Consider the following 111,393-nt stretch of genomic DNA (forward strand, 5'->3'; position numbering starts at 1 on the left):
AACCAAAGAGGGCATTTCGGTATACAGAGAGACGTTTGGTTTTTGTAACAAATTAGCTGTTCGAATAAACAGTTAATTTAAGCCCTGCGGCAGAAATGTAGAGCCGTCAAACAGTTTACGAATCCCCATTCTTTCACTGTGCCCACATGAGTGAGAGAACAGAAGCTGAGGGAGAAAATCCTCATAGGCCCAGAAAAACACTGAAAAAGGAGCTGTTTGTCAGTTTGATGGCACCTGAACCTGTCAAACACAATTTGCAAATAATTCTTAAGATTTGTTCAAACTCGCTTGAATTATCAGATAATTTAACCAGAGTTAAGAAATAAGATCACAGATTCGTAAACAAAGTTGATGCTAAATTTCTGTCCTGAGATCGCATATTCTTTATGGCAGTTATTATACTGTCTTGGGTTAAAGCCGGGCCTTTACACCCGCACTTAAAACAGCAAAATTAATTCATTCCAATAAAATTTCCGGGGTAAAAGAAACTCCACGTACATTAGTCAGAGACAGAATCAGTTGTTTCAGAAAGTGCCCCAAAACAACATCATTTTACAAAGTGACAAAGCCCTCGAGCGGCTGTAGTGATCGTGATGAGAGCAAAGGAGGAAGCCAGGTGACGTTACAGAGCAACAAGGTCCGCGGGGGCAGGAGGTCTGGATCAACAAAACATTGAACTTTAAAACAGGAGGTCACAGCTTGTTTCCCATTTCCAACGTTGTTTTTTAAAAACCATGTCTGCGATTGCTCCCGAACCTTAACCAAGTGTTTATTACTGTAACCATGGCGACGAAGGACCCATAACCTCTTTGAAGCAGCAATTTGAACCTAAATCCCAGTGTTTCCCTAACTTTAACTGAGTACTTACTTTAACCCAAACCATGATCTTTCCCTAAACCTAACCAAATCAAACCAAATGGAAAAAGCTATTGTAGCTTTTATTAGCTATGTTGCGCTTTAACCTTTTATCCTGTTAGCAACTAAGCATGAGCAAGTTAGCAAGCTTGTTTGCTCAGAGAGCTTTTTTTCCTTTTCGATTAAACTCTTCATTGAATTGATTCATGTACGACCCTTAGGAGAAATTACCAGAGGGGAGCAAACGGAGCAGTACAGAGAACATAGAAAGAAGCCCGGGGAGCTATTGTGACTGACTGATGCTAGCATGTTCCCGGCCAGCTAGCGTGTTAGCAGTTAGCTCACCAGCTACAGTAGTTGACCAACTAGCCCCGCGAGTAGTCACTACATCAACAAGCTTCATATGTTTCCTAAAGACGTGCGGAACGTACATTCAATATTGTTACTGAAACCTGATCACGGCCTTTGACTAATGGCAGATGTCCTATAAATTATAAATAATAAATTATTGTCAAAACATTGCTGCAGAAGCGGCCTCGGTTGTCCTACCCAATTACACAAAGCATCTGCATCAATCGACACACATTTCCCCAGACCATCCAATCACCTCACAGATAATCTTTCTTCCCAGGCTATGAGCTCATGAGGTTTCCCCCCCCCATCACAATAACACAACCAGCCTCCTTGCTACAATGAAGGGACAGCTGTATTAAACAATGCCACCCACTCACTGTGGAACCTCTACAGACTCGCTCATTAGTGACCACTGATCGCTGGAGATTGGGAGTTTGTAGGGGTAATAATAACCTGAAAGGGCCTCTCCTCCTCCTCCTCCTCCTCCTCCTCCTCCTCTCTTTTACTTTGCTCTCTCTCTCTCTCTCTCTCTCTCTCTCTGTCTGTCTCTCCCTCTCTCTCCCTCCCTGCTGGGCTTTATCAGTGGTCCTGCTTAATGTCCTACTGTCATGTCTTGATGTGATTTATGTCACGGGCTGTGAAGTCGACTTATCTCCCTCCTCTCCCAATTCTCTCCCCCTCAACTCTTACACTCCCCCACCCTCATCCGCCGCCCGGCGGAGGGTTGGCTCCCTCCGTCTCAGCCAGCCTGGCTCCTCCAGCAGGGACAGGGAGGAGAGGTTTGGGGGGGGGGGGGGGTGTAAGACAGTGGAGGTGTGAGAGTAAAATTCCTTTCCAGCCATCCACCTGTCCTGGTGGGCATTATGTTCAGAAATCATTTCAAAGCCAGTTGTTGAGTATCACTCTTTGTAAACCTTTAAAACCTTTGTCCATGAGAAATTCCACCAACATTACACATCACATTCTGTTAAGAGGTCTTGGAGTACTACTATGAATGTGCAAAAAGTCGTATAAAGCCTTTTGTGGCCCCAACCAACTCAAGTGATGTCACTTGAGTCAGCGTCAGCTGGGGCTGAAGGCTACAAGTTTGAAAAAGAAAGAAATGTGGAGGTGTGAAATTTGAAAAGAGTGAGCTTACCAGACCTCTGTAGCCTGCTCCTTATCTCTGCTGCAGGCTAGAAGGCTACATTAGCTACATTGCCGTCTGCAAGCAAATTGCATTGTGGGTAGTGTAGGCACCAGGTTTTGACCATTAAGATGGATGCATGAAATTAAAAAAATGATGTATTGATTTCGATTTTTTCTATTTAAACTGTCCATCGTGAGTCCGACAATGAGTGAAATGCTTAATCGGTGGAGTAAACGGCTACATTTATGTTTTTACCCAAAGCACTTTACCTGTTCACACACCTGCTCTACCTCCTGAGCCGAAACAGCACTGGTTGATTTGGCGACACCCATGGTTGACGACGTAACATAAAGTGCGGTCAATATTATAGCCAACGCTCCTTGATCAGCTACTTTGTCAGAAAAGCAGTTATTCAGAATCAGAAGACTCAGAATCAGAATCAGAAACTGTTTATTGCCAAGTAACATACATTACAAGGAATTTGCTGTGGTCTGAAGGTGCTGTTGTTTCGATCTGTTTACAGTGCAACCAAACAAACTCACGCTGTTTTAATAAAAAGGTCAGTCAATACTAATTGCAACCATCATCTGATTTCATGCTGCACACGGAGTAGTTTTCAACAGGACACAGTGAAGTTTGAGTTTGAGTTGGAGCTGTGCAGTCTGTCACCTGCAGCTCAACAACTCACTGTGGCTGTTCCTTACTCCCTCGCAAACATTCAAAATGATCTGCTGTCCAAAAATAAAAAGTTTTTCGCTCTAGACGTGCTCTATATGTAAAGTGTCATGAGATGACTTTTGTTGTTTGGCGCTATGCAAATAAAGATGAATTGAATTGAATTAACCTCGGTGACAAACACATGGCCATTATGTTGCTGCCTCACAATAAAAAGCCACCGTGTGTTTCACCAGTAGAAAATGTTGTATTAGCAGTACCTTAATATAACTCTGATGCAGCTGTAGGAGGAGAGTGTTAACAGTTAACACTGAGGCCGATATCAATGAGATGAAATTGAGCTGAATTACATCACTCCACAATCCAACGCAGGAAAGGTGGAATCTGCCACCACCAATAAAAACTACTATATGACAAAGTCATTTCTGCATGCAAATGCATTGAATGGCTTTTGCAGAAATGTCGACCATAAATAACATAAAGAACAGGGTTTGATTTCATGAACATCTTCAGGATAATAACTTTGAACACATTTTTTCTACAACTGCAAATCTTTTTCTCATGCGTTTTTCTTTACAGGTTTACAAAGGATGATATACAATCACAGGCTTTGAAAATATTTCTGAACATCATTTCGCATCTTATTGACCCTTATATGAGCCCACATTCATGTGTGTGCGTGCGTGTATGTGTGTGTGTTTTCTCATCCATCCACGTTTCCCATCCTCTTCCCCTTCCTCTGGCCTTTGATGTGCTTTTAAAGTGGCCCATACTCTCTCTGCTTTCCCTCTCACTTGACAATTGTTTATTAGTTTTGAAATGGTCCTAGAGGACCTCATGTGTCTCTCAATGGCATACTTAAAGAGAGAATAACTGGCTTTGAAACAAAGAGAGAGGCGAATGATAGGAAGTGGAGGAGAGGCAGAAAATGAAGGAGCACTGCAGAAAACTGTTTATGACTTTTATCTGGGTTATTATGGTGCGTTTTGCTCGCTGGACAGACATGCTTGACAAAGGAATGGCTAAAAAGGAGGCATGGGGAGCAACAGAAGAGAGAATGAAGAGAAAGTCAGCGTGAAAGAGAGAAGAAGGAATGAACAGCAGAGGAGGAAAAGAAAGACATACAAGGAGGGAATGAGTGAGAGAGATGCCAGACCACCCAGGTGTCCCGCTCCTCACCACAGTAAGGCAGACTGGTTTCTGGTTCGTCCTTTGCCAGCTTCAGGTTTTATCCGGTGACTCAGCATCCACAGCACCATGACTCTGCATATCTAATCTGAATCAGAGGGTTAACTTGTGTCCTTATGAGGGCGTCCAGTGCCTGCATCTCTTCTATTCATTGTTCTTACACTTACTTAGGAAGTTCAGCTGGAGTAAGCGCCATCTTAAGTTCCAGTATTCAACATAAGATATAAGATAGAAGACGGAGCCAGTTCCTGATTTGCTGTTCCTATCTGACCAGCCACTGGAATTTTGCAGTTTTATCTTTTCTTTCCGCCCCCTCCTGCCTGGGTAAACATGGAGAAGCAATTAGTACAAAATGATCGTTTTAATTTGAATATCTCCCTTCTTGTCTGATAAGTTTGTGTTGCATATGTACATTGAAACACATACCAAGTACACATCCTACATTTCCCATGATGCAACTTCAGCCCAGTGTCTCTAAGGATTAAGTCCATATTGGAGGATTCCGCGCCTCATGATTTACATCCAATACCAGCGATCTGTGCAAGAATTAGTGTGGCCATGGCCATGTAAGACACACTAGTTTATTTGCGGTTTGAGTCTCTACTGTCAACACAAAGCGTCAAAAAAGAGTAATAATTAGAGTAATAATATTAAACTAAATTCTGCAACAGTCTGAAATAATATTGAGGAATGATTCCAACTAAAAATATAAACTATATGGAGCAGTAGTTATAAATGAGTAAGGTAAACTCAAGGGCCCTGCACACCCAGACAGGAGCTAAAACTGCTCTGGTTAAAGTTGGATGGAGCCAAACACTACATGAACCAATAAGAATGATCAAGGTGTAAGCTGCCACGCCTTTACAGGTGCAACACAGCTAATGAAGTGTGCTGTAGATGTCAGTCAAGTCATGAACGAACGTTTAATCAGGCAAAATAATTGACACCTGAAAGTATACCAAAATGTGATGTGTACAATAAGGTTCCAGTAAGTTGCTAATGTCCCTGCTATCATCTGATCATCATCTGGCATCATGAATGGCTTTTCAGCTTGGTATAATTTACATGAGGTGAATTCAAACGATCCTGTCAAGGTTTAGAGTTTCATTTCAGTGGATGATGATCGCTCTGAGAAAACAAATCTCCATCAGGTCTTCAGCATGTATTTTACTCATGCTTCTTCTCTCAACATCCTTCTTCCTTGGCTTTCTCCTGTCATCCCCTCCCTGAACTCTATCCCTCACTTTGCCCTCTTCATTATATATTCATTATACCCTCTTCCCTCTCCTTTCCCTTCTGCTTCTCTTCCTCTTGTTCCCCTTCTCATCCCTCTCCGCCATCCAGCCTTTCCCCATCTTTCTTCCCTTCCCATTCCTCTTCTCTGCCATCCTCCACAGGTCCTTCCACTGATCATTTTTCAGCTCTGCCTCAGCCGTGGCGGCGGCTGTCCCTTATCGGCCCACGAAGAGGCTAAGAAAACAGTGTGATGTGGGATCCTTATAGGACTAGATGGTGTAATTGCCTAATTGCTTTTTTTCTCCCGTCGGAGGGTTCTGCTTTCTGTCAGGCAGGCAGGAGCCCATAAACACCGGCCAGCTATTCCCAGCATCTCCCTCAATGTCACCGTTTTGTGCAGTTTGATTGGCTTAACTCGGAGCCAGGGCCTATTGCTCATTGGCTCCTCCCACGATGAATGGCCCCGCTGACAGCCAATGGGGCCACAGCAGGGTGAGAAGGGTGAGCGAGAGAGTAAACAGCATTTTTCTGGAGTCAGGGACATGCAGGGCTCTCGTTGTTGGGAATTCCAAGTAATGTTTCCAGTTTTGGTTCCCAGGAGACCTGAAGACGTTCAGAATGGAAGCGTTATGATAGTTGACAACAGCAAGATTTGTATGCAAGTTGAGGGTAAAGCATCTGAGGCTGGTTCACTCGTGCACAAGAGCAATATGTTTTAGGGCATTTTGAGTAACAACTACTCCTTAAACTTTACAGAAGACAGGGGGATTGGAAGTTGCAGGGTGTTACATGAAGGCCGTGGCCTAGAAACAGGGCATAAATCAGGGCAAAGTCTCAGCTTCTCTCTATCTCCCTCCTCCAACGCTCCCTCTACTCGAGCACACTCACTTCATCCAAGGCCAAGCAATCTGTCTGCTGAGGCAGAGAGGGCTGAGTGAGAGAGCAGCTCGCTGTATTAAGAGGAAGAAAAATTCGAGAAAAGAATGCCTAATATTGGCCATCTCAAAACCATCCGTTACCCTCCCTCTGTCTTCAGTCCGTACATCTGGCTGGAAACCCCCATGTGATAGATAGTCTCTGTCTCTCTCAGACCCTCTGTCCTCTGTCCATCTGTATTAGCTTGAATGAAGATAGATGGGAACACTGTATATGTTCACATGGCCATCAATTTTAAAACCACTCCATTGGTGATGGTGTGCAAGTGCACAGAACTAAAAATGGAGTCAGGTAGCGACAAAGAAGAGAGAGTGTAAAACAGAAATAGACAGAGAGAGAAACACACTGTACCACGGCACTTTTATCAGCAGAGCCACATGCTAATCCAGGGGAGGAAGCCTGTAGGCGTCCTGTCATGGAGGCAAACGCACACAGGAAACAGGCTGGTACAGACAGGAAGCCAGCGACAACACAACAAGGCCCACGTAGTCCCGCAACGCCTGCTTATTGTAAACTACTGATACACAAACAAACAAATCAACTCAAAAACAGCCGTGCGTCTGTGTGTGTCTGCCTGTCTGTCTGTGTGTAAGTGTGTATATATGTAAAGTACAGAGGTAGCGGGTCTGGTGACACTGGGGCACTCGAGTGTGTTAACACTAGAGAAGTGGAGTGGGATGTGAAAGTGGGACTGGAACACTGGTACATCGCTCCATTAGGTCGGAGGTCATACAGGAAAAGACTCATATAGATGGATATTTAAATATTTTATTTCAAAGAACAAGAATTCAATTCACTAAATATTGAATTGGGTGTCAATGACATTTGGTTTGCAGATTCAAAACACACATAACAAAAGTATGATAAATACATGCAGTATACATACCGCTTGCCCAATGTCAGCTAGGATCAGCTCCAGCCCCCCGTGATCATCTAAAGCAGGGATACTCAACTTGCTTTGCCCAGTTTTGAAAGCTGACACAAACATTAATAGGCCTCAGGCCTTTCTACCAAAAAGCCTTTCTAACACATGGTTAATGTTGTGAAACAGTCACAGTTTGGTTAGGTTTAGGCACCCAAACTCCTTGGTTAGGTTTAAGAAAAGATCATGGCTTGGGGTAAAATAATACGTCAACGTTGTCGCCGCAAGCTGAGTAGTAGGATAAGCAGGTACAGCTAATGGATGGATGGATAAATGGACATACACAGTTCAAAATGAACTTTTTGGTTTACTTTTCTAAACTGAAAAATATCTTCTTTTTTTTTCAACATTTTTCATAATATTACACATTTTATTATATGCTTCAAAGACTAATTTATAGAAATAACTGAAAGTCCTTTTTTCACCTCCTGCACCAACAATAAAACACTCTGTAGCCAACTGGACTATAGATTTAATATCTGTAATCAAATTCCAAAAGCATTATTGTCATTTAATAGCCTGCATTTAGAGTCTACTGATTTCCTCAAATATTTTCTTTCACTGTGTTTATGATGTAAAACATGATCAGAGATGTTACTGAGTAACCTTGCATCATGACATAATGACACACACACCCAAGTCAGTTAACCGAGAACCTGTCCAACATGATTAGAGTATAATTCTGACCTGGTTCAACACAGGTCCTGGGTTGGATCTCGGTTCCTCATAACCAAGTGGACCCATGAAGACGTCTGGTTAGCAGTGATCTATCAGGGACACAGAGAGGATGTTTTTTGTCTATGTTGGCATCATTTAACAACAACCAAATCAACACATAAGTTGCTTTATGTATGTGTGTGTGTGTGTGTGTGTGTGTGTGTGTGTGTGTGTGTGCACACGTGCACTTGAACCTGCATAACATTGCAAACAAGTGTGTGTGCATGTTTGTGTTCAATAGGGGGCACATAAGGAGAGACCTTGAGACATCCTCAAACTCTTCGGTTCTTTCCTGTATTGTTACTGTATACACTCTAATTTGATAGCTGCATTTGATAAAAAGAGAAGTCACCCTCACACACAAGCACACACACACACACGCTTGTGCACCTGCATACTGAACGGCATATCAAGATTTGTGGTATTGTACCATAAAACCCTGGAGACGGACTCACCCTATAAAATACACACACTCACACACACACACACATCTGTGTACAGCCAACTTTCTTCCTTCTTATTATCGCACACTGTCCCTCTCACCTCAGCCTGTTCGCTTCTCTCTTCTCTTCCGTCTTGCCGGGGTTTGAAATATTTATCCTACCTCTCTGCTTGTTTGAAGTCCCAGGTTTATTCATCGCTCTGGGTGGCCTGGGCCGCGCTGCCAGCTCCTGATGCTCTCTGGCTCAGCTATAGAGAGGACACTCTATATTATTCTCAGTTACACTAATATGTACACCTACATCAGTGCTTTTTACAGTTCAGCAAGCAATACAAAGGGACTGGAATTGCTTGTGACATTTGTGTTTTGCTCTGTAATAACACTGCAGTCGTCAGCAGGGTGGATGGTCCTATTCCTCAAATGGAGGAAGACGAAGCTGTTCCTCTGAATTTGGTTATACAATTGTAAATTGCACCCCCTATCCTGATAATAGAAGTTGATATTTACAGGAAGGTTGATGGTGGGGAAGGTTGTTAAACTGAACCAGCTTAAAATGTTGTGTTGGAATAACCACAAGCTTTCCCTCACTTCAACCATATCTTAGTTGCCATGGGCAGATATCGTAGAAATTACTGCACCTGTTCACAGTTTTGTACTACAACACGAGTCCCCTTTTAGTGTTCAAAGGTGAAATATTGCACCTTTGTTTCTTAGAGTGCACTTGTGTGTGTGTCTCCTGGGCTACCCTACACTGTGTATCTAAACACGGGCATTGGGCCAGCAGACATACTGGAGTAGCCACACAGCACCAATGCTCCACCCTCTCATCAAAGCTCTGCTTTAGTCTCCCACGCCCATGCCGTGTCTGAGTCCAATGACCGAGGTTTAGCGACACGTGCACACAAACACCCGCACAGACACATGCCGGGTACATATGGGCATACACAGCGAGGGGAGTGTGAGGGTGGTGGAATGGAGAGGTTTCAATACTGCAAGAATTGCCTCGTGCACACACTCACACATGCATGCACACACAACCTTATCTGGAGATCAGTAAGACGACTGGCTGACTGGTTGGCAGAGTGACTCTTCGCACCCTTGTTTGATGAGGTCATTCACTACAGTCAGAGAGGAAGCTGGCTCATGCTGGTGCTGGGATGGTTGGCCATTTACATTCACGGATAATGTATTTAGCTGATTTGTGGGCGGCGGTGTTAACTGTACATATCCATTAATAGGCTAAATGCACAGGTGTCAGTACATGTACAAAGACAGTATATATAGTACAATATAACAGAAACAAAGCCTCTTAAGTGCCACTGTGTAATCATATAAGCTATTTGATGGACACTCCTACAGAAGCCACCTGCCTCTGAGCTGTGTGTCTAATAGGAGCAGTGCATATCTTTTTGAGAGTACGGCTCACACAAGCCCCGTGCACCACACTTGCCCACTCACCAGCGCCTCTGCATTCACAATTTCAAGAGTGGACCTGCCGAAGCCGTCGGGCCTCACAATGCAGGACAGATTTACGCTGTCGACCATTTAACAATGCCTCCCTCACAGAAATGCAAAGGGTCCGTCAGATTCACAGGCAGCCATTAATTTCCGAAGTGTCTGGTCTTGTGCTGCTCTGCCATGCTCTCCTCCCCCTAGTGCCTGACATGGAGAGAGCTGCATAAACATTTATGCAGCAGTATTTTTTAAAGGCCCTCTGCAGTGTCTTGTAAATCTGCCTGCTGCTTTGATGTCTTATCTGCTGGGTGTGTGTGTGTGTGTGTGTGTGTGTGTGTGTGTGTGTGTGTGTGTATGTCTAACTATTATTGAGGTATGCATGGACACCTTCCATATACACTTCAATAAAAATAACTGTGGCTCTAAAAAACTAATAGCAGAAATAGACTTTTGACATAATTTAATATAATTCTTATCCAGTTTCATCCAGAATTAACCTCATGCCTACAGTTTGAATCCTGGCTGGAGGACCTTTGTTGCATGTCATGCCCCAGTTTCCTGTCTCTGCGTGCGCAGTGGAAATAAAATGTTTTCACTGGGCCGCAACAAAATGCAGGTTAGATCACAGTGAGGTGGCCATCGTGTCAATCAACAGCAATGCATCCTCTTGGAGTGCCCTTGAGCAACACACTGAACCTGCCTGCTAACAGTTAGTGTTTGAGTATGATTTGCGCTGCTGCCCCGCATGTCACTCTGGACAAGCTTAGCTGTGATTTAAGCTTTGGCTGACAGAGTCAGAACAAGCCAGCAATTGTGGCGCGGCCCAGAGAGACAATACATTAACTAAAGATTTTACTAAGACACATTCTACCCTTGAGAATGTTTCCTCTGAAAACCACAGATGATTTAAGCTTTGCTCTTATAGTCCCGTTCCTCTTGGAAATAGATTAATTGAGTCAATAAATTGAAGCAGTGAAACCAAAACAAAATATCCAAACATTTTCTTAATATTCCCTGGAGACAGTGACAATGTCTGTCTGATTAGTGCCCCTTAGGCCTATCACCTCCTCAACAGATTTGTTAAATGCTGTTTATGTAACGGAGAGAGAGAGAGAGACTCCGGTGATTTACAAGCCTGTGAGTGTTTTAGTGATGGCTGGTGCAGGTCAAGGTAATGATCATAAATAAGAGGTGCAGGAGAGGAGAGGAGAGGAGAGGAGAGGAGGAGGAGGAGGAGGGTGGGGGGAGAAAGAACAAGTGAGAGAGGGTGGATGAACATCATAACAAGTCCACGGACGGGTTCAAATTCCTACAGCTCATGGGTGTCGTAACTTACGGCACCCTTTGTTGACCCAGAAAGTTGTCCACACTGAGGTGGAAACATCTGCAAATACTCATGTAGCGTTTCTCAGTGACATTTTATGGAACAATCTGTAGCATCATACCTTGTTACTGAATCTGAAGTGCTGGTTTTGTAGGAGCCAGTGGCACCAGCTGTACGTACATTCAAACTTAGCCTAGTTAAGTGTTTACTAAGTGGAGATTTACGCATCACTAAAGTAAAACGATTTTCCCCACACAAACTAGTTCTTATGTTGCGATTGGCTTTTGCTAAATATTTACGCCCAGTAACTTCCAGGTGTGACTGTTGCATAGCGACTGTAACTGAACTGGCCAACTGACAAAACTAACTTGAGCTCGCTAACACGACACGTTTAGTTTGAAGAGTAAACAAGGCAATGGGATGAGGGTGACATATCTGACCTGACACTTGACAAATTACACTTAACTACAAAAACAACAAAATATACCTCAAATTACCCCGCGTACTCTAAACCCTGTAAATACAGCTTCATTTGACACATATTTCTTCATGAAGTCATGTGATCCATTTTTAATATTTAAACAGACTACTTTATACATCATGTGGCCTCCTAAAACGGTTATTGTTGGAAATGATGTCACAGCTTGTGATGCTACATTTAGTTCCTAAGTTTAGGTAGTTGATTGGACAGTGCTACAGATGCAACAGGTTACACATTATTTAAGTCTACCCCAGCAAATGTAGTTTTAAATGGTGCAACGAGTGGTTAAAAAGAACTTTACACATAAACTTAGCGATGGACAGCTGGTGCAATTCTATCCTGCTAATGATATTGTGGGTATTGTAATGTTTTTTTATGCCCAGTATCTATGTTGTTAATAAGTACTAAACACAAAGTACTACAAATCTGAATGTCATTATTTTTGGTATTGGGTCATAAACCAAAGTACTGGACAAATTGAAATGTTGACCTAATGATGGTGCTAGATGAAAAGTCAGAGGATCACCAAAGTCACTGAGATTCATCCTCTGGGGAACATGACTGTCTGTACAAAATGTCATGGCCATCCAATAGTTGATTAGATATTTGAGGCGGGACCAAAGTTCAAGCAAAAAGAAAGCTCATATGTAAAATGTTTTCACTTAAACTCGCAGTGTAGTACATTAAATGTCTCAGTAACAGTAAAAAGAAAACACGTTATTCTGTGAACAGATTTAACCGAATACCTCAACTCAGACAAGTAAACACACTTACACACTCTCACACCCACATTCATACACTCACAGACTTAGCTATGGTCTGTGTTATTGTACCCGAAAGCCCTTGAGACAGACTCACCCTGTAAAATACACACATATTCTGATAGGATTGTGTAGTTGTTGCTCTCTGTTTGTTCATGTTACTCATGTTCCTCTTGGATTGGCTGTGTTGAAGAGAGGACCAGCTACGCCGAACTGCACTGCACTTCCCCCCTATCAGTTTATGACTGCACAAACTAAAACTGGATGGAAAATAAATATTGCACTTTCCATTTACTTGGAGGCTGAACTGTGCACAAGCAGTAACACAATCAACTGCTCGGCGTCAATTTCTGAGGGGAATAATTCTGGGAATAATGTTCATATAATTTTTGCAGCTTTTTCATTCATTTGTCAGACTTTAAATATGTTCAGCTTCACCACTGAGAGGTAAGGATTGAGGAGTCTCTGCATAAGAGGAAAACTGGACAATGATAGATTGCGGGCTTGACCTTTCACCCCTGGATCACCCTGCACACACTCCACTCATGGTCGCCTGCTCAACTTCCACAACCACCCGGACTGCTTCACCCCTCTACATGTGACTTCCCTTCAGGGGGGAGTCATTTATTACGAGCACTGCTTTAGAGGAGTATGGGAACGTTTTGTTACAAACGGAAAGGCCTCAAAAATATTCTGCTCTCACCAGACCCATGTTGATCCTCCCTCTGCTTCAAGGTTCAACTGGGCCCTCTTGTGGATGAAAACAAACATTACACTATGAGGTGAGGGCATTCAAATCAAGTCAACTTTATTGGCGTCAGTGGAGGGGAGGTTCAGAATGCAGCTGCTAGAAGTTTGACTAAAACTAGAAACCTGACCTCGTTTCACTAAGCTTTCCTTCACTGGCTCCCTATCCACGTTAGAGCAGATTTGCCCCTTCACATCCCAACCCCTGTTCTCAGAATATAGGCCTCCTGTCTGTCCTCAGAGTTAAAGAGAAGTCGGCAGGCTGCTGGGCCTTTTCTTATCATGCCCCCTTACATCTTTTCACTTTCAATTAATTGCCTCTTCTTTGATCACTTTGAGCCCTCATACTTGTTACCATTATCGGTCTGGTGGGTTGTTCTCAATCATGGACGATAGAGACAATGGGCTCCTGTCGTTTTTCATCTCTTTGTAGTAATTTTGCATGTCTCTGGGGTTGTTTTGTGTTTCTTTGTAGTTGTTTTGCGTGTCTTTGTGGTCGTTTTGTGTCTCTTTGTGGTTGTTTTGTGCGTCTTTGTGGTTGTGGTTGATTGACTTTCCAACAGAAAATGTTGACAGTCACTTCAAACAGAGGCCCGGGCCTAGGTGCTCCCTGATTCGCTGTGCCTGTGCCCAGTAGGCCCATTCATTGGCCATCCATGTCCTAAATGTATCTATTAAGCCATAGTAATTAAAGTAGTCACTGTCCTGCCAACGAGAATATTGATAACTTTCTGAATTCATCTTTCTAACCATCTGTTTATTTGTTGACAGCAGCCACGAGCACATGAGAGTCCATTATCTGTTTGGCAGTACCCAGAAGTTTCTCGACATCTTCTCAGTTTCTTCTTTGTGCATAAGTGAACACTGACAATAAAATCACATTATCATTTGAAGGAGGAGACCGAGGATGACGTTGAAGATGCTGCCTCGGCCCGGTCAGGCCGGTTATAAGGAATCTGGTTCAGGAATCAGGAAATTATGTTTTTCACGTCAAGCATGCATCATGGCCAGTTTCAGAGACAACATGCGTGCCATTGCTATTGTCCTTTGTTTTCTATCGATTTTACATACCAGTACCACCGTCATCGGGTTCACCGCACCCTGTCGCTGCTTTATGGCGTGTTTCACACACACGACTGCCTAAATAAACTATATGTACAGAGACAGCATTCAAGATGTGATTTCTTTATTGCTATTTAGTTATTATAACTGTGTGATCACAACCTCTGTGTCAAACAACCATACAGTTAAGTGGGTAAATCAAAGTTTGGGAAACAGTGAGTCTTTCATATATTTGAAGTTTATTTATGAATATAATCTAATCAGATAAAAATCATTTGAACTCTGTCTATCTAATGTCTGATTTCAATGTACCATTGCAGGCTTCTGCATTGGACATTTCTGTCTGCCAATTGGTTTTGTCCCTCTATCCCCACAGGGCTTTATGGGGCCGGTTTAGCCGGTTATGTGGGATTTCAGCAAAACAGGAATATCAAGGGAGAACTTGCCCAGGCTTCAGTGTTTGTGTTCCTTAAGGGGACGACCGCTCCGACCGGTTTTCTGGGGTGGAGAGATGAGAGGAGGAGGGTGTGGGGCGTTCTCCCTCACCTTATTCTTCTCTCTTTCTTTCTATTATCGCGCTTTCACTCCCTCTGTCTCTGTATCACTGCGTCCATCTCTGAAGTCTGAGCGAGCAAAAGCGGTGCCCGGCAGTGAGTGGCCGAAGGAGTCCTCGGCTGTATGAGGTGAGTTAACATTGATTAAGCTCTGAGTCGTTGCCTGAGGGCCAGATTGGCTTGACAGGTGGGTAGAGTAGGTGCAGGTATGTGCAGGGCAAGGACTGAGCTGACATACAGGAAACGATCATGGCCTTATCAGGCCTTTCATGCTCATTATAGAGTGTATGTGTGTGTGGGCTTGTGTGAGAGTAGCCGCACTTTCTTCACACAATGTTGTTATAAAATGTACTCAGTCTTACATTTACAATACGGCATGAAGCCATATTGAGGGCATAAGAGACAAGTGATGCATTTATAATGTGTGTGTGTGTGTGTGTGTGTGTGTGTGTGTGTGTGTGTGTGGGGTGGAGCTCATACACAAGTGTAACAGACTGAAGGTTTTAATATTGAAATGTCAGTCATTCCTCATTTATCTATATTTGCATTAAAGCTGTATTCTCTCAATACACATGTTTCTGTCACAGTTAAAATGAATGAGTGACAAGACAGTTTACCCAGCATCTCTCTACACTGACGGTCACTCCACATTATTAGTCAGACAAGCTGACAATGAGAAGCCACTCGGACAATATCTTCCAATGGCTTTATTATTCATTTTTTTAGACTCTGGCTCCTCCGTTTGTTCAGAGGAGCATCAGCTGATACTGTGTGACAGCAGTGAATGAGGTCTGAACACCAAAACTTCCTCTCACAACTCAAGCCTGGTTTCGATCAAACAACAAACCTCCCAGCAGATGTGAGGTGTTTGAGGACGGCTTACACTAAAGCTGAGATATGCTGCCAGGCTGTTATCTACACAGCCTGTAAATCTCTATTGGTGTGTGTGTCATCCAGGGCTACATATTTGCACACAATAGAGACGTAATAGAGAAATACAATGTGTGTGTGTGTGTGTGTGTGTGTGAATTATAATCAAGAGACAGCAGAGCAGGCAGACAGGTCTTTTCTTGCTCTGCTGAGTTGATCTGAACAGCCACTTGCCTGACATATCCTGACATGTCGAGGGAGCCTGATCCACACTGATCAAGATGCAAAATAATGTTCAATGCATGTATTTGTGCATTGAAGTGATCATGTGTATGCGCGTGTGTGAGTGAGTGACTCACCTCTTTGCATTGAGACATTCGATCAACAAACTGACGCACAGTTTAAATTGGTTAATGTGATGCACATATGTGTGTACACGTACACACGCGCACTCTGTAAAAAGCTATGTTTCTTGTACTTGATACACAGACTGCAGATTTAAGTCCTAGACCTGGCAGGACCAGGCTAGCTAGTTTTAATCATCCTCAATATATAACAGCAAATTTTGCTACCACATTTGTGTAACAGGGACGGTTTTGTGAAGGTGCAGCGCCAGCAAAGTGTGCGGTTTTGTACGTCCTCAGATGCACAACACAGACCTCAGGCTATAACGCCCAAGTCCTTAACGACTCTGAAGGATTTCCTATGTTTCCAGTCCATTAGTAGTTTGAAGTTGTATTATTTAGTAAAAGCATTGGATTTAGGGTGTATGAAGGGTTGTGAGGTCAAGTCAGGTCAAGTCGATTACATCTAAAAGTAAAATTCTGTTTAAAAGCATTCAATACAATTTAATTCTTTCCATCAAAAGTGACAAAAACATTTTCTGTCTCTCTGCATCTTTCTGTTGTTCAGTCTGACTCAACGTCAAAGGTGATTGCCACAGCAATGGAGTGCTTCAACAACCTACTCCTTAAACTGCGGGAGGTCCACGAGCGAGAAGTGGAGGGTAAGTGGAACTCGTGAAAACAGCAGCCACTGGTAACATGCAGCTGTAATATGAGGAGTATCTCAGAGAACTTCCAGGAATTATTTCACAAGTCCTCACAACCAGGTGTGTTGTGTTTTTGACTTCCAGGGTGGCAGATAAAAATCCAAGAGCTGTCCAACAAGAAAGGCTGGTAAGTGGGTCCTTCACCTCCCCAACGTCTCTGGATGATCATGTTTAGACAACGCTGACAAGATATTCAAGTTTAGCGATACACAAGTTCAGCCACTGTGGGAGCCGTGCTCGGGCCTGAAATCTTTGTGGACCAGGCAGGGAGGCATGTCCTGCACCTGGCCACGTGTTTGTCTATGTCATGTTTAGCTCGTAAGGAAGCTCATGTTGTAACAAGTCATTCAGACTGGTACTGAGTCACAAAATCGTAGTTTCGTTTCTACTTAGAACTAGTGAAAAAAAAAACACTGGCAGTGCTGTGGGATCATTTTGGGTTCTTGATACAACTGGAAGTTAATTCAAGAAAGTCTTTGAGTCAATATTATATACTGTAGAAGAAAGTGAAACCACCTCACCATCAAAACATTGTTCCACTTAATCTGGCTCAACACCTGATTAATTGACTTATTAAGATGGACAATCCTGGTCCACGTAAACAAATTGTGGTCAGTCAGGTAATACATAGGTTGTGTCATACCTGTCAGTCAAGATATGACCCGATTTTGAGGCAGATACTGAAATGCTCCAACTGCCAATCACGTAACAAAAAAATTGACTTCCCTGACCACCTCATATAGGCCTGGTCTTGTTGGTGCATTCAAGTGCTCATGAGAAAGTACAGCATCTGAGACTTTAGATTTGGCTGCAAACAGCAGGAAATTCACATTATCCCTTTCACAACACCCATGTTTACTTATTATTTGTGTTCTGGGTCAAATTTGACTACTGTAGCTTGTGAATGGGAAGGGAACAAAAGAATTACCAAGATGACTGATATGGAAGAAATATAAAAGCATATTAAAAGAGCTCTGCTGCAGTGTAATATTCACAATATTCTACTGTACTTAAGTACAATTTTGAGTCAACTTTACTTGACTACACTACATTTAGTTACAGTAGCAGCCATAGTAAGTAGTTACTTAGATTTTCCATACAAAACATATAACCAGTTTATAAATTGTGATGCATTATTATAGAGTAAATTAACCATCAGTACATGAAGTAGTTCAGAATCAGAATCAGAATCAGAAATACTTTATTGATCCCCGATATAAATATAAGAAATAGAAAATAAAAATATACACATTTACAGTATTTAAGTGAAAAATAAAAGTAAAAAATATATACAATAACAATGTATGTGTATATATATATATATGTATGTTAAATTAGCTCCACCTCAGCCAACTACAACATTAAAGTACAGCTTACATGCTGATGAAGCTGATACTGCATGATGAGGACTTTTTCTCGTTTTTTTGATACATTTTGTTAATAAGACTTCTGTACTTTCACTTTAGTAAAATTTTGAATGCAGGAGTTTTTTATAGTGTTATTGATACTTTTACTTATTCCATCGCTGGAAAGAGGAGAGTAATAGTGGAAGCTGATATGGAAATGTAGCAACAGCCTTGAAACTAAAAGGAAATAGAATATATCTTTTGTAGTATTGGAACCCATTTGTGTCTGATACGCTGCCTGTTCTTCAGGAATGTTCCAGAGAAGACGTTTTATTCTGTATCTCACAAAGACTGAACTGCTATCTGACTGGCATTATGTTTTGACAGTAGAATAATTCTTGTTGTGTGTGTGTGTGTGTGTGTGTGTGTGCGCGCGCATGCATGTTAACAGTGACACAAAGCGAATGGAGGAACTGTTCACCAAAAACCAGCAGATGAAAGAGCAGCAGAGATTACTCACCGAGAACATCAAGACGCTGGAAAACAGGTGCTGATGTCCATTCTGCTTTTGATTTGCATTTGGATTTGCATGTGTGACGTGTGTGTGTGTGTGTGTGTGTGTGTGTGTGAGAGAGAGAGTGTGTACAGTGTAAGTTAAACAGTATATAGTTTACTACGGGAGTCATGGCCTCAATATGAAAATGTCATTTGGCATCACTAAGTAATCACGTCACCGTCTGTGCATACTGTATGAAGCTTTCAATCAAATTTTGTTTGCTCTTTGTTTTGTGTATGTGTACATCATGCTCTGTTCACAAAAATGCTCCCCAATAAGATAACTTGGAAATGAAAGCTCAGGCTTACATTATCAGATAATGCTGAAAGCTGAAACCTGCTGAAAAGATATGGAGTCATAAAGCAAAGTACTGTTAGTTATACAGCCATACTTACCCAAGGTTTGTTAACATTGGCTAACATTAGCCACCATGAGCTACTGGTCATACCAGACCAGGTAAGGCAGGTGTGTGTTGAACTGAGCAATAGTGCGTTTTATTACTTATAAATTAAACTTCTTTATTTATAAGAGGAAACTATATTATTTCTCCTTTCAAAAGTTACACAGTCTGACTTTATTGGATTGTTAAATGCTTGTTTAACTTCAGAGGGTGATGATGTGTTTCTGATGTTGTTGTGTGGTTTTTGGCTGCTTGTGTAGGCTGAGGGCGGGGCTGTGTGACAGATGTACAGTAACCCAGGAGGTAGCCAAGAGAAGACAGCAGGAATTTGAAGCCTCACAGATACAGAGCCTCCAGCACATCTCTCTACTGGGTATACTGTTTATGTCTGTCTTTCTAATCAGCGACTCAACCATCCATCTATTTGTCATCCATCCGTCTTTCTCAGCATCCCTACTAAAACATTATTAATTCATTTCCTATCTTTCCTATCTGACGTTTGGTGTTTGCTTCCATCAACTTTCTTTGAACCTCCTATCCATGTTTTTCCTTTCCACTGAAGATGCATTTTAAAGACAACTTTGTTGTTAAGTTCTCCAATCATGACGACATGTGGTCTGTGTTGTAGCAGGAGAGATGAACAGCCTGAAAAAGGAGAACAAGAGACTTAGAGATGAGATCAGGAATTTAAGAGCAGCACTCAAGTGAGTATATTGTGTTTGATTATAACGTTTTAGGATGAGTAAACTTCTACAGCCTTCAAAAACATCTTTTTAATGATCATTTTTGCTATATACTTTTAATTTTTTGTGGAAAAAAGTTTGAATTTCATTTTTATAACAATTTTGCATGCCAAAATATACACACTTTATATATAACACTGTGTGTGTGTGTGTGTGTGTGTGTGTGTGTGTGTGTGTGTGTGTAGCAGAGGTCACAGTGACCACTCCTCCAAAAGCACCACCACAGAGGTCAAACCAAACAGCTCCCCTGACCTCTCACCCTCTTCTGGACCTGTGGCCCTCGTCACTACGGCAACTGGCAGGACCAGCAGCCAGCCAGCAGATGGCGATGTTGCAGTGAAAACTGAGGCAGACCAAAGAAGTGAAGGTGAGGAGGAAGAAGAACGTTTTTCCATGTTTGTTTGTTGATTATCATGCTCTCATTCTTACATTGGGCCGTGTTTTCTGTGTCTGATCAAACAGAAACGGAACACAGACAACTGAGAGGGATGAACAGAAGCCACTTTGTAAGTTTCTAAATCAGATCACTCTCATATGCATAAACATTTACATGCAGTTTTTAACATATTCTCTCGTGCATGTGCATCACTTTCTTGCTGAGAGTTAGATGAGATGATCGACACCACTCTCATATCTGTGCATTAAATATGAAGCTGTAGCCAGGAGACAGATAGCTTAGTTTAGCATTAAGAGTGGAAACAGGGAGAAACAGATGGCCTGGCTCTGTCCAAAAAACATCCGCCTACCAGTACTTCAAAAGCTCACCAATTAACACATTATATCTCATTTTTGTTAAATACTGTCTTTGGACGGAGCCAGGTTAGCTGTTTCCCTTGTTCCCGGTCTTTATGCTAAGCTAAGTTGACCATCTCCTGACTGTAGCTTCATATTTAGCATACACAAATTAAAGAGTGGTATCAATCTTCTCATTTTTTGTGATAATGGATAGCTACACGTGTTGTCATTTTTTCTGCCCTTCTCCTCTCTCACAGGAGTCATACAAGTTTCATTCTCTGTCGCCTCTCGCATCACCGTCCTGGAAGACAGAATATAGCGTAACACGTGTTGGAGAGAGGAGGTGAGACAGGGATATAGGAATAGTATGTAAGTAATAAGTGATTGGGTGTGATCAAATCTGAAATAATAGTTTTTGGAGCCAAAGGAGAACGATCAAAAGTCAGCACTTCGCTTCGATCGCTCACACTAAAGACTTACTCTTTTTCTGTTCCCTTACACTACTCGTTACTGAAAAAAGTAATCCCATTACTGTAACGATGTGTTACTGCGCAACACTGTAGCCTAATAACCTTTTTTAACCTCTCCCTATCTGTCTGGCCTCTGTTTCTCATAACTCAGAGTTCAGAGTGTTGAAGGACTGGACCAGCGATCCTCCATCCCTCCTCAAGAAGTGAACCCCAGCAGACATGTCCTCCACACTCCTGTCCCCTGCCGTCCCCAACCAATCAAGAGCAGCCCTGTTACTCACTCCTGGCCCTTATCTGAATCCTCTGACTGGCTTACTGCGACTGCTGCAGGCACCAGCCTGGTGGTACAACCAAACCTGCCACCCCTTCCCAACATGGTCCCAACTAGTCAACATGCCAGTCCCAGAAGGATGTTTGGGTCTCCCTGGCACAAGCAGAGCACCTCTCAGCCCCATGCCAAAGAGCCAACTGTGTTGTTCAGGCTGAGGAGTCTGCCAGAGCATGTGGAGAGTCAAACTAAGCACCAGGAGAAAAAGGAAATCCCACCAACCAAGGCTGAGAGGGTTTCTGGAGAAGGGCTTAGAGAAACTTATGAGGGGCCTCTGGACCTATCGGATCGAGGAAAGTCCAAATCCAGCCAAACGCCAACAGATGATTCACCCTTAGCCTTACATGGTGGAGAGAGAGTACAGAAGAGCCCTGACAAGGATGTGAAAACAAATCCATCTGCATCATCATCAGCATCCTCACCTTCCCCTGTTGCCCCTCCCTCATCCCCCTCCTCACAACAACAACAACAACAACAACAAGAGCCTACCAGTGACCATGACCACAAGGTAAATTTAGGCCTTTTATCAAAACAATTAAAAGACATGGGGGTGATGGTAAATAGAAGACAAACAGGATGCATGGTATGATGGTCTTGTCACAGCAGGTCGTCAAAGAGCGGGAGCAGACAGAGGAGCTGAACGGAAAGACACACCAAAACAACGGGAAGAAGGTGCCTGTCCTCACCATATCATTACGTCCAGGTAAAGAGCTTATATTCATATGTGTCTGTTTGTGTTGGTATGCATATATTTACGGCACAGGTGAATAATACTTTGTCATGTCATGTTTCTGTAACAGTGGTAGTGCTGGAGACTCTGAATTCTGCTCTGCAGAAACAAGAATCCTCAAATGGCAAGGTAAGGTAATTCAAGCCAACAAACAGTGGAGGCTGTGTGTGCATACACTTGCACGTTCGATATATAACCCTATTCATATAAAAATATCAACTGTTTCAAGTTCATTTCAATTTGAAGTAAAAGTTTCTTTCTGTTGTGCTTCCTCTGCCTCATCACAGTCATCATCACCAGCGGTTGAGCCAGAAAGCAGTTTGGAGGAGCAGGAGGAGGAGGAGAGAGTCTCAGGACAAGAAAGCGACCAGGGCTGCAAGAGGAAGAGGCCCTCTGTGGAGACAGAAACCGACAGAGACTCGGATATAGACAGTAGGCAACAGTTCACATGGTCTAGTCCTTGTGTGTCTTTCTTTCCCTCTTGGGTGTGGTCTTCAAATCACATCACATTTCCAAAGCTTTATGGATTAAGATTTTTTTCCCGCCATGGTCCACATTCATTTCACTTCCGGTTCTGTGGACAGACATGCTATTTAAGGGATAGTTCAACATTTTGGGAAATATATTGTAACTTCTGCTTTCATGCAGTGATTTAGATTGGAAGATAGATGACAAGTGAAGCTACAGCCAGCAGCTTGTTAGCTTAGCTTTGCATAGAGACTGGAAACAGGGGGAAACTGCTAGCCTGGCTACTTCCAAAGGTAACAAAATCCATTTCCAGTATCTCTAAAGCTCACAAATTGGTATAAAAACATGGAGTTTTGGTTTTATGGGGGGTCATGTACTGGACTGTTTCTCCAGGAAGACACTTCCCTCAGGCCAAGAAATAGTCCTGCACATACCTTTGGACAGAAGCAGGCAAGCTGTTTACACCTGTTTCCAGTCTTTATGCTACGTTAAGCTAACTGTCCTCTGGCTTTTACTTCTGCTGCCTTCATGTCATATTGGAGTTCATCATAATTATCAGTTTCTGACTTGTAAATAGTGTTCACGTCAACATCCAAGTTGTAATAATTGGCTGAGAAAGCTCCTGACAACCATGTACGGATGCTGAAAATCTGTTGTTCAATGTAATTAAACCCACATTTAATGGATAAGGAGTTATATATTGTGAATGCACAGTATTTCAATCCTCACACGACCAACTCTGTAATCACACAACCGTTTTGATTATTAAGGCTTTTGATCTGATCTAAACTCTATTGGATGTAGTTGAACCAGGTCATTCAAAAGGACCAGGTCTTGGAAATGTCTTTCGCTCAACTGATGTGGTCTCAACTATTGGTCGTCTAACTACTTCCTTCAGTTCAGTCTTTATTTATACGTGTACAAAAGTAACCATCACAAAAATCTCACTTTTTATGGCCACTGCAAAGGAGCTGTTTGGAACAATGTCCTTTTTTTTCTTCACAGACATCCATCAGGAGAGGAAGACCAAGATCACAATGAGAACTGAGAGGAAGAGCCCAAGCTAAAAGAGCATGATAAAACATTTACATATCCTTATATAACCTTAGCATTAATTTGGAGTTGTGTTTGTGTCCATCTGACAAACGTAAATCAATGTTCACTCTCGTTTTGCTCTCAACTCCTGAGAAAACTAACCCTGTCTCAACTTAGCAACTGACTTAGCAAGTGGCTAACTTTGCTGGGCAGGTAGCAGATAAACTTGGTTTTTACTGAAAACAGCTGCCTGCTGTGGCTGCAAACAACACAGATCAGAGCAGAACAGTAAAGATTATATCTGTAAACAAAATCAATCATGGTTGGGACAATGATGAGTATTTGGAAGTTTTCTTTTGTTTTTTCTTTTTTGGTTATCTTCTCACTGCTTCCTTTATCTGCCACGGAAAAGCAGAACACCGTGCCCTTTATCTGTTGCCAGAAAGCAATCTCGTAAACCAGAATAGAAATGACATTTTTAGTATTACTGTTATATACCACACTTTATATGCAATGCAGATGTCAGAGGCGACTCTCAGTGATGGCCTTGTTCGCTTGCCATCTCAAAATAAATGTTGTTACTATTTATTGATGTTGAAATGCTTCGCAGAGAACCTTTAAAATAAACGGCAATTAAGAGAAGGCCGTTATTGTAGTTCCTAAAAACGTTGTAGACACAAGCCTCTCACTCAAGAGCGGTTATTTTTGGAGGCATTTGCGTTTTGTCACGTTATATTTCCGTTGTCCCAATGGTACGCTCTAGTTCAGCCATAGTATTTCTTTCACTGGGGATGAACATTTTCAGAGGCTGAGAACGTCAGCAACTTTTCACTGACAGCTTTTACATGGACGTTAATATTATATTTAGTTTCAGGATATTCGAATAGTCAGCATCAACCAGTGTTGTAAACACCACATTCTGATTATTGGGATTGGTAAACAGCACAATTTCCATTTCCATAGAGTCATTACTGCCTGTACGCTCTCTCCATCTGAATAAAACCTTTCCAAATGCTGTTACTCTACTAAAACCTTTACCTTAGCTAAGGCTTCATGGTGAACATTAATGTGCATGTAGCATTCTGTTTGGCTGGTTTGGTTTCACTATCAGACTTGGAAAGTCACACATTTTGTCAACTCAAACAGCCTCCCTGAATATGACCCCACAACTATTACCAATGCAGTGCTATAGCATAACTACAATAGCACTGTCATCGCCACTCCCCCTTTCTCAAACTTTGTTTTCCTTGTCTTAAAGCCAAACAGCATTTGAGTTTCACCTGCTAATGCCTAAAACTTTAGTCTTCCTCTCCAATACTCATCCCACACTATTCTAGTTTGATTTGACCTATTTATAGTTATTTCACTTTCCTGGCATTGCTGTCACTGCCTGAATATTTCTGTCACAGAGCCCCCCCACCCACAGTGTGACCAACAAAGAAAAAAATGTGTTCCTCTTCCTCTTTTTCATTTTCAGAATGCACATATTTTGCAAGTATTAACTTTCCACTCACAGCTGTGACAGCTTGTGGTGAGTCAGGTGGATGGAGGCGATAAAAACAGAGTTGGCGAGTGAGTTAAATAACTAATAAATAATACTGTTGTGATACAGCACGGTAGAGGCAAGGTGTCCATTTTATGTAAATATATAAAGTCTTTTTTTTTAATGGAGATGCCCTAATCAACTGGCAGAATCAGCCAATATTTCCTCAAAATATGAGATTGTTATTTTTCTTTTTTCAAAAGCGTGCACTTTTTATTATTCTGTTATTATTCTGTGTGTGAAAACCTGTGCAGTCCTAATGCTGTTATATTGATTTCTGCTGTTTCTATCATGTCTCTTTAATGCCATTAGAGTCCATTAGGTACAGTACTTGGTCAACGGTCAGTGGACAAAATAGCCCTCCCCTGCCATTCGCATCTCTCTGTTAATTCAAATGTGATTGACTGTGCCACTGTAAGTGTGCCATAGAGCTTTGACTTTTACAGTGTGCTTATCCATCAGACTAAATGCTGTGTTGCTGTGTGGTCATAACAGATATTTTGTTTTTTAGAATAATATAACACACACTCTTAGAAACTGTGGTATGAATGCACTACTTCTGATGCTGAAATAAATTTCCGTTCTTGAATGTTGCTTAACTGTAACTGTATGTGACTCAGCTCTTATATTTCGGATCATAACAAATTTACCATACACCTCTTACACACACAGGGTAAATAATCCTCAGTGAATAAGGATGAGTGTTCTCGGAAACACAAGGAACATCATGTCTGTTTTGTTCAAGACATTGTGCAAAACAGTTGTGGTGTGATGATCGGGGATGTGGAAACCAGTGGAAATCATCAAAAGTTTGTCATGTAGTAGTGTGTGATACGACTTTAATGCTACAGGAAGTCCGCTTCGATGGAAGCTATTTCAGAGTGAACTGATTTTTTGCTTCTCATGTCTGTGTGTTCAGTATAAAGTTGGAACAGGACATGGTTTGCTTAGTAGTAGTAGGAGGAGGAGGAGGAGGAGGATTTTAGTACTAGTATTTTATTCAGTCATCACACATACAATAAGTATAAACAGTATAAACAAAATCAACAGTACTAAGTATTATGTATTAGGTAGTGGCTGAACAGGCTCAGGCAGAAGCAAGATATATGCCTCCAGAAAAACAAGAAAAAGAAAATGAATCATTCACACTTGTAACCCTCAAAAACTGCTTTGTATACCATTCTTTTGAAAACCAAAAGCGAATTACACATTTTAAAATTTATGTTAGCGTTGTTCCATAATTTCTCAAATCAAATTGAAAAAATACTTTTGTATACAGTCTAAGTATACAGTAAGTATTATCAGCTAAATTTACTGAAAGTGAATGCACTCATGTTGCAGTAAAATGGTCCCTGTGTGTGTTTTCCCATTATATATATATATATATATATATATGTATATGTTTTTTCTGGATTAACATTACTGCTGAATTAATGTGTATGTTGCATTTTACTGCTGTAGACGTTTACGGTTGAGCTCATTTGAACTACTTTAAATACTGTTGGGTAGTTTAATCTACAGCGATGCATCATATTCTATGAGATCATCATATGTTTGTACCGTTGCTGTCCTGTGAGAACCACGTATCTCTAAAAAGACAACTTTTCATACAATGCATTTACCAGCTGATCCAAGGGGGGTTTAAACAGTTTATTTAGCTTAGGAAGGAGGTTATCACAAACATTCACATTTAAAATCACCACACCTGGAGATACATGGTTTTCACTGGGCAGGAAGGGGATGAAAAACGGTAATCTGAAAAGTAACTAAAGCTGTCAGACAAATGCAGTGGAGTAAAAAGTACAATATTTGCCTGTGATACATAGTGGAGTTAGAAGAATGAAGTTCCATGAAATGGGAATACTCAGGTAAAGTACCCATATCTTGAATTTGTAGAAGAACTGTGCTTGAGTAAATGTTACTTTCCTCCACAAGTCCTAAACTTTGTGTTCACTGAACTCGATGCTATTTTAAATTGTTAACATTTAGCTCAGTAAATGTACAGAAATGATTAATCCTTTTAAAAATTGCATTCACCCTTTCGAACAAACTCCATAACATTTCAAAGCAAACCGATCAGGTGTGTGTGGGTGTACTGTTCCTGTGACACAGTTACAATAATTTGTCATTTCTGGAGCAAATGTCTTAACATCTGAATGTGATAATCTGAGGTATCATCTTCCGTCTGTTGGCTCGTCTGCACTGCTAAACGCACCTTTCTCTCCAGCTTGAGCAATAGCATTTATAGCATCATTTTCAATCTTGGGGCTTGGGAAGGTTATCATGTCATTCCAAATCAAAAAGCTAAAGTCTGAGTGAAGTCACGACTCACTGGTGTTAAAGGCAAATATCTCAACAACTATTGGATGGATTGCCATGAAACTTTGAACAGACATTCATGTTCCCCTCATGAGGCAGGTAACTTTTCATCTAGCACATCGTACAGTCAAAATGCTAAACATGCTAAACTACGATGGTGAACATGGTAAACTCATCATACTCCACGTTAGCATACTGGCTACCATATCTTCCGTAGGTTTAGACAAAGAGACGGGAAATCTTATCTTACCGAGTTATTCGTTTTTTGCATACAGCGTCACAGACTGAGCAGGTCTGAGAACATGTGTAAACTTTGCACGGGTAAAATACACCTGTCAATGGGTTTGTATGTAGCCTGTCACCCACGTGTGCTGTAATCCCCCATGTAATTATCAAACTATCTGTGGATCTTCGGCCTGGTACATGAGGTACTCATTTCCCCCTGAAGTTTGAATATAGAGAGCCACAAACTGAGGCCTGTGTGTCAGAGTAAAAGGCTCATTGTGCCTGCACCCACACCGTGCAACATCAGGTCATCTGTAGCTGTGAACAGCTGCTAAACACCAATTCTGTCTCTTTATCCCTCATGCAGGGATGTTTTTATCCTGTATTATCCTCCAACAATTTTTAAACTCTTGCATTCTACCTTTCTCTGTTTTTTTTTTTCTTTTTTCTGATCGCATTCATTTCATTCTTATCCTCATCTCCGTACACCCCCTCCTCCCTCCTCTCCACCACTGCAGCCTGGGTTTCAGAGGAAACTTGGTTTCTAATCCCGACTGTTGATTAAGGATTACAGCCGAAGAGCCTGGAGCTTTCTCTCATGTGTTATTGCCGAGCTGCTGTTGTGGCCCTGGGGCTGAACCGCCCACGCCTCCTCCTCTGCTGCCTGCCAGCTATCAGCCCACAGGATGCACTGAGCATGATAGCTGTCAAACTATCATTTAAATACATGGTAGAGCTGCCCTGCACACCATGCAAATGTGTCCCTCACATCTGTCCACCCATCTATGGCATCCATCTGTTTATCCACTCTTCCCTCTATCCATCCACTCCTCCATCTAACACGATACCAGCAGAGACACAAATTAGGATTCACCGCTCACTTTTTTTGGCATGCATGTTTTGGATTAGAGGAGAAATGTCCAGCACATATTTACAACATCCAATGATTCATACTACAGTTGACCTGATGGCAAAGTGGGTGAACTATAACCTCCAGACAGTGATCTTCATTTATTAAAAAATAAAAGGGGTTAAATATTTAACCCCTTAAATCATTTAAATTCTCAGTTTTGACGCACAAAGCATCTTTATCTCTCTGTAGCATCAAAGTATCACAGAAGAAGCAGCTGGGGGGGTGTGTGTGTGGGGGGGGGGGGGGCGATCGCCGGCTATTTCAGCCAATGAAACCAAGAGTCAGCCAAAAATCGATGTGAGCCTGTTCCTCTTTTTCACCATCTCAGTCAGATGCGCTCAGCTCAAACTTCCTCGTACAAGTCCAGTGCGCTGCGCTCTGTCGCCCCGTCCGCATCTCCAGACCTAACCCTAACAGAAAAGCGCGACTGTAAGGGGATGGGACCTTCATAAAAGAGATGAGGAATATTCTTTACATCCCCTGAATCTAGAAGATCACATACAGCCGCAGAAATAACAGTCGAAGTGATTGGTTGAAGCGCGGTAAGTGTCCTCTTGATCTGTGTTCGCTTGTGAGGGAAGGGAGTAGCCAAACTGTCTGAAAGATGACCATAAGAAAAGAAAAAAGAAGAAGAAAGATATCTAAGTTCATGTCTCTGACACATTTAAGGAAGAGTAAGAAAGGTGTTGCTTTGATGGTCGACAAATGAACATATAAAGTTTTAAATCAACGATGCTCAGTTCCAAAAAGAGGAACTTAAAGGCATTTGAGTTGAAAGAACCACCGCCTGCATAAGTCACTGTGTTCATGTGTGAAAGTGGTCAGAAGTGATGTAAAGACATTGATAAGCACACTTTTATCACAGTTTGCTTATACATTCTGTGAAATGAGTATATAGTAGTGTGTGTGCGTGTGTGTGTGTGTGTCTCAGTTATTTTTAGACTAACCATCTAGACTAAACCAGAAACCAGAAACGAGACTAGTTTCTGTTCTGTTCTGTATTCTTCCAGTGTTTGTACATCAGTCATCACTTTATACGTTGAATGGGCTTCAAATCATAGTCAACCCCCAAATATTATACAACAGATACACTCTAAATGTTAAGAAACTCCAGTGAAACATCAGTGTGTGTGTGTGTGTGTGTGTGTGTGTGTGTGTGTGTTCATTGCAGAAATGCCAATGTTACATCATACTGGGGGCCATTGTTAAATTCCCCATCTAGCATCTATCTTGCATTAGTAGTGCAGCAGCCACATCAGCCTAAAGCCGAAAAGTAAGACAGGGAAGCCAAATTTGAATGTTTAGAGTCAAAACCAACGACCAACTTCCTGTTTGAAAAACAAAACTCTGTGAGAATGATAGAGTGTATGATCCAATATGTACGATTAAGAAAAATTTCATCTGATGATTAATTGTTTGGTCTATAAAATGTCAGAAAATAGTGAAAACTGCACATCAACATTTGCTCACAATTTGAGAAGCCTGAACCAGAGAACTTTTGGCATTGTTGCTTGATGATTGACGTTAATGATTGATCAATTCCAAAACAGTTGCAGATTTCTGTCGATCAATAAATTGTTTCAGCTCTGATCTCATCTGATCATTGTCATGCAGATTTGCAGACAACCCACAATATGTTTGGCATATGCTGTTTTCTCATGTGGCATCGCTGCATATATTATACATACTATGCTAAACTACAGACAATTAAAAATGTACAAACGCTGTATGTTAATATACAAAGTGTACAAAGTGTGCGTTCTATAATACATCAGTCTCAGCTTTTATGTCTGCCAAGTGAATTGGGTCTTACATAGAAGCACATAGATGCACAAATGGTGCAGGAGCTCAGATTCAGTCCAACAGGACTGTTCATGAAGTTTAATGCAATCATGTCCGGACACCTGAGCATGCTGAGACAGAGACACTCTGCAGTCCAGAGTCTTCTGTCTTTTCCTGTTGATAAGTAACTTAATAACAATGCAAAGTAGCAAGTCGTTGCTGCCTGCATTGTCATTAAGCTACTTGTTGTTAAGTTACTTATCAAACAGGAAAAAACAGAAGAGAGGATATTCTTTCTTTCTTTCTTTCTTTCTTTCTTTCTGTCTAATGTGCTGTTGGTTGCATGCCAGGCTGGCAGGTGATGTTGTTGTGGCCTGAGGCAGTCCCAAACAGGTACACAAACAGCCTGGCAGCCTTTCACAGCCCACACACTTTTCATCTGTGGGAGAAAAAAAAATCATCCCTCACAACAGAGCACACATTAATTATTCCTGTCTTCTGTCTGTTTAGAGCGTCTTGGCTCTTGTGTTTTTCTGTGACAAAGTTTGTTGGTAGGATGATACATAAACAAGGCCATGGTGTAATCGTGGCATTCAGTTGAACTGCCAGTCAACAACTGAACGGGCGGGGTACCTGCTCACCACTTGGACAGGTGTACAAGGTGCAGATGGACACCGTGTGCAACCAGTGCAAGTCAGACGAAGATGAACCATGCGAGTCTATAAAGCTGAAGTGCATGTTTGGACGTTTTTGTGTGTTGTGTTGTGGGCTCAAATCAACAAAGTGTCAATGCACACTCGTTATCCACACGTCCTGAAAGCTTGAGCTGAATGTTGCTGCCTGTCTCATGGTCGTGTAGATGCATGACTACACAGCCTGATGTGTGCAGTGGTACTCGTGTGCATGGTATGATATAATCTGATCATCCTGAACGGGCCTTTATACAAACGCTAACCTAAGAGTTACAGTATGATAGAAGTATGATAGACAGTAACATTATATTTTGATTAATATGATGGAGATGAACTTGGGATAAATTGGGATAAAAAAATCGGGACATTGTGTAAATTCTGTCCCTCAATGCCTCAAAAGCTTTTAATTATAAAATAAGTTATTTGTATATAAGTAACAATGTGCTCTCTATCGCTTTGATCAAAAATAGAGACCAAGGCTGAGAGGTACCACTGCTGTTCTAAAAGGTGCGGTGACATTATGCCATGTGTTTAAATGTGGCAGGCGAAAACTGCTTTCCTGTTTTACACATCATCAGCGTGCTTAAATAGTAGCCTACAGTGCTTAGTGTAAAGTGTGACTTTGAGAAATAACACATTCTTACTTCTTCGAATGGAAGGTTGAATTTCTAAGCAATAAAACACACTAAGGATGTTTGCTGCTACAGTCTTACTTGGTCTGGTATGACCAGTGGCTTATGGTGGCATTCAATAGATGCTGTGTAACTGACATTACTGATGTCAAAATGTATGTTTGCTTTTTTTTTACTTATATCTTTTAAAGACAAATTGAGGCACATTCAATGTGCCATTATCCTGTAATTATCTCCTGCGGCCACAGTGGCCACATTTAAAGCAATAGCTCAGCATTTTGGGAAATAAGTTTATTCACTGTCTTCCCGAGAGTTAGAGGATAATTAACATGTAAGCTCTTGTCATCACCGCGAAGTTGCCAAGAAATAGTTCGACACATAATTACTGCATTGTTTTTACACTTTTTTTTTACAGATTAAACAAACGAGATATAACGTGTAAAGTACATAGACTGTATATAAAGATCCACTTCCTCCCGCTGTACAAAAATGAAGCCAAACTATCACGGATACGGCCGCTGCCATCTTGCGCTGGTGACATCATGTGGAGCCAGAGTCTCTGCAGAAGAGATCAGGAAGTGAAGCCGCGAGGTCGAGGTCCCGCCCAACCCAATCGCAATCACTCAATCAAATCAAATAACTAATTAAAACCAAACTTATCAGATAAATGCACTTGAACAAACATCAATGTGATAAGAACTACCTAGAATGACAGAAACAATCTTTGTTTTTTGTTTTTTTGTTTAATGTGTACTTTGGTTTTTTAGTTTGGCCCATGTCCCTTCCGCTAACACAGAGGGGGCGGGGCTTATTACACATACTTCAGTCAGCCACCAGGGGGTGATCGAGATGTTTTGGCCTCAATTTTGGGGAACTCTCGTCCATCTTTTATATCCAGTCTGTGGTTATTAGTAGTGTAGAGGTCCTGGTAAGTGGAAAGTAAGGCTAGCTGTTACCCACTAAACCAACTGGCCGTTGCCTTATATATTTAGCGTAAAGCGTATGATCTGAACTCACACAAGACACTGTTTCATTTTGTCCCAAAATGAGAAAGTTTACACAAAATACACAGTTTGTCTTTCAGCATGTGTTGGTTCAGCTGTTGATAGAATTCAGAACTTCAGACCTTTTTACTCCGGAACAACTGAGTTGGTCGTGATATAGATTTGGGATTTCCACCATTAGACATGACCTTTCTTTCGACATTATTGTGAAACAGACATGATTCCACAGACTGATGGTATGGAGCAAGAGGCAAGAGAACATGTTGAAAGTAGTTGAAAGTAAATGATTACATTTGGCATAACCTTCATTCATGTGGGTCCCACTGAGGCGAGAGGTCTATTTTTGAGGACAATGTCTGGACAGTAAGCACAGAACTGAAACTGTCAGTGTGGTCAAAGCATAAGCAATTTCTCATAGATTTATCTTTCATTAAATCTTCTTTTCCGGGGGGTGATGCTGCTCTTTTACTCATTGCCTCAGTAAAAGAGCAGCATCATTCTGTACTGGTGGCATTTTTTGGGGGGGGGGGGGGGGTAGCCCAGAAGAGACCCATGTGTGACCTCGTCTCTACTGCATTAGGCACAGATTAGCTAGTTTATGTTGGTTTGCGCCCGCATTCCCCGCAAATGCGTAACAAGCTGCATATCATTCACGACTGTCTAGTGATATGTTTCCATTTTGGCCTGTGCTTTACTCTTAGAGGAGAACTTCAGGCAGAGCAAGCAGTTCAAGGTTTACTACCCCCCCCCCCCCAGCTTCAGTTAAGCAGGAAGTACATGTGCAGAGCAGTGGGTTACACTTGTTGTACTCTGGTCTCTCCTCGGTTCTGAGCCTGTGGGTGTGAGGGAAATATTGAGGAAGCAGCTTACAGTGATGTTGGACTGTTGAGACCAGGAAACAGCTAGGTTAAAAGCCTACCAGCACTTCTAAAGCTCACTAATTAACACGTTGTATGTCGCTTGTTCAATCCATACAAAAGCGTAAAAACGATTAGTTGTGGTTGTCACGTGCTGGGAGCAGTGATTTCCTGTATTGTCAAAATGAGATATGTTAATTAGTGAGCTTTAGGATTTTTTTTACCCTTGGACAGAGCCAGGTCAGCTGTTTTCCACTGATTCCAGTTTTTATGCTTGGCCAAGCTGACTGTCTGCTAGCTTCACATTTAGCATACAGACATAAGTGTTGTGTAAATCCTCTCATCTAACTCTCTGCAGGAAAGCAAAGAAGTGTATTACAACTAGAATGATACAATAATTTCATAAAAATGATTCATGAAGCTTCATCTGCCTTCAGCTTTTTGTTTTGGTTCGCTGGTCTTCATGATTGAGTCCCAGTGGATCTCACTGACATGGAAATTTTTCGGACTCACTAAGAGCACTGAGTAGATTTTGATTTGATGTGTTGCCTTTGACATGTAATGTAGCTGCTTTACGGACTGACATGAATCAATGACAGCTGCATTTTTTCAGAGACAAACTAGGGCAATGTGTTACCATTAGCCTCGTGACCTCCATTTTGTATCAGTACAAATGCGACAGGGAGCCACGTCTGTTCATTACTTGGAAGAGGAGTTTTAAATAGATGTCCAAAAAGAAACCTAACCCTCCTTTGATTAGACATCTAAAGAGGAACAAGGTTTGGAACAGAAAAAAAAGGGAAGCAAATAGGTTAACGCCACTAATTTCGACCACAAGAACACCGGGACTTCCTGAGTTTAAATGAAACATTTTCCATTGCTTACCGTTGTACATGAGAGGCACTTGGACAGTATGGTAATGATGATGGTGAAGTTTACTGTAGCTACTAACAGATCAAGAGATGCTTGCAGAAACATTTAAAGCAGGATATCAGGGTTTGTGGTAGTTCTGACCTCTAGAATCATAGTAGATCTGTTTGCATGGTAACAGGGCTCTACTAGTGTTCATGATAAACATTAATTACCTCGTTCAGTGCAATAATCTGCTTCTCTGAGCTGAAGAGACATCTCTCTCTCTCTCTCTCTTCTGTCCTCTCCATTTGTGTGTGTGAGCGCTATCTCCCATCACAGACTGCCTCTTTGTTCTCGCACCTTGTTCCATATAACCGCATACACATTTGCATGTGGATACACGCGTATGATGCAAAGAGAAAACAAAGTATTCCCTAGATGTTACAGATGAATAAAGGGGCTCATGTGGAAATGTTTTTTATTGCTACAGTCAATAAAAAGACCTTTGCACTGTTCATTTTTGGAAGATCTTAACAGCTCTAACTGACACAGAATAAACACCAATAATGTAGAGATCAACAGCATCCCAAAAACCATACAGTCATGGTCACCCAGTGAGCTATAAAGCATCTTTGTCTTCCCCCTGTAGAAAAGAATATCTAACAACATCATGTGATGTGCCATTTTCACGCCTTCTCCACTCAAATCTTACAGACATATTGAAATGCATTTACAGTAACAGCCAGCTGAGAGAGATAACATCTCAGCTCTGTGTCAGAGAGCTTAACATGGTTATGGTTGCTAATTCATCATATTCTACATGCTCTAAATAAGCATGGACTTTATCCAAGCACAATGGCCAAAGAAAGCAGGGTGCAACGTGATCCACTGTTCCTGTGGAAAATGTGAAAATATATGACATGCAGTTTATTCATTTAGAAATGGCTACCAGATCCTTGAACTTTTCTTGATCTCTCAAGGAGGTATGTGGACATGTTACACATGCAAAACAAGAAACAAGAGAAGCAGAAATAAAAGAAGTGACTTGTTGCCAAATAATGGAAAAATAAAGTACAATATAATAAAGATGAAAATTATGAATAAATAAATAAGTGAGTATATGAATGAGCATAGATGGACACTATGCTAAATATTAATAATATTAATAAATATTGATAATATAATAATTACTTCTAAGGTTTGAATATTTTTTTCCATTTTAAAGAGTAACTTAAACACTTAAATGAGTTAAGTAGCTTGGATTAATCCATATATCCTTTAACAAATCCGTTTCTCTCATCGTCAAAGCTGATATGGAACAAAACTACGTAAACATCTCTTCTCTGAAATTGGCAGATATGACTTCTGCAACTAAATTCAACCTGAACTTTAATTGATTCTGGATTGTTATCTCCATGATCATGTCATAAATGTAATAACCCACATTGATCAAGAACATCGTTAACCTTATTATCACCGTATTTACCATTTTCCTAGAGTTAAACACAGTCCACAATATCTTATTTTGTGCAGAACTCTATTCATCAGTTCTCTAAAACAAATACAAATGATTCTTTCTCTCAAGCAAAGCTATTTAGTAAGAAAATGCCTTCAATACCTCCATATTGATCTGTGATCAGATTTGCAATAACACCAGAATTGATGATTGCAAACAGCAGATACCACATGCAGTACATGAATGATTATTACAAGCAATATCTACAGTACAAGGAAGTGACTGGTTTTATATTTACTGGTAGTAGTGTTTGACACATAATATTTGACTAGCATTATGCCCTTTATGGTATTCAAAGGTTGTGCCATAGTTTAAATGTTAATTTACTGAGTGCACATGTGAGTACATGAATACATGAACTAGCTCATAACCTGTTTATGGTCTTATTGTGGATGTGGTGTTGTGCATCTTATCCTCCCAGCTTTAAGGCTTGAGGTTCAGGATGTGTGCCGGCAACATGACAAATTAGACAAAAATCCATTTAATGAAACCTATTTCTTTACATTAAAATCCTCTATTCTTATACTGCATACTTAGTTCATGTTCAGATCTAAATGTGTGACTTCCAGTACATTCCACTCTGAATATTGTAGATGCATGTAAAGTCACTCCAGGGCCGGGAGAACCAGGCCTGACTATTACATTCAACACCCCAATGGCATTTTCCTGCTGGTGTGCACAGCCTTCATGTCTTGCTGTTTCTCCTCTGTTGTCCTCCTGCAGAAGACACCATGGGCTGTGTGGGCTCAAAGAAGGAGCAGGAGCCTCTCAGCAAAGGGACAGGAAATGACGATCTGCAGAACCGCGCACAGACGGCCCACTATGTCAAAGACCCCACCGCAGGAAACTTCGGGAGCAAAGCTGTAAGCAGTAAAGTTGTGACAGATACAAATCTGAGAAAAGATGGCAAATAGCGACTTAACATACATCAAAAATCATTTTACACTGTGCTCTCTTAAAAATGCCCCATCCCAATACAACTCTAAAACTAACGATGACATACCCGTTTATAGTATTCAGAACCTTTACTTAAGAGAAAGTACCAATGTAACAATGTACAAATACTCCATTACAAGTAAAACTCCTGCATTCAAACATTTAATTAAGTAAAAGTACAGAAGTATCATCAACAAAATACACTTAAAATAGGAAAAGTGAAAGTACTTGTTATGCAGAAAAATGGTCCCTGTAACTATTAGAACTACTATATTTACAGGGGTTCGATGCCCTCCAAAGAGGGCTCGGAAGATGATTAATGGGGTAGGAAAGAAGAATAAATAAAGTTCTACTTCTGTGGACTCCCCAAATAGACATTGCTTTTTCAGGGGGTCACAAGCCAAAAAGGTTAGGAACCACTGGTATAATCTTTAAAAATGTGTTGTAAGTCCTTGATCTGAAAAGCAGCTAGTAACCATAGCTGGTCGATACATGTATATTTTCCACCTGAAATAGAGTGGAAGTACAAAACAGTATCAAATGGAAATATTTTACCTAGGTACCGTACTTGAGTAAATGTACTTAGTTTCTTTCCACCACTGAACATGAATTTAGATCTTTAGCCACATTATCTCCGACCAAAAGGCATTTCTGAACTTTTTTGCAAAAGGAAAAAGGGCGCACACACCTGCAGAAGAGCCCTGGATTTAAATAAAGATTGAGGAAGATGAAATGTGTCAAATGCAGACACAGTGAAAGTATGACGAGGTAACACAGTTTCATTGGTGCTTTTCAGAGAGGATAGATGGGCCCTTACAAACACTCTGAACATGTTCCTGTGGCTTGTTGTGAGTTTGCATACTGGCCAGACTTTGATCTGTGCCATGGCTAAAATAGCAGCGCTGCTGTGTTTAAGTGTGGTTCCTCTGGCTACTTCCTGTGTGCTGTGTTACATCTCTTTCACCCTCAATGAAGAAAGAGGAAGTGACAGAAGCAGAACCAGAGCACTCAGGCAGGAGGCTGATGCTCATGATATGATCAAAACTTGAGTATTGAGCCACACTGAAGGCGTCCCTCAGCTCACACTGTACTTGTATGCTGCATTGTGTCATCTCACGGAGGTCTAAATTTACAGACGGCCTGTCTGGTCTCCACACACCTCAGCTTGTTATACCTTTGTGCTAACATTGCATTTTGACAAGCTGTTACTGATAGAGAGAAAACCCGCTACAAACCCAAAAACCTAAAGTAAAGATAACGGAAGACAACATCCTGATGTTTAAAGTTGATATGAGTCCTTCCTTCCTCCCTTCCTTCTAGCTGAATCTGACAACTTTACATGGTCAGAGTGGTGTGTTTATAGGGTGCTGCACTGCCCAAATGCAGCTTTAGGAAAGTTTTATTTCTCAAAAATTAAAAAGGGGGGAATGAATATGACAGAATTGACTTCTTCTCTCAGCCTTATACTACCATATGTCCCCTTGTCTTTCTCTCTGCAGAGCAAAATGCCATCCAATGCAAACTCTTCAGACGGTGAGTCACAATCTTTACTCTACCTCCACTTACACAGTATGTATTGCACCCCTTAAACACCTGTACTTTATTCTGCATCTCATACTAAAGTCAACTACTAATGAACCACAATGGTCAGTCCTTTGCAGGTTTATTTCTAAGCTCCAACCTTGTACTGTCAACACCACCAACACTGCCAACAAGACAGTCACTTTAAACAGGGTTGTGTATGTCAGTGCTTGTCAGATGCAGAGAAACGCCGTCCAACAGCATGTGAGAAAGAGGAAGTAGAGTGAGTGCTACAGAGTGATAGCCCCTCTCACCTCCTCACCACAGAGGCCTCCAATACACAGACGACCAGCCCTACTGCTATTATTATCAAGCATACAAGGAAGTTACAGTTACATAGTCAAAGTACAGGAAACCTGACAAAGATAGACGCGGTTCAGACTTAAATGCGGTGTGTCCACTAAAAAATCAACATGCACAGATACATCATAATTTAAAGTTTATCTCAAAGTGTTTTACAAGCACAAAGATGTTTTCTCGAGGCCATCATTTTCTCCTCGCATGTAATCCTTCAGAAAGTAAACCCGCTTGTAGCTTTCACATGGCAACACAAAAGGGACATATTTTACACTGCATATCATGACCACAACGTATCAACATGAGGCCCTCTGCTTTTCTTTTCTTCCCGGCCGTGCTGCTGTAGGAGAGAGTATTGCCATGGCACTGTACGACTATGAGGCCATTCATGAGGGAGACCTGGGCTTCAAGAAGGGAGATAAGCTCCGAATCTTAGTGGAGTAAGTGGAGGATCAACAGTGAGAAAGAGCATTTGTGCTTTGTTGCTTCAGTCATAAGAGTGATAAGTTAATTGTGTGTTCAAAGTGTAGTTTTTGGGCATGTAAAGGACGTGGTTTATCATGTCTTGTTGTCTTGTCTCTCTCTGTAGATCGGGGGAGTGGTGGAGAGCTATGTTAATCAGCACCGGTCAGGAAGGCTTCATCCCCAGTAATTATGTAGCCAAAGACACTCTGGAGGCAGAAGAGTAAGTGTACTCACATTGAAAACACACACACATATATAAATAGTAGTAGTATCATGTACCGCATTTAGATGACATTTTTGTAGTTTTTCACAAAGTGAAAATGAAGAAGGAATGGGAAATGAAGAAGAAGGAGAGCACGGGAACAGTCATTTCTGTACTAAAGGATCTCTTTCCTGTTGTTGAGGTGGTTCTTCAAGGGCGTGAGCAGGAAAGATGCTGAGAGGCAGCTGCTGGCCCCCGGGAACAAAGTGGGATCCTACATGATCCGAGACAGTGAGACCACCCAGGGTGAGTGAAACCCTTTCAAATCAGGCTATTTGTCCTTTAGTCGAGCGGTCTGAGAAGTCATAAAGAGAAATTATTGACAGCAACTGACAAATCAAGCAATTTGATCGAGAATTATAACCTGACTCTGCAGTTGCTTTCAGCTCTGAGAGCTTTGTAGCATCTTTGAACTGTTTTGGTTTTATGGCCTGCGACTTTACTGTTTTGGTTCCTTCTCACCGTTCTCGTCAGCGTTGTTTCCTGACACAGCTATGTTCAGCAAAAAAAAGCCACTAAACCCACTATACACTGCCTGCTCGGCACCAAACAGCGGCCAGGCAAGATTAGTGACGAGCTGGTGAACATAGTGGAGCATTTAGCAGCTAAAGAGACAGATATTCTTCTCAGGAGTTGAAATACTTAAACACTGGAGTGCCCCTTTACGTGTCCCATGTTGGTGTAATGTCCTAGCAAAAAAAAGCTCTGATTTTAAAATGTTGAATCATCAGCAAATATGAGCTAGTATCAGTGAAAGAACATTGACATCAGCATTAAAAAATCCTTCATGGGTCACGTGGTAACTACTGTTTTTTTTATCGTCTTTTACCACAGGCAGCTTCTCTCTGTCTGTGAGGGACAGCGATGCCCAGTCCGGTGACACAGTCAAACATTATAAGATCCGTACACTGGACAACGGGGGATTCTACATCTCTCCCCGCAACACCTTCAGCACCCTGCAGGAGCTGGTCAGCCATTACAAGAGTGAGTTCCCTGCTGTCAGACTGTTTCCCAAGTTTGTCACTGAATGATTTTAACTCCTCACAACTGTGTGTTTCAGTAGTCTAGTTTAGTAAGTGCCTGTCGTCATTAAAACATGATGCTTAAAGTGGTGCACAGCACACTCTGCTGGCCAACTTAAATAACTTCAACCTATGTCAAACGTTTTTATTTTTGCCGAGCTTACATTTTCCCTGCAAATAAGAACAACATATATTTTTCTGTTTATTCCAGAGCAGGGAGATGGCCTCTGTCAAACCCTGACCAACCCGTGCTTGAGCCCCAAACCTGAGAAGCCATGGGAGAAAGACGCCTGGGAAATCCCAAGATCATCACTCAAACTGGATAAGAGGCTCGGTGCCGGCCAGTTTGGAGAAGTCTGGATGGGTGAGATAGATCATTTTAGAATCTAGTTATTGATGGAGATGGGAAGCTAGCAATTCGTTTTCTAAATTGAATTATTGTTTTGTTTTAAGCTACATACAATAAGCACACCAAAGTAGCAGTGAAGACCATGAAGCCCGGCAGCATGTCAGTCGAAGCCTTCATGGCCGAGGCCAACCTGATGAAGAGTCTACAGCACGACAAATTGGTCCGACTCCATGCTGTGGTCACCAAGGAGGAGCCCATCTATATCATCACTGAGTACATGGAGAAAGGTGTGTTGGTGTGGCGGTGCAGTACATGTGCAGAACACTAGTATGCAGTTGCTGTGTTCATTTGATTTAAGCTGCCCTTCAGTCGCTTTCAATTTGTTCATTTATCCCAACAAATCTTAGTTTTTTCTCAAAAACGTTTATTGTATAAAAACCCTGTTTAACTGAAGGGGGAAACTTGGGAAAACCACAATTCCCAACACAAGGTACTTTTGCAGTTGCAGTTTTGTAAGCAAGCAGAGAAGTCTTAACAGTTCAACAAAAGTAGTGAACAAATGGTTGAAATAGATAGCAAAAAGTAATAAATAGTTTGCTATAAGTAATTGCTAAACAGTTGAAATAGATAGCTACTTGTTAGGAATGAACAGTTCAAATGGTTCATTAAATGTAATAAAACATTGAATTTGACTGTAATGAATACTAGTTAACATAGATAGATAGCGGTAATGGCTGAAAAAGCGAAAAGTAATGAAGAAATGGTTGTTAGTTGAAACTTACCAGCTTCTGCAACTCCACAAATGCAAACTTCTATTGTAGTAATATAGACTTTCCTATAATTGATAATTGTTAACATCCAGTTTAAAGTCAATTCACACAAAAACATTTCGGGTGGTGTTGAGGAAGGTGTACTTGAGTTCATCCGACTGGGCTGTGGGAGCACTTAAGACAAAAAAGGCTGGGAACCACTGCTGTAAGGGAACAATTTAACCAATAAACTAAATGGACAAGGAAAATAAAAGTTCATATCAGGTTTTTTTCATAGTGCACTTACTGTGGTCACGTAGATACCTCCCTAATATTAGCAGCGGACATGACATTTATTAAACATCTAAAATATTGGTCGAACCTTTATCAATACATGTTTGTCACAGATATTAGAATGTGTCCAGTGCATTGAGCATTACATGTAGCGTGTGTTGGTTAATGTGTTTGTCTGTGTGTGCCTACAGGTAGTCTACTAGACTTCATAAAGAGTGACGAGGGCAACCGTGTCCAGCTCCCCAAGCTCATTGACTTCTCTGCACAGGTGAAATTCTTTCAGTCACATTTAGCGTCACTCCTCCATTCCACACATGACAGCTTGCCAGACAAGATCTCCGTTTGTCTGTCTGCATTACATAGTACACAGGCCGTATTTGAATATTCACATCATTATTAGTCTAGGGGCTGTATTGAAAGTAAATGGTATTATTCAATATCAGCTTTGGAACATTTAAAATTAAGATTTGTGTAATTCTGCAACATAAAAATATTTTGACTGTGGCCTATTGGTGATACAATATCTTTGTTCCTGCATGTCTGTCTGTCTACACCTGTAGATCTGCAGATGTAGACGCACCCATATGTGCCTGGTGTATGTGTTAAACCTGATGTAATTGACAAAAGGAATTTTATCATTAAAACTGGGAAAAGTAAAAGAGTGCATCCTCCTTGGAGTGTGTCCTCCAAGGACTGTCCTCCTAATTGCATTGGAGAGGAGGTGGGGGGGTCCTAAGCACATTTTATTTGTTTAGTTTTTTTTGGGATGCTAAGGCTAAAGGCTAAAAGAAAACAATGAAAGAAAAGTAATAATGTAGGTTACATTCTGTATTTGATGCTGAATATTTGAACTATAAACTCGATGCAAGAATTTACAAAATCTTTAAAAGCTGACTTTTCGCGTTATGCAGCCATGCCAGCGGCTTGTACGAAGGCTCAGCGATGCTTTGAGCTGAATGCTCATTTAACATAACATGTTCACAATGACAACGCTAACAAGCAGATGTTTATATGTATAAACATAATATGTGTACATATATATGGTGTAATGTTTTATTATATAGTATTTTACCATTTCAGTTTGGAGTCTTAGCATGCTAATATTTGCTAATTAGCACAGTAGTAAGTAAACACAGTACCATTTAGTCATATACCAAAGTATTGGACACATTACATTTTTTGACTTGATGATAGTGCTAGATAGAAAAATCAGGGGATCCCCGACGTTTTTACAATTCCTCCTGAGGGGGACAATGTTTGAAGCTGTAATACTCATTGCCTGCATGTGGAATTTTTAGACTATTACTTTCTGTGCCTGTAGACATGTCGACATCTGCAGGTTTTACATTCTTGCCACTTTCTTGTACATGCGGGTGGAAGGGGTTAGCATGTGTACAGCTCCCATCTTTTAGAAAATCTAGATTATCAGATCGTAAGAGAGATTGGTCTTATCTAGTGCTAACGCAAAGGAGCTAAAGGGAGAGAGTTCGCGTGTGAATACAGTAAATCCTCACATTTATTATAGTATGTATAATTTACTGATGGAAACAGAACAGCTTATATAAAATCTATCATACACATAGTATTACTGAAAGCATGGAAGTGTTTGTTATGCAGATAGAGTGGAAATATCCTGTTTCAGGATGTTTTGTACTATTTCATTGCCAGTTACTATTGGGAACTATGTTTTGACTCTTTTACACTGACTTATTTGTCTTTAGACTGCAGAGGGCATGGCCTACATTGAGCAGAGGAACTACATCCACAGAGACCTGAGAGCTGCCAACATCCTGGTCAACAAGGCTTTAGTGTGCAAAATTGCTGACTTTGGCCTCGCTCGTATCATCGAAGACAACGAGTACACAGCCAGAGAAGGTACGACTCAATATTCACTGTCACATGTTGTGTAGCCAGGTGTTATCAGCAGAAGTGGTTAGAAAAACTGGGGAGCTATCACGGTTTCATCAGTTCAGGGGAAACTACTTTGTGTCAGCGAGATGTCGACATCCGACATCTCGCTGACACAAAGTAGTTTAAGTGACAAAAATGGTAGGAAGTGAAGACAAGAGTGACTCGCTGTGTGGCTCGCTGTGCGGCTCGCCGGACGAACAAAGGATGTAAGAGTTTAAGAGGATGTGTGACCAGCGAGAAACTTCTCAGCAGTGTCATTAGGAATCATCTGATGTCTCAATAACAATGTCGAAATTAGTTCAAATTTTGACCAGTTTTTAATTTTCCGCAATAACCAGGAGCCAAATTCCCCATCAAATGGACAGCCCCTGAGGCCATCAACTTCGGCTCTTTCACCATCAAATCTGACGTTTGGTCCTTTGGCATCTTGCTGACTGAGATTATCAGCTATGGACGCACACCATACCCAGGTAAGTGGATCCCTAATTTCAGCTTTGACATAGTATTTTCTAGAATACTTCTGAAGTGCAAGGACGTTGCACTTGCAGTTAGTTTTGTCCCGTTTCTACACATACTGCCCATTAATTCTCTTGCCCTTGGTTTAAAGTGGCCTTCCAAAACGAGGGGTAACGGTAAGATAACTCCACACTGGAATGGTAACTGGGGCAGTTAGAGGCAGAATGGAAACACTTGGCTGTACAAAAGCCAGCAGCAATACAAAGGCTCACTGTTAACATCAGCATGTTAAAGTAACAATCTCGAAGATGGTTCTCGTTGGCGGCAAGTATGGCAATAAGCAGTAACTGCAGGTGTGTTTCTGGACCTCACTCCCCAGAGATCCCAACAGCGTCGCCTGTGTGACATCGAGTGTGTTTCTTTTTCTTTGGATTTGCACTTGTTTTAGAAGTTTCATCGTCTGTAGTTGTCAATCTTTTCTTTGTTTGTTCAGCCATAGTAACCGTTTACTTGTGACACTATCAGAGACTAGAAAAAACAATGCACCGCTTCACACAGTGAAGTGAGTTGAAGAGCAAGTCCGTTGCATTAGCTCTGCCCACCCTAGCGGACCAACCACCCACTGCTCGGTGATGGAAATCATTTGAGATTCTTCCCTGCAATCTGTGTTACCTTACTCTGCGATAGATAGTGATTTAACCGACATTTATTTTAATGGAAATCTTCAACATTATTACTCGTACATGCTCACAATGTTGATGCTAACATGCTGATGTTTCGCAGGTATAATGTTGACCATAAGCCAAAGTAGTGGACAAATTCAGATTTTGACCTGATGATGGCGCTAGAGGAAAAGTCAGAGGATCACCAAAGTTATTATGATTCAGCCTGAGGATGACATGAATGTTTGTACCAAATTACATGGCGGTCCATTCAACAGTTGTTGAGATATTTCAGTCTGGATCAAAGTGGTGAACCAACCAACATTGCCATCCATAGAGCCACGAAGCTAGCGTCCCAGCCCATGAGATATTTCTAATATATTTTTACAGCCTCTCTTAACCCAATTATGTGCTCTTGTTTTCAGGGATGACCAACCCAGAAGTGATCCGTGCCCTGGAGAAGGGCTACCGAATGCAGCGCCTGGACAGCTGTCCCACCGAACTCTATGAAATCATGCTGGAGTGCTGGAAGAACAAGCCTGAGGACCGCCCCACCTTTGATTACCTGCAGAGTGTCCTGGAGGATTTCTACACAGCCACAGAGAGCCAGTATCAGCAGCAGCCATGAGACTTAACATCCACAGACATGTTTTCTCTTACAGCACTGCTCCATTCATACTTAACAGCCAGTCCAGTTTCTACTTGCAGCAGTGCAGTTTGGAGCGTGCGCACACACACACACACACACACACACGCTCTCTCTTTACCATTCTCTCTCTGTCTCTCTTTCTCATTCACACGCATGTAGGCTAATGGTTAGTAACACGGGACTGTACAACAATTATTGAGGAGGGTTGAAACTATCATTTTATTTTTTAAGAAGCCTTCCTATTTTCATTGGGCCCTCCCCCTTTTGAATTAAAACATTTCAAAGTAATATAACCACACAATAGAGAGATCAAGAAAAGTGAAATATAAAAATCAAATAACTATAAATATTTTGTATTATATTATTGTTAATATTATGACAACACCATCCTACCTCATACTTAGGTCAGGGGCACAGCACAACTGATGCTGTCTGATGATGTTCTGAAGGCTTGGTTATAGGCTAACATGACCACAGCTGCATCAGCTATCAGCTATACTGGATATTTATCTTCACTAAGCTGACCATAAATCATCTGGATTCACACCACCAGCAGTCTTCTAAATCACTGGATATATACAGTAGTGATCAGTACATGATATGTGCTGACAGATATGTGTGTTAGTTACATCTGTATCCTCTAATATGAAAAGTGACGTGCAAACGAATGCTTCACATAATTTACTTTTACTTTTGTTTTACTACTTTTGTTCGTTATTAGAGATTGCACGTATTTTGTCGATCACTGTATTGTGAGATAAAGCTGCACATCATTATGCACAGAAAACACGTGACCTGACATTTAATGTATTTCTCTATCTAGAGATAATTGCAGGCTACAAGTCGGTTGAATTACTGAGCTTTGCAGTTGAGGGGTGGGTTGCAAAACTGGACCTGTGCAAGATTCTTCTCTACATATATAAGTGAAAATAGAAAGTGTGCTTGGAGAAGCCCTGCCGGTGCACAGGCAAGGACAGCAAAACTGGGTACTACTAACAAATTTGTAAGGGTAGGCTACATTACAGTGATGTAAATACTTCTAACTACTTGTTCCTAAACAAAAAGAAAAGATAAATACTGTAGCCTTCCCATTTTTCTTTCCTCACCCCCCTTATAATTTTTGTACAGTCCCTAAAATTCAAACACATTTGAAGGTGTTCTGTGTAACATGTACAGTGTGTAGGAGGCTGTACTGTACAGTATATGCTATTGTTAAAGCATGACCGTCTCACACACAAAATATTATTTTACACAAGTACAAAGATACATGGCCATATTCACAAACAAATGATTGTAGGCCACCTGAGAGCAGTCACGTGGAAAAGACTGGATTTAGTAGTTATGGTCCAGCACACATTGTGCATCCATCAAAGGAAGGCATAACCACAGCACAGATGTTCGCAGTGAAATGTGTGCAGTGTTCAGCTCTGATGTTACTGTGTTGATGTCAACAGTTCAGCAAGCCAAGCTGTCATTGTCCATTCCCCTTCTGTTAAATGTGTTTTACACTGTGAGAGGAGAGCAGGTACTGTGGATAAAGTGCAAGATATATGGCTGATTATGTTTAAATCCTCTATTTATATTCCATACCTATTTTCCATTATGCTGTGGCTAGATTCAGCATTACTCCTTCATTGTGCCTTTTGCAGTGGTTGTTTCTTCTTTCACTCTTAACATTAATAATATATTTCACACGCTCTGTATATATAAACTGGTGTACACAAATAAATACAATTGTTAAGGAATAGAGTCTTTAATGTGAAGCCATATTAACTAATAATGCTTGTTGATCCTTTTGGTCCATTAAACTTGTGTTATGTATTTGGTAACTGAATGAAGAATGAGATTTTCACATCTTTTGGCCTTCTTTTTTTCTGTATGAAGAAATAATTTATTGGTGCAAATACTACTGCTCTGAATATCAGTTTATCTTGAATGGAAAGATCCTTCCAAAAGTAAACGCTTTTACTTTTTTAGTGAAGGACTTGTAACTTTTATGATTTATATTACTATTTTTTTCAGCACTGTTTGGATAATGTGTTTCTCATCTTGTTTGAAATAGCAGTGTGTTTAGTGGACTAAAATCAAAAAATCTTAATGGGAATATATTATTATTATAAGTATTTAAGATTATGATTTAAGATTAATATTATGCATTTAGATTGAAGTGTGAGTGACCATATCTGAGAGAAGATTTCCATAGAATGCTTATATAGAGAGGTGATATGTGACAATATTGAATCAATGCTCAGCATTATAAATACTGTATATTCATAGGGTTACGAATGTCTGTGTTTTTCTTTATCAATATAAGGCCCTTTGCTTATTTTGTTCAATGCTTGGTTCAATGCAACTGTGATGAAAATTTTCAAATAAAATTGTTTTAGAAATAAGTATCTACCCACGTGTATTTATTTAACAGCAAGCAATACTTAATGTTTAAGTGAATTTGTTTGTAGGCATGCATTTTATTGATGATTGTGAAGGCAAATCCTAATGATTCAAAATCATACTTCGTTGAAAGTTAACAAACAAGTACACATTCACATTATTCCAAAGGCAGATGGGAAAAATCAGTCAGTCAGTAACTTTATTTCCCCCCAATGGGCCAAATACTTTAAAACGTGTTCTTAAACAAATGACTATTAACTTATATCAGTAGTCGTGTCAGTTTCCACTGCTGAGGTCAGAAATTACTCGGCTATTAAGTACTTCTACATGTATGGGTGTGTCAAATAAAAAAAAGAATTAATCAATCGAAAAACCACAGTACTTCCGCGACGTCACTAATGACACGTATTCAAAATGGCGGCCGCGGCTATGGTAAGTGGAAAAGCGAACTCTTTTTCCTCAAACTACACATCGCTCATATTGTCTTCCCAAAATAATTCAGACACAGTGCTGTAATTGTGGCACAGTAGATGCCTACCTTAGGCGATAAACAACATTTTAACGTTGAGTAGGTACGGGTTTACTGGAGTTCGCTTCTCTTTGAATGTTGACGGTTTTGCTAACTGCTTGCTGGAGTTAGCTAGCTATCGTTACCTAGCTTGACTGTCAGTGAGCTGCGGGTCAAACAACTGATTTGTCGAATTTGTCTGGTATATTAAACTGTGCTGACAGAGTGTAAATAGCCACGTACTCGATTGTTAGACTGTCATTCGCTGCACAGCCAAGAGAAATCAGCTAGCCGAACTTTGGCTAAACGTTAGCTGTTAGCTCTGTCAGGCAGCGTCAGTTTCATGTTGTTGTCGGTGTTGTTAATAGTGCTGAAAGATGTCAAAATGACAGCAGCGGACCAGCTACAGAAGAAATAAATAACGTGACCATAATACTGTCTATGTCATTTAACTGTGATGGTACAGTCTGATAACTTAAATGTCGTTTAAGTCAGAAGCCACGCTTGCTAACTTCCTTTACTGCCATATCATAACTCACAATGCCTAAAAAATGCATGCGCTCCCGTTGTTCATCGTTTGTTTTCCAGTATTGAATCACACAATAATGATTTAGGCTCTTTTACATTGAACAATAGAAAATGACTCTGTAATGTCAAAATGAACCCATGTATCTTACAGACAAAGTAATGACGGGAAAGTACCCCCCCTCCCTCTCTCACTTTCGAGTTAGGATTTAGTAGAGGCACCCTTGGCATCAACTACAGCCTTGACTCTGTTAGGATAGGAAGGTCTGTACCGCTGTTGCCTCCCCACCATTGCATAACTGTTTAAGCTCTGTCAAGTTGCATGAAGACTGTGGGAGAACAGCAGTTCCACTTAATTGTCTTGCTTCTGCTGAGGCTGACAGGTACAAGTTTGATACCCGGCTCCTCCAGTCCACATGTCCAAGTGTCCTTGAGTAAAACACTGAAGTTTCTCCCAGGTTTCTCCCTATTGTTAGGCCAGTGCCTTGCATGGTAGCTCACTGCCATTGGGGTGTCTGGAAGGGTGAATGAGAAATAAATTGTAAAGCAATTTGGATCAAAGTGCTATATAAATGCATTCCATTTAGATGTTCGATTGGATTTAAGTGTGGACTCTGACTCAGCCACTCCAGGACATTAACGTTGTTGTTGTCAAGCCATATTTTTCTGTTGCTATGTCTTTATGTTTGGGATCGTTGTCTTGCATGAAAGCAAATCTTCTCCCTAGAGTCAGTTCTCGTGCTGCATGCGAACACCAGCATAGATGTCATATGAGGGTTTTCTCTGTGGCTCTCTGCTATGAAGCTGCCACTGCTGAATCACCTGGGCAACAGTTGTATGCACAGTGTCTCCCGTCTCCACATGTCTGCCGGACGTGACCTGTATAACTGAGAATCTTCACAGATTTCTTCTCACACTCAGTTCTTTTTGACGAAGGTCTGCTCCATCAGATTTACAACTGTGACATAGTTTACTCATTTAAAAAAATACCATACTGTACTCTGCGGAATATCCAGTGCCTTGGAAATATTCTTATATCCTCCCCTGATTGTTACTTTTCAAGATTTGTTTGGAATATTGCATTGACGTGATGATGTAGTTATTGTTTATAGGCATTTGTTTGAAGGGAGTCCCCTCCATTACTGTACAAATATCATACTATGACTTTATCCACTTTGCCATGCAAAGTGCATCCCAATATTTAAATGCCCAGATTATGTTTCTCGGTAAACTTGGAGAGTCACTGAAATGTTATTTCTGCTCTAATGTTAGAGGATAACTAGGCATCCTTAACTGCCAGACTTTGTAATGCATTTTGATATGACATTGTCTTCCACACCAAAAAGAAACACTTTTGCAGTGGTGGTTTAAACCTGTAAAAGATAAACTTTGACACATTTGTGTGTATACAGTTACATCTTGAAAGGGAATTGTGAAGAAGTAGTTTCAGGATCGTTTTACTTGAAGGCATTTCTTTAAAGAAAAATGGCTATCCGTGCACAGCAACTGTCCTTCGCATCTTTCTCGTATAACTTGAAGCTCAACATGGTCTGCACCTCTGTAAAAAATGTCAATACGTTTTTGGCATTTTATGTGGTATGATGAAATTAGTTCTTGTTTCACACAATAACTTTTGTCAAATCTTGTGATATACACCTATATATAGTGATTGTGTCTGTGTGGTAAATATTGTGTAGTAAAATGTTTGGTGGTGTCTGTGTTCCAGGAGACGTGGTGGGCCTTGCTGCTGTTGTCCTTGTTGCCTGTGGTCCGGCCCTTCTATGTTCCCGGAGTCGCTCCCCGGGATTTCCATGAGGGTGACACAGTAGATATTAAGGTAAGACTAAAATGCATTTGATCAGCTTTTCACACATTAGCTGAAACTTTGTGATATGGTTGTTCAGTAGTTAGCACCATTGCTTGACATCATTAAGTTTTTATGATCTGTCCATATTCATGTGAGTGCCCACCTCCCACACCAAAATCATAGATGTTAGGATGTTCACACCTCAAGTTTAGGTCATTTGGTCCAGAATAATAAGATGCATTTGTTTTCTTTAGTTCACATATTTTCATGTATACAGCTCTTGTAATAAGTCAGTGGGAGGATGAAACGGGCTCAGGCTAACAAGTAACTCATTCATTGGACAGTTTTGGTAATTGTCATCAACAGCGCTACATGGACCCATGTAGGGAAGTCAAATTCTGACTGACAGCAACATTTCACTCACTTTTTCACTGAGGAGGTGCCAACACATACAGAGTTAGGCCTGGGCGATAAAATGATATCCATACGTACAAGCGACAGACACTTCGTCAATAGCATTAAGAAAATTCTTCAAAAATGTTCTATAGTTTCACTTAAATCCGTTAAATGCAAACCGCTATGAAAGCATATAACGAATACGCCCTGGCTCATAAACAGCCTACCATATCCCTTGATAACAGAGCTGCTATGAGTGACACACAAACAGCAAATCATTTAACAGATGTGCTGCTCGGTTGCACCATCAACATGTGACACAACAACAGAAACACCGTGGAATGAGAAGATGGTGCAGATGATGAGGAGTTTGTTGAATTAAACCTTTTTCTCCTGGTCTTTATTTAAAAAAATGTAATTAAGAATGTAAATGTCAATAATTATCTATCAACTGAAATGGAACATTTTATCATGATAAATTTTTCAGCTGTATCGCCCAGTCCTACACAGAGTGGCACACGAACACATCACACCTCTTTTTTTTAAACCCCTATTTGACCTATCTAATTGAGCAGGAAAAATGCCCTGCACTCATGTGCTGACATGCATAAGGTGTTACCATGGTTACCAAATGATCTTGCTTACACACCAGCCTGAAAAACCGAAATAAGTGGTCAAATGTACCAGTGTTCAGTCCAAACCTGGTTAAATGGGAAAGCACCTTTGAGACTTACACCTTGCCATTGTCTTTGAGCTTTTGCCAAAAATGGCTGCATACTGCTCCTAATAATAGGCAGCACTGGGTTATACTATAGCCTTTTTAGGTGGTGTAGGGCTCATTATTTAAATTAATATTTTCTTTTATTTATTTACACATTAAAATTAGCATTATGATTTATTTATATATCAGACAAAGTTGATTTGAGTGTATTTTTGCCGTGACCCTGTCAGTCAGTCAGAACATTTGTTTTTCAGGCCGTGAAGCTGACCAGCTCCCGTACCCAGCTTCCTTATGAATATTACTCCCTGCCTTTCTGTAAGCCAGGCTCTGTCTTCTACAAGGGAGAAAACCTGGGTAAGTGGACTGCTGCTGACGTGTGGTCTTGGAAGTTTCTCTAAATGTATCACTAATCATCATCTTATTCAGGATAAGCAATGTTGTCGCTATTTTTCATTTTTCAGTCTGTTGTTCTACATGTTATTATTTTTTTATCATTCTTTTTTGTAGGTGAGGTGTTGCGTGGGGACCGTATCGTGAATACCTGCTACAATGTTGAGATGAACAAGGACAAGAAATGTGAGATGGTGTGCAGCAAGAAAAAGCTCAGCATAGAAGAGAGCAAGCTGGTTGCTGAGCGAATCCAGGAGGAGTATTATGTTCACCTGTGAGCATCCCGTCCTCACTGTTGTTACAAGGAGAATCCCACAGAATGCTAATATTGGCCTATTGTCATACAGAATAACATGCATTACTCTATATTAATGAAGTAATATTTTTTGTTCCAGACTCTATAAGTTTAAACTGATTTGTAAATAAATGATTGAAGTCATTCTTCTTCAGTACTTTGTAGCATAATATAGTTTGAAGGAAATTATTAATATAGATCAGATTTAATTTATGAAATGTTCAATATACTAATAGAACATCTCCCTGTGCCTTTCAGTATTGCAGATAACCTGCCAGTCGCCACCAGGTTAGAGTTTTACCCCAACAGAGAGGCAGGATTGGAGGAGGAGCAGAAGAAGGACGTGGTGCGAGATGTCCAGTTTGAACATGGCTACAGACTGGGCTTTGTCGACAACAACAAGGTAGATATTATATAGCATCTCCCTGTCGTGATTTATTGTTTAGAAGTGGAGAGGTAACAGATGGTCAGAAAGACTTCAGTTATAGATTCCTATTTTGCACTTTCTGCATCTCTTTGCATTGTTTGCCTTCACTGATCAGCTTCTTACTATGAGGGATGGTGTCCTACACGAACACACAACTTTCTGCCAAAGTTCACTCTTGGTTTTGTCACGTGAGAGATTTCTGTATTTGTTTTTGTTTATTTAGTCTGTGCTCCTCTCACTTGTTTGAGAAGCGAGCAGGACTCAGTTGGGCAAAGGTGATATTGATACTGAATCAAAATCTGATGAAAGTTGTGGGCTTGTTTTCTTTATGTTGCCAGGACGCTGTCAATCAAAGCACACCCACACCTGAGATTTGAGAGTTTAAATTAATACAAGTAGTATTTAATAGTAATTTAATAATAGTAATTAGTATATTTGATGTCACAGAACAACAGTTCTTGAAACATTTGAAACCATGTTTACATGTTGTGGTTTAAACAAATGTAGAATGGCTTGAATCCTTGAAATGAATTGCCACATTCTTATACTTTTCATGTGTTTATCTGTACGAACAAAAAGTGGAATAGTATGGACTTGTAATGTGGCCTGCTAAGATTTGCAGACTTTTGAGTACTTGCCACCTGCAGGTGTGTGTAGGCTAGTCATGATAATTACATTATCGACTTATCATACAATAAATGACATGACCTCGATCATATTAGCTTGATATTGCCTTTTGTGTTTACATGCGTGTTTGTTTATATAAGAATGCCACCAACATTTTAGCCAACATGATGCCGGAATGAATAGCAGCTACAATTAAAAGACTTGAGTGCAGCACCTAAGCATGTCATTTCTGGTCGCATTGCTTCTGTCCTCTCGTCTGCTCTCTGTGTTGGAGCTCCTCCACAAGCACTCACTCACTCACACACACACACACACACACACACACAGTGTACTTGCATTATTATGCTATTATATTATCATTACATCAGTGGCATAAAATTGTTAATTTCAATTATTTCCTGTACAACATATCGTCCAACTAAAGTAGTTATTGTGACTGCTTAGGTGTGTGTGTGTCAGTATGCAGTGGCCGAGTCTGAGATTATTCAACACTCATCAATAATTTTGGTATTAATAAACAATGTCTAAGAATTGAAGGACTAAGACAAAATGGACTTGTCTTATATGTACAACCATAGACTAACCCTACTGTAAATATTTGAAATAAAACATCTAGGGAGAAACTTTGAAGTCCGTTCTGGAAAGTCCATTAAAAAACTCAGCAACACAGTGAACAACATGTTTTTGTTTTTTATTTTATTACATTTTTTTTTTAATTGAAATGTGCAAAACCATGAAACAATGAGTGCTCAAGTACTAATTTTTGTCCCTTCTCTTTTCTCCCTCAGTTTTATCTGCACAACCACCTGTCCTTCATCCTGTACTTCCACAGGGAGAAACTGGAGCAAGGGGAAGTTCACAACTACAGGGTGGTGCGATTTGAGGTCGTACCCCAGAGTGTAAAAGTTGATGGTAGGTGTCAACACTCTTTGAATAGCTTGAGGTTGTGTAATGTTTCTGACATATGGTGATTGAAAAATATAGTATAGGAGAAGGAAGACACACAAGTGTTGCCTCCAAAGTGGCCAGTAAATTAATACTTATATTTTCTCAGATCTGAAGGCTGTGGAAAAAGAGAAGATTTGCACCTTGCCCGAGGCCAGTGGCTCTGCCCCCCAAGAGATTGACCCGGCCAAGGAGAACGAGGTCCTCTTCACCTACTCTGTCCACTGGGAGGTCAGTGACTGCATGGATTCTCAGCAACATTTTGTAACCAGGAGTCAGACCAGTCTGTAACCCTGAATAAATTCCTAAAACCACCCAAATCGCTGCATTTAAGTAAGGATTAGTTGGGAATCAAAACGTGTTTGGTTAATTCATTTTTAGCAGCCATGTGATCATCTCACATGGCTGGCTCTCTTTGATCCCCTTATAAGCCTTTGTTCATTTAGAATCCAGTGTGCTAGAGAACAACAAAGTCAAAACAATAGAATATGTGTCAGATGATAAACTTCAGGTGTTTTTTTTCCAGCTGTTTCACTGTTGTAGGATATGTGGTTAAACAAAGCTAGATAGATGTAGAACAAGACTGCTGAGCATGTTGTCTCGTTTGTGCAGGAGAGCGAGGTGAAGTGGGCGTCTCGATGGGACACGTACCTGACCATGAGTGATGTCCAGATTCACTGGTTCTCCATTGTCAACTCTGTGGTGGTCGTCTTCTTCCTGTCTGGTATGTCCAATTCATGACAAATGCTGCTCAACTCAACTGTCATATCTTAAATGTCCATATCAGCACAATAAAATAAAGCAAGTCATTAGGCCCATGGCACAAATCACATGGAGTAAATGCACATTTTATGTCTTAAATTGGCAGTTTGTGAAATTGTAACACATAGTGTTGGCCTTGTACTTTCTTTACACTCTACCACTTTTGAAGCTTGTGAATTTGATGTAAATGTATTAAGTCTTTATATTATATCATATATATATATATATATATATATATACAAAACATACAGTTTTTTTATGACAGCATGTGAGGTTTCTGTCTTTTAGCTGACGGACATCCTTCTTGTTCCCTGCCTTTTCTCTCTCAGGTATTCTGAGTATGATCATTATCAGGACCTTGAGGAAGGACATTGCTAACTACAACAGAGAGGATGACATAGTAAGAAAAAACACACCTGACAAGACAGTTTGCTTGGTTTCAGCAAGTCTTTGGGGAAATAATTCTTATAAGGTCTTTGAGAAATTGTATAGACCAGAATGAACTGAGTTTAGGGTAAATGATTTTAGTATTTCTGAAATCATCTTTGGGTTCTTGATGTTTATTAAATCAGTATATTCCAGGCACTTGACCGTATTTTCTCCTCCCTAACCAGGAGGACACCATGGAGGAGTCAGGATGGAAGAATGTCCATGGTGACGTCTTCAGGCCGCCTCAGTATCCCATGATCCTCAGCTCCCTGCTGGGCTCGGGGATCCAGCTCTTTTGCATGATCCTCATTGTCATCTGTGAGTTTATGTTCTCTATCATCATTTCCCTATAGATGTTAACAGTGTCTCTCCTTAGCACATGGTTTCTAATCTTTATGCTAAGCTAACACTACAAAAGAACGCCTGCTGGCTCTAGTTTTATATTTAGTGTATAGACATGAGAGTGGTGTCAATCTTCTCCCGGCAAGACTGCAAATAAGCGTATTTCCCAAAGTGTTGAATTATTAGTGTTACGTATTTACATGGGACTTCTAAAATTCTTAAATTTATGTTACACAATGCATGATTGTCAATGTTATCTATGAAATGCTCTAACCACCGCGTGTTCCTGTGTGTGTTGTAGTTGTTGCCATGTTGGGCATGTTGTCTCCGTCCAGTAGAGGAGCCTTGATGACCACTGCTTGCTTCCTCTTCATGTTCATGGGGTAAGAGCCACGTTCTTCTCTCTGATCTTCATTAAGAAAATCCCAAAGATGTCAGGAATTAAGATGTAGTCTATTTCCGTACAGTGCATTTCTTTGATTTTTACGCTGCTTTCTCCTGTACATGTTTCTCCTGCAGGGTATTTGGTGGCTACTTTGCTGGCAGGCTGTACCGCACTCTGAAGGGCCATCGGTGGAGAAAAGGAGCATTTTGTGTAAGAGAATACAGTAATACGTTAAATCCTCAATGTAAAAAAAAAAAAAGCCTCTCATTACTCTTGAGTTAGTAAATTTCCTCATTTCTCAACGCTGCAAGCAGGGCTACCCACTTATTATGTGTAAATGAAGAAGTGTTCCTTTAAACTGGTGTTGCTCTGAACAGAGATGCTCAGGTTGTGTTTGTTTTGTCTCCTCTGTAGACAGCAACTTTGTATCCTGCGGTGGTTTTTGGAATCTGCTTCATCCTGAACTGTTTCATCTGGGGAGAACACTCCTCTGGGGCGGTGAGTATCATGACTGTACTTTGCATGAATGTACACTGAATAATGTAGTCAGTGTACATTCATAGCAAATTAGGAAATGGCAAGCTAGAAGGCTAATTATTGCAATAGTGATGTTTTTGCAGATCACTTAAAGGAAAGCTTCAGCCTAAATCACTTTTAATATGTTAAAGTCAGACTATGTAACTTTTGAGAGACAAAATAAATAAAACAATCTTCCTTTTACAAATAAAAATTAAAATAAAACACACCACACATGCTCATTTAAATACACTCGAGGTTTTGCTGCTACAGCCCCACTTGGTCTGGTATGACCAGTAGCTTACGGTGGCTAATGTGGCTAATGAATTTGCTAATGAACTCATCGTTTAGGAAAGGAAGAATTAGTTATTTCTTTTCTCAAAAGTTAGTTTCACTTTTATTACACATTAAAAAAAAATCCAAAATCTATAATTTGCATTTGTTTTCAGCAACATATTTACCTTCCATATATTAAAAATGTATACTTCATTAGCATGTGACTTAATAGCCAGGTACTACTTGTCATTGTTTTTCAATGAAAATGGCAACAGAGACCATAAGGAAGTACAAAGCCAGTGGGGAGCAGTCCTCATCTGTTGACGAGTGAGTGACTGTCAGGGTAACCAATGAACGACCATCCCACTCTGTGCCCACGAGTAAATGACCACAGTGTGTGACTTGTAACCCAAAAAATGGGCGAACTACTTTGCATTTCTTGCTTCGTATTCTTCTTTTAAGATTATCGGTACAATCACATGGATTGTTAAACATCTTCCTTTATCTCTTGTCCCTGCTCTCTTCTCTCACCACCTCAGGTTCCCTTCACCACAATGCTGGCCCTGCTGTGTATGTGGTTCGGCATCTCCATGCCCTTGGTCTACCTGGGCTACTACTTTGGATTCCGCAAACAGCCGTATGATAACCCAGTACGCACCAACCAGATCCCTCGGCAGGTCCCAGAGCAGCGCTGGTACATGAACAAGTTTGTAGGGTGAGTGTTGAACCAATCTGACAATCTGCTCTTAATCTTTGGCCAGTTACTGGGATGGATGATGTATGGTTTGAATTACGTTTGACTTTTCTTTCCATTAGAATCCTGATGGCTGGGATCCTGCCATTTGGTGCCATGTTCATCGAACTCTTCTTCATTTTCAGTGTGAGTACAACTGCTCTGCACTAAATGTATTGTGGTTAATTCAAAGCCAGATCACCTCTTCTTTCAGTGCTGTACAGTTAATTGTGTGTGTGTGTGTGTGTATTCTCACCTCTCTCTCATATTGGTAACTTAATACCAATAGACATCCTGAAAATGTCCAAAAGTTCATTCGTTACATTTAGAGGATAAGTTACTGATGTAAAGTCAGTGGTTCAGTCCTCACACACACAGTAATGTCAACATCAATATGTGTGTGTGTGTGTGTCACCACCTACAGGCCATCTGGGAGAATCAGTTCTATTACCTCTTTGGCTTCCTGTTTCTGGTCTTCATCATCTTGGTGGTCTCCTGTTCGCAGATCAGCATTGTAATGGTTTATTTCCAGCTCTGTGCAGAGGTAAGTTCATTTATACTGGGTGTGAACACACATAAATACTGTAGACCGTTTTAATTTAGTATTCTCTTTTGGTTGCATGGCAAGTGATTGATAGGTAGGTGGTTGGACTGAGCATTGGAGAGATCCTGGTACTCTCAGACACAAATTTGAACCTAATCTGCATCATCTATACTCATACCCTAATGCAGTGTTTTCTCTGTTTCTCCTCACGATCAGGACTACAGGTGGTGGTGGAGAACTTTCCTGGTTTCAGGAGGCTCGGCGTTCTACGTCCTCATTTACGCCGTCTTCTACTTTGTCAACAAGGTAAAAGCCTCAAGGCTGTTTCAGACATTTCAGATATTCACAATAAACTCTTCTTTGAGTCCAAGAAGGTTGCAGCTGAAGAAATCTTTTAATTGGATATACTCTTATTACTTGTAACAAGGACTGGAATAATGATACATCTTGTCGTTTATGAGTTTGCCTTGACAGCACTCATTGAATGAAATAATTAGTATCTGTGATGATGTCATCAGGGTTATTTTGAGTTGGGCCTGAGACTTCAAATATTTGACAGAAAAGGCCGAGTGTTTAACAAAAGATGTTCTCAAGTTGCATTATGGGAAATATGAAACTGTTTTTGAAGCTTGACTTGTAAGTTATACATTAGAATGAAGGAAGAAAGTTATAAATCACCGCGGTACTATATTCCCTGTCGTCAAACTGGCCTCCATTGGTCTCGGAGGCTGTGTTCAGTCCCTGGGCCTGAAAACATCCTCCCTCCAGCTGTGCTAGCGGTGTAAACACCATCATTCCCTCGGTGCTCCCAGTCCGGGCAGAAGTCTGCTAGGAATACGACCACTAGCTGCACGGCTAACTGAGCTAACTTGCTAACAGCAGCCACAGTTCACAGCAGAGTGGTTGCTCTGGTGATTTGCTCCCCCCTGTTTGTTTGGAGTATGAATTCTACAGGTGAACAATTCTTACATATTGCGCCTTGAAGGTGAGCACAGAGAAACATTCCCCCTTCAGCAGTGAGGGATGTTACAGGAAGAAAAACCCATTTCTGAGGGGAGGGGGCCTTGCTTCAATGGTGAAATAAGATTAAAATCACTGTTGGAGCCCATGAGAGAACAGAAAACACTGTTTTCCTCAGTATTGTTCTCTAATGTATGAATGAAGCCATAACAAACATAAACGTTACAGAGACATCTTTCTGACTGACAGAGAGCTGTTATTTTGACAGCTTGATGAAGCAAGTTATGAAAAATATTCCATGACGGAAAAGGACTCTACCAGGGAACTAAAATACCTCTGCTGCTTTGATTTTGACCCTTTTTCTTTTTACATTCATCTCTTGCAAGTCTGCCAGCTTTATGGAAGTGAATACTAAATTGCTGGAGTACCCCTTTTAATAGCAGCATATTGAAATTGATTCCTCTTCTCTTCACTTCTCCCCAGCTGGACATTGTGGAGTTCATCCCCTCCCTCTTGTACTTTGGCTATACGACCCTGATGGTCCTGTCGTTCTGGCTGCTAACAGGCACAATTGGCTTCTACGCAGCCTACATGTTCATCAGGAAAATCTACGCTGCGGTCAAGATCGACTGAGTCGTCGCCGTCGCTGCTGTTCTCGTTGTTTTTGTTTTGTTTGATTTTTTTTTTTATGTCACATTCTGTTTTTTTAATGTACATATTTTTTATTCTTCATGTCCAACAAGCACTGACTTGTGTGTCGAGGGAACGAGAGGGGTGCTTTTTACGGCGCAACAGCCCCACCCACTGGCCTCATGGGGAAGAACAGCAAGGTGGCAGAGCTAAACCAGCTGTTTCTCTCTCTCCCTCTCCCCCTCGCTTCCACCCCCCCTCCTCCTTTTTCCAGGACAGAGACCCAGAGGGAATTCTCCTCTGATGGGACAGTTAATGTCTTCTGCTGTTTCACCTTGCACACAACACAGTGGGCCAAAGCTTGTCAAACGAGGGTTTCTGCACATTTTTGTTTCGTCTTTTCATTTGTGTTATGAGTCTAACTTATCCAGGTTTTTGTTTTTGTCATCACAGGATTTATCTCTGACTTAATTTCTTTCAATCATCTTCTGAGAAGCTACTTTCATCTTTATATAAATTCTATCTTTACTCTTTCCATTGTCTCTGTTTTCAAATGTCACTTTGGTTTCACTTCAGAGACTTTGGAGATCAGGGAAGGATTGGGGAGTGTAACTGTGGTTATGGTGTTAACTTTGTTGTGTTGAACGGATACGGATGGAAATTATGCTGGGACGTTCTACATTGTAACACAAGAAAGGATAAATTAAATGTTCTATTATTTTTTACTCCAGTTTCCATGTCCTGGTGTGACCATGTTAACCACAACTGTAATCAAAATATTAGCTTCTCCTTCCAAAACAATGGGTCTCTTATTAATGTCAAAATATTGGTCCATTTGCTCTAAATGATACAGAACAGCTCTGAATGGGACTATGAACCCGATGCCCTAAAGCAGTGGACTGAAGCCACTGGAGGTGGAGAAAAGGAAAGGCTACAGTCAGCACAGAAATGACAAGGAGGAGTAACCTTTTGTATTTGGAAATCTACAACACAAATGTGTGTTTGAAGCTTTTCCAGTAGAAACTTGTACAAGTTGTTCCGCTCATTAACCATGCCGTCAGTGTAGCCTTAGCAGTGCCGGACGCCTGCTGAACTATGCAGTACTGGAAAGGAAGTGCAAGATCGCTGTTTGTGAAGGTTATTTCAAAGGACTGTTTTTGTTGAGAAATGACACCTCATTGACATTGGATCTAATGTATGATACATTTTTGTGTATAATATAAAATATGATTTTTGAAAGCCAGCAGGATCACCTCTGTGTGTTTCTACCAGTAGTGGTAGATATCATTTTGACGGTGCTTGGGTGTCATGGAATGCAGAGCACTGAAATGTAATCCTCAGTGTTCTTATTAGATGTGTACAGTCAGTGTTTTTGTGTAGACTGATACCCATAATCTCAAATTACAGCTAATGTTTTTTTTTTTAGGGTTACAAAAATGTTTCTGTTTCATCAGATTTTTCAGCTAAAAACTCTAAAAACGCATTTTGAACATTGGTGGAACCTGATAAAAAAATGTTTATTGAGAAGCAACTCAAGCTAAGGGCTTCCCATAGACAACCAATGTACCAATTTTACTGTAGCTAAATTACACAATATATATCTCAAATTACACCACAATCATGACATTAAAGGAGTAGTTGATCAGGGTTGATCTGGGCATCTGTCCCTCCTACAGCCCTGACTAATGTGCACATCAATTCTTCACTAAAATGAGTCTGGTAACCATATGCCTATCTATAAAAGAAATAGTTAAGTCACTTTGGGAAATACGCTCATTCGCTTTCTTGCAGAGTTGGATGTACGCTAAATATGAAGCTACAACCAGCAGCTGGTTAGCTTAGCTTAACGCAGACTGGAAACAAGGAAACCGCTTGCCTCGGTCTGTCTAATAGGTGATCAAATCTAGCCCGGCTAGCTGATGCTAAGCTGAGCTAACCGGCTGCTGGACGTAGCTTCATATTTAGCAAATCTGCAAGAAAGCGAATGAGCGTATTTCCTTTACCAGTTTTTAGTGGTTGGCGTTTTTTGCACATTAGTCAGTGCGGGGCTGCAGGAGGGACAGGTGCCCTGATCAACCCTGATTCTCCAGGGGCAAAACGAGTGAATGAATGAATAACTCATCCTCCTGGGCCCTCTCCTTCTTTCATTCTAATCAAGCCAAACCCAACGCTTGTTCAGCGATGAATGAGCTGCTTGAAGAGAGCGAGACAAGCCAAAATATTTAAGTTGCTATGGGACATGACTGCTCAGTAAAGCCCCAGAGGTTGATTCAATTCAAACGAGCGTACTCGTGTATTGGCCGTCACTCTTTCATTTATTTCCACTCCATCAGACACTCAGATGCCATCTTCTCTTCTATCTGCTGCACCACCCTCTGCCCGCTGTATTATGTCAAAGAGTTCCCGAGCTCTGTCACTTGGCTGCTGTCTTATGCAAAGACAGACAGACACTCCTCTCCTGCTGTTGAAGTGCACATGCCAGGGGAGATTTTTTACAGATAGACTTTTAAGAGGCCCGAGTCATGCGTGCGTATGTATGATCGAGGGGTTTACAATGTAAATAAAAGAAAACAGCTTTGTATTTGTTGCGTTTCGCTGTTTGTGGCGCTCTCTGTAATGATCCTGTCATCGTTTTAGCCAAAAGCATGAAGCTCATGATGACTTTCAAAGGAACTTGTTTCTGTTTACTTTTCTCTTTGTTTCTTTTACAGAATGTCCAATTACAAAATGTTCAATGACAAAACAATAAAGTGATGACAAGTTGAATATGAAAATCAGCTTCCACCTTTATTCTTAAGGGAGGCCCCCCACCGATCTAACACATGCAGTTCAGTTCCCTTATGATGTCATCTGGGTAATCTGAGTGTGTAAATGTTTAGCCACGCTGGCGGCATGGCTCGGTCTATCCATCGATGAGTCCTGCACCAAAACGTGTTGACGGAATAAATAAGATACTTTTTTTTTAACATTTAGACCCTTATCTTTCAGACAGCAGGCGGTTGCAGCCGCTTTCATGAACACACATGGCTATGTGCCACCGACGTCTGATTTGATGTTGGTTCAACTTTTCCAAGTCTCTGTGTGACCATGGCAACCACAGAAACCACAAGAAAAAAACAGTGTAGGAGCTAATTTCACTGGAACCTGACACCTCTTCACCAGCAGGGATCAAACAGATCAATGAAACGTCAGTAAACGTTAATGATATTAGTTAGCAAAGCTTTCTAGATCCTATAGTGTGATATGGCTAATGATCTATTTTAAGATCCGACCCGACAATATCGATGGTCTGTATTTTGATGAGTGATAATCGCTTGCTGTTTGAAAGCACCTTCAGTTCTGTTAACAGAAAGATTGCGTTACAAACTGGGCCGTGGCGTTTAAAAGATGGGGGCATTTACCAGGCAGGGTAGGTCTAGTGACGGATGCTACTGGGTTGCATTGTGGGAAGTGTAAGATCCAGTGATTTGAGGGGGCTTTACCTATACAAGGGTTTAGTCAGGATACCTCGGGCTCTGCTGCATCACTTTTGACCAGTCTTCTGTTCATGGCTCTAACCTCCCAACTTTTTGTACAGTACTAAATCGCTGGAGTACCCCTTTAAATGAGATTTAAATGCTGTGTGTGTGTGTGTGTGTGTGTGTGTGTGTGTGTGTGTGTGTGTGTGCCTCTCAAGGTGTTAATTCCTGGTTTGTCCCTCTGCATTTCCGAAGTATTCAGTGTCTGGAAAATTACAAAGTCTGTGTTGTGGTGTCTCAGCCCTCTCAAATCCGTTTTTACGAGCTCTCCAGGTTCCTCCTAAGAAAAATCTACAAAACCAAAAGAGTTTCTATTCTTGAGTTATGGCACAGTTGGCATCCCGTAAGTGTATATGTAAGAGTCAGCTCAGTTGATGTAAGTATAGGTTAGCTCCATAGTGCTATAATTAGGGCAGTCTTGACACTCAGCTATGCATGCAGGCTTACTGGTGCAGCTCTCTGAGACATAATCCAGACCCTGGTCCAATATGAGAGGACACAACCCACCGGGCAGATAGTCCTGAGATATTCTGGGATGGCATTTTAAACTATTTTCAAGTACGGTGATTCACTTTAAATTTCACTACTTACTCTATATTTCTTCATTCAAAATCAAATGTAAATATTGTGAGAAACACAGAGATTTGGTAATTTACACATAATAATCTACCCCTTCTGTAGCTGACATACTGTATAGTATAGTAGGCTAAGCGTGTTACAACTCTGTCTTATTCTGAGCGTGTTTGTAATCATTTGTCCTGTCATGTGGCGACTGCCTATAAAGGGAGAATGAGAGTAATGCTTCAGCTGTGGACTCTGGTCAAACCTGTCTGGCTCTGCTCTGTTTTCAGCAGTCGATCAGATCAGAGTTCCCAGAAAAAAGACATTTGATGATGATGGATGGATGCACTTGAGGAAGGAAAAGAAAATGACACATCGCTGCTCCTGCCAGCTCAGATATCACCAAACAGCCTGTATACCAAAAAACGTTCTGTTCAGTGTTTTAAAAACACAAATGACTAATATTACTAATGTGTAAGCAGGTCCATAGCGAGGATTACACTGAAGTCATGAGTCATTTTTGGTTTATAGTGACATTGAAAACTGAAAACTACTATGTCAAGGAAATTGCCTTTAAATGTGGTTCAGACATTCGTGTTCAAACATGTTCCCCTCAGGACGATTGTGATAACTTTGGAGATCTTCTGACTTTTCATCTAGCGCCATCATCAGGTCAACATTTTAATTTGGTTTATGAACAAACACCTGCTAAGCTAATGACATCCCCATCAGCCGAAACACTTTGTGTGCTGATAGGAAATGATGGGATGCTAACACTCTAAAGTAAGATGGTGAAGATTGTAACCATTAGACCTGCGTGAAGATGTTAGCATTTAACTCATATGGCAGCTAACATGTCTGTAGACTATTTGTCTTGAGACAAATTAGGCTTGAAACATTGTGCTTTTTCTCCATTGTTGCAAGTCTTTGGCAGACCTAAATCTCAGTTACATTCTTTGCAAGTTTTGTTTAAAGTAAGCAGCAATTCAGGGAAGAATTCACCTGAGTTGTTGTAGAGTAACTCTCTGATAACTACCAGATTATATTGTTCTCTAATGTTTGATAATGTTGATTTAAGTCATAATTTTGACAAAGTATCTGATAATAAAAGTAAGTAATATTTTGACCATGACTATTTTTATTTTCATATTGTCAACCTTATCATGTTATTTTATTTTCTTAGCAGAAATGTGCTTCCATACAGATGTTTGAGGTTTGAGTCTTGAGTCCAGATTTACAGATTACATTGTTCTCTACTGAAAACGTCCCCGGACACTGTTAGGAAATTGGAGACCAGTAAAAGAAAAAACTACCGTTTTATTTCCCAACTAAGGTCTATAAGGTCAATGGAGGTCGAAGTTCTAAATGTTATTTCAAACCCCTCGCCATGCTGCCAAGCATAAAATTCATGGGCCACTAGAATCAACCTAAAAAATGTAAGTTTTTAATTACAGAAAATGTCCCCTACATTTCTAAAGCCCCCAAATTCCCAGAACAAAATACAGAGTTTATGACCACAGTGTCCTCCATGGTAGTTATGGCCATGCATAAGGGCTTAGGCCATAATAATGTTGAACAATGACTTTTACACTTTATACTTTACTTTTGTAGTAGATGTGTACATGCTGCAAAAGAAACTGGAGAAGAAACACTTCAAAATAAAAAAAAAGAATGCAAAGAGGGTATGAAACCGCTGGTTTGTCTTTTAATCATTTCAACATAACACATGACAACTCAAAGATACACTGTACTGTACAATAAGTCAATAGTTCTGTTGTTGTGTTCATCATCTCTTTGGATCAACCAATATACAAATCTGTCACTTTTACATTGCAGCAACTGATTGCATGTGAGATATGTAACAAAAAAAGCAAGACTTCTCATTTTCTTTCTTTCTCCGAAGCACATCATGTATATAATTCTCCCTGTAGTTGATAAAACTCCATGCTATATAAAATAGTGTAAGTGAATGCAAATATTCTATTTTCGTTCACCTTTTTTTCACCTTTTTTATTCCAGAGGTGGCTGTAATAGCAAGTGATAAAAACAAAATGGGCTATGTCACTAAACGAGATACACAAAGAGGTTGGAATGCAAGACTTACATTAAGCTAGAAATATATAAAACTACATGTGGATGTTGCCTGCATCAGACAGTACCCAGTTTCTTACTAAAAGCAAAAAAAAAGAGAGGGAGAGAAAGAGAGAGCATTATTAAAATCAAATCAGTTTTTCTCTTCAACTGATGAACAAATTCCCTTAAAATGTTTGTGTTCTGCACCTAGTAGTAAAGAGGAAAAGGTGAGGATAAGTGCATCCCTAGTAGGTGCAGGTTGAGGTAATGGAGCTACAGCCAAGCCAAGAAACAGAACAACATCCCTGTCAGCCGTCAGGGTAGGATCCATTTTATATCAAGTGTTTCAGAGTCGTGCTGATTTGGTAGCAGCTTTTTGTGTCAGCTCAGACTACGGAAGCCCATTTCTGCCAGAAAAAAAAACCCTCAAAACAGCTGGAAACAAAAATACAAATGGTAAGCTAAAATTGTGAGAGTCAGAATTATGACAGTAAATAAAACATTTCACTTGCGAAGTCTATTTTGACTTGATAATGTTGACAAAATATCTGATAATAAAAGTAAGTCATATTTTCTTCTTTTTCTTTTCTTTCCTTAGCAGAAATGTGCTTCCATACAGATCGGGGCTTGAGTCCAGAAACAGGGCCCATTTCCCAGAATGACACTATGAAGCATGACTGACCCAGTCCTGGGTGAATCACTCTGGAAACACATCTGAAGCACTTATATGAGCTCAGGTGGCACAGCCTGACCACACTTCCAAGTTCAACAACGAAGACGTTTTCACTTCTGTCTTAAAATATCTAAAAGTTATTCTCTTCTCCAACTACTCGATGAGTTTATGTTTAGTAGCATTAATTTAAAGCCACATTTGATAGTCAGTTACCCACTTCACAAATGGAAAAGATAAACTGTAATTCATGCAACACTATGGTACTATTCATACATATGAGTCATTATCAGCATGAAGTTGTTCCTTTTGGCAGGGACAACCGGTTCAGTGACCATGGCTGTAAGCTTTAAGTGCTATATTTTGGGGTCACTCCTCGGTTCATTTTTGTTCAGTTACATGGTCAGAAAATGGCCTGCAGATGGGTCTCTGTTGCAACAGCATTTTAATGGCAGGTTGTGGTCAGGTTATGGCTTTGACACTCTACTGACAACGGTTTCTCACCACCCCAGACTAACAGATATGTTGTTGCTGTTCTCTTCAAGCACTTGGCTATAGAGTTTGATTAGATAAATTTATGAGAGGGAAGGCAAAGCTGGTTACCCAAAAACAAAAAGGTTTCAAATGGGAAGGGGAAGGGGGCTCTTATGTAGAAGGATATTAGTGAAAAGTCTATCAAAAATACTGTTATTCTTTTGGAGAAGAGAAATACACAAAGGTTGATAAAGTCTACACATCAAACTAATGGCACATACATGTACAGGATCAATACAAATTTAAAAACATATGAACATATAAGCTGAAATTTTAAAAGAAAAAAATACTCTTTTTTTTAAAGGTTGAAAGTGCTAGAATTCAGATTAGCTCACAGAAACCCAGGGAGGACAAACTTAATACATGCCAAAAGCCTTTCCTTAACCTTTTGTAGGACTAAGTTAATATTTGTTAGAAAAATATAAATGCTCAATTTGATTGCTACAAATTTGGCTTAAGCCAAGAGGGTTTTTCTTTAAAAATTACTTTTTTAAGGTCATAATAAAGATCAAATTTGAATCTTGCCTTTTTTAGTAAATTCTCAGAAAGGTGCCGACAGCTAATTCATTTAGGATCAATAAAAAGTTTGATCATTTTACAAGAGTCATCATCAAAATAATGACTTTCCAGGGGAGAGACTAATACGTTTCAAATTAGTTCAGAACTTGGATTATAAAATCTACAATTTTAGCAATGAAGTTGTGATTAAACAGTCAGACTGTGGGGAAGCGTTTTCTACATCAGTGCTTGCTGATTCTGAAGTTTCAGCTGCTGCCACCTTCCAAGGGGAATATTCACCTGTCTAACACACAGGGGCCATCAGCTGCTCATCGTCAGGGTTTCATATCCTACAGTATCAAAAATCGAATAACACTTGTAGCATTTTGTAACAAGCAATTGTGCAAAAATGTAGTTTCTTCTCCCCAGGTTTTGGTAAGAAAAATAAAACAAATAAAAATGAGGTGATGTGTTGTGTTGTTTTTCGAGGTCCTGTTTTATACAAACAGAAAATAATATATCATATGACAACAAACAAAACAAATATACGACTATGAGCAATACCCCAAGTTGTGCAGTCAGTCATGTGTCCCCCTGTGCTTTGAATGTCAAAGCCCGGGAATTCGGTGACTGCGTTCTTCCGGATATCGCCGTATTTTCAGACCCTTTTCCTTTAACTCTACAAAGCAGCTGAGAGAGGAGGAGGAGTACAGAGGGGATGGGGCCCGGGGATGATGAACACTTTGTTGGTTCGGTTTGTGCATGTTTTCAGCTCACTGTCCATCTTGCAAAAAAATTGAAATGTTCTAGTGGTCTACAGTTGTCGTCCATCAGCAACCGTAGCTAAAAGCAGCAATATGTATTTTATTTTTCATTTTTATGTGCTGTTTTTTTCTTTTTTTTGTTTGTTTTTACTCAGCATTTAATGGTGGTTGGGGCTCGCCTGTGGCATGACGACTGCTATTGGCAAAGTGAACGGGTCTTCTTCTATGACTGGAACGACATTTACGCACAAAATGAAAGTATCACAGATGATGCAGGAGCTCAGCCCTGTGTGGAGTTAAGGATATGAAAGTTGCGTTGGTCATGCCACAGACAGAACATTAGAAAAAGAGCACCTATTTCACTTTGAGGCTTAGGTTAACTTTGGGCTCAGGTTTTTATAGGCTGGTGGTGAATGGTTAAAAAGGATCTAAACTCCAAGACATCCAAAACCACTAAGCTCCTGGGAGCTCAGGTAGTTCTTCGGCTGGGATTTCATCACAGCGCAGGGGTTACATATTCCACTGGATAAAGACCTAATCATAGATTCAGAGGCCATCCATGTCAGCATCCCTATGACACAATCTATCTAGTTCAAATCCTAATTGATTATTAAGCCACTAACAGCCTCCTATACTTATTTCCCATCCACAGTTCTGATTCCGCTATACTAACTCAAGTACATGTAAAGGTAAAGATTGGATATGACAGAGAAAGCTTAAGGGAAAAAGCTAATACTTCATCCATTTGTTTGATCAAAAATGCAAGATACACACAAATGTAAACCTGCCAGACATCAAAAACATCATCACTTAATTTTAATACGTCTACCTAAAATACACCTTACTGAGATAAAAGCAATTATAATATTCATTTTTGAGATATTTCGTACACTGCAATAACATTCTTTAATACATTTTCCTCATCTGTCACTGTAATTATTATTTTATTTTTTTTGTCATTCACATATGTCAGGGTTCATCATTACCATGATGATGCATCTTTTTAAAAGACTGCCTAAAGATGTGTTTGTATTCTATTCCAAAAATATATATTTTAGATATGTTGGGCAGCCAAGAAACAGCTGCAATTATCATTATCATGGGAACTTTTAAAGATAACTGTTAGAGGGAAGACAGGTGAAGGAAGGAGAGTGAGGAGAAAGTCTCTGTCTCAGGCAGCGAAAACCTCTAGAAGTCACGAGGAAGGAGACAAAAGGTTTCCCAAGGAGATTCCGAAAGGTGAAGTGCCTTCTGCTAAAAAAAAAGTGCTTCTCTTGAGGAACAGTAAAAAAGCAAGCATGCTATTACATCATTTTCAACCAGCTCACACACTTTCACATTTCTTTTTTCCTTTTCTTTAAAAATGTGTGGCCATGTGTGTGTGACTGGTCGTTGTGTTTGGCAGCAAACAGGTTTCTTATCAATCATATGATAAGAATTTGTTTGTCATTTAGTGAGCTATATTCATTAAAACTGACCTGACTCTATGAGCACATCAGTTACAGTTAAAAGGGACATCCTTTGTTTGAAGAGCACTTTTTTTAGAGGCGGGGGTTGCTTTTGTGGCTCTAGCCTAGCCATCTAGAGGAGGATTTTAGAGTTGAGGTTCAATCGTTGACTCAATGTCTATATTTCTTCATTCCTTCACTGATCTCTCTCCTCTCCGTACTGATCATGACAGTTTCGGTTATTAGAGTGGGTTGATCAAAACTCAAGATGAGACACGTTCTACCATGTTCTTACATTTGGAAAAGAAAAATAAAGTAAAACGAAATATCCACTTCAAACTATATTTTTTTTTCTGGGTCACAACAAGACAGATAATCTCCACTAAAAATTACCTTAGATTTTTTTTTTTAATATTATTACTTTAGAAAGTATGCAGTACCACGCCTTTTGGCCTACTGATCCTGCCCTCTATACTACTAAATAGGGGATGGAAGGGGGATAAAAGGGGAAGTAAATGGAAATAAAAAAAAAGATGGGTTAATACATAGTTATAACTATAGGATGGGGGGGGGGAGCCCAAATAAAAGCTGCTTCAACTTCTTTTCTCACCTTTTCCTTTTTGCTCAAAGGGGTTTAACTTCCTTTTAAGGCTCAATCAAAGGCTTTTGTGCGCTTTCATTTAAGGCTAAGTGTTCATGTGTGTATCTATTTATTCTAATTCTCCAACTTTCTGATCAGGCCCTGTAAAGAACCACAGCCCGAAATATCCACGCTGAGCTGAGCTGAGACTGGAGTGGAGGCCATCTTGGCTGGGCAGGGCTGGGCCGAGGGCTGGCTCTCTCACTGGAAGGCCTGGTGGAAGCGAGGCAGTGTGGTGGTACTAAGGCTGGAGCTGAACACTGATGGGAGGGGGTGCAGGGGTCCGAGGCCCAGACCCCCGCTGGAGCTCTGCTGCTCCTGAGGTTGCGGTTGCAAAGAGGTAAGAGGTGCCATGGCGACGGCAGCTGCTGCTGCGGCGACTGCTGCGGCATGGGGCTCGGCAGCGTGCAGAGATGAGGAAGAGGAGATGGAGGAAGAGGAGGAGGTGGCAGATGAGGTGTAGCCCATCACCAGCCCTCCCGTGCTCATGGGGGCGTTGTAGGGAGGCAGGTTGAGGGGCAGGAACCCCAGCAGGTGGGAGAAGTCCATGTTAGCAGCACACAGAGACTCAGCGATCACCGCAGGGCTCTTGGACAGGAGGGGATCCCCGCAAAGCTCATCCGCCAGGCCCGAGGTGGGCTCCAGTCCGTCCTTAGGGGGCGAGGCAGCAGCGTGTGACTCTATAGAGGGAACCGGGCCTGGCGAGCCACTCTGCAGATCCATGAGGAAGCTCTCCATCTCCACTTTCAAGGGCTTGTCCAGCAGGTATGAGGTAGATCCCAGCTGGTATTTGGGGGCTGGCTGGGGCTGGTGCTGCTGCTGGGGAGCCGGAGGCTGGTGGTGTTGGGGCAGCGGAGGGGAATGGTGGTGGTGGTGATGGTGGTGATGATGGTGGTGGTGATGGGAGTGTGGGTGAAGAGGTCCAGGGGATTCCATGTGACAGCCCATGCCCATAGCTGCAGACAAGGAACCGGGCATCAGGGACGGGTGTGGGTGACCCACCCCAGAATTAGACATGGCCTGAAGATGGTGGGGGTTGTACATGCCCATTGGAAAAGGGGCCCCACTGGGGAATGGTTTGCCCATCATGGGGTCTTTGTTAGGACCCATTCCACACATCATGGGGCTAAGCTCTTCCTTCACAGAGCAAGGTGGTGACCCCGAAGCTAAAAGACCTAACATATCAGGAGGCTCTGTCTTGATCTTCAGCAGCTCCTGTGAGTGACTCTTCTTCACGTGGCGAGTCAGATGGTCCTTCCTGCCAAAGCGCTGGGCACAGTACTGGCACAGGAAGTCCTTTCGGCCCGTGTGGACCACCATGTGCCGTCTCACATCCTTCCGTGTGTAGAAACGACGGTCACAGTGGTCACACGGGTGTTTTTTCTCCTTGGTGCCACCCGAAGACTTCCCGGAGTGGCTCTTGAGGTGCTCCAAGAGAACGGGTGTGCTCTCGTAGGTCTGCATGCACACTTTACAGGTGAGATCCCCTGCTGTGGCAGAGTGCATGGCCACATGGCGCTTATATCCCAGCTTGGTGTTGTAGTGCTTCCCACACTCCTCACACTTGAAGGCCTCCTTGTTGGGGTCATGGGTCTGCAGGTGGTTCTTCAGGTGGTCTTTGCGGTGAAACATTTTCTCACAGAACAAGCACTGATGGGTCTTCTGTGGAGAGTGTGTGGCCATATGCCTGCAAAGTAATATAAAAAACAGAGGTTGTAAATGGTAGGAGTGTTTTAGGAGAAGTTACACATTCCTTGTCTTATTGTCATGCTTGTTATGCAGTCTGTTAGTAGTGTGCATGCTGAAGTGTGGCATGATTTCCTTTCAGTCAAACCCCTTGTGTCCATATATAAATAAATGAGTCACAGTGGTTTGCAGTCAGGACCCAGAATGGGTTTTATAACCACTTCCTGTGATTCACCGGATTCCAAACTTCCTAGTACATTGATGAGTTTGAGACTTAAAACTGCACTGATCGATTTTTCGGCCTCTTGGGGTAAAATAAGCTGGAGTCTGAGTGAAAGAAACCATGCGTCATACTGCATTTAAAAGGATGTGAATGTGAGCGATGTGATTAATGCTCAGTACCTGAAGAGTTTGTATTTGGAGCTGAAGGCCTTGGGACAGTGTGGCTGTGAGCAGTGGAAGGGTTTCTCTCCTGTGTGACTCAAGGCGTGGAGCCGGAGCTTCTCCTGTGAGGCGAACAGGGCCCCGCACACCAAACACTCGTTCCCACTCGCTCTCTCTCCCTCTTCTCCTTCCCTCTCCCTCTCTCTGTCTTTCCCCCTCTCTCTCTCTCTTTCTCTCTCTGTCCGTGGCAGCGGGGCGGCGCTCCCAAACAGCTTGGCGGCGGTCCGTCGTCCCTCTTCCTCCGGCGTCAGTGCGGTAATACGGTGTGAGGCATCGGCGGCAGCAGCTGCCATGGCAGCCCTAGAGTGCCGCTGCCATGAAAATCTACTTGTGGCTCCCCTGCCTTGCAGGCTCAACGTGGGAAGTTGCAGGGGGGTTTGTCGAAAAAGAAGGTGACCGACAGCTCACAGGAAGGGCCAATGATCCAGCAGAAACATGGAGGTAAACCAAAATCTAGTTTCAAAAAATAGAAAGTACATGCTTTGTCGCCAACTGTTTCTAAATTTTGTGGCAACAAACATATTTTTATTATAAACTTTTTACCTGTAAAAAACCTACCTGTCCTTCTTTTGTCTCCCTTTCTTTCTCTCACTCTCTGCTTCAGTCGCTCCTCTTCTTCACTCTCTTCTTCTCTGCTGCTCACCCAGTCCCAACAGCTATGGTTGGCGGTGAGTGGGAAACACTGCTCTGCATTTTTGCTGTCCTGCAAGGAGAGAGTAAACATGACAAAACAAAAGTTAGTTGACAGAAAGTGACTCCTTTTATTTAAAAACTAAATTGTAACAAAATGCATTAATGTAGACAACAGCTCAAACCCTCAGAATCCAAGGAAGTCGAAAAATGCAACCTCTCCAGCTAATAATTCAACATGCCGGAGGTGAATCATAACTGCATATTCCACTTCAAAAGCAAGTTTCCTCTGAGCTCACTAGGGGGAGCTGAACGACAAGTCTGACTGACGTGACAGGAGCTGCAAAGGATCACAAAAAATGTTTTTGTGAGTGATGATTCTCAATCACACTCACAGCACAATACGTTTAGTTGTATAACCATATGTGAAGGCCAAATGTAATTAAAAGCCTCATCCCTCATCATGTGTGTCTTCAGATGACAGCATAGTGCACAAAGCCAGCTTTGTGTGTGTGTGTTAATGTGTGTACATGTATGTACTTGTTATGAAACTGGATAAGGCTCCTGTAATCCTTGGGAAAACACAGAGACACACACAACCTCCAGGGTAGAGGGAGGGTTGTGGCGGCTGGGGGAGGACAGGGGGTGGGAAGTGTTTACGCCACAAACTCAGGCTTCCTAGAACCAGCACTACCAGTCAACCTGAACTCAACAACTTCTTGTCAACAGTGAAAATAGTTGCAAACTTTGAAGTGAAAAAAAGGAACGGCATAACTGCACTGAAGCAGCTACTGACTTTCATTACAGTTGTTTATTAAAATAAACCTACATTAACTTGTGCTCCCGAGAGACCGCTGAACTCTCTCTCTCCCTGTCATCTCTGCATTCCCTTATTTACCCTTAGTGACCTCCCTGACCCCAGCTCGCTAACACACCAGCTAAGTCCAAGGTTGAGCGGACACAACACTGATCGTGACGTTAGCCGTGCTCCGAGTGTCAGTCACGTGAACCGGGAGTGCATATAAGTACCGTAAACACATGTGGGCAAATGTGACAGACACACACATGCAGGTCTGCACATAACATACACAACTCCAAATGTAATGGCATCCTTTCTGTGTGAGAGGTCAATGAGTTAAGATAGACAGCAAACATGCTAGAGTCTGCTCTGAGTGTTTTTGGAGATACTTATATTTTTTATGTTTACATAGAAATGCACAAACATGTATCCACAGGGTGGCACCATGTGGCTAACACATATGAGAGTTGTGTGTGTGTGTGTGCTCATGTAATTTCTTCTACACAAGATCCACTTTAGCGTGCCTGTGTGCTCACGTATGTCTCAGTGTGTACATGTGCATACATGTGTGTTTGTTCTCATAATGTATGTGTGTTTACAGTGGTGGTTAAGAGGACCTGACAGCTGTAGCGTTGTGTGGTGGTCATCACCCAGCAGGGAGGGTGCAGGGGGGTGACACCCGTCCCATTGACCACCCTCAGGGAGCCCGGCTCTATTGTACAGCCTACCCACATCGCACATTCCTGACCTGAACCATGCCGTGTCGCCCTGCCTCTCTCCTCCGCACACAACAGCACATACAACACACAGAGTTCTGGTCACGCCGAATGCAACATCATGTACACACCCTCCCCCCCAAGCCGGCATGCTCAAACACACTCACAAAAGCGCGCACACAGACAGGCAGATACAGTACAATGAAGAGAATCCACACCATCAAGTTATAGAAATAAACCAAATAGAGCTTGAACACAAAGGACACACCATGACAGACCATGTGGAGCGGTAACTTCACACATGGATGCCCTCAGGCCTGAACGAGCCCAAATGACTCATACTGACCTATGCAATATTATCATGCTTGCTTTATGTATACATTATGTTAAAACTCTCTCTGACATTCAACTAAAATGTTTCAGTTACCCTACGTATCTGACTGATACTACACTCCCACACCCTATGCAGCCTAGATTAAGTGCAGTACATGTCTTCAGACATATATTAGCCTAAACCAGTGTTGCTTATCATTCAATACCACCTCAAGCAGCTCTTGATGTTTACTAAAAAGGTTTTACATTACAATGTGACCTTTTTCACAGCAGACGTTTTGACTTGTCACAGTAGGAACAGCACAGGTGTTACTAATAACATTAACGATGGCCCTGTTCTGTCCCAGTAAGCCAGGACACTGTGACAGTGAGCCAGACATGCACAACACCAGGACCCTGAAACTGAAGCAGCTAAAAGGCATTCAGCCATCATCAGTTTGATTATTCACACCTGTATTTTTTTCTTCTGTAAAATGTCAAAATGACTTTTGTGAAAACATATACATGTATATTGATTTTTTTCTTCAACCTGAATACAAACATAATTTTACGCATATCACCCATATTATATGGGTATATAGTATATATATTGTACATGTTTTTGTCAGATACTGCACTCTCTGCCACAAAGAAACAGCCAAATACAGAGCTAAAGTAAGACAGCTGTACCACATGACAGCTAGCTAGTGAGATAGCCACAGCTAGCCTTACCTATACCAACATTTACTTACTTTCTTTCGGCTTAACTCTCGCTGTGATTGGATAAATATCAATTTTGATGAACCGACATCTTGGTGATTCAGTTTGTTATCCAACATTACTACATGAGGCAATAGCTAAATCCAATCATAATGAAGAAAAATACAGCTAAACTAGTCCTGATAAAAGGTAACGTTAGCTTAGAGCAACAAAGTAGCAGTAACAACACTCTCAGCTCTTGACTCCACTGGAATTCACAGTTTGGTGCAGTTAAATTACATTAAAATCATATCACAATTATTAACTGCATTAGATTGTAGATCAATTTCTATATTGATTTCGGCGGGGGGCAATTAATCAACAACTTTTCTCATGTTTCTACAACTCAACAAGCTCTTTATATCAAAGGAGCAGCCAGCGTGTGCATTGGGATCTTTCTCGCATGTCTCTCTGCATGTTCCTCATTATGTATCAATCAACCAATGAAAGTCCGGCTGAGGTTTCTCTCATATGTTCCCACTCCACATGTATAAAACCCGTCAGTTCACTCACTGTTCTCCCCCACTGTTGTGTTTGTACAGTAAATCCATCACCATCAGTCTGCAGCTACGATCAACTGTGATACACAGTACGAGCTCCAGATGCACTCGTGTTCAAACACTGGTCTCACAGTAACAACGCTAACACTGGTGTCTATACACGACAGACATTTAATCATAAATAATAACTAATTTATATAAATACTATTTCACATGTATTGATTTCTATTGATTTCATATAAGAATGGAAGTCAATCTTTGTACCTCGGTATGATTCAAGCATTTTCTCTGCTTTCATGCAGGGTTTATAAGTATCTGGTGCACTCTCTAGCACTCATGTTTAAGCACCTCGAAAGTGAAAATGGACTCTCTTTCTCTATCAAGTGCTTCCTAGTGGCTGGTCTGCATAACAAGTAAGAGGAGGCACGTTCTTCTCCTCACCACTTTGAAGAGAGGAAGAACAGAGATTGACAACCGAGACAACACACTCTGCATCAGGTGATATGGGACAAATACTTGCTGTTCAGTGATGGTTTGCACAATTGTAATGGATAATTCAGTGTGTTAAGGTGTAAGTCTGGCACACTACTCCATGTTTTTCAACAGTGGTCCTGTTGCACTTACGGAAATCCCAAAAAGATAAAGAAATGGGACAGAATTCCTTTTCTGTGAACAGAAAAAAAGACTGTATAATAAACTTTATAAACTACCATCTATGGATAGAAGGCCTTTCAATATTCAACATCAGCAAAGTAGCAGCATATCCTATTAGATTACTCTACTTTTTTATTGGCCATCCCCAGACAATAAACACCCACAGTGACTCTGCTTAATTTCTAGATTACAATAAGGACAGAAAATAACTATAACATGAAGTTAGATTCAGATTCTGTAGTGGGTTATAAAATGAAAATAAAATAATAGATTTTTGTCTTAAATGATAGCAAATTCTTTGGGTTTTGGACATTTTGTCGGTTAAAACAAACTATTTTTAAGACATCACTGTGAATTGATGATGGCCATTTTCCACTATTTTCTGAAATAAATAATTCATCCATTTATTAAGAAATAAATTGATAGATTAATCATTAATGAAAACAAAACTTAGTTTCAGCCCTACATGTCAGTAACAGGTACTGACCATCCTGTTTGTTACATAACTCCAAACACACCGTACAGGTATTAGGTTATAGGTCAGAGCACTCAGTGCTTCATAACCAGGGTTTTCTGCCAGCACAAACAGCACAACTGCAGCCATTTCCAACCACTAATCACACTTCACCGTCACTGCAGTCATCACAAAGTAACAAACACACGGCTGCAGGATGGAGCTTCTTTCCAAAATGGCAGATGCCGCTACGACAAACACTCCACAGCACATTCACATGGAACCTCTGCTTACTTCCCCTAATCAAAAACGTTGAAAGCAGAATTGAACCGCCACTTTCCAACCGCCCGGGTGTCTTTAGTTTCTGTCCTGGATGAAAGAGCTTCCACATTCCTTTCCTGAGAGGTCAGAGGTCAGCCTCTGCACTGCCTGCCTGCTCGCCCGCCACGGCTCCCGCATGCTGAGTGACTGGTATTAACCCCTTCACTGCCTGCCGCAGCCATACTGAGTAACATGTGAGAAAGGTTTCAGGGTTTGTCAGATTCTTTGTGGTGCTGATGGCACAACGCAGGGCCAAACCGGGCCAACCTAGGCCAGACCAGAGCAGGCTGGTAGCCTCTGCAGAACCGTGTTCCACATAGCAGGACACTGCGGCTACAGAAGCTGCTCGACCAAACTACACGAGCAAACTAAATATAGAAAGTGAGTTCAGCGTCCGGAGCTTAGGTGACAACAGCCGCACTCGTGGGGAGAGGAGGAGGAGGGGTAGGAGGAGGAGGATGGGTGGGGGGGGGCAGGGTGAAGTGAACATGTTGCACAAAACATTTGAACTAAAACATAGAAAATGATTATTGATGACACAAGAAATGTCATGTACTGTATAAAAGGCAGGCGAGGTGTTTCATTAATATGTAAGTTAATGTTTCTAAATTCTAATTACAAAAAGTAGAATCACCAATTTGTTGCTTGAAAAGTACACATGTAACTACAACTACAAACTTCCAAGCGTGATCATTTCTTAGTTTTAAAACATTTAAATCAAGTGTCCTTAAATCTTCTTTTTCAGAGGCGATGTATTGTTGTTTTTAGAGTTTTAGACAGCTCTTGGGTTGTTTTTAGGATGAAATCTTTCATTAGAAATATCATTCTTGATCACATTTCTTTTAAATCTAACATTTTGTGTAATCTGTCTTTTCTGTAACTCCTTGTTATTGCTGCCTATCTTGGCCAGAACATTCTTGAAAAAGAGATTTTTAATCCCGGTTAAATAAACGTTAAATAATAAACAACAACAATAAAGATTAAATACATTGTCAAGATGAAACAACCAATTTTTCAAACTTTTGAAAAAAATGTGAAACAATGTGAAAAAAAAGTTAAGTTAAATAAACAATTTAAACCCTCTTTGGATCAGATGGTTGTTTTTCTGAGCTCACGATAGGTTGACTTTTTAGAGATACGTGGTTCTCACAGGACAAACATATGATGATCTTAAAGAATATGATGCATTGTTGTACATTAAACTACCCAACAGTATTTAAAGTAGTTGAAGCTCAAATGAGCTCAACCTTAAACATCTACAGCAGTAAAATGAGACATACTCATGAATGCAGCAGTAATATTAATCCAGAAACATCATATATAATAAAACACAGACAGGGAACATTTTACTGCAACATGAGGGCTTTTTGATACTGGAAGTACATTTAGCTGATGATACTTGAGTAAAGTTTTGAATGCAGGACATGTACTAATACTACAGTGGAGTATTTCCCAGTATGGTGTTAGTACTTTTACTTAAGTAAAGGATCTGTGGAACCAGCAGAGTTGGACTGAGAGAGACAGAGAGTGAAGCGGGGGGGTTAGTGCAGGGCAGGAGTGAGGTAAACGAGAGAGGGATAAAGGATGACGAAAAAGGGAGGGAAAACGGGAGTCATTTGCAGCGATGGAGTCAGGGGTCTTTGCACCAGTCAAGTGACTCCAGAGAGAGATGAGGGTGGGTGGGGGGAGGGGGTGGTGGTCATGCTTTACTAACCACATTGACCAGGACTGGAAGCCAGGGAGGATGAAGGCAGCATGGCCGCCATCAGTTCACTTCAGTGATGTCAGAAAACATTTCCAGCGATTTCAAAAACTTAAATAATAAAGAAAAGACCTCCTTGTAAATGTGTATATATAATGAATACGTTTGCATTGTAGGGCTGCAACTAACAATTCTTTTCATTATAAATTCATCCGCCGTTTATTTTCACGATCACTCGATCAGTCTTTTGGTCTAAAAACATCAGAAAATTAAAAAAAAATGTTGATCACTGATCTTGTTTTGTTTGACCAAAAGAGAACCCGGAACCACCAAATGTTTTGCATTTTTGATGGAAAAATGACTCAACGATCTTTTGATCAACTGGTCGATTAATCGCTTCACTGTTGCAGCTCTAGTGAAATGTTAACTATTCGTAACATCAGGTATGCAATAGGAGATCAAGGACGTGAAAATACCGACATTTAGATTACGGTAAAAATAATACTTGTTGACAATTATAAATAACCTGCAGGTTTTTGTAGGGCTGCACAATTAATTGTATATTAAACACAGTTTTGGCTTCCACACTTAATCAAACAAAACTAAACTTTATTGGGTGCAAAGCATTTAGAGAAGAGCTAAAAGTTGATTAATCAATTAGATCTAAAGTTATTTGGCAACAATTTTGATAAGCGATTTATCGTTTAGGTTAACTATCAACCAAACATGTCAAACATGTCTTTGTTTGCAGCTTCTCAAGTGTGAGGACTTGCTGCTTTTCTCTGTTTTATATCAAATTTGAGTTTAGTCTTACAGACTGAACGATTAATCGATTCATCTAAATAATGACTTGCTGTCATTATTTACAGTCCAATAGGGATACAACTAAACTACAATTTTTTCAATATCGATAAATCTATTGATTATTTTTTACGATAAATCGATTACTGATTTAGTCTATGAAATGTCAGAAAATAGAAATATTGCTTGTTTTGTTCAACCAACGGTCTGAAACCCAAAGATATTTAATTTACTAGGATATAAAATAGAGAAAAGCAGCAAATCCTCACAACAGTGAATGTTTAGCATTTTTGAAAAATTACCTAAAAGATTAATCGATTATCAAAATTGTTGATGATCTGCCAAATGAACCAGTCGATTAATCAACTAATCGTTGCAGCCCTAAAATCCAAATTACTTTGTTTGAATTTACATATTTGTATATTTAAAGCAAATTATCATTAAACCTGAAGGCAGAGTGAGAAGTCTGTAGTCCTGTAGTACCAACACAGATCAAACCCCTCATCTATTTCAACAGTGTTCCCTCCCTCTCTCTCTCTCTCTCTCTCTCTCCATCCTTCCTCCCTCGTCCCCCACCTCCTCCCCCAGGTTTCAGTTCCTCTCCTGCTTGTGTTTTCTGACCCAGGGTGAAGCTCTCTACACATGGAGGGGGACAGAGGGGTGGAGGGTCGAGAGGAAGACCCCCCCTCCTCCAACCAGAGCTCTGCCATGCCAAACCCTCACCCATCCCGACAGTTAGTCCCAGCCACATCGGGCCGGGATGTGGCCATAAAACCAGCACCGCTGCCCTGGTGCCCTGGCTAAAGATAGCCCAGGCTGTGGTCTGGCTGGGGGGGAAGAAGGCAGGGCTCATCTAACTGTCACCCAGGAACACCTTCACTAGTGCGCTGCCTACTTCACCCTGCTGTTCTGAGCCAGTGAAAAAAAGACGTACATTTCCTTCAACTGTCAGTGTTTGCACTCATTTAAAGGCTACATTTAAGTAATTATGCGAATGTACATTTCCCTGCTGATTAAACACACAATCGTGATTCAACCTACAACCAGCTAACGAAAGCTTTATTGATCTAAACACCCACAGGAAGTGGTGGATTTCTGACATTTCCAGAAGCAGAAGAAGTGTTTTGTTTGGAATAAATGAATAAAAGATATGCTTCTGGTATTTGCGGGATCTGTGAACATGTAAATTGTAACACAGTTCATTACAGAGCTATTCTGGGAGTTTAGAGCCATCAGTGGTGAGCTAGGATGGAAACCTCCAAACATCAGACACAACTGTGAGAGCATATGACTTTGGAACAGACTTGTGAATGTGCCTCAACAGTGGCTCACTAGAAAGATCTTCAACAGAATTTAACCAAAAGTCACGATTAGGTTCACGTGCGTCACCATTAGCTATAGAAACAGATTTAAAGGTCTGCCTGAAGAGAAAAAGGCTTTGTTTATGTGGTTTAGATGAGATAGAAGACTGCATCCATTTCATGTTTTATTGTTATGAATATCTGTGTCAAATTTCATGACTCCATCCAATAGTTGTTAAGATAAGGACCAAGAATGTCTGTACAAAACCCAACCAACTTTGCCATTCCTCGATCCACATTGCTAGAGTCCTGTTTTAGGAAGTTTGTTCGCATTGTAATGTTATATGTAAGAAATTAAGACAAATGTTTCACTTCTGCAATGGTATTGTGGTATCATGTGGGGAAGGCGCATGTATGTGCATGACATAATAAATAACATACCTCACGAACAATATCTGGGTAGTTGACCATGAGCAGAAACAGCAGCTGAACATACAAAAAAGAATAAAAACAGCCTCACCTAGAAAATTCAATCAACAGAAAATCCAACTCCGATTCTGTAAGATTCCATAGTAGCAAGTCATCTCTGCAAAGTTTATCGCAAAACCCCCACAACTCAGTGAGCGCTTGTCCAAAGACCTCATATAAATACATTAAAATGAACTTATGACAGCTAAGGCACTAAGAATGAAGGAGACAAACTTCCTGAATGCGCCTCAGGGTGAACTACAAACACTTCTTCATATCTCCAAAACAAGATGATCTATCGAGATTGTACAGTCACAGCCAATAAGCATAAATCATCCATCCGCGGCACAGAGAACAACAGAGGAACCCATTGATGGCTCAGTCAGAGGCATCAGCCATGGTATCACTAGTTCGTCTGGAAAACTGTCTTGACACAAATGTTTGTACTATAAGACGCAAACACATGGACAGAGGATGATACAAAAGCATTACTTGTTAATGTGTCTCTAATATATCTGTCCAGTGTGTGTGTGTGTGTGTGTGTGTGTGTGTGTGCGTGTGTGCTATGTCTGTGCTGTGTTGAGCTGGTGAGGAGGATGCAGGGGTCAGCCAGGTTGTTGGGGGTGACACTGAGTCCACTCTGCCTATTTGACACTGGGAATGTGTCTGTCAGTGAGACCGCAGGCCACACACTCTAACACACACACACACACACACACACACACACACGCACATATACACACATACACACAGATGCATGAACAAGTTCTTGCCTATACTTCACATGAATGCACTAAAAAATACAAATACAAATACACTAAAACGCACACACAGATTAAAAGCAGTACATAAATCAGTACTGTCAGTTGGTGTCTTTGACGTGATTAGTGATTTCCAGGGGATGTGAATTTTTGGTTCTGACTGACACAGTCAGTAGTGATTATTTGATGCAATATGTGTCTGAATGGGCACTAAAGATATTTCACAATATCACTTCAATTCCAATGGCCAAACAGGCATTTATCCAGCAAGTGTCCACATACATTACCGCTTTATGCTATTAGAGTTTAAAATAAAATGATTTGATTGGCTATATATCTATAAATAGACAAAGAACGGTAAATATTCATGGGAGCTGTAGTTTTATATGCTAACAAAATGTTTAACTGTTAAAATCACAAAGGCAGAGGCAGGAAAGGCTCGATGACAGACTGAGTTGAGTTACAGAAGCTGGTGGACGCTTAAAGTTTAGACCCTGTTTCCTCAAATAAATCCGGTTTTAATCCTTTTATGAAAAATACGCACATTAACAGCAGCATCGTTGTAGTTTTACAAAAAGTAAGAGAGGAGGATTCAAATTTCAGTTTGACTTTAAGAGAGAATGAACGGGGCGCCCTGGTAGCTCACCTGGGAGAGCTGGCATGTACAAAGGCTGAGTCCTTATCACGGCAGTTTCGATTCCTTCGATTGCTACATGTCGTCCCTTCTCTATCCCCCACCTTTCCTGTCTCTCTCATCTGTCACTATCAATTAAAGGCAAATGCCCAAAAAAAGAATCTTTAAAAAAGATCATAAACTCTTTAAAGGGGAAACGTTGACAAATTGCCCCATTAATTCCTGCTGCTGACAATTAGCCCAAAATTCATAAAATAAGTACTAAGGTGGGACAAGTACCCAAAAGTACATGTACCAATTGCCTTTTGCTTTACCAACTCATTGTCCCCCTTTCATCTTGCATTTGTTTTGACCTCCTCCGCCTCTTCCTCCTATCTGCCAGAGCTTCTGCTCTTCCGTCCACCCTCCATCACTCACTCCTTCTCTCCTTTCTGTCCCGCATGCCAATTCAAACACCCAGAAATCAGCCTGCGCTCGTTAGGAGCCTCATCTTCTCCTCTTCTCTCTAGTCGTTTCCCTGCCTTCGTCTCCTTGCTGTGGTCAGACGCGCTTGGGAGGCACCTATCAAAATAAGCAGTCTAGTTTCAAGTCTTCCAGTGTGTATATGTGCGTGTAGAAGCTGGCACACACTGTAAGACATCTTCCACAGACATTAAACTACATCAAAGTGTACTGTCATGTTAGCAGAGAGTATCATCATCATCATCATCATCATCACAGCCATCATCGTCATCCTCGCTTCTCCCCCTCTATGTTCTCTTTCTTTCTGTCGGCCTCCCTCTGAGCTCAGGCTGGTACCATCGGATTGAGAGAGACATCTGGGAAACACACATCCTCCCTTTAACGATGGTTGGGGTTTGGTGGAGGCTAATTAGAAAATGAACTGGCTCCATAAACAAACACCAACAGGGCGTCTCGCTCTCTGCGCTAATTTGCGAAGAAAAGAGTTGGATGTGGTTGTACTCTCTGATGATGGGAAGACAGACGCGTGCGCAGGTGTGTCACAGTAGTATAGGTACAGATACACTCTATATCTTATAAATTAAAAGATGCATTATCTTGATTTTGTTTTGTTGCACTGATTCTTCTACTGTCTTATTCAGTTAAGGCTTACAGGTATTGGACACAGTTTTCAGATAGACACAGTTACACATATAAAGTAAATATGTTTGGTTCCTCACATATTAAGAAAGTGTATTTTATGAGAACCTACAGGATCACATCTATGTCTGTGTAGTAATACGTAAAACAAGTTATCTTTTGTCACATATGAATTTAACCTTTCACCTGCGATTTTCTGACATGTCCTACATGACATTCCCATGTGAGGGAATTATGCATTAAAAAACTGGAAACATGAATGGGGTTCTTTTTTTATCACATTTTCTAAACATTTTTAAAAGAAAATGTGTTAAGTCGAAGACACCACCTCATGTCCAAATGTGTAACTTTGGTCAAATCACGTCATCTGTGAAAGGTTTCAGTCCATGTGTAAAATTATCTGTGGTGAACGTTAATTCATTATTTCTTAACTTAAGTTGAAGTAGTAATACAATGATGTAAAAATATTCAAGTACCAGTCCTGTATTCCAAATTTACAGAGGTAAAAGTACATATCAGCAGCGTTTTTATGTTGTAGCTGTAACCCTAAATGTGCTATAGAACAGCTATAGGCCTTTAACATTTCCATGTACACAACAACAACAGATGATATTCATGATGTTTACATTAACACCTGGTAAAGCACACATCATTCTCGTCACTGGTAAGCAGTAAAAAAAAAAAACTGCCAAGTCAGACCATCAGTACAGGCTATACTGTTTGCTTAGCAGAGCTTTATCAAAATGTTGACACTAAACACATGGGCAGCATTACTGAGTGTAAGGCATGTGTGTGAAGGAGTCAGTGTGTGTGTGTGTGTGTGTGTGCGTGCGTGCGTGTGCAGAGGGAGGTGATTCTGGGGAAAGCCCTTCTGGCAGGGAGTCCTGGCCGTGACACGGAGCTCCACAGCAGCCGGAGATGTGGGCACAGTGCCAGTGGGCGTCACGCCAATCCCCCCCCCTCTCTCTCTTCCTCTCTCCAACATGTTTAAAGAGCAGAGCCTTTGCGGACACAACAAACATGCACACTTTTACTGCCACTGGCCTCCTCACTGACATACATACATTACAATCCGTCCAAATCAGAATACGTGTTCTTGAGAACATCCACTCTATTCAAATAAATATATTATATAATAGTATTTACATAGCCATATCAACTTAACAATGTGATACAATTATGTTATCAACTTATTAAGTTGATACAGCTAACGTGTAACGGTAGCTTATTAACACATGAAGTAGGCAGTAGGGTACAGTGGGTTTATCAGAACTTTAGCTGAAAACAGCTGCTTGATGCTGATGAGAGCAGTGAGACTGAACATAAACAGTAACGTTGTGGACCATAAAAACCAAACCAATGAGCTGAAAGACGCCAAAATGCTCCGATGAGCTGATGGGAGCTGCAGAGTCAGGTGATAATTATCTGTGGGTGCTTCACCATGAGCTACATACCCCTTTCACAGAGTCGTTTGATCCATTGTTCACATAAAAATACAGCAACTTTCGCGCAATTAGAGCAACTTTGATATTCAATCATTTCCCCAGAAGTCATGTGCATGGTGGTGCCTTTAGATTTAACAGGCCCCCGAGCCACAAAGTCCCATTATCTTGATACTATAGTGGCATTTTCTCCATTTTCCAAAATAATCATTGCGGACTATTCTCAGCAGGTCAAAGTGCAGTGTTGTCAAGTGAAATTCATTCACTCATAGACGTATCATATCAGAGAGATATTGACTCAGTAATCAGTCATTTCAGGGTATTCCTTAAAGAATCCTACTCTTTTGTGGTGCCTCTTTTGTGGTGCAGTCCACGTTAATGCAGGATCGAGCCACAGTTCATCATCTGTAGCCTGGTTCCAGACTTGTAATCGCTATCCACGTCTCTAATTTCTTCAAGGTAATATGATGAAGGTAATGAAGATGAATTCAGTCTGATTTCCAGGCCAGTACAAGCATATTTTGTTCTAGCGGAGAAGATATGATTTAGTCAGTCCACTTTCTGTTGCTGTTGAGGCTCACATTTGTGCTAAATTATACCGAAAGAGTCCTTTTCAGACAACATACCTAACATTTTGTGTTAACGTAATGGCAGTAATGACATTCGTGAGTGCGGGGGACTCTTGCCCCCTCTTGTGAATAGTGAATCCCCCGATATTTTCTCAACAATGTAAAGTTGTGGTTTATTAAACTGATTTTATTTTCTTTGTGCACAAGAGATGATGATAATGTGATCATAGCAGGCGGAACAAAAGGCGCAATTCAGACTTGTGATACAGAACCTAGTACTGACTTTTACGTAAAAGTGACCAGGGGGCTTATTCGCTTATTGTGAGATTAACAGACATGAAATTTCCGTCACATTTACATAACGAGGGGACTGAAAGGGTCTATGCAACTGTTATCTTCTAACTCCTAATTAGACTGCTGAAAGTTAAAAACCTGAAGATTAACGTCTAGTATGTTACTCAGTGAGCGTTTTACAGCTATAACAACAATGTATCTATGAAAGACTGATGTACAACACACACAGCCAGACTGGCACACAGTGATTATTTAGTTGCTCTGATTGAAACACATGCAGCCTGTGGCCTGAGCCAGTCCATCCAGCCGCTGGGACTCTGACACTTTTGTTTCCCTGGGCTGCCACTGGCTCTCTCTCTGATTCAGATGGGGTCAGCAACAAACAATCTCTAAGTTTGGCAACGTCAGCTCAGCTTAAAACAACAGGCATTGTTAAACGGGCTTTTGTTTACAGAAATCTACAGGTTTCAATAGATCCCACAGCCTTTTCCACTTTTTTTTCCTTTCCTTGCCCCTCTCACTCTGCTGCTAATTTTCCTCTGTTTTGTTTCTTGTTTTCTGAATGCCCCCACACCCAACCCCACTCCCTCTTTATCCATTCTCCATGTGTATTTTTAAAGGATGTTCAGGGTAATGGAAGGGAAAAGGAGGAGAGTTGGGGGGGGGGGGGGGTTAAAGGTAGAGACTTGTGAAAATAACATTCTTGCATAAACAGGGCCTTGAAAAATGGGCAGTGGGCAGCTTGCATTCCTTGAATTTTTTTGAAACTTGATCACGTTCTGAGAATCGGAGGCTGCAGGCACCTTCAAGCAGATGACAGTCGTATGGCAAGCAAGTGGGAGGGAAGGAGAGAGAGAGGGGTTGGGGGGGGCATAACAACATAACAAGAATGAGATGAAAAGAGAAAAGAAAGCAACCAGCTGACAGGAACAGAGTGAAAGAGAAAAAGACTGAGAAGGGCAGATGACACAGATGTTCAAAACAGCAGCCGCTGATGTCCACGGGGGGGTATTTCAGTTCAAAACAGCAGCGTGGCACTTTGTGCATTAGAGAGAAAAATCAACTCATTCAGCCTTTTTACACGCTTGTAGCTCTCTTTTTTTAATGTAAGAGAGATATTATACTTTACACACCACCGCCCCAGATTCACCGGCCTCACTGAATCATATTAAAACAAGCACTGCTTCACCCATATCGCCTTAACCCGTTGCAGCTCTGCAGTGACACGGAGCGAGTCTCCTCTCTCCAGTGTCAGAGCTCACAGATGAGTCTCTGTATCGCAGCAGAACATACGTATTGGGTGACAGATCAGAGATGGGCCTCAGTCTGGGACACAAGGGAAGCTACAAACCTATGGCCCACAGTAGGTGTACAATACAAAGGGCCGTTTTCATCATCTGTCAATTATTGTAATAAAATGTCATCAAATTGTGAAAAAAGGTTACAAATTCAAGTTGCATGTTTTTTTTTCCAACCAACAGTTCAAAACCCGAGGATATTCGGTTCACTATCATGCAGTAGAAAAGCAGCAAATCCACACATTTGAGCTAATGTTTGGCATTTTTGCTTAAAAAAAATACTGAAATGATTGAGTGTGAAAACAGTTCATTTTCTGTCAACTAATAGATTAATTGCCTTATTGTTTCAGCTAGGGATGCACCAATCCGATGCACCTGATTGATACTGACTTCATTAGGCGGATTAGTTATTAAGCCACATTAAATCCACTTTCTATGTCAATGTCATTGTAAAATTCTGTGTTTCCGCTTTCTGCTACATTAAGTCCCAGTGAGCTGCCAACTCAGTGTTAAGCGCCTCAGCAGCCCTGACCTCATGTTACCTTACATAAAAAAAATGATCAGGCTTTGGATACACATGCAATACTTGTTAGTAGATTCATTGTCGGTTTTGGTCTTTGCATGGAATTTGTTGACAGTAATATCTGCAGCCTTATATTGTAATTTATACCATTTACACATACTCCCCTAGTTCTAGGATACCAAAGGTAATTGGATAAAGTAGAAACATTGAAATCAAACTCAATTGCTTGGCACAGTGTAAAGAAGCGACTGGTGACGACCAAATGATAAATACAGTATGATGACTATAGCTTCCATTATCTTGTCTCGTCATGTTTGATACCTTAAATTGGAGGACTATCTATAAAAAGGTTACAATTCCTTCATAGTTCAACTGACGTGGATGTAAACACCTGCGAATTAAAGCTGAAAATCGATACTTTCCACTTTTCACTTTGTCCAATGCTGTTTTTTGACCAAATACCTGCAAAACGTTCCCATCAGCCGCAGCCGTGCTTTGTGTTTAGAGCTAATTAGCAAATGTTAGCATGCTAACATGCTAAACGAAACATTATACCTGCTAAACATCCGCGTGTTCAAATTGTCATTGTAAGCATGTTAGCATGCAAAGACTCATGTTGTAGGACCGTCATACCACTTTCAAACTGGGATGTCAAATCCATATTTTTATGCAGCTATAAGTTGGTAAAACATTTCTTTTAAACTGATGGCACCAAACACTTTGTATTCTCCAATATTATCAATCTGACTGACTCTATTCTTCACTTCAATATGAATGTACAATGCAAGCTGAGACAAACCTTGACAGGTGTAACACATCTACCGAAGGAAGAAAGAAAGAGAAAGAAAGAAAGAAAGAAAGAAAGAGAGAAAAGGGTTTTGTTGGGAGGGAGTGAGGAAGAATTGACAGGGAGTCCGTGCAGAAAGAGTGTTGAGCTCAGGAGTTATTCATTAACACATTTTAACACAGCACTTTCCTTCTCCTTTCTTCCAGTCCCCAGAGATAAAAACACTCATTTGAATGACTGGGATGCCAGAGGGTGGTCTTCCACCTCACTACCTCTCCAACACTTTAAATGTGTGTGTGTGTGTGTGTGTGTGTGTGTGTGTGTGTGTGTGTGTGTGTGTGTGTGTGCATATGAGTGTGGGCGGGTGAGGGGAATGTAAGGAGCTCTGTTAGAAGCTCTGTCTTTCTCTGAGAAAGGTTTAGGTTTCAGTTGGAGGGTAAAATAGTTAACAGATTGCCCAGCATCCGCACCACAGCTCCTTAATGCACACCCATCCTCGGCCCCTCTGCGCCTACAACACCGCTCCCTGTCAGGACAAAACCAACCAGCTCCACTACTCTGCATGCAGCGAGTATTCCCCTGAAAACCACAGTAAATATCAGATTAACCACTGATAAATCAGTTAAAGTACTGATTGGCTTCTTGGTGGCCATGCTGCCATCTAGCTGAGAACGAAGGGAGATCAACCGGCCATCTTCACATCCTCACAACAACAACAACAACAACAACAATAACAAAGCAGCAGGTGAACAACTTCAAACCAGGCCTGTCAATTCTTTCATAAAATTATGGTTATTAATGTCTTATTATGCAGCATCAGGACTAGAATACAGTTGTTCTAAATCTAGGGGTCAGGCCCCCTCAAGGGATCCCAAGATACATTTAAGGGGTCACAAGTTGATTGAGGAAGGAATAAGAAAAAAGAAATACACATTTCTGTTATTAAATTACCGTCAGGGGCACAACATTATGCCTCACTGTATGTTTTTTTTGGTATTCACTAAGACCACTGTTCATCTGATTTGCATAAAGTGCTGCTAAATAAGATCTAACGCTGGGCTTAAGTGTTATAGTATAGTCGTATAGTAAAGATAAGTAGATACGTTTCTTGCTGCTTGAATTTGGGAGTATTGGTTGAATTAGTTGAAGACACTTCTGGAACTGCAAGCGTGTACCTGCAAGAGGAAGGCTCCATGTGAGGAATATTACAAATAATGCACAAGTTTCCCCTTTAGGGACAATAAAGCCTGCCTATTAGTTAAATGGCCTGATATTGTCAGCCCAATAAAAAGATCAGTGATTGAACGAGTTAGGGAAGATCAATTTGCGAGATTTCTGGTAACACTTTTAAACTTTTAAACAATAAAATAATCGTATTACTGGCTGCCACTTAAAGTCTTTTGTCTTGTGGTGCTGAACTGAGAGCGACTGTGAAATAACTTTGTAATGCATCTTTTAATTTGTGTTTCACTCTGTCTGTCTCTGCTGTAGTCTCTCTCCCTCAGAGCGTGTTTGATGAAACAGTGCTGCACATTTTACGCCTGCTTTTTCAAAACAGTGTTCTCTGCCGCAGCGGTCAGTCTGCAGTGATAACTCAGGTGCAGCAGATATTTGTATGAATTTCTTCTGCGCTGTACTTTAGTAAATAAGGACAGATGCAATTTGACAGTTTAATACCTATAAAAGGGTTCCTCAGTAAAAATAAATCCACTTATGTTTTTTAATTCAGAATTTTCTCTATTTGTTTTCTGGTGAAATATCAGATACTTTAACTTCTTCAGACCACAAAGCCGTAACTAGGGGTTGTAACTAGATATCACTTCGTTTTAATGGGTAACAAGCTGCAAAGGTAAGAAATGTGAAATTTGATTTGGAAACTTTAGAAAACTTTAGAAAACTTCCTTTTATTACAGTTTATTACAGTTTATCTATGTCTTCCCATGTGGCCCTGGTGTCCAGGGAGCAGTGGATGGACTCACAGAGCTGAGGGCACTTTGACTTAATAGACATGTACAGATACACAAACACACACACACACACACACACACACACAGATAGCTGCTACTGAAAGTCACTCGCTGGCCAAATGAGACCATCCAACCAAACCAGCGGGGTGAAGAGGAGGCCGATGATGTGATCGGATTGGTCAGGCCACAGTGGGGCGGGGGAGACGGGAGGACGAATAGGGAGGGTAGGGGAGGAGGGGGGGGTGAGTAGAAGGGAGCGAAGCAGCATCACGTGACCGAGTCCAGCAGAGAGTGTTATAATAGGCCCCCTCTCGGAGTAGAGAGGCAGAGGCTGGATGTGAACCAAAATCCCTCTACCACACACAGGCTGGCCATTGTTGGCTATTCACTGGACTCCATCTCGGGGCACTTTATCATTCAATTAGGACAGCTTTCACACCGCACACCACAGAAAAGAGGCCTTCAATCAAACTGAAAACTTCACACTGGCCCTGGAGGGGACACAGAGAGGGGACTCGCAGTTGTCCCCCCACTTTCATTTTTCCAACTTGTTGTTGTTGTTCACCAAGACTTTGAGCGGAAAGAGAGAGGGAGAGACAGAGGAGAGAGGAGAGGGGGAGAGAATAGATGGAGAGATGTGAGGAAAGAGGAGGAGAGAGGAGGAAGTCCCTCTGAGTACCATTACATGTCTGGTACCACGTGTGTGTTTGGGAAGCTGATGGAATGCATTTGAGTGGGTGAGGGGTTTAATTTGGTAAGTGGTCGTGGAGGAAAGAAAAAGAGAGCGAGTGAGGAGAAGGGGGGAAAATTCAAAGCTCAGAGAAGAGAATGGCACAGAGGAGTATACTTGAGGAAATAATGAGAAGGAGAAGTATACTTGAGAAGAGAGGGGAGGCTGTGGGGGGGGGGGGGCAGAGAGGGGAGCTCGGCGACTGATCAAAACACAGCATTAAGAGTGAGAGCCGTGAGGGGAGACGGATTGGAGTCAGCAGGTCCCTAAACAAGTTAGAGACGCCAACAGGTGATGGAGGACAGAAGAAGAGTGCGAGCGTCCCGGTGAGAACCGAAGGACTGCATGTGAAACCCTCCGGGATCACATAAGAAAATGAGCCACTGGGTCAAAAATAGCTGACACCAACGTTTAACTCTCTTTTTTCAGACATCTGTAGTAACATCACAAGTTCTGCCAATCGCCTCATCACACATACCAGATAATAGCTGCAGGAACTGTGTTTTTGTCATAATTTGTTATTTTCAGGCATCTGAATTAACATTCTGGATCAGTCTAAGCTGTCAGGCATGACTTACAAACCATTAAAGCAGCTATGACTTCCCTGGTATAATGTATGTATAATGAATTACACATTCATCTGCATAATCTTACAATATTGATCAGATCAAACTGCATTTTGCTGCAATCTGAGAGGACATTTATGACATCAAAGGACATTCCACATGTAATAACTACATTGTAGACACCCTTACTAATATATGAAATGTCTCATAATGCACACTGGATGTCTTCACAGCCCTGATTTAGTAAGAAGTTGTTGGTGCACGCGGCCACAGGTTAAAATGGTTGGAGGGCCACTGGCTGAAAGACATGAATGATGTTAGCTACATAGAAATGCTGAGGCATTAAGAGCTAAAGTCATGATGGTTATTAGTGATTGTGAGTACTGGTGACACTGCGTGCTGTAATAACTGGAGCTATTTGGACAGGCTGCAGTGTCTCATGTCTACGTTACCAAAACCAAAACGTAGTGTGGATCCTCCGCAGGCCACAAACTGTTAAACTGTCAAACTACAAGGCTAACTTTTAAAGAGCCCTTTCCTAGTACATCTATCATCCATGTGGCAGTCGGGTACTGTGCGTAAGTACAGTTTTGAGGTACTTAACTTGAGTATTTCTATTTTCTGCTACTTCTCTACTTAACTACATTATTAGAGAGCTATAGTTACCAGATACCTTGCAAATTAGGATTTTACATAAAAAACATGTGATGGCTTTTAAAAATCTGATGCATTATTATTGATTAAGCCACCAAATAAGTAGTTAAAATTAGCTCCATATATAATCACATTGACACTGACAGAGGCCATACTTTAAAATGAGTACTTTCACTTTTGATACTTTAAGTGCATTTTGCTGATAACACTTTGACTTTTACTGAAGCAATACTTTGAATGCAGAACTTTTTATTTTTAATGAATTAAAGCATCTGAAATCTTCTTCCACCACTGCATCGATTGCAGCGAGTCCATTGGTTTAAACCACACAGTGTAGCTGGACTGGTAGCATACAGTAATGGCAGACATGAATGTTTAACTATCCCTCTATACATACTATACTTGCATGTAGTCCTACAGGTCATCAGTGTGAATCATGTTGTTCTTTACATTTAAACTTGAAGGCGCAAAGACCTGTCAGGTAACTGATGACGCTACTTGCCTCCTCTTTTTCTCCATCACTTGCCAGACTGGCAGCCAGTCAATCAATCGATCCATCAATCAACTCGTTCATTTCAATTCATGCTGATATATTACAAGTAACTCTCCATCTTCTCAGCTGCATGTCAAGTCAGTGAGCACTCGCAGGAGCTGTGGAGACATTATTTTTGTCTACCGAGGGAGTTGGAGGTTTAGCTTGGCATTATTTAGTGAGTAGGGGATTGTTGAGCAGGGCGGGGTGGTGGAGGCGTTATTAAAAATCACTTCAGAGGAAGGAAGAGGGGATGTGTCATCAGACACTGTGGCTACATTCTGCTTTCTCCCGCTTTCTCCCTCCTCACTTCTTACTGGCTCCTCAGTATGAATCAGGAGCAGCGCAATCATCTGTCACTACTACTGTAGCTGCATGTGTGTGTGTGTGTGTGTGTGTGTGTGTGTGTCTCTCTCTCTCTCTCTCTCTCCACATGGATCAGGTTTCGTCCCATTCGCTGACTCACTAATCGGCATCTCTAGACTGGGCTGGACAGACCGGGTCCATATTCCAGATATTACTGTGCCGCTAACACACACATAACTCTGTGCTGAGTCACGTGTTGAATCTCAACAACACTTTGGCATGCATCAGTCCTTTCTCTGCATGTGCATACTAGATTGTCTAGTACTAGTGCATTCCTCGGCTACAGCGCATGATACCAGTGCACCACAATACTTCCACTTTGGCTCCAGTCACAGCTTACTATGTGAACAGATGATAACAGGAATCTTATTTTTCGGATTGCGCAGGCGTTTAACTCTTTTCTTACACTCCTGCTTGACGGCCAAAAAGTCCTAAAATTTAACAAAATCTGGATGCAGTTTTGTAGCTACAGAAGGGAATGAAGAGACTTGGATTAAAGCAACAGGTAAGCTCCATGGTTGAGGTTCAGCCCTGTTTCATAAATACATCTCTGTCCACTGTTAGGAATGAGTGACTGTAGAGTACAGATGCTTTTGAGAAACCCAGTTCTTGTTCTTGATAATGACTCTCAATCATTAGAAGGAAAGTCCAAAATTGTCACCTGCTAAGCTCCAAATACCAGTAAGATTCATTTATAGTGGAGAGAATCAGTAAAAGTCATCTACCACGCAACCATTTTTGATGGAAATAATTAATGGCTAATGACTGTTTTCATTACAGATTCATCTACTTTTTTTTAAGTATATAAAATGTCAGAAATAATGACACATTCTGTTTCCAAATTAATAGTCTAAAGTTCTGCACAAATTGCTTTTTTTCAACTCTGAAAACATTTTTTTTAAATTCAATTAAAACGTCTGAGATAATGAGAAAGCAGGTCTTCCTATTTGAGAAGCTACAACCACCAAATGTGGTATTTTTCATGACTGAATCCAACAATTAATGGATCAAAATGCTCAGCAATTAATTTTCTAGGGACTGACCAATCAATTAACTGTTTATGTGTTTCTTTTTCAGCCCTAAAAATAATTAAATATCTCAGTTACAAAGGGTCTTCGGTGTAGTCAAAGTTTGGCCATCATTAGAATTGAAATCATTAATCCATTTGTTGATTGTCAGAACATCAATCAGCAGCAATTTTAATAATTAATCATTTGCTATTATCTAAGGAAAAATGCCAAAAAAATTCACTGGTTAGTTTTTTATGATAGTCAACTAAATGTCTTTGTGTTGGACTGTTGTTTGAATATTTATAGGCTGCTGGAAACTTGAGAATGGTGTTTTTATAACATTTTATAGACAAAAAAGATTAATCAATTAATCAAGAAAATAATCATCAGATTAATAGATAACGAAAACAGTCATAGTTGCAGCTTTAGCTACCATATAGTTGCTCTGACCGTCAGTCAAAGTCAGTCTCTGTATGACACAGGCCTCTCATTGGCTCTAACAAAAAGCATCAAGATATCGGCCCTCATTTTTAGAAAGAAGAGAAGAAAAGTACGCTTTAAAATGTTCTCTTATAACAGGAATTCATTTTTAAAGTAAAATATCAATTTCAATTCAACTTTATTTAGCACTGCAGGGGCCACCCAGATCAATAAATACACACATAATAAATAGAAGAAAAAAGCACAACCACAAAGCTAAAACAAAGACAGGCTATAAGCTTAAAAACTATATGTGAAATTAGTAATAAATACTAGATAAAGATCTAAATACACACGAGAGCTGAAACAATTAGTCAATGAATCAATTACTCGACTGACAGAAAAAAATCATCCACATTCGGATAATTTATAAACAATTTAAGCTTTAAAAATGTGAGGATGTGCTGCTTTTCAATGTTCAAATTGAATATCTTTGGGTTTTGGACAAAATCAAAACTAGCAATCTGAACGTCACTGTGGCCTCTGGAAACTTGAGACAGGGGTTTTCCACATTTTCTGACATTTTATAGACTAAACTATTATTCAAGTAATTCAAAATAATTATCAAAATATGAATCAATAATGAAAATAATTAGTCGCAGACCTTGAGTACACAAAGCAATGAAGCTGTAGCTTCCAAAAGCATAAAAATACTACTTTAAAAATATTCTATTTTTACACAAAACAGAACTAAAAACATGAAGATGACTTCATTTTTAAGACGAGTTTAATGGCATCCAGAAAAACAGAAAACAGAAAATCCAACCCTCTGTCACACTGAAAAACGAATCAAAAAATACTGTAACAAAAAACCTTCAAGTCAACAGACTCACATTTCTCCTCTGGACAGAGTAGACCCTTTACACCCACATCTGTGATAGCCATGAGGATGTCAGTATGTCAGCATTCAGTCCAGCATGACGATTTCATCTGGTGGGTCTGCAGATACCTGACCAGTTGGTCCAATACTGATCTACTACTTCTTAAATGGCTCAATTCAACAATTCAACAAACAGCTCTGATGGTCAGTTCATGCAGATGTTCCATTTCAAAATGTCTTAATTTGCCTCTGGACCTGCACCTGAATGAATCTGAAGGATTTACATTGTTCTGAAGGATTTATGTGGGCATGGGCAGGTCAATGTGACAGCAACACACACATATCCTAGTATAGTAAATGTAGTTTTTAGCTACATATGTAGTTTTATTTTGGACTTTATCAAATTGTCTTTCCATACCACTTCAGCCAGTCTACAAATAGCTGCTCCTTTACCGGCGTTCTTTAATTTATAATGATTACTTTGTCAGCGTAATTGCCGAAACAATCTCACTTTTGATGTAATCACACAATCTTCGTCAACAGATGGTGTTTGCCCACTTGTCGTGGAATTGACTGTTCACTAAACCCCTCCTCCGAATAGCATTTGACCGATCGTTGCTTAGCAACTGTAAACAGGCCCAGCAGGCCTGTCAAGCTTTGGATTTCCGCACATGTTGAGGCCGGGTGCGTGGGGATGTAGTAAGAGAGACGCGTAAGCTGTAGGCTATATGTTAGCATGTGCAGCTAACTAGCTTACCACCTATAGTAGCAAACTAACTTGTTACTTCCCAAGCCAAGGAGTATTTCATACAAAATTATTTTAATGGTTTAAGGTTACACGTTACATTAAAAAAATCTTTAGGGCTAGCCCATCTACGGTGTAGCAGCTAATATGTCCCCACTGTGTCAAAGCCAGCCCTGGATGCTACTATATCAGAGTTTAGGGTCAAGTTACTGGTTCTGTCCTGCTCTTTATTAGATTTGGGGAAGTTTACACTCCAGCAACCCCGGCTAAATTCATTACCCGAGATAGAGTTACGTTTGTCAAACACATTAGTTATCCTCAGTCTTTCCTCTTGTTACGTTAACAGTATCAAACTCCTGTCTGTTTGTCCAAGTATGTGAGCGAAGCACTTAAATTCTTTATCATACTTAAAACACAAGGACTTCTACTAGCTAGGAATACAACAACAATGCTGTTTCTTTATTTCCATGTCTTCTGCTGGCGAGGACGCAGATTTTTTGCCTGCGTGTAGCTTTAGCCTAGTCTTTTAGCACAATGGTAATTATGTAGCCATCAAGTGAATATGTCGTGTCGTTTTGAACTCATGGAGCTACGTTAGCTTAATTAGCTGGCTAGCTCCAAACCTGTCATTTCAGGCGGCAAGTCGATAGTGGCCAGCTAGAAATGAGAAGCCTGATTTTGTCTGCCACAGTCTAAAATCAAAAGCTGTTAACTGTTATCATAGTGCACGGCTTTATGTGCCGCGTGAGACTGGACCGCTTGACAGTCAGTAACTAAAGGGAGTCAGGGCTTAGTGAACGCTCAGCTGTTAACTGTTTCCAGGGTCAAGAATTAACTTTCAATCTTAACTTTTAAACCAACATGGGCCAGAAGTCTTACTAAAAAAAAAAAAATAATTCAACATCTATAATTCCATGACAACTGGGCAAACCCTTGACGATGAGGATCATGTGACGTGATAAAAAGCTCCAAAACAGCTACTGAATGGACCTTGCGGTGAGACTGTTTCGTTTATTGCTGAGGTATATTACAGAGGATCAGCAGGCGGAGGTGTGCACGGCATGTTTGCAGCACATGTAGTTTACCAAATGACCTTTGGGACATGACGTCCCCTCTGCCACCCTGTCTTCTCACCTCACCAGACTCAACCTGAATAATCCAAAATTCTGTAAAAAGTCACCAAATTTGCAAATCTTTTACTGTAAGTCTTTTCTGTATCTGTTTATTTCCAGGAGTCCGCTGTGTGACTTAATCTGCAGTGGATCATCTTTGAAACCAACAGGCTTTCCTCTATTCTCAAAGTCAGCCACAACCTAAGGTTAAGTACAAGTCTATCAGTGTCTGAGAGACGACCCCCTAAACCAACGCTGTGTTTACTGCAGAGAGAGAAAAGCCTATTAATAAATCTGTTGCAGACAGCCTGGCGGAAGTGGCCTGGGGGCTGTAAACTTAGTCTGGGAGAGGAGGATGGACGAAGGGTAAAACAGAGAGGGATGGATGGACAGAGAATGAAGAAAGAGAGAAGAAAAGAGAGGACGGAAAGAAATCAAGATACATGGAAATGGAGAAAGGAGGGAGGAGGGGAGGGAGGGTAAAGCGGGAGAGGAAAGAGTGTGTGTGTGTTGTGTGTGTTGTGTGGTGTAAACCATGGGTGCTGGTTGATGGATGGATCTAGGTTCTGAAAAGCCACAGCTGCCCCGTTCTTCCTAGAAAAAGATCCACAAGGAAAAGTGGCAGTATGTGGTTCAAGCATCTAGCATCCTCTTACTATTTCTGACCGGCATACTGCAGGACCCGTCAGAATGTGCGCTGGTCCAAAAAGCGTCTGCGAGAGAGTGAGTAAATGAGAGCATGTGTGCCCGTATTATTAACTTTGTGCCTATGCATAATAAAAATGAAAATGTGAAGGGTTTTTTTTAACTTTAATTAGCCTTGTAAATATCTGTGTGTATGCAAGTGTGTGTGTGTGTGTGTGTGTGTGTGTGTGTGTGTGTGTGTGTGTGCGTAAATGCTGCACGGCACATTCATATGTCTGTTTTCAATCAGTCTATTACGAAGCAAAGCATCATTCTTCTCTCTGTCACGGCTGCCTGCTAACTGTAGTAAATGTATACAGTGCTGTATTTACTATGAAGAGGGATATTTTGTGCATTGTTTTTGACTTTAACCCAAATAAAAGCCCTGTTAATTTAATATGAACGAGTGATATGAAAATGAGTGTACTTTATGAATCAGTGCAGGGATCAACTTTCATGTAAAAGATGGAAACATACACAGTGTTGCCTCTGTACAATTTGTTACACAGCAGCATCTATTAAAGTTTGCCAATGTTAGCTAACCTGAGCCACCATAAGCTGCCGGTCATACCAGAACAAGTAAGCAAGAATTAAGCAATGGTGCTTAATGGTGGTTTTTATCGCTTAAACTTCTTATTTGTAGGGGGGAAGAATGTGTTGTTGAGTTTTTCAAAAGTTACATAGTCTCCCTTTTCTCTAACTTTTTAACAGCATAGTGTAAAAAAGAAAATTGACACTACTTCAATTACAAACCATCAATCCATTTCAGCTCTTATATACAACCTCTATTATAACCTCTTATATAAACACTCTATAAACACTGTCGCAAATAGACTGAAATAAATGTTGAAGCTGCAGGGATGAGGAACACCCTCAAACACGACGGAGAAAACACAATTTAATACACCCAGCTATGAGGGAATACTTTCTTGAAACTTTCCTTTGACTGATATAAAAACATTTTTATTTAACTAAAGAATTAAAATGTCCCAAATGTTAAACAAGCAGCTGCAAAAGAACTTTGCCTGAATCAAATACAGCCTAAAACTGGCAACAACAAAAAAATCAGTGAATATCGGATTAAAGAATAAATAAACAAGACTATGAATCTGACCAAGCATTCAATGCCAGCTTTCAGGACTTGGTACTACAGAAACATTTAGTATTGTGGTTCGATACCTATAGCCCTACATGGGAAAGACAAATCTCTTCTGCTAATTTCTGCACGAGAGATTCTGAAACATCATGACCGCTCAGTAGAGCTGGAGATACGCAGGGATGGATATTAGACCCACAACCTGAGCTGGGATTTTGGCTTTCTCTCTCTATTTCTTATTCTCTCTTCCTTCCTGTCTACCTCTGTATTCCTGACGCACTTCTTTCACACTCTTCATCCAGCATCTCTCTCCTCCCCTCGGCCATCCCTCTCTCAAAGTGACCAGCAGCTACTGTGTGAAACCTCCCATATCACAAATAAATAAATCTTTCCCTGCTCGTCCAATGACATTGAACACACATGCATGTAAACACATGTGACTACACAAAAAGTGAAAATACACAAGCTGCACACACACACACACACACACACACACACACTTCTTCTCATATTGTGATCCAGTTCTCAGGCTCTCAGCCAGCCCGTTTTTTTCTCCCGCTGTCCCGAGAAAATAACAAATAGTACAATCTTATTGCAGCCCTTCAGCGAAAAACATCCATTCTAGCATGAACCCAGTGTCCCTTGTTCCCTCACCCATCTCCTTCGCACCCCCACCCACTCCATCCCATCCCTGCCTCTAGAAGGTGAAGAAGTACAAAGAAAGGGATCAGAGCTTTTCCGATTCTTCCCTGGTTATTAACTACCATTTGTCCCCTCAGAGGGCTGTCCCTCCCATTAACCCAACTGATGCTCTTTTCTCATGGAAATCAGCCTGCTGTTGCTGCCGCCGCCACCGCCACTGTCTCTGCAGCCACTACCACCGCTGCCCGCAGAGGTGCAAGGAATTGTGGGGGATTTTCACAGAAGACCTCCCTCCAGCTCAAAAACAGCTCCCTCTCTCTCTCTCTCTCTCTCTCTCTCTCTCTCTCTCTCTCACACCATGACTTCAGACATGCACGCGCACATCTACAATCTCACAAACAGGCATGTGTGCGAGCTCTCACAGCACAACACATTCTCTCAATCACAAAGGCAAACATGAAACGTGCTGCCTCCAACCACAGGGGCATGGAAGTAATGTAAGGCAATGCATGGAAGCTAATGAGAAGAAGCTGGCTCAATGGAGCCGGCAGAAAAACAGTTTGGAGAGCAGAGCAGCGGAGAACGCCTCAGCACCAGAATAACACGAATCATCAGGAGTTTATGACTGTGAAAAAAATATTTTGAAGTAGGAGGGACCACTAACCGACAAAGAGAAAAATAATAACTTTAAGTTTGCAAGCTAATCCCTGGAACGCTCACAACTCTTTGGTCAAATGTTGTTAAATAACTTTTAAGTTCTTTAATGGTATTTTTCACCACTTTTCCAATGAATTTATTTTCTGACCGTTCACAAATTCACCTCTGATCTGTTAAAGTTTGATAGTGCTATTATAATGCCAAATGCACAAGCTGTATGCGTCTGTCACTGCGTCTAAAAACAGGTGCACCAGAGTACCAACAACGTCCCTTAACGTTGCAGACGTTTGAGAAATCTCCGGAGGAAATGAAGCCTGCTAAAGCTCGAGGAGCCGATCCATCGCTAACAGAGAGTAGCAAACATCAACACATGGGTCTCAACTTGCAGGGCGACTGGCAGCAACACAGGCATTGTCTCGTGACAAACTCACTTCCATTTCCTTATTATGTAGCTGGAGGCCTTGATGGGACATGCTAGTCTCAGACCTGCTGCAGGGGTGACGTGGAGGGAAGAACCCACCTAAACACACTTCACCAGACTTTACTCTGACATGAATCTTGTTGAGGCAGTGAGGAACTTTTAGAACCATATATATTCATGTATTTCATTAGTGTTGCAGCAATATAATAATTGCTGCCTTGAGTTCATAATTTACCTCCTTTTTATTTGCCACTAAATCACTGATTGCCTCTTTTCGTCTCCACAAATTGTCAGGATGATTACAGTAAGCCATTGTGTCTTTAATAGAGCACTTATGTCTTTCAAACTAGGCAGAAAACTTAAGATTGTCTTTACATTCTGTACTTAATATCTCACAAGTTAATGGAATGACAATGATGTCGGGTGTCCTATTGCAGGAGGGTATCTGTGCCATGGGAAACCATCAGGCAGGTGCAATCTAGAGCTAATACAAACTAAAAACAACTGGTTGATTAATCGATTAGTCAATCGACAGAAAAGGTGTCAGCCACTATTTTGAGAATCGATGAATTAAAGTCATTTTTCAAGCAAAAATACCAAACAGTTCCTCGTTCCAGCGTGTCCGGTTTGAGGACTCGCTGCTTGCTTAGTCTGTCGATTGGACAAAACAAGCTTTTTGAAGATACATGGCAGAAAATAATTGGCAGAATAATCAATAACGAAAGTCATCATGAGTTTCAGTGGAATCTCCCTTGTTTTGGCTGTGGAGATCTACATACATGTGCCACTCCTGTACAACCACAGGATATCAGCCTATAGCTCACAGCTGATGTAATGAGAACGTGTTAATATCACAGAGTGCAAGCTCCATCCAACAGCAATGGTTTTATAATGGTATCATAGGGATAACATAGCGACAGCATGCCCAAACAGCACAATGCAATAAGCTGACTGGAAACTCATTATCAGTCCCTCGAGGAGCACTTGTTCTGATTCTTACTGTCTGCTGCAGAGTATTTGTTTCTTTTCGTTACTTCCACGAAAGTTTTTGTGTATTTCAACGCTCCTGGTTGGCAGTAAAAGTGCAAAATGTAGAAGCCTGCAGCCAAGTCAGCTATCAATAACAAGTGCATAAACTGAACCCCCACATTCTGACCCCAACCCCCCACCCCCTCTGGTAGGGTCTTGGTTGTTATTTACCCGCTTCCAAGGAAAAGCACACTCTCTCTCTCTCTCTCTCTCTCTCTCTCTCTCTCACACACACACACACACATGCAGGCAAGAGACACAAAACATCCGATCAGCGACAAACATGACATAAGCCATGTAGATAACCCGGTGGAGGGGCCGAACACACAGCGGGCTTCAAGGTCTTAGTGAACGCCTGAATATCAAGACCCAAAACTCCTCATTGAAGGACGTTAACAGTGTGATGCACACACAGAAAACAGCTTCCACATCGCAGCAAACTTTTTTTTTTGCTTTTTTTTTTTTTTTTTTTTTTGGTGTGTTTTTTTCCTCCTCTCGCAAAGTAACACGCACCACGGGACGTTCCCTCTATCTCCCTCTCCTCTGCAGTGGCATGCCACACTTGATAAATATTCGGAAACTGCTTAAAACTCACCGGATCGCAGAAAAACTTGCAAAGAACACCAAACGTCAACAGCGACGGGCCGCTGGACAAAGTGCACCGTGTTTAACAACTCCACACACTCGCATTTGCAACATATTTACCGAGCCCCCCAAAAAAAACAAAAAAAAAGGCAGAGGAGGCGACGGCGTGATTAAAAATTAAATGCCCAGATCCTTCCACGCTGCCACGAAAAGAGGCACACGCAAAAAAACAATTACGCAAAGTCCGATTGCGCGATAGTTACAACACATTCACAACCATTTAAGCGTCGCGCACGTCGATGTGACAGTCAGCACGAGCTCAGAGTTGATATAAAAGTTGTTTCAAAGAGGCACACGTGCACACACCAGGACGTGCAGACACAGTATGAAGTCTTACTGAGGAAAGAAAAAGAAAAAAAAGAACGAGCAGTTTACCCACCAAAAACTTTCCAGCACCGCATTAGTCAATTTCACATGGAGCCCCGGTAACCTTCCATCCCGGAACGGACCAGAAAACCACCGTGGGAGAGCCCACGCCGCCGCTCCCCGCTCCTTTCTCCCCTCGATCTGTCCTTTTATTATTTTTTCCGATTTTCTTTCAATAATTTTGCTATATTCGGGGCCTGAGAGTGTGTCTGGCTCCCCTCAGGCTGCAGCGGAGTTATGGGGCGGTAAGCATTGTGGGAGTGTGACGTCAGGCCACTTTCACAAACTTTTTTTTTTTTTTTTTTTTTTTTTTTTTTGCAACCAGGGACAGCTTACTGGTTTTTCTACGGCCAGTCCACCCAGTCACACAAGCGATTGATCCAGTTGATACACCTGCAGCCCAGCTTATACATTCTCTAGACTCGGCTAATGAACAAACATTTACATCTTTAAAAATAATAAAAACTAATTACACTGCCTGTAGGTTTGACACATGACATATTAACACTTAATATTTGAATGGATTTCATGTAGTTCCCAAGTTTAACATTGTATTATCTACTATTTGAAAATATCTTAATGTTACAAAATACTTCCAAGGCTTGTTGCAGTTGTTAAATATCAAAAAAAATATGTTTAACAAATCGAAGGACGTGTGTTGATCGAATCTTTATTTGTTTTGGTTGTTTTATCAGGCGTTGTGTTGTCATCCATTGCCTCCGAAATGAAAGAAAATGTGTCGTTTTCAGGCATGAAAACATGAGCAACTCGTTTTCTCGTTATTAAACGTGAGTTTATTTGTTTATGTTCTATAACTTCTAACAGCCCGTTTTAAATGGAGCTGCACAAAAGAGAAGTGTGTTCACAGCAGCTTTCTAATGACTAACCGCGAAGTCATCTCAACTTTGCAGACTTTTTAAGAACGGAAAACACTCATATATCAACAAACTACATATATTTTATCACACACTTGAATAGTGAGGTTTTCATACATTGGGTTACGTTAACATTGTTCTTGTGAACGTTAAACCTAAAAAAAAAGTAAAATAAATAAATAAATAAACAAAATGTCAGTAAATTATCCCAAAAAAGCGTGTCTCAATCACACAACATAGAACATGTACGTGAGTCACGCATTCTGCAATTTCATATTCCTATTTGTTTCTGTTAAAGCGTCAACAAGTGACAACATGGAGGAAGAAAACAGGACTTTCAGCCCATCAACAGCAGTGCGGTCGCCCCGGGTCCCCACGTGTTAAAGGCTACTGGTGGTGCTGGTGGTGGTCCCGTTTCTCCCACCTTGTGTGGTTTTTTTTAAGGGGGGGTGAAAGAATTACTTCCAGGGCACATCAACTCGTTTCCTCATCACCCTAACCCCCCCACCACCTCCTCCCAGCCCCTCCACAGGCTTCCAACAGCCCCACCAAGCCCGCAGGGTGAATGTGTTTGTGCAGAGAGAGAGTGAGTATGGGGGGTGGGGGAGCAAGAGTCTTCAATAATGCTGCCTTCACGTGCTGCCCGTCTGCTCCTATCTTCTACTTATAGAAAAAAGAATAGCTTTGTCTGTGTATTCAAGTACTATTGGAGATAACAGTATAATGAACGCCAACAAAATATACATATGTTTATGTCTGTCGATTTTTTTTATAAATGACTTGAAACATAGATACAATACATACATACAATCTATACTTTATGTTGGAGTGGCAGTGCTTCATGTTTTAATTAAATCATTCAATAAATGTGATTAAAACTGACTATGTTAGCTGTTGTCGGACCACTAAATAAAAATAAAAAAACTGCAGCATCATAGATAGCTCCAGTTATATTTATTCATATTGTGTTTGGTAATCAATCGCTGCCTCATAATGGCGACATTTCCGACCGAACCTGAAAGCATCAAAAGCCTTTCGGCGTGTTCAATACAGAGGAGCGGGGTAGAAAATGCCAGTTGTTCAGGGGAAATGCCTCCAAAACCACAACAGGCTTACCTGTAGCTGCAGGGCGGTGAGAACAGTTTGTGGAAATTTTTTCAGAAGAGTTAGTTGCGAAAATACCGATGAAAGTGAAGACAGTCATCATCCCCTTCAGGTATTATTTTGATCCTCCACTGGTCGGACTTTTGTTTTTATCTGAGGGCTGCTGTGAAGTCACAGCCCCGTTCAAAAGCAAAAGAACTGAGAGGAAAACCAGCATCCAAACAAAGTCTGAAACTTGCTTTAGCCGAGTGCTGGAGATGTTAAGGCATTTAAACCACATACAATCAGAATAGGTCCATGTTAAGACCAGGATGTTGCTCGATTAGGCTTTTAAAAACTTCCAGTAAGTTTTTGTCTTCAAGCAAACATTTATTTTTTGAAAGCAGCCCGAGTGAAAAATGATAACAATTGAAGACTGAGCTGAGAAGGACACTTTGACAGTTTTTAAGATGAATTGTTTGCTTATAAATATTTGTTTTATAAAAATGTAATTCATAAAAACGGATGGCTTATTCAACTAAATCAGATGTGTGCATGTATAGTAAACCTTAAAGGCACAATTCATAAAAGGTTATGTATCATTCATTATTCATTCATTATTAAGACAATTAAAGAAGTGTTAAGAATGAAATATTTAAGATGAGAAAGTTCAGATTAAATAATGGGCTTCAATTAAAATGTTAAAAGGATTTCAGTATGATGCTATTTTCATATAAGAATCCATCATTACACATTCAAATAAATTACATCCAAATAAGCTTTTAAACATTACACAAACTCTAAAACAGGGAAGACTCAAATCAAATTGACGCAAAGATTTCATTGTATTTTGTTAAAGAATTAGGGTTAATCTTTTATACCCATATTACACATAATTAATGGTCAATTCTCTCTCCTTTTTTATCCAATAATCTCTGAAAACTAAATATATGTAAACGCATATGGCGCTGACATTTTAAACTATAGCTGCAAAGGCAAGCAAAAGTTTCAAAGTGTCTTATACAAAACCAAAGATGGCTGGTTATTTAGCCTGTAACAAATTAAGAAATGTAGAGAATGTCAAAAGGAAGAGATGGAGGCAGTTGTCTGGTAGACTTTGCTTAGGCTTTTTTCATAGTAAATGGTCATGTGGTACAGGAGGTAACAAAGAATTACACATGACATTTTATATCAGCCTAATGATAAAATTACTGTGAGTATAAAACAGCATCTACTCTGTTCAGTCCAGTCAGTTTTGTCTATTACAGCATTATTACAGTGTCACTGATAGAGTTATACAAATGCCACTCACATGATCTGAGGTTATCAGACTGGTTTTAATGCCAAGTTAAGAATGTAACAAATCAGTTTTACTAGGAAACCCTCGCCCTTTAGATCGGCTGCAGTTGTTTTTGGTTTGTTTTTTTACTCCTGCAGCTTTTTCATGTGAGGATGCTGTAAAACAAACAGAAACTGGGCAAGAATAGATGATAGAGAAACCGAAGGTTGAAGATGGATGAGGTGAAGCAATTTCCCAGCACAAAGAGGGCAACTTCTTTCATTATGCCACTGTTTGTTTATTTGGATTACAGTGTGGTTGGTGCGACCGCAGTCAGGTTGATTGCAGCTGCGTGGTGGTCTGTTATTTCGAGTTGTGGAGTGATTTTTAACTATCTTATGAAACGCCACATCATGCCGTGGCACTGATTCCTCTCTGTCTGTCTCTCTCATCTCTCCGGACCGCCTAGGAAACCCCTCACATGCAGAAACCGCCCTGTAAGCACAACAGCAGGGGCAGCCTCCGGAGCAGCCGCTCCCCTGCATGTCTCTGGCCGCCACACACCTAATCAGCCCTGATTAGATGCACTGTAAGGGACGAGGAAGCCAGCCTCTCAGAAGTCATGATGACACGACAGAAGAAAGCGATGGGCTCCCTTAAATAAAGCCTTCATCAGGCACTGAGCAGAAACATCTGTGTCTTTTTACAGCGCCTGTATAACAGTAGTCAGATCTCCCACTGCTCCTCTAGTGTCATCCCAATCTACCTCTCTTTCTTTTAACACCCTTTACTTCACTGCTCTTGTTTTAACACCATCGGCTTTATAATCACACACACTCAAGCTTCCAAACAAATGCACACACACGCACACACACACACACACACACACACACATGCACTTATCGAATTCTGGCAAGCACCAGTCCCAGCCCCATCTACGCAAACCTAAGAGATCCAAAATCAGCATCAGTGAACACAATAGCAATTAGTAAGAGGGACAATTTGTTCACATCTGGAGTGTATTTCCGTGCCACCAGAATACCCAGCAATCCCTTCTTTCAGGGTCCTGGTGTGGTGGGAAATGACTATGTGTGTGTGTGTGTGTGTGTGTGTGTTTTTATGTGTTTTGTTTAAAACAGATGGGCGGTTTACATTAGCGGAGATGGGTGATAAACAGCTCAGAAGGGATGGGGGAAACCGCCGGGACACAAAGCGAGAGACGCCGCCATCCCTTCCAGTTGCACAGACATGGCACTGACGCCTGTTTGTGGACACACATGATTTTCTCGCTGGGTTTTGTTTTGGCCAGCATTTCTTTAATTATAGTTGTGTAAAAATAGGTTATGTTATTCTAGTATGTTTTAATGAGCCTGGGTCTCAGGGTGAGACTAAATTTATCCTGTTTGGTTCATGGGCTGAACAGGCTTAAGAGTCAGGGATTTAGACAGGACTTTGGGGTGTCATTATTTTCCAAACTCTTTTTTTAATTGGGGTTTTTGGTCATATTTGGGCATAATTCAACCATAAATCTTTGATTAAAATACACTTCTTACACCCTGAAAAATCAATGCGATTATTGCTCAAAACACAAACGTCACACAGCATGCGAATACCTGCAACGATGATGTCAAACACAGTGGTGTTCCACTGAAAGATAGCTTATGATGTGTGTGATCATTTCGGGGCTGCACAGCACTGGGTAGAGTAAAAGGTAGGGAAGTCTATCTCAGCTGGTACTGACTTTTCTGTGATGTGGCTGGGTATCAAGTCGCAGACAGCCGGCAGCAGTGGTCTGCAGCAGGTTGATAAGGTAGATGGGTGGAGCACGGAGTGTCCTGTCCAGCTACACATCCACGCAACGAAGGCACGTCGCTGCTAAAGGGGCATCCTAGCTGAGAGGAAAACTACAAGTAAAAACAGGCATTTTGTTTCGTTAGTATTGGCTAGTTTTCCTCTAAATCTAAATACATCTTCAGAGGCAAAATCCTTAAAACCGAAATTAGTTACTTACTTTTTTGTTTATTTCATTTTAGATTCCATTTTTATTCATGTCACTCAGGCACGTCACTGCCAAACAGGGAATCTTAGCTGGGAGGAAAAATAAAAATAAGCATTAGGTCACCAAAGTCTTGTTAGTTCTTAGAGTTTGACTATTTTCTGAACACCTCTAAATGTAAATAAATAATTAGAGCCAAAATTCTTTTTTAGTTCTTTTTATGTTAAGTTTGCTTTTTATCAATGCCACTATGGCACATTCCTGCCAAAGGGGGATCCCTGCTGAGCGGAAACTTAACTCTGTCGGCAGAGATATCAAAATTAATCTTCACATCCAAAGTGTGTTTTTAATACCTATTTGTTAGTTTAATGTTAGATTCAGTTTTTATCCACGTCGCTAAGGGACAATGCTGCCACAGGGGGATCCTTGCTGAGAGAAAAACTAAAAATAGGCATTTTGTCAACAGAGTTTTGTTAGTTTTGGCTAGCTCCCCTAACACCTCTAAATCTTGATAAAGCTTTCCAGACAAAATTAGTTTTGTGACTTTTATGTTAGGTTCATTTTTTTTCCACTTCACTAAAGCACTTTACTGCCAAATAGGGGATCTTAGCTGAGAGGGACAACTGAAACTAAAAACAGGCATTTTGTCAACAGAGTTTTGCTACTTTTGGCAAGATTGTTAGGATAACACTTCTATAAAACCTTAAAGCCAAAGTCAGTTTTGTGACTCTTCTGTTAGTTTTATGTTTCAGTATTGTCACTAAGGCAAAGGGGGATCCTGGCTGAGAGGAACTAAACTAAAAAACTAAAACTAAAAATAGGCAAGAGTTTTGGATAATTTCTAAATACATTTTAAGAGCTGACATCTTCAAATCCAAAACAAGTCACTTTTTTGTTAGTTTCATGTTAGATTGAGTTTTTATTATATTCAGGAAATGTATTTACTGCCCTTTATTTTGTTTTAAAGACATTGTAAATATTTTTGGTCTCTGCATGCTGAATCTGGGAAATTACACCATGCATGCTAGTCACAGCCTTCAGCTGAATTGAATGCCAGGTTGTCAGTAACAACACAGAAAGGTCAACAGGAGGTGGGCTGTTTGAGGTTGACTACCTTATTTCCCTCTTCTGAAAGGCCACAGGCACACTGTTAGGCCTGTTATTCTGCATCAGCAGCGAGCAAGAAAGAGGCAGAGGTTAAGACGGAGAGGAAGAGGGAAACTTGAGCGACATATATGCATCTGTAGATGTTATTATGAAATGCAAACGTCACCTTCCTCTGCAGCTTCTCAAAGTAACGTGTTATGTGTCTGAGGAACTTATAGATTCAAAAAGGGAAATGAGATTTTTAGAGCACAGGACAGTGAGTCAGAGGTAGAAACGTACAATCTCGTCCTATATATCAACAAATGTACCATTCATTGATGAATGTGATCATTTTCTACAATTACAAGATCAGGCTCCACATATGCCATAAAAATCCAATACAAAGGATATGTCTTTAGTAAAGTAAGGTGTCCATTTTCAGGTTCATTTGGTTGTTGTGATACATGACATTTGTTCACCTGAAGGAAGTCTCTCTTTCTCTGTCTCTTTCTCATACGCAGGCTGTGAGTTGTGGTTCTTTGCATTGTTATCATTGCTGTCATCTCTAACAATGAAAAACAGTGTGTGTTCAAGGGATGGGGGAGGAGCAGACACAGAGAACGACACAGGAAAAGAGGGAAAGAACAGCCAGCTGTCGAGCATCAGAGAAAAGAAAAACGAGAGTGATTGAATACAAAGAGAGAATACGTTAGACTGGGTCGGCTGAACTGGAGGATGTGGAG

At 41.0% G+C, this 111,393-nt stretch overlaps 4 protein-coding genes across 8 annotated transcripts; 3 read left to right on the forward strand and 1 right to left on the reverse strand.

Annotated features, from left to right (window-relative positions):
- The first annotated feature begins 14,855 nt into the window (after positions 1-14,855).
- Positions 14,856-23,726, forward strand: rbbp8l (retinoblastoma binding protein 8-like). 2 transcript variants are annotated; one of them, XM_070910502.1, is made up of 14 exons: positions 14,856-14,967; positions 16,621-16,714; positions 16,844-16,886; positions 18,557-18,652; positions 19,322-19,434; positions 19,690-19,765; positions 19,990-20,171; positions 20,267-20,310; positions 20,797-20,882; positions 21,161-21,845; positions 21,941-22,040; positions 22,138-22,196; positions 22,355-22,499; positions 23,541-23,726. In XM_070910502.1, the coding sequence occupies exons 2-14, from the start codon at positions 16,654-16,656 to the stop codon at positions 23,600-23,602; spliced, it is 1,752 nt and encodes a 583-aa protein (XP_070766603.1). In that variant the 5' UTR covers positions 14,856-14,967; positions 16,621-16,653; the 3' UTR covers positions 23,603-23,726. The 2 variants fall into 2 exon arrangements, with proteins under 2 accessions (XP_070766603.1, XP_070766604.1); XM_070910503.1 differs by having other exon boundaries at positions 19,993-20,171.
- Positions 23,727-28,980: 5,254 nt separating this feature from the next.
- Positions 28,981-45,714, forward strand: hck (HCK proto-oncogene, Src family tyrosine kinase). 2 transcript variants are annotated; one of them, XM_070910515.1, is made up of 14 exons: positions 28,981-29,112; positions 36,629-36,768; positions 38,341-38,374; positions 39,066-39,159; positions 39,267-39,269; positions 39,309-39,404; positions 39,589-39,692; positions 40,281-40,430; positions 40,680-40,832; positions 40,922-41,104; positions 42,052-42,128; positions 43,582-43,735; positions 44,110-44,241; positions 45,315-45,714. In XM_070910515.1, exons 2-14 carry the CDS (start codon positions 36,637-36,639, stop codon positions 45,515-45,517), a joined length of 1,515 nt encoding a protein of 504 aa, XP_070766616.1. In that variant the 5' UTR covers positions 28,981-29,112; positions 36,629-36,636; the 3' UTR covers positions 45,518-45,714. The 2 variants fall into 2 exon arrangements, with proteins under 2 accessions (XP_070766616.1, XP_070766615.1); XM_070910514.1 differs by lacking the exon at positions 39,267-39,269.
- A 2,626-nt stretch (positions 45,715-48,340) lies between these two features.
- On the forward strand, positions 48,341-61,390 carry tm9sf4 (transmembrane 9 superfamily protein member 4). Its single transcript, XM_070910222.1, has 18 exons — positions 48,341-48,361; positions 50,689-50,799; positions 52,141-52,240; positions 52,394-52,550; positions 52,830-52,974; positions 54,414-54,537; positions 54,680-54,801; positions 55,183-55,294; positions 55,662-55,732; positions 55,947-56,079; positions 56,405-56,486; positions 56,623-56,698; positions 56,903-56,986; positions 57,820-57,995; positions 58,097-58,160; positions 58,438-58,557; positions 58,774-58,863; positions 60,001-61,390. The coding sequence occupies exons 1-18, from the start codon at positions 48,344-48,346 to the stop codon at positions 60,148-60,150; spliced, it is 1,935 nt and encodes a 644-aa protein (XP_070766323.1). The 5' UTR covers positions 48,341-48,343; the 3' UTR covers positions 60,151-61,390.
- Positions 61,391-71,054: 9,664 nt separating this feature from the next.
- Positions 71,055-73,082, reverse strand: plagl2 (pleiomorphic adenoma gene-like 2). 3 transcript variants are annotated; one of them, XM_070910775.1, is made up of 4 exons: positions 72,942-73,057; positions 71,768-72,540; positions 71,309-71,650; positions 71,055-71,218 (listed from the first exon to the last, which is right to left on the reverse strand). In XM_070910775.1, exons 2-4 carry the CDS (start codon positions 72,534-72,536, stop codon positions 71,055-71,057), a joined length of 1,275 nt encoding a protein of 424 aa, XP_070766876.1. In that variant the 5' UTR covers positions 72,537-72,540; positions 72,942-73,057. The 3 variants fall into 3 exon arrangements, with proteins under 3 accessions (XP_070766876.1, XP_070766875.1, XP_070766874.1); XM_070910774.1 differs by having other exon boundaries at positions 71,055-71,200; positions 71,291-71,652; positions 71,749-72,540; XM_070910773.1 differs by having other exon boundaries at positions 71,055-72,540; positions 72,942-73,082.
- Positions 73,083-111,393: the final 38,311 nt, after the last annotated feature.

This window comes from Enoplosus armatus, chromosome 8 (assembly GCF_043641665.1).
Source record: "Enoplosus armatus isolate fEnoArm2 chromosome 8, fEnoArm2.hap1, whole genome shotgun sequence".
Classification (NCBI taxonomy): domain Eukaryota; kingdom Metazoa; phylum Chordata; class Actinopteri; order Centrarchiformes; family Enoplosidae; genus Enoplosus; species Enoplosus armatus.

What these genes read in the sequence shown, in the direction of transcription:
- rbbp8l (XM_070910502.1), top strand. Translation starts at nt 16,654, where the DNA reads ATGGAGTGCTTCAACAACCTACTCCTTAAACTGCGGGAGGTCCACGAG. An exon ending in CTGTCCAACAAGAAAGGCTG is followed by an intron (nt 16,887 to 18,556) that starts GTAAGTGGGTCC and finishes GCATGTTAACAG; the next exon opens with TGACACAAAGCGAATGGAGG. An exon ending in GGCAGACCAAAGAAGTGAAG is followed by an intron (nt 20,172 to 20,266) that starts GTGAGGAGGAAG and finishes CTGATCAAACAG; the next exon opens with AAACGGAACACAGACAACTG.
- hck (XM_070910515.1), top strand. Translation starts at nt 36,637, where the DNA reads ATGGGCTGTGTGGGCTCAAAGAAGGAGCAGGAGCCTCTCAGCAAAGGG. An exon ending in GCTGGTCAGCCATTACAAGA is followed by an intron (nt 40,431 to 40,679) that starts GTGAGTTCCCTG and finishes TGTTTATTCCAG; the next exon opens with AGCAGGGAGATGGCCTCTGT. An exon ending in TCATTGACTTCTCTGCACAG is followed by an intron (nt 42,129 to 43,581) that starts GTGAAATTCTTT and finishes ATTTGTCTTTAG; the next exon opens with ACTGCAGAGGGCATGGCCTA.
- tm9sf4 (XM_070910222.1), top strand. An exon ending in GCTTTGTCGACAACAACAAG is followed by an intron (nt 52,975 to 54,413) that starts GTAGATATTATA and finishes TTTCTCCCTCAG; the next exon opens with TTTTATCTGCACAACCACCT. An exon ending in GGAGAAAAGGAGCATTTTGT is followed by an intron (nt 56,699 to 56,902) that starts GTAAGAGAATAC and finishes TCTCCTCTGTAG; the next exon opens with ACAGCAACTTTGTATCCTGC.
- plagl2 (XM_070910773.1), bottom strand. Translation starts at nt 72,536, where the DNA reads ATGGCCACACACTCTCCACAGAAGACCCATCAGTGCTTGTTCTGTGAG.